This window comes from Salmo salar, chromosome 15 (genome assembly GCF_965601325.2).
Source record: "Salmo salar chromosome 15, fSalSal1, whole genome shotgun sequence".
Classification (NCBI taxonomy): Eukaryota; Metazoa; Chordata; class Actinopteri; order Salmoniformes; family Salmonidae; genus Salmo; species Salmo salar.
Window position 1 is genome coordinate 91,061,766 of NC_138305.1, and position 117,252 is coordinate 91,179,017.

The 117,252-nt window shown below is 44.5% G+C and overlaps 1 protein-coding gene across 4 annotated transcripts; it reads right to left on the minus strand.

The window, feature by feature from the left end:
- Nucleotides 1–2,524: 2,524 nt before the first annotated feature.
- On the minus strand, nt 2,525–84,810 carry LOC106572434 (IQ motif and SEC7 domain-containing protein 2). Of its 4 annotated transcripts, none has more exons than XM_045696222.2 (14): nt 82,823–84,810; nt 15,064–15,370; nt 14,579–14,899; nt 13,351–14,396; nt 13,030–13,191; nt 10,777–10,899; nt 10,462–10,628; nt 9,975–10,114; nt 9,651–9,776; nt 9,376–9,475; nt 8,989–9,150; nt 8,560–8,751; nt 8,143–8,192; nt 2,525–7,568 (listed from the first exon to the last, which is right to left on the minus strand). In XM_045696222.2, the coding sequence occupies exons 1-14, from the start codon at nt 83,302–83,304 to the stop codon at nt 6,378–6,380; spliced, it is 4,569 nt and encodes a 1,522-aa protein (XP_045552178.2). In that variant the 5' UTR covers nt 83,305–84,810; the 3' UTR covers nt 2,525–6,377. The 4 variants fall into 4 exon arrangements, with proteins under 4 accessions (XP_045552178.2, XP_082818275.1, XP_082818274.1 ...); XM_082962149.1 differs by lacking the exon at nt 82,823–84,810 and adding an exon at nt 41,043–41,181; XM_082962148.1 differs by lacking the exon at nt 82,823–84,810 and adding an exon at nt 16,289–16,687.
- Nucleotides 84,811–117,252: the final 32,442 nt, after the last annotated feature.

Here is a 117,252-nt window from a genome sequence, read left to right on the forward strand (position 1 = left end):
CAAATGAGGTAAGTTAAGGCAATAAATAGGCAATGGTGGTGAAGTAATTACAATATAGCAATTAAACACTGGAATGGTAGATGTGCAGAAGATGAATGTGCACGTAGAGAGGAGCAAGCAAATGAGCAAGATAAATAAATAAATACAGTATGGGGATGAGGTAGGTAGATAGATGGGCTGTTTACAGATGGGCTATGTACAGGTGCGGTGATATGTGAGCTGCTCTGACAGCTGGTGCTTAAAGCTAATGAGGGAGATATGAGTCTCCAGGTTCAGAGGTTTTTGCAGTTCGTTCCAGTCATTGACAGCAGAGAACTGTAAGGAAAGGCGACCAAAGGAGGAATTGGCTTTGGGGGTGACCAGTGAGATATACCTGCTGGAGCGCATGCTTCGAGTGGGTGCTGCTATGGTGACCAGTGAGCTGAGATAAGGCTTTACCTAGCCGAGACTTGTAGATAACCTGTAGCCAGTGGGTTTGGCGACGAGTATGAAGCGAGGGCTAACCAACTAGAGCATACAGGTCGCAGTGGTGAGTAGTGTATGGGGCTTTGGTGACAAAACGGATGGTACTGTGATAGACTGCATCCAGTTTGTTGAGTACAGTGTTGGAGGCTATTTTATGATGACATCACTGAAGTCGAGGATCGGTAGGATGGTCAGTTTTACGAGGGTATGTTTGGCAGCATGAGTGAAGGATGCTTTGTTGCGATATAGGAAGCCGATTCTAAATTTAATTTTGGGTTGGAGATGCTTAATGTGAGTCTGGAAGTAGAGTTTGCAGTCAAACCAGACACCCAGGTATTTGTAGTTGTCCACGTATTCTAAGTCAGAGCCGTCCAGAGTAGTGATGCTGGACGGGCGAGCAGGTGCGGGCAGTGATCGATTGAATAGCATGCATTTAGTTTTACTTGCGTTAAAGAGCAGTTGGAGGCCACGGAAGGAGAGTTGTATGGCATTGAAGCTCGTCTGGAGGTTAGTTAACACAGTGTCCAAAGAGGGGCCAGAAGTATACAGAATGGTGTCGTCTGCGTAGAGGTGGATCAGAGAATCACCAGCAGCAAGAACAACATCATTGATGTATACAGAGAAGAGAGTTGGCCCGAGAATTGAACCCCGTGGCACACCCATAGACTGCCAGAGGTCCGGACAACAGGCCCTCCGATTTGGGCCTGTTGACTTGGAGAAGATCTGCAAAGCGGAGTGGGACAAAATCCTTCCTGAGATGTGTGCAAACCTGGTGGATAACTACAAGAAACGTCTGACCTCTGTGATTGCCAACAAGGGTTTTGCCACCAAGTACTAAGTCATGTTTTGCAGAGGGGTCAAATACTTATTTCCCTCATTAAAATGCAAATAAATGTATAACATTTTTGACATGCGTTTTTCTGGATTTTGTTGTTGTTATTCTGTCTCTCACTGTTCAAATAAACCTACCGTTAAAATTATAGACCGATCATTTCTTTGTCAGTGGGTAAACGTACAAAATCAGCAGGGGATCAAATACTTTTTTCCCTCACTGTATTCCTAGTTCTACATTTTTTGAGTGGGGCATGCTTATTTAAGATGGTGAGGAAGGCACTTTTAAAGAATAGCCAGCCATCATATACTGACAGGATGAGGTCAATGTCATTCCAGGATACCCCGGCCAGGTCGATTAGAAAGGCCTGCTCGCAGAAGTGTTTTAGGGAGCGTTTGACAGTGATGAGGTTTGGTCGCAGACCCATTACAGATGCAGGCAATGAGTCAGTGATCGCTGAGATCTTGATTGAAAACAGCAGAGGTGTATTTGGCTATCAAAACACAGTTGGGGGTGATGATGATCGATTACTTTTTTTTATCTGATAGGATACTTTTTTTAAATCATTGGTGATCGGCTTAATGCTGGGAATTATTTGCCTGATAAAATTAAGCATAAATGAAGGACATTTTTCCTTTTCACCTCACAAATGTACACGACTGGATGAGTGAGCCATGCCTATTATAACCTAGTTTTAAACTGAAGTCATAAATCACTACCTACTTAATTGTTTTTATTTAACTAGGCAACTCGGTTAAGAACTAATTCTTATTTACAATGATGGCCTACCGGGAAGAGTGGGTGAACTGCCTTGTTCATGGACAGAGTGACAGATGTTTACCTTGTCGGCTCGGGGATTCGATCCTGCAACCTTTCGGTTACTGGCCCAACGCTCTAACCACTAGACTACCTGCCTCCCCATAATAGGATTTAGGCTGGTGTTGGAGACTTTTTTTTAAATGAAGTACAAAGAAAAAGCTATGTTGTCCAGTCCTAGGGACCTCATTCAGTATCACACCTACAATCAGTCTCAGGAATAATACCTGTTCCAAGAGCATCACGTCCCAGGGACATCATGATCATGGGTGGCAGAAATTGCGTTTAGCCATTAGATGGTGCTGTTGATTACATTGTAAAACAGGGTTTAGAAAGCCCAATGATGGAGCTGTGTTCATCATCCATCACATTTGCAGTCAAGAAGACGTCAATATAAGACAGAAGATCGCGTCACTGCAAGGACACTTTTTAATATGTCAGAAGCAATAAATATTCACATCTCAATTCTCTATTCTTTCAGTTTACACTTACTACATACACAAATTAAATTCTTAGGATCATACTTGTTGTATGTTTAAAATAATATCAATTAGTGCTCTGACATACAAACATTTCAGTACTCTAATTTATTATCTAACCTTCAGTCTAAAATAAAAATAATTAAATCGGACCAAAGTCCCCCTGCTCCTCTTTCTTTCTCACACACGCAGGCATGCACGCTCACACGCGCACAGGCACACACCTTAATAACAAAATGGAAATATTTATTTCCAAAGTTATTAAGTATTTGTAATATAATATGTACATTCATATTTATACAGTACAATCCATTCAATAAGTGCAGATATATTCATGCAAGAGGGGTCACAAAGGTACAATACAGAGGAAATTAGACAGGAAGTAGCCAACACAAAGCTTCAACATTAACCACCCCTAAAACCTCTTATTTTTCCCTGACTACACATACTCTTATTCTGGATTTTAAAGTTAATCTGTCTCTTAGTTTTAACAAGTATTGTCTAACATTTCTAACTACATCTTACATCCTAAAATTTAATTATTTCCTTTTGTCCCTTCCTTTGTCCCTTCTTCAACCTAGCATTGTTCTAACACAGTGCAATAGAAGGACAGAGAGAGGAGGTTAAAAAGTGGGTCGACAGAGATGATAGAGGAGAAGATGAGCAAACTTGTTTGATCTAATGACAAGCACATTCAGTAAGGTTGCTGGGGTGAAGGGTATTTGGGTGGTGGTGAGTTCTCTGAGGACTGGCAAGGGGGTATGGGAGGAGCGTTTTTAAAAGAATGCAATTTCTGACTTTAAGACACCACGTGTGCAAAATCACAAAACTGCATTACAAAGCGTGCTTGTTCAAAGACATAAACTGTCCAAACACACGCCATGTGAGAAACTCAACAAGACCTGATGCTTGTAAGCGAGTCTCCTGATAATAGAGAGAACACAAACGGCAGGGTCACCAATTAAATTAGGGTCATTGTATATGACCAGCTCAAAGGTCAAAGCCCTTAAGAGGATATTTCGAAGGGGTCTGGAAAGAGTTGATTCAAAACACATAAGACTACATAAACATAATTTAAAATGGTCCCCTATCTGTTAAGGTGAATTTAGACTCCAATGACCCCATTTTTAGACACTGTGCCACTGCAAGTTCAGAAAAAAGGGAGGGAGATAGAGAGGGTACACAACTATATTATAACAAAAAGTTATAAATATGAACTAATATTTTCAACAATCAATAATAATAACTGATAATAGAAGTTATCGATGGCAATCATCATAGAGAACAAAAAGAAATCACACTTTATAACACCCTCGTTACATATCAAAAGTATGAGGGAATTAATACATGTGTATATATCCTCTGTATAATCATTTATAATCAAACATCTAATCAATCAATCAATCAATTATTTATATATAATTAATCACTGGATCAAAACAGTTATGTTATTAGACAATATTCATCATACTCATAGCAAGTATATATGTAACATTTATTCAACAGCAAAAAAAGCTTAAAAACATTCAAAAATATGATTTGTAGTATCATTAATCCACACACCCCATAGGGAATGCATGTAAATCTTATGAAATCAGATGACTTCTCTTAACATGTAGAAGACCATAGAGCATAAGACTGCTATTGAACCGTGCAATAGTCATAAAAGTTTAAGACAAAGCAACATTTCTCTGAGGTCTACATTCAAAAAGGATACCTTTCAGTGATGAAGACCTGCCATGGAAATTAACAAAGACATTAAGCTGAATAAATTATTGCAAAGTCAAGGGACATTTTTTGCAACTATCCTCAATGGCTGTTTACAATGCACAACCCTGCTGGAATGTATTTAGTGTTGAAGACTTTTTCAGCTCCAGGTGGGTGGGGTTGGTCTTTCTATTGGTCAGCATTATCCTAATCTCGACGACAGAGAACCAAATCTTGGTTGCTTCCTTCATTACGAGAGACTAGATTTGTCCAATTAATAACGTTGCACAATTACATGTTGGTACCTGTGTTTAAAACAGTTTCAAGCTCATGTCTTGGCAGTGTCCAGAGTTTCCAATAATAGTTCAGACAGTGAAACACTGGTTTACAGGCCCTCTACTGTACATTTACTACTAGCATCCGTTCTATGGCTATAGAAATGATTAATTGTGTGTGTGTGATACTTTTTCCTGCCTGCTGCCAACTTCAGAAATCTACCTCATTGCTCCTACCTGTGACTTTCCCTTATAAGTGTGTGCTGAGAGCTTATAGAATACACCTGAGAAACTGCAACGCAAACTCTATACAACTGCAGTATACACTCACGGGCCAGTTTATTAGGTACACCACCCGTTCACAAAAATTGATCGTTTCTACAGAGAGTGAGTCACGTGGCTGTGGTTTGCTCTATAAAGTAGGCAGACAGGCATCGAGGCATTTGGTTACTGTTCGATTGAACAGAATGGGCAAAACGAGTGATCTAAGTGACTTTGAGCATGGTATGATCGGCACGTCGGACCCAGTATCTCAGAAACGGCTGCCCTCGTGGGCTTTTCATGCACTAAAGTGTCTAGGGTTTACAGAGAATGGTGCAAAAACATCCAGTTAGCGGCAGTCCTCTGGGCGAAAACTAGTTGATGAGAGAGGTCGAAGGAGAATGGCAAGCTAACAGACAGACAAATAACGGCGCTGTACAATAGTGGTGTGTAGAACGGCATCTCGGAATGCACAACTCTGTCACGGATGGGCTACTGCAGCAGACAACCACACCAGGTTCCACTCCTATCAGCTAAAAACAACAAGAAGTGGCTCCAGTGAGAACGCGATCACCAACACTGGACAATTGAGGAGTGGAAAAACATTGCCTGGTCCGACGAATCCCAATTCCTGTTGCATCATACCTAGGATAGGATAAAGTAATCCTTCTAACCCCCCCCCCCTTAAAAGATTTAGATGCACTATTGTAAAGTGGTTGTTCCACTGGATATTATAAGGTGATTGCACCAATTTGTAAGTCGCTCTGGATAAGAGCGTCTGCTAAATGACTTAAATGTAAATCATGTTGATGGCAGAGTCAGGATTTGGCGTAAGCAGCATGAGCCCATGGATCCATCCTGCCTGGTGTCAACGGTACAGGCTGGTGGCAGTGGTGTTAGGTCCCTTGATACTAACTGAGCAACGACTGAACACCACAGTATATCTGAACATTGTTGCTGACCAAACCCAATGTACCGCCGTCCAATCTGCAGCAACTGCGTGATGCCAAATGTTCCCTGTGGAACATTTCCGACACCTTGTAGAATCCATGCCCTGAAGAATTCAGGCTGTTCTGGAGGCAAAGTGGGGTCCGACCCGGTACTAGATGGGTGTACCTAATAAACTGACCACGGAGTGTATGTGTTATATGCATGATTGCGCTAGCCTTTGCCTATACTATATACAAACATATTTGTGTGCATACATGTGGGCGTTTCTTGCTTTATGTGTGTTGATTCTGCCTGTGTGTGCTTGTGTGTCCTGTACTGTATGTGTGAAGGTATGTTTGTATGTTCAGGTATATGCATGCTATCCAGCTCCAACTATCTCTTCTGGTCTCTCTGTCTACATGTGTGGGAAGCGGAGATGAAAGTAGCAGAGGCGAAATAAGTTGCGTTTCTTTTTGTCACTGGCGCTGTTGTTACTGCTGCTGCTGTCCTGCTCACCTCTACTAGCCCTGGCTCTATCCCTGGCCCTAGCTCTGCCCACTTCCTCCATCGTGCCCTCTGACCTCTGCCCTCTGTGCCCCCACGTTCTGTTCCTCACACTACCGTGCTGATCCGGTTGATAGGTTTGGATTTGGAGCTGACCCCTGTGCCAGTCGCCCCAGCCCCCGTCACCTGGGGCCCCTGCTGAGGCTGCCCGGGGTGCTGGGGGGGGTGAGGGCAGAGAGGCGTAAGAGGGGTAAGGGGGATAGAAGGGGGGGGTAAAGGGGAGTGGGGGGGGGGAGGGGGGATGGAAGAGAGAGGAGGGTACTGGGGCTGATACTGGGCGGCGGACGTAGCGTGATGGGCGTTGACGGAGGCGGGCGGCTGCTGGTGCTGATGTTGGTGGGGCAGCGTGCCAAAAATGAAGTGAGACTGATGTGGGTGGGCGGTGGGGTGTGGCGCGGCACTGAGTGGGTGCCCGGGGTGGGTGTGGGAGTGTGCGTGGGGGTGCGGGTGGGAGTGAGACAAAGTCAGAGGAGGTTTGCTTGGCACAGCGCACCCCCTGATAGATTGTGGGGTCTGCGTGTGGTACAGGGCGAACTGGGGGTTCTGGGAATGTTGGGAGTGAGGAGAAAGGGGGGGAGGACAGCCCACAGCTATGTTGCCGTAGCGACCCTGCATGCCATGCTGGGAAAACTGGGAGAGATGGGCCAGCTGCTGGAGCTGGGCGTGAGGGGGGCCAAAAGGAGGGCGACAGGGGAGCGGCCCTCTCTGAAGGATATGAGGGGGCACGCCCCCTCCTGGCAAGGGAGGAGGGCCAGCTTGGACGTGGTAGCGATGGTGATGGTAGTAGGGGGGAGGGGGCTGCACGGCGGCCGTGTGGCAGTACTGAGCATGCAGGGCCTGGATCTTGGAAGGGCCCCCCTCTGACTGGCACAGAGATGATGGGGAGTGAGGAGGGGGCCCTCCCGTAGTGGGTGGGGGGACAGGGGCGGGGTAGGGTGGCCCCGGTGGTATAAGGGGACTTGGCGGTTTGGCGCGTTTGCTGCCGAATAGAGAGCCCAGGAAGGAGCCCGTATTGCCCCCCCCAGGGCCGCTCCCCACCCCTGCTCTCTCTACACTGCTGGGAACCCCCCCAACTCCCATCCCAGCAGCGGTCTGTTGTTGCCCCGGCCCACCCCCCACCCCTGTTCCGGGGCTCAGGATGGGGCGATGCGGCCGGTAGTCTTCTGTAGGGTAGCAGCCTGGGATCACGCCCGGAACCGGGTAACACTGGTGGGGCCGGGGGCTGCTAATGATGGAACCCTGAGGAAGTGGAAGGACAGTTGAGGAGGAGCTCTGCAAACATATGACATCATATCACAAATCACTGGAACACTGCAATGAGTATGTCAGGTTACAAACACCACAACACCTGCACATCAACAACAAACCATTGAAACAAACAAACAATGCAAGAATGGAGAAGAACAAGAGTTGAGAACAAAAACATGCACAGGCAGGTGTGAGAGCCCAGAGGCATGGTTATACAAAGCACATTCCAGAACACACGCATACACACGTCAATCACACACGTCAGTCACACACGTCAGTCACACACGTCAGTCACACACGTCAGTCACACACGTCAGTCACACACGTCAGTCACACACGTCAGTCACACACGTCAATCACATACGTCAGTCACACACGTCAGTCACACACGTCAGTCACACACGTCAGTCACACAGAGAACATGCTAATGATGGGTCAGGGTCAAAGACGAGGGGAATGACTTCACATTTATGGCTCTATTAAATTAATGTACTGAGATGGCTGTGCTTGAGGGGCAGGTATTAAAGGGGCAGGTGCACAATTCAGTTAGTCCATTCCGACTTACTTCCATGGTACTGTCGAGGGAGCCAACACTGTTACTGCGACCACGTTTCCCTGCACCCAGCCAGGAAGAGGCAGGTTGCGGAAGAGGGGAAATACAGTAACAGAATGTTTCCGAGTGAGCTTGCAGAGATGCAGCAGATACTGTGTATTCATGTGCCAGAGGAAATAGAACACGATGCAAACAGGAAGCGAAGCAAGGAAAAATCTAAAGCAGTCCCATGGGTAGGGTACCCTCTCAGTGTCTAGACTATAGTGTCTGAAGAATTTCAGTTCATTCTTATAAAGAACCCAGTCAGTCAGTAAAAATAGCATATCTATCAACCGGCAGGATTAGTGAGAGTATTTTATTAGAATAAGGCACCATTTTCAAGAGAGAGTGGTTTGTGTGTGTGTGTGTGTGTGTGTGTGTGTGTCTCACCTCCGTCTGATAGATCTCGGAGAGATGAGCTGAGTGCGGAGCGTTTCAGTCCCTCTCCCGCAGAGTAGTTGTCATCTAGACTGGGCCTTCCCAGGGTGCCGTTCACCACCTCACCCTTCACCCCCACTCCGCCTCCAACCAAGCCGGTCAGCAGGCCAGTCCTCATCACCCCTTTCTGCTTCTCCAACTCAGCTACGGATTGAAGGAGAGAGAGGGAGAGATCGAGAGAAAGAGAGAGAGATTGACAATATAAGTAGTTAAAAGCAATACTCCCACATCACTGCCTGTTTTCCTGTAATTCACTTACAGGTGGATTGGGTAAGATACAGGAAAGCAATAGTCACTCTGTTACTTCATCGAGTCACACACCAATACGCCCACACACAGCCGTAGTTCCCCATAATGACCAACAGGGGGAGGTGTACTCACACTCTACTCTGTACTTCTCCATCTCCTGCACCTCAGCTATACTCTCTCTCAGGTCACTGACAAAGCGGGTGCGGTCCTGCTGACTGGGCGCCATGAACACGATAAGGACCTTACTGTCCCCACCCAACACTGCTGAGGTCAGGCGGATACCGTGGAGGTAGTCTGGGTGACAGACAGAGAGGAACATAAAAACACAACATTTATCGTATGGCTGTTAACTTTATGACCTATGATGACAGGCATAGACATATAGATACACACACACAGAGTGAAGGGAGCGAAAGGGAATCCTAGTGTACAGAGGAGACAGTTAATGTAGTATCTAGATGGATGGTTGAGTTGTGTGAAGAATATGAGGAGCAGGCAGAGGTGGGAACAGGGTCTCACAGGAGTTCTGGAACATGTGGACTTGCATCTCCACTAGAGGGAAGGACTGTCTGAAACTGTACGTCACAGAAGTCTTCTTCTTCTGGAAAATCTTAGTTACCTGAGGAAGCAAATGGAGAAGATATGGTTGTTTAGGTAGGGGAAAAGAGGAAATCACTCTTACATATTTCTATATTGTTTAGGATAGCCTGGTGGTCTCCAACTCTACATAGCCATAGTAGGACGCTCTCATAGGAATTCCCATTGTTATGAGGACGTGTTACAGGAAGCCTTACCACCAGCAGGTCATTAAACAGGAAGACCTCCCGTTGGTGAACTCCTGTCCTCTGGGGTCGGTTGGGGTCAGGCACCTCATAGAGCTGACAGCAGCATACCAGCCTGCGGTGTGGCAGAGACATCACCTACACAAAACACAAAAAGAAAACGAGTTTAGTATTAAATCTCCTTAAGGCTGAGCAGTAACACAAAGAATGTACTAGTATTACAGCTTGTCAAAGCTGTAACACATAGCAACAAGAGCCAGTACTACACAGCTCCTCGCAGGCTAAACAGGGAAATGACACGGGGCTACAGTTACATTTCAAGCCCAGACAACTCACAGGCTTTTTGCCTACTATGACTCTCTCCACTGCCTGCACTTGGGACACGTGGTCATCATTGGTCCTTAGCTCCCACTTCTGGATGCGCTGGTAGATCCCAACCAATAAATCCCTGGGAATGTCCTGGCCGTTGTCCACTCCTAGAAGACATGCAGAGAAAGAGACAGGCTGTTATGTGTTCATGTATAAATGCACCTACATCAATCTATTTCCTGCTGTATTATGTTGCTCATTTGATTGAAAGGCCCAAGACTTGCATTATCTGGGAGGCATGAGTCATGACCCAGAACTCATACAAGCCAAAAGGATGAGACAAACGCAGTGGCAATAGTCATAATTTATCCCAGTACCCTGCTAATTTATAGTCTGGGTGGCAGCCTGAGAATTGTATTTCTCACAACACCAGGGGGAGCCATATGCTAAGTTTAATGTTACATTATTATTTTGTTTGTGCGCATGTGTATGGATGTGTTTGTTCCAACCGCACCTCTGAGGTTCTTGATGAAGTCCTCTATCTTCATCTTCCTCTCTGCCTTAACGTTGGGGCTGTACATATCCGTGTTGAGGAGGATGATGGCGAAGGCCAGGATGAAGATTGTGTCTGGATTCTGGAACTGGCGGACCAGCGTTGGGTTACACACACAGTACCGCTGACTGGGAGAAAGAAGAATATGTTATAAAATCTTAAGAGAGATTTCCAAAAACAACACACATTCTCTATCACTCTAACAATGTAGTAGAACCATGAGTTTGGCAAAGCAGGACTATTGTACACGTTAACAGGAATACATTGTAAACACACCTGAAAGCCTCTATGAGCCTCTCTACTTTCTGGGCTTCTCCTTGAACTCTGATCTGGGCCTGGAACTTCCTCAGAGCATCGTCCAGGTCCATCCCAGAGAAATCCATCTCGTCCACCACACAACTACAACACACACAGGAGACACAGTCAACACTGTAACAGTAGCCTCCCCAAGGACTTTTTTAAACCCCCCTCCCCACGTCTCGGAGGACAACATTTTGACATTTCTGTTTTATATTTTTGTTTTCAAAGCTTTTTGCCACACAAACATTTTACTAACATTTTACATACATTTACATGGTACTTTTTTTATATACATTGAATTTGGATAGATGGATCATACCATGTGTACACTATACATAGTGTTATCAGTCATAACTATTCCAGATTCCCTCAGCTTCTCTCAGCCCATCCCATCTATCTCCTTAGGCCACCTCTTTTGATTTCCATGCATTCATCTTTTTCAACTGTGTTATGATGTTTTACATATGTTTGAAGCTTTCTAATCGCATAGTATCCACAGATTGTAATTTAAAGATTTATATTTTTGCTAAGAGTATTATTATATTGTTGATTGATTGACTATGGCTTTCCAAATCTCCCAGCAGTGCTATTTATAGATTTTTGTTCAGCCATTCCTGAACCTGTGACCAGAAACAAGCTACCTGGGAGCAATATCAGAATAAATGATCTAGAATCTGCAAAGCTGAGATGGTTTTAAGCCCAATATATACAGTGCATTCAGAAAGTAGTCAGAACCCTCGACTTTTTCCACATTTTATTACGTTACAGCCTTATTCTAAAATGGATAAAATAATTTTTTCCCCTCATCAATCTACACACAATACCCCATAATGACAAAGCGAAAACAGTTTAAAAAAAATACATTTTTACAAATGTATTAAAAATAAAAAACAGAAATACTCTAGGGAAGGGTACCAAAAAATGTCTGCAGCACTGAAGGTCCCCTAGAACACAGTGGCCTCCATCATTCTTAAATGGAAGAAGTTTGGAACCACCAAAACTCTTCCTAGAGCTGGCCGCCCGGCCAAACTAAGCAATCAGGGGAGAAGGGCCTCTGTCAGGGACGTGACCAAGAACCCCATGGTCACTCTGGCAGAGCTCCAGAGTTCCTATGTGGAGATGGGAGAACCTTCCAGAAGGACAACCATCTCTGCAGCACTCCACCAATCAGGCCTTTATAGTAGAATGGCCAGATGGAAGCAACTCCTCAGTAAAAGGCACATGACAGCCCGCTTGGAGTTTGCCAAAAGGCACCTAAAGGACCATGAGAAACAAGATTCTCTGGTCTGATGAAACCAAGATTGATCTCTTTGACCTGAATGCAAAACGCCACGTCTGGAGGAAACCTGGCACCATCCCTATGATGAAGCATGCTGGTGGCAGCATCATGCTGTGGGGATGTTTTTCAGCGGCAGGGACTGGGAGACTAGTCAGGATTGAGGGAAAGATGAATGGAGCAAAATATAGAGAGATCCTTGATGAAAACCTGCTCCAGAGTGCTAAGGACCTCAAACTGGGGCGAAGGTTCACCTTCCAACAGGGCAACGACCCTAAGCACACAGCCAAGACAACGCAGGAGTGGCTTCGGGACAAGTCTCTGAATGTCCTTCAGTGGCCCAGCCAGATCCCGGACTTGAACCCGATTGAATATCTCTGCAGAGACCTGAAAATAGCTGTGCAGCCTGACAGAGCTTGAGAGGCTCTGCATAGAAGAATGGGAGAAACTCCCCAAATACAGGTGTGCCAAGCTTGTAGCGTCGTACCCAAGAAGATTTGAGGCTGTAATCGCTGCCAAAGGTGCTTAAACAAAGTACTGAGTAAAGGGTCTGAATAGTTATGTAAATGTAATATTTCTGTTTTTTTTATTTTTAATACATTTGCAAAAACTTCTAAAAACCTGTTTTTGCTTTGTCATTATGGGGTATTGTGTGTTGATTGATGAGGAAAAAAAATCTATTTTAGCATAAGGCTGTAACATAACAAAATGTGGAAAAAGTTAAGGGGTCTGAATACTTTCCGAATGCACTGTATCAGTAAGAACCTTAACTACCAGTAATACCCTAAAATTAGGAAATATCACAGGATAAAAATAAAATGAAAGGATAGAATATCCTTTAGTATCCCCTCTAAATTAAGGATTTAGTAATCCCCTGTTATCCCCTGTTACTGTATATTCCCATTCTGAATTATACCCCTTTACCTCTCTCCCTCCCTCATTCCCAGACTTACTCCAGTACGTCCTTGTTGAACTGTTTTTGCCGGTTACCAAGGAATTCTCCAATCATCTGTCTGCTCAGGCCCTTCCTCTCCAGGATGAAGCGAGCGATCCCAACCGGAGTGTCGGACACAAAGCCTCTCTCGATCAGGTACTGGATCCCTTTCTCTGGCTTCCTGAGAACCACAGAGACCAATCAGAAAATGACAAGACTCCCCAGACGCTATATCCTACTTGTCCTATTTTGAAGGTTTTACTTTCAATGATTGGGATACGTGGCTGTTTGTTTTAAGTAGTTTATTTAGTAAAATATGAATGGATTGCAAATGTCTTACTTGTTGAATAGGTTGAGTCCGATGCGGTACTGGCGTCTTTGCACCACGTCGTTGTTGAATGGCGGTGAGTCCCAGCTGTGTCTACTCTCCCTCTGGTAGGTCTGCTTGCCCAGGGGGGGTAGGGGCTCCCTCAGGCTGTCCTGAGACGAGGAGCCAGAGCTGCAGTTCACCGTCTCGTTGGAGTTGGTGGTGGAGTTGAGAGAGTCGTTGTCCCCGTCAGACAGACAGGGCTGTTCTAGGCCACCAGGGGGCAGCGCAGCAGAGGAGGAGGAGGACAGGGGGGTGGTGGGGGGCTGCTGGGGGGAGGACGAGGACGAGGGGGTGTCTGGGTACTGGTGGTGGTGAGGGTGGTGGTGATGGTGGTGTGCCACGTGATGGGGGATGTGAGTGGGCAGGGGGGGGCCCCGGCCAGGGGCGCGGGTCTGGCCCTGCGCTGCTGCTGTGGAGACAGGGCGGGGAGTGTTAGGGGAGTGTTTCAGGGTTCCCTGAGGAGAGCCTGCTCCTCCTGCTGGCTCCTGCTCATAGATCTGTCTGCTGAGGGAGCCACGGTCTGAACGGTCGCTAGTGTCCACGGAGCTGTCGCTGGGGGGCTCGATGGTGAGCAGGGGCAGGTGGGCGCCCCTTAGACGGTAGTCTCGACACTCCGTGCAGGGGGTGCTGCGACGGCTGTTACTACTACCCCCTCCCTCAGTATCCCTGCTGTCCTCACGGCCCCCCACGCCCCCCCTGGGGCCCCAGTACTCTGTGTCTGTGCTGCTGGGGGCCCGGTCCAGAGACAGGGGCGAGGAGGGCATGCAGTCATCCATGTATAGAGTGACATCACTGTAGGAGGTTGCTGTGCTGTCTCCATGCATGCTGAGGCTTCCACCACCTCCTCGAGATCTCTCACCCAGGCCTCTGCGGGATGAGGGGTTACTGCTGCTGCTCCACACACACTCCCCAAAGTCATCACTGATGCCTCCGCCCTCCCTGCTACCCTCTTGGGAGTCATCCCGCCCTCCACGGCAGGTCAGGGCGTCATCTATGGAGTCAGCCAGGGACTTTACCTGTACATGGTGAGAGGAAGCTCAGTACAGTTATTAGGTACAGATACTCAACCGGCAGTGTGACAAAACAAAGACTCAAACAGGAATAGAATTGAATAGAATCTCCAATTGAGGATTATTTGAACCAGCCACCCGATTCAACATATTACTGCTGTAGTTAAAGAACCAGCTGTCTGACTGACCTGTTTGGAGAAGGAGTCTTCTAGGTGTGTGTAGTCTCCTGTCCGCTCTGTGTCAGGTGAATGAGGAGGACCGATACCCACACTGTGTGTGAAGTTTGTCTGTGTTCCGGCCCCCTGCTGCTGCGCCTGGCGGTCGTCAAATGAGTACTGCAGCCGCATGTTGGACAGGATGATGCGTCGCGTCATGCGGCTCTCGGACGCCGAGTTGCGGAGGCGCTCAAAGTTCTTGTTCATACGGTACTGGCGGAAGGCCGTCTGGATGGTCCGGGCTGCTCTGCGGCTCACGAAGGAGCCACCGTACTTTCTCTCCAACATCTCCACCTGACAGAGGAGACAGAACAGGGGACAGAGCAGTTATAGACAGGGATACCACAACACTCACTGCCAGTAAAGTAATGCATGTTGTCACGCTTGTTCCTTCTCTTTCACAGTTCAAACCATAGTGTATATACTCTAACCACACCTCAGGGCAGGCCTACATGTACCTTCTTGTCCTGTAGGTCTGTGGAGAGCTCATAGCTGTCAGAGAGACTGGCCTTACACCTCTTGTTCTCCTCCTCCTCTTGCTTGCGGAGGGCCAGACTGGCAGGCTGATGACGTGTTCGCAGGGCCCAGGCAAGGCTGGCCGAGCTGGGAGGGGCCACACACGGAAGCCCCCGGGGGCCTGGAGGACCAGGACACCTGCTGTTGTCACTGTAGCGCTCGGTGCCACGCAGGTACGCTGTGGTCTGGCTGTAAGGGCCGTCTATGTGGGGCCCTGGCGGTTCCACACATCGGGTTTCTGCTTCCACACTGGGTACAGAAGAATGAATGAGAGGGGAAAGGGCTTGATGAAAACATACTTTACTGCAGTAATCCCCAGCCCCAAACAATCTCCAGTCCCAAACACAGATGTATTGTCACTAACTTCTCCTGCTGGATCTCATGATGGAAGAGGACCAAACTTACACACACACACATTCACACACTCAAACTGGAACTTTGTACTTAGCTTCTCACCACAACAAAGATCATAATTGACTCCAGCTATTCTACATAGGTCATTTTATGTGCAGCAACCCTTTCAGTCACAACGATGGTAATAAAACAACATGTGATCAAAGCTACAGGCTGGATTAGCATGACCCATTCCACCAAAACAATGTTCCTTCCACTGGAGCTGACAGAATCGGGAAGTTTCCTGCCTTGTGAACCAAAGTCCTGCAGGTGACAGGGTCTCTGCCCTTTCTCTCTCTCTCTCTACCCTCTCTCTCTCTTTTGTCCTCTCTCTCTCTCTTTCTGTCTCTTTCTTTCCTTCTTTCCAGGCCGGACAAACTCCCTGTGCTATTAATGTACTACTTACTGTGTTTCAGTGCCCTTGTTCAGACATCTCTCTCTCTCTCTATTTCTTTGTCTTTTTAGCAGCGAGTCTCTCTCTCTTTCTGTCTCACATTCTCTCTCTGTCATACAGGAAGATAACAAGTATTTTCACATTGGGGCAGTCATTAGCCATAAATACACTCCACTGTCACATGCCACTAACTCCATACCTGACCGGAAAGACCCGGTCTTTACAATAAGTTCACACGCATGGACACACAGGACTGTACTATTGACAAATACAGTAGATTATGAAACAAACACTTATACATATAAACGTTAACATCTCCCACTAGGCCTGTACAGTACTACAACATACACGTGTCTGATGTAACCTACATAATGACCTACTGTTCAAAATAACTAGAGATAGGCATGTAGAAACAGAAACAGCCTCATATACAGTAAAGCCCAACAGTCGTCTCAGGCCTGATCTTCCAGGTAATCCAACAGCTACTCCACTGTCCTGCTCTCTATCCCATGTAGCAACAGTCAGCCAGTCCAGTCAGCCAGGCAGTCAATGAGTAACCATTTCACCACAGTCATATGCTCCTGCCTTGACTTCCTTCCCTTGCCATACCCCCTCTGTCCAGGCGCTGCCCTCTGGTTCTTTCTCCCTCCCTGAAGAAAACATAATGACAGAGCAGAGGCACAAGGAAACTAAAACTGGCAGTGTGCAAATGTATGTGGTGAAAGCTATATTCAGACTATGAGGCAGGCAAACGTCATTGTAAAATACCTAAGTGGTTACAACACGTTCTGTAGGAATAGGGTACAACAATTTGGAAAGATATGTTCTTTCTCTCTCTTTTTGGTCCTCCCTTTTTCTTGTTTATCTTATTCTCTTCCCCTGAGAAGCAGTGATTTCCTGTGTTGGTGTGGAGCTGACAGAAAATATTTGACAGGAAGGAACACTTTGGAGGACTATGGAAACAGAACACCAATGATCCTTACACAGCCACAGTAGACACATTAGTTGAAGTTGAGAGTACTATGTTATTTGTGCAATAGCAACAGAGTGTTGATGTTACAACACCTTAGCAATCAGAACATCACAGGAGAGGAAGCTGTGTACCCACGTCATAGGGGTTTTTAACAGCATTTCCTGTACCGAGAAATGGTAGTGGCCAATAAGTGTACATCAGTTACATTTGTACTATACTTCACATTGATGTACATTGTGTTTGGACTATTAGAGGTACTGCATTGATGTACATCAAATCAAATTGTATTTGTCACATGTGCCGAATACAATAGGTGTAGACCTTACAGTGAAATGTTTACTTACAAGCCCTTAACCAACAATGCTTTAAGAAGATAAGAAAAATAAGTCCTCTACTGGCAGCTTCATTAAATAGTACCCACAAAACACTAGTCTCAGCGTCAACAGTGAAGAGGCGACTCTGGGATGCTGGCCTTCTAGGCAGAGTTGCAAAGAAAAAGTAATATCTCAGATTGGCCAATAAAAAGAAAAGATTAAGATGGGCAAAATAATACTGGACAGAGGAACTCTGCCTAGAAGGCCAGCATCCTGGAGTCGCCTCTTCACTGTTGACATTGAGACTGGTGTTTTGCGGGTACTATTTAATGAAGCTGCCAGTTGAGGACTTGTGAGGCATCTCTTTCTCAAACTAGACACTCTAATGTACTTGTCCTCTTGCTTAGTTTTGCACCGGGGCCTCCCATTCCTCTTTCTATTCTGGTTAGAGACAGTTTGCGTTGTTCTGTGAAGGGAGTAGTACACAGCGTTGTACAAGATCTTAATTTTCTTGGCAAATTCTCGCTTGGAATAGCCTTAATTTCTCAGAACAATAATAGACTGATGAGTTTCAGAAGAAAGTACATTGTTTCTGGCCATTTTGAGCCTGTAATCGAACCCACAAATGCTGATGCTCCAGAAAGTCAACTAGTCTAAAGGAGACCAGTTTTATTGCTTCTTTAATTAACACAACAGTTTTCAGCTGTGCTAACATAATTGCAAAAGTGTTTCTAATGATCAATTAGCCTTTTAAAATGATAAACTTGGATTAGCTAACACAACATGCCATTGGTACACAGGAGTGATGGTTGCTGATAATGGGCCTCTGTACGCATATGTAGATATTCCATAAAAAATCAGCCGTTTCCAGCTACAATAGTCATTTACAACTGTTGCGTCAAAAGACAGGTATTCATATTCAAGGCGTTCAGATTTTCAACTGATTTCAAAGATAAAACACCAGCAGGGGGCGAAAGAGTGTATGCATTGTGGAACCCATCATTAGCTTGTGTTTCCCTGGGGAACATATATACTGGTGCACCTTTGTGATAGCAGGTGGTGAAATGTTTGGTGGAAAAGCATTTCACTGGAAGTCCTTCACGGAAGAGGAGACTCTCATCCATACACATTCAGCTCATTTAGGATTCTGGAGACTCAACCGGTAGGCACATGGACATTGTTGTGTAAAATTGTGGCCAGTTAGGTGTTTATTTGTGTTGAGAATTGAGACCAATTGTCTAATTTAGTATATAGTATAATTTAGATAATATGACTACATTAAGATTATATATTTAATTTGAAATGACCTTACTTGAAATAATGTATATTTCTTTTTGTGTTTTGCCTTTAAAGGTTATCAACCTAACTAACTAACTAAAGAACTAATTAACTAACTAACTGACTAAAGAAATAAAAAAAGTCAGAAGACAATTGAGTTGTCCCTTGCGTCCTTCAGTCCTTAAAGGCCTTTTTCAAGTTTGGGCAAAGAGCTGCAGTGTGAACCATACACAACTTGACAGTTGATAACCGCGTGGCAGTGAAGACAAAAGGATTAAAGGCCTGAAGTCAGGAAAGCTGTCGTCGCAGAGAGGAATATTGACTGACATCTCAACATGGCGGAGGAAGCTCTTGGAATAACAGTGAAGGAGCTGAAGCAAAAAAGAACTTTAGCTAAAAGCACTTTTACCAAGCAGGCAAACTTCCTCAGCAGAGTCGCAAAGCACATGACTAAAAGAGAACTACAAGAGGGGTTCAAGAAGCTCAAGTCGGAGGCGAGGACGGTCAGTGAGACAAATGACGAGTACAGGGCTGGCCTTCTGGCAGACATTGAAGCTGGAACCGATGAGGGTGAAGAAGCTGAACTGAGCAAGGAGAAGCAGACTGAAGTTGAGAAGACGTTCCAAGAATGCGAAGCACGATTGGATGAGGTCAGGGAGATGGTCCAGTCCAATCTATGGCCTAGATATGGCGAAAATGAGGTGAAGTCTGCAATCCATGAAGCCGAGACAGCCTGTGATGGAGTTGCTCAGATACCCGTTACCGCTGTAAACAGAGATGGCTTTGAGCTACGGTGGGATAGTGTGAAAACACAAGTCCAAAATGCAATCGCAAGCCTAGCAGAGTGGGAGATGTGGATTCCGGTGGCAGAAAAGGAAAGGCTCGGAGGGAGAGTGAAGGATCTGAAGGCATTCGGCAACAACCTTGAAGCAAGGAGGGCAGGATTTCTCACAGCACAAAGAATTGCAGGAGACGAGAGAGACAGAGGGAGAGTGCCGCAGGTGCCCATGCCAGCTCCACAACCGACACTGAGGATAAAGCCAATCTGTCTTCCCAAGTTCAGTGGGTATAAAAGGAACTTCCATCGATGGAGAAGAGACTGGGAGAGTCTGCAAAAGCAGGGGGAACCAACAGGCTCAGTCGAAGTAAAGAGGATCCAACTCATTGACAGTATAGATGAGAGGATATGCAGAGGCCTCCGTTTGTCTTCCTACAACACTGCTGAGGACATGTTCAGGGTGCTGGAAAACAGATATGGAAACAAGTCTACAATTGCCTTGGAGATAATGGAGGATCTGGAGAAAATTCCTGCTTTAAGGGCAAATCAGCCTAGAAAAGTTATCGACATGATCCAAACTATAGAGAAGGCCCTGGATGACCTCACGGAGCTTGGAAACACAGGAGCCATCAACAACCCTCTAGTGATCAGATCCATAGAAAGCAAGTTACCTGACGACATCAAGAGAGAGTGGCTTGTCTTCATGGTTAATCCGAGGAATAATGTCACACCAGATAATCACTTTGAGAACCTTCTTAAATTCCTGAAAACACAAGAGGAAATTCTTGAAAAACTGGAGCAGCTGGGAGTGAGTGAAAGGCCAGAAAAGAGAAATGCTTGCATGGAGAGGAAATATGCGGTCCACAACGAAAGGAGGCTGTGTTGTGTGTGGTGATGAAAAGCACAGAGAAAATATATTCTTTTGCAAGCGTTTCAAGGAACTGAAGCCGGTGGAAAAGTTGGCTGCTGTAGAAAAGCTGGGGGCCTGCAAGAGGTGCTTGGTCTGTCATGGAGAAGATGATGAATGCAAAGAGGCATACCTGTGCAGGAACAGAAACTGTAAAAAAGACCACCATTTCTTTCTATGCCTGAAGGGAGACTTCAGGAGGAGTGACTCAGAAAGAAGACAATTCAATGTGAGAAGGCATACGCGGACTGAGGAGCAGGAAGAATTTGTATCTAAACTCTCCCCAGAGATGGCGGACAAATTCAAGAGAGCGTTCACCAACATCACCGCAAAGACAAACTGTGGTGAAAAGATCCAGCTTGGAGAGATTGTGTCAGGTGCAGTAGAAGAATTGCCAGTTATTCTAATGCTGCTCGAGGTAACTGCCAATGCAGGACAAAAAATTGGAACCCTGATCGACTTGGCATCAGACACAAATTATATCACCCACAGAGCTGCCAGGAGATTAAATCTTCGAAGTGAAAACATCACTTTAGTCGTCCATGGAGTTGGGGGGGATGGCCATGAAGGTTAAAACCAGAAGATATCTCCTCAGAGTGAGGGTCAAAATGCCTAGAGGCACAGAAAGAGCCCATGAGCTTGTCTGCTATGGTTTGAATGAAATTGCCAACATCCACAGAGTCATCAAACCTGAGCAACTCAAGAAGTTCTTCCCAGAAGTCAGTCTAGGAGATCTGAGGAGACCGGAGAGCATTGAGCTACTGATAAGCCACCGCGAAGGAAGACTTGCTCCGCAAAGAGTGAAGGTGATTGGAGACCTTGTCTTATGGGAGAGCCCGCTAGGAAAGATTGTTGGTGGAGCACATCCAGATCTGTTTGAAGAAGTCGATATGGCCGCGCACAGGTCTGGAACGCACTTTGCTCGATCCATGAGAGCAACCGCTGTCAAGTATCAAGAGATAATTAAAACACAAGAGTTCACAGCTGAAACCAAAAGCACAGTTGCTCGCAGAGAGTTCTTGGATTGGTGGAAATGGGATAGCATTGGAGCAGCTTGCGAACCGAAGTGTGGAGGATGCCGGTGCGGCAATTGTCAACCAGGAGGCAAGGAAATGACTCTGAGTGAGGAAAGGGAGCTGGAGATCATAAGGAAAGGCCTCACGTACATCAAAGCAGATGCTCACAGCGATGAACCGCACTGGGACACAAAATACCCCTGGATTCAAGATCCAAGTGCCCTTCCCTACAACAGGAGTGGGGTTGAAGCCACCTTCTTAAGAACAGAAAAACAACTCAAGAAAGAGCCAGAGTGGAAAATAGCATACACAGCTCAAGTGCATGAAATGGTGGAGAGAAGAGCAGCAAAGAAACTCACCAAAGAGATGATCGCCAGCTGGAAAGGACCAGTATGGTATGTCAGCCACTTGGTGGCGCCAAACCCACACTCTGTCACAACACCTGTGCGACTGGTATGGAACAACAGCCAGAAGTTTAGAGGGGTCAGCATGAATGACCTGCTGCTGAAAGGGCCTGATGTTCTCAATCCCATCCGAGCAGTACTACTCAGGTTCAGAAGAGGTGTCCATGCTGCTCTTGGCGACATCAGGAAGATGTACAATTCGGTGTGGTTAGAAAACCTGGAGATGCATCTCCACAGATTTCTCTGGAGAAACACTGAGGAGGAAGAGATTGAAGAGTATGCCATCACCAGAGTCAACATTGGCGATCGACCAGCAGGGTGCATTGCACAACTGGCCATGAGAGAGACAGAAAAACTGCCCATGTTCGCTCACCTGGAGGAGGAACGTAGGATCCTTGAAGAGGATGCCTATGTCGATGACATCCTGACTTCCCATAATGACTTACAAAAGCTGGACAAGGACACCAAAGGAGTTGAAGAGATCCTGAGGACAGGCGGATTTTTCCTCAAACCCTGGGTCCGGTCAGGCCAAAGTGGGAGGCAGGAGATCGTACCAGGAGAACAAGGAGCGGTGTCAGGCACAGTACTTATTCTCCCAAACCAGATAAGGAAAGGAGACAATAAAGCCCTTGGAGTTGGATACCTTGTTGAAGAGGACAAACTGTACCTTATGACTTCAATCAATTTCTCAAAGAGGAAAAAGAAGATGAGAGTCGGACAAAATCTCCTTGAAGAAGAGGTGAGAGGGAAAACTCCAAACCCACTGACGAGAAGAGAACTGCTAAGCCAAGTAGCTAGCCTGTATGACCCAATAGGCCTCGTCACATCTGCCAAACAAAAGGGCGCCATTCTTGTCAGAAAGGCGTTTCAAGAAGCTGGAGGCAAAACTCTGACCCGAAACACGTGGGACAAACCTCTGTCTGAACAATTGAGAGAAGAAGCCATCAAACTGTTTGAGGAGTACACACGTCTTAGCCAAATCACCTTCCACAGAAGCCTCACACCAGTCAACTGGCTTGGTAAACCTTGGGGAATAACATTCTCTGACGGAAGTGAGAAGAGCTATGGAGCTGTAGTGTACTTCAGATGGGAAACCGAGCAAGGCATCCAAGTCAGGTTGGTTGAGTCCAATGCAAAACTCACACCTTTGGACCAAAAGGGGGAGGCAGTGAAAGCTGAAATCTGCGGTGCTGTCTGCGCAGCACGACTTCGAAAGTACATTGAAAAACACAGTCATATAGAAATTGAACGATGGCTCCATCTGCTGGACAGTCAAACTGTGGTGGGAGCTATCCAGAGAGACAGTTATGGGTATCAATCTTTCTTCGCGAACAGAGTTGGAGAGATCCAGAAATCCACATCCGTCAAAGACTGGTGGTGGATCCCGGGAGGCCTGAACAGTGCTGACATCATAACAAGACGGGCAGCCCCGGAAGACCTCCAAGAAGATTCCATGTGGCAAAATGGACCAGCGTTCCTGTGGCAACCCATGGAAGAGTGGCCACAGAAGTCAGCCAAAGAAATTGCAGCTTATGCCAAGGAAGGCATAAACAAACTTCAAAGGAAATATTTCTCTGCAGCACTGACCAGAGCGCAGGCCAAGAGAAACAAGAATGATGTACTTCCTGAAGTGGGAGTTCAGAAGGAAAGTCAGAGTGATGCACAGAAAAGCAGGCAAAATAACCCAGATGAACCTAAGACTAAGATCCGAAGACCACCAGCTGGCTCTGCGGTAACAAAACTGATTGACATCAGGAAATTCAGCAGCCTGACCAGGCTGATCCGAGTCACTGCCTGGGTTTGGAGAGCTGCAACGAAATGGAAAGAAGTGTTGACCAGGAATTCAGCCTCAGATAAACCAAAGTGGGAGGAAATTCTTTCAACAAACTGGAAGTCCAGAGGCAAACAAGCTGTACTCACTGTTGGGGAGTGTGAAGATGCACTAAGAGACCTGTTCCTTGCAGCTCAAGAAGGTATAACCTTTCAAGGCACCACTCTCAACAGACTCGCTGTTTACAGAGATGAAGAGACTGGGCTCTTGGTTTGTGGAGGGAGGTTCAAGATCTTTGATGAGGACGAGACTGCTGTACCAATTCTACCATATGAGGCATGGATATCCACTCTCCTAGCCCAAGAGGCCCATGATGCAAACCATGAAGAAATAGCAGGTACACTCCTCCGGATGAGGAAGAAAGCCTGGGTGATAAAAGGCCGGAAGCTGGCTAAAAAGAGAGTTGACAACTGTGTGGTGTGCAGAAAGGCTAGGGCCAGAAAGTGCCAACAGATCATGAGTGACCTTCCACCCAAGCGTATAACACCAGCCAGACCATTTGAGTACACAACAGTGGACTTATTTGGACCATATGAAGTCAAGGACGAGGTGCGAAAGAAAGTCAAGCTCAAGGTGTGGGGAATTGTCTTCTGCTGTATGGCATCCAGAGCTATACACACAGATGTTGTCAGTGACCAGTCAACTGAAGGCTTCTTACTGGCCTACCAAAGATTCACGGCACTGAGAGGGCATCCAAAGAAACTGTGGTCAGATCCTGGAAAGAACTTTGTGGGTGCCAGACCTGCCCTCAAAGAGCTCTACCACTTCCTGGATCAACAAATTACATCTGAGCTTGAAAATGATGCTTCAAAGCATGGAACAGAGTGGAGCTGGAAGATCCACCCAGCAGACTCCCCTCACAGGAATGGTGCTGCAGAAGCAGCTGTTCGCACTGTGAAGCGGGCCTTGCACAATATGAGAGGCGAAGGACTCTTCACATGGAGTGAGTTTCAAACATTTATGTTCATGGCTGCTAACCTTGCCAATGAAAGGCCCATAGATGCCAGGACTCAGAGCCGGGAGGACTGCATAGAATACATCAGCCCTAATTCTCTTCTGCTTGGAAGGACTGGACCTAGGGGAGACTTAGGAAGCTTTGAGTTTGAAGACTACTCCTACAAAAGGTTAAGAGTCATTCAAGCAGAAGTTAACTGGTTCTGGAGGAAGTGGAGTCAGTTGGCTGGACCTAACCTGTTTGTGAGGAGTAAGTGGCACACAAAGCAGCGAAACGTGGCCGTTGGAGACGTCGTCTGGCTTGCAGACCAGAACGCTTTGAGGAGTCAGTATAAGCTTGGTAGGGTCATCAATGTCAACGCTGACAAGGAGGGCATTGTGAGAGATGCAAATATACGAACCTTCCCAAGTTATCCCATCTCAACTTTGAAGCATGTTTGTGGAGACAAAGCAAAGAAACGTTCAACCAAAATCCCTGCTACAATTCTTCACAGGGACGTCAGGCGTTTGGTTGTGTTATTACCTGTAGAAGAGCAGAAGTAAAGCGATCGAAGATGGAGCCGATGTGACCTCCTTGGGTTCAAGAACCAGGAGATCAAGTGGGAGGTGTTGCGTCAAAAGACAGGTATTCATATTCAAGGCGTTCAGATTTTCAACTGATTTCAAAGATAAAACACCAGCAGGGGGCGAAAGAGTGTATGCATTGTGGAACCCATCATTAGCTTGTGTTTCCCTGGGGAACATATATACTGGTGCACCTTTGTGATAGCAGGTGGTGAAATGTTTGGTGGAAAAGCATTTCACTGGAAGTCCTTCACGGAAGAGGAGACTCTCATCCATACACATTCAGCTCATTTAGGATTCTGGAGACTCAACCGGTAGGCACATGGACATTGTTGTGTAAAATTGTGGCCAGTTAGGTGTTTATTTGTGTTGAGAATTGAGACCAATTGTCTAATTTAGTATATAGTATAATTTAGATAATATGACTACATTAAGATTATATATTTAATTTGAAATGACCTTACTTGAAATAATGTATATTTCTTTTTGTGTTTTGCCTTTAAAGGTTATCAACCTAACTAACTAACTAAAGAACTAATTAACTAACTAACTGACTAAAGAAATAAAAGAAGTCAGAAGACAATTGAGTTGTCCCTTGCGTCCTTCAGTCCTTAAAGGCCTTTTTCAAGTTTGGGCAAAGAGCTGCAGTGTGAACCATACACAACTTGACAGTTGATAACCGCGTGGCAGTGAAGACAAAAGGATTAAAGGCCTGAAGTCAGGAAAGCTGTCGTCGCAGAGAGGAATATTGACTGACATCTCAACATGGCGGAGGAAGCTCTTGGAATAACAGTGAAGGAGCTGAAGCAAAAAAGAACTTTAGCTAAAAGCACTTTTACCAAGCAGGCAAACTTCCTCAGCAGAGTCGCAAAGCACATGACTAAAAGAGAACTACAAGAGGGGTTCAAGAAGCTCAAGTCGGAGGCGAGGACGGTCAGTGAGACAAATGACGAGTACAGGGCTGGCCTTCTGGCAGACATTGAAGCTGGAACCGATGAGGGTGAAGAAGCTGAACTGAGCAAGGAGAAGCAGACTGAAGTTGAGAAGACGTTCCAAGAATGCGAAGCACGATTGGATGAGGTCAGGGAGATGGTCCAGTCCAATCTATGGCCTAGATATGGCGAAAATGAGGTGAAGTCTGCAATCCATGAAGCCGAGACAGCCTGTGATGGAGTTGCTCAGATACCCGTTACCGCTGTAAACAGAGATGGCTTTGAGCTACGGTGGGATAGTGTGAAAACACAAGTCCAAAATGCAATCGCAAGCCTAGCAGAGTGGGAGATGTGGATTCCGGTGGCAGAAAAGGAAAGGCTCGGAGGGAGAGTGAAGGATCTGAAGGCATTCGGCAACAACCTTGAAGCAAGGAGGGCAGGATTTCTCACAGCACAAAGAATTGCAGGAGACGAGAGAGACAGAGGGAGAGTGCCGCAGGTGCCCATGCCAGCTCCACAACCGACACTGAGGATAAAGCCAATCTGTCTTCCCAAGTTCAGTGGGTATAAAAGGAACTTCCATCGATGGAGAAGAGACTGGGAGAGTCTGCAAAAGCAGGGGGAACCAACAGGCTCAGTCGAAGTAAAGAGGATCCAACTCATTGACAGTATAGATGAGAGGATATGCAGAGGCCTCCGTTTGTCTTCCTACAACACTGCTGAGGACATGTTCAGGGTGCTGGAAAACAGATATGGAAACAAGTCTACAATTGCCTTGGAGATAATGGAGGATCTGGAGAAAATTCCTGCTTTAAGGGCAAATCAGCCTAGAAAAGTTATCGACATGATCCAAACTATAGAGAAGGCCCTGGATGACCTCACGGAGCTTGGAAACACAGGAGCCATCAACAACCCTCTAGTGATCAGATCCATAGAAAGCAAGTTACCTGACGACATCAAGAGAGAGTGGCTTGTCTTCATGGTTAATCCGAGGAATAATGTCACACCAGATAATCACTTTGAGAACCTTCTTAAATTCCTGAAAACACAAGAGGAAATTCTTGAAAAACTGGAGCAGCTGGGAGTGAGTGAAAGGCCAGAAAAGAGAAATGCTTGCATGGAGAGGAAATATGCGTCCACGCGGTCCACAACGAAAGGAGGCTGTGTTGTGTGTGGTGATGAAAAGCACAGAGAAAATATATTCTTTTGCAAGCGTTTCAAGGAACTGAAGCCGGTGGAAAAGTTGGCTGCTGTAGAAAAGCTGGGGGCCTGCAAGAGGTGCTTGGTCTGTCATGGAGAAGATGATGAATGCAAAGAGGCATACCTGTGCAGGAACAGAAACTGTAAAAAAGACCACCATTTCTTTCTATGCCTGAAGGGAGACTTCAGGAGGAGTGACTCAGAAAGAAGACAATTCAATGTGAGAAGGCATACGCGGACTGAGGAGCAGGAAGAATTTGTATCTAAACTCTCCCCAGAGATGGCGGACAAATTCAAGAGAGCGTTCACCAACATCACCGCAAAGACAAACTGTGGTGAAAAGATCCAGCTTGGAGAGATTGTGTCAGGTGCAGTAGAAGAATTGCCAGTTATTCTAATGCTGCTCGAGGTAACTGCCAATGCAGGACAAAAAATTGGAACCCTGATCGACTTGGCATCAGACACAAATTATATCACCCACAGAGCTGCCAGGAGATTAAATCTTCGAAGTGAAAACATCACTTTAGTCGTCCATGGAGTTGGGGGGGATGGCCATGAAGGTTAAAACCAGAAGATATCTCCTCAGAGTGAGGGTCAAAATGCCTAGAGGCACAGAAAGAGCCCATGAGCTTGTCTGCTATGGTTTGAATGAAATTGCCAACATCCACAGAGTCATCAAACCTGAGCAACTCAAGAAGTTCTTCCCAGAAGTCAGTCTAGGAGATCTGAGGAGACCGGAGAGCATTGAGCTACTGATAAGCCACCGCGAAGGAAGACTTGCTCCGCAAAGAGTGAAGGTGATTGGAGACCTTGTCTTATGGGAGAGCCCGCTAGGAAAGATTGTTGGTGGAGCACATCCAGATCTGTTTGAAGAAGTCGATATGGCCGCGCACAGGTCTGGAACGCACTTTGCTCGATCCATGAGAGCAACCGCTGTCAAGTATCAAGAGATAATTAAAACACAAGAGTTCACAGCTGAAACCAAAAGCACAGTTGCTCGCAGAGAGTTCTTGGATTGGTGGAAATGGGATAGCATTGGAGCAGCTTGCGAACCGAAGTGTGGAGGATGCCGGTGCGGCAATTGTCAACCAGGAGGCAAGGAAATGACTCTGAGTGAGGAAAGGGAGCTGGAGATCATAAGGAAAGGCCTCACGTACATCAAAGCAGATGCTCACAGCGATGAACCGCACTGGGACACAAAATACCCCTGGATTCAAGATCCAAGTGCCCTTCCCTACAACAGGAGTGGGGTTGAAGCCACCTTCTTAAGAACAGAAAAACAACTCAAGAAAGAGCCAGAGTGGAAAATAGCATACACAGCTCAAGTGCATGAAATGGTGGAGAGAAGAGCAGCAAAGAAACTCACCAAAGAGATGATCGCCAGCTGGAAAGGACCAGTATGGTATGTCAGCCACTTGGTGGCGCCAAACCCACACTCTGTCACAACACCTGTGCGACTGGTATGGAACAACAGCCAGAAGTTTAGAGGGGTCAGCATGAATGACCTGCTGCTGAAAGGGCCTGATGTTCTCAATCCCATCCGAGCAGTACTACTCAGGTTCAGAAGAGGTGTCCATGCTGCTCTTGGCGACATCAGGAAGATGTACAATTCGGTGTGGTTAGAAAACCTGGAGATGCATCTCCACAGATTTCTCTGGAGAAACACTGAGGAGGAAGAGATTGAAGAGTATGCCATCACCAGAGTCAACATTGGCGATCGACCAGCAGGGTGCATTGCACAACTGGCCATGAGAGAGACAGAAAAACTGCCCATGTTCGCTCACCTGGAGGAGGAACGTAGGATCCTTGAAGAGGATGCCTATGTCGATGACATCCTGACTTCCCATAATGACTTACAAAAGCTGGACAAGGACACCAAAGGAGTTGAAGAGATCCTGAGGACAGGCGGATTTTTCCTCAAACCCTGGGTCCGGTCAGGCCAAAGTGGGAGGCAGGAGATCGTACCAGGAGAACAAGGAGCGGTGTCAGGCACAGTACTTATTCTCCCAAACCAGATAAGGAAAGGAGACAATAAAGCCCTTGGAGTTGGATACCTTGTTGAAGAGGACAAACTGTACCTTATGACTTCAATCAATTTCTCAAAGAGGAAAAAGAAGATGAGAGTCGGACAAAATCTCCTTGAAGAAGAGGTGAGAGGGAAAACTCCAAACCCACTGACGAGAAGAGAACTGCTAAGCCAAGTAGCTAGCCTGTATGACCCAATAGGCCTCGTCACATCTGCCAAACAAAAGGGCGCCATTCTTGTCAGAAAGGCGTTTCAAGAAGCTGGAGGCAAAACTCTGACCCGAAACACGTGGGACAAACCTCTGTCTGAACAATTGAGAGAAGAAGCCATCAAACTGTTTGAGGAGTACACACGTCTTAGCCAAATCACCTTCCACAGAAGCCTCACACCAGTCAACTGGCTTGGTAAACCTTGGGGAATAACATTCTCTGACGGAAGTGAGAAGAGCTATGGAGCTGTAGTGTACTTCAGATGGGAAACCGAGCAAGGCATCCAAGTCAGGTTGGTTGAGTCCAATGCAAAACTCACACCTTTGGACCAAAAGGGGGAGGCAGTGAAAGCTGAAATCTGCGGTGCTGTCTGCGCAGCACGACTTCGAAAGTACATTGAAAAACACAGTCATATAGAAATTGAACGATGGCTCCATCTGCTGGACAGTCAAACTGTGGTGGGAGCTATCCAGAGAGACAGTTATGGGTATCAATCTTTCTTCGCGAACAGAGTTGGAGAGATCCAGAAATCCACATCCGTCAAAGACTGGTGGTGGATCCCGGGAGGCCTGAACAGTGCTGACATCATAACAAGACGGGCAGCCCCGGAAGACCTCCAAGAAGATTCCATGTGGCAAAATGGACCAGCGTTCCTGTGGCAACCCATGGAAGAGTGGCCACAGAAGTCAGCCAAAGAAATTGCAGCTTATGCCAAGGAAGGCATAAACAAACTTCAAAGGAAATATTTCTCTGCAGCACTGACCAGAGCGCAGGCCAAGAGAAACAAGAATGATGTACTTCCTGAAGTGGGAGTTCAGAAGGAAAGTCAGAGTGATGCACAGAAAAGCAGGCAAAATAACCCAGATGAACCTAAGACTAAGATCCGAAGACCACCAGCTGGCTCTGCGGTAACAAAACTGATTGACATCAGGAAATTCAGCAGCCTGACCAGGCTGATCCGAGTCACTGCCTGGGTTTGGAGAGCTGCAACGAAATGGAAAGAAGTGTTGACCAGGAATTCAGCCTCAGATAAACCAAAGTGGGAGGAAATTCTTTCAACAAACTGGAAGTCCAGAGGCAAACAAGCTGTACTCACTGTTGGGGAGTGTGAAGATGCACTAAGAGACCTGTTCCTTGCAGCTCAAGAAGGTATAACCTTTCAAGGCACCACTCTCAACAGACTCGCTGTTTACAGAGATGAAGAGACTGGGCTCTTGGTTTGTGGAGGGAGGTTCAAGATCTTTGATGAGGACGAGACTGCTGTACCAATTCTACCATATGAGGCATGGATATCCACTCTCCTAGCCCAAGAGGCCCATGATGCAAACCATGAAGAAATAGCAGGTACACTCCTCCGGATGAGGAAGAAAGCCTGGGTGATAAAAGGCCGGAAGCTGGCTAAAAAGAGAGTTGACAACTGTGTGGTGTGCAGAAAGGCTAGGGCCAGAAAGTGCCAACAGATCATGAGTGACCTTCCACCCAAGCGTATAACACCAGCCAGACCATTTGAGTACACAACAGTGGACTTATTTGGACCATATGAAGTCAAGGACGAGGTGCGAAAGAAAGTCAAGCTCAAGGTGTGGGGAATTGTCTTCTGCTGTATGGCATCCAGAGCTATACACACAGATGTTGTCAGTGACCAGTCAACTGAAGGCTTCTTACTGGCCTACCAAAGATTCACGGCACTGAGAGGGCATCCAAAGAAACTGTGGTCAGATCCTGGAAAGAACTTTGTGGGTGCCAGACCTGCCCTCAAAGAGCTCTACCACTTCCTGGATCAACAAATTACATCTGAGCTTGAAAATGATGCTTCAAAGCATGGAACAGAGTGGAGCTGGAAGATCCACCCAGCAGACTCCCCTCACAGGAATGGTGCTGCAGAAGCAGCTGTTCGCACTGTGAAGCGGGCCTTGCACAATATGAGAGGCGAAGGACTCTTCACATGGAGTGAGTTTCAAACATTTATGTTCATGGCTGCTAACCTTGCCAATGAAAGGCCCATAGATGCCAGGACTCAGAGCCGGGAGGACTGCATAGAATACATCAGCCCTAATCCTCTTCTGCTTGGAAGGACTGGACCTAGGGGAGACTTAGGAAGCTTTGAGTTTGAAGACTACTCCTACAAAAGGTTAAGAGTCATTCAAGCAGAAGTTAACTGGTTCTGGAGGAAGTGGAGTCAGTTGGCTGGACCTAACCTGTTTGTGAGGAGTAAGTGGCACACAAAGCAGCGAAACGTGGCCGTTGGAGACGTCGTCTGGCTTGCAGACCAGAACGCTTTGAGGAGTCAGTATAAGCTTGGTAGGGTCATCAATGTCAACGCTGACAAGGAGGGCATTGTGAGAGATGCAAATATACGAACCTTCCCAAGTTATCCCATCTCAACTTTGAAGCATGTTTGTGGAGACAAAGCAAAGAAACGTTCAACCAAAATCCCTGCTACAATTCTTCACAGGGACGTCAGGCGTTTGGTTGTGTTATTACCTGTAGAAGAGCAGAAGTAAAGCGATCGAAGATGGAGCCGATGTGACCTCCTTGGGTTCAAGAACCAGGAGATCAAGTGGGAGGTGTTGCGTCAAAAGACAGGTATTCATATTCAAGGCGTTCAGATTTTCAACTGATTTCAAAGATAAAACACCAGCAGGGGGCGAAAGAGTGTATGCATTGTGGAACCCATCATTAGCTTGTGTTTCCCTGGGGAACATATATACTGGTGCACCTTTGTGATAGCAGGTGGTGAAATGTTTGGTGGAAAAGCATTTCACTGGAAGTCCTTCACGGAAGAGGAGACTCTCATCCATACACATTCAGCTCATTTAGGATTCTGGAGACTCAACCGGTAGGCACATGGACATTGTTGTGTAAAATTGTGGCCAGTTAGGTGTTTATTTGTGTTGAGAATTGAGACCAATTGTCTAATTTAGTATATAGTATAATTTAGATAATATGACTACATTAAGATTATATATTTAATTTGAAATGACCTTACTTGAAATAATGTATATTTCTTTTTGTGTTTTGCCTTTAAAGGTTATCAACCTAACTAACTAAAGAACTAATTAACTAACTAACTAACTGACTAAAGAAATAAAAGAAGTCAGAAGACAATTGAGTTGTCCCTTGCGTCCTTCAGTCCTTAAAGGCCTTTTTCAAGTTTGGGCAAAGAGCTGCAGTGTGAACCATACACAACTTGACAACAACATTAACAATGTCTACACTGTATTTCTGATCAATTTTATGTTATGTCAATGGACAAAAAATGCAATTTTCTTTGAAAAACAAGGGCATTTCTAAGTGACCCCAAACTTTTGAACGGTAGTGTACATGTAGGTAGAGTTAAAGTGACTATGCATAGATTATAAACAGAGAGTAGCAGCAATGTAAAAGAGGGGTCTGTGTAGCCCTTTGATTAGCTGTTCAGGAGTCTTATGGCTGTTAAGAAGCCCTTTGGACCTAGACTTGGCGCTCCGGTGCTGCTTGCCGTGCGGTAGCAGACAGAACAGTCTATGACTAGGGTGGCTGGAGTCTCTGACAATTTTTAGGGCCTTCCTCTGACACTGCGTGATATAGAGGTCCTGGATGGCAGGAAGCTTGGCCACAGTGATGTACTGGGCTTTACGCACCACCCTCTGTAGTTCCTTGCGGTCGGAGGCCGAGCAGTTGCCATACCAGGCAGTGATGCAACCAGTAAGGATGCTCTCGATGGTGCAGCTATAGAACCTTTTGAGGATCTGAGGACCCATGCCAAATCTTTTCAGTCTCCTGAGGGGGAATAGGCTTTGTCGTGCCCTCTTCATGACTGTCTTGTGTGTTTGGACCATGATAGTTTGTTGGTGGTGTGGACACCAAAAACTTGAAGCTCTCAACCTGTTCCACTACAGCCCCGTCGATGGGAATGGGGGCGTGCTCAGTCCTTCTTTTCCTGTAGTCCACAATCATCTCCTTTGTCTTGATCACGTTGAGGGAGAGGTTGTTGTCCTGGCACCACACTGCCAGGTCTCTGACCTCCTCCCTATAGGCTGTCTCATCATTGTCGGTGATCAGATCTACCACTGTGTGTCATCGGCAAACTTGATGATGGTGTTGGAGTCATGCCTGGCCATGCAGTCATGAGTGAACAGGGAGTACAGGAGGGGACTGAGCACACACCCCTGAGGGGCCCCCATGTTGAGGATCAGCGTGGCAGATGTGTTGTTCACTACACTTACCACCTGGGGGCGGCCTGTCAGGAAGTCCAGGATCCAGGTGCAGAGGGAGGTGTTTAGTTCCAGGGTCCTTAGCTTAGTGATGAGCTTTGAGGGCACTATGTTGTTGAACGCTGAGCTGTAGTCAACGAATAGCATTCTCACATAGGTGTTCCTTTTGTCCAGGTGGGAAAGGGCAGTGTTGAGTGCAATAGAGATTGCATCATCTGTGGATCTGTTGGGGCGGTATGCAAATTGGAGTGGGTCTAGGGTTTCTGGGATAATGGTGTTCATGTGAGCCATGACCAGCCTTTCAAAGCACTTCATGGCTATAGATGTGAGTGCTACGCATCGGTAGACAGGTTATCTTATTGTTCTTGGTCAGCTTGAAACATGTTGGTATTACAGACTCAGTCAGGGACAGGTTGAAAATGTCAGTGAAGACACTTGCAAGTTGGTCAGCGAATGCTTGGAGTACACGTCTTGGTAATCCATCTGGCCCTGCGGCCTTGTGAATGTTGACCTGTTTAAAGGTCTTACTCACATCGGCTACGGAGAGCGTGATCATACAGTTGTTCTGGAACAGCTGGTGCTCTCATGCATGTTTCAGTGTTACTTGCCTCAAAGCGAGCATAGAAGTAATTTAGCTCGTCTGGTAGGTTCATATCACTGGGCAGCTCGTGTCTGTGCTTCCCTTTGTAGTCTGTAATTGTTTGCAATCCCTGCCACATCCAATGAGCGTCGGAGCCAGTGTAGTACGATTCAATCTTAGTCCTGTATTGATGCTTTGCCTGTTTGATGGTTTGTCGGAGGGCATAGTGGGTTTTCTAATAAGCTTCTGGGTTAGAGTCCCACTCCTTGAACACAGCAGCTCTACCATTTAGCTCAGTGCGGATGTTGCCTGTAATCCATGGCTTTTGGTTGGAGTATGTACGTAAGGTCACTGTGGGGGGGACGTCATCGATGCACTTATTGATGAAGCCAGTGACTGATGTGGTGTCCTCCTCAATGCCATTGGAAGAATCCCGGAACATATTCCAGTCTGTGCTAGCAAAACAGTCCTGTAGCTTAGCATCTGCTTCATCTGACCACTTTCTTATTGACCGAGTCACTGGTGCTTCCTGCTTTAGTTTTTGCTTGTAAGCAGGAATCAGGAGGATAGAATTATGGTCAGATTTGCCAAATGGAGGGCGAGGGAGAGCTTTGTACGTATATCTGTGTGTGGAGTAAAGGTGGTCTAGATTTTTTTCCCCCATCTGGTTGCACATTTAATATGCTGATAGTAATTAGGCAAAACTGATTTGAGTTTCCCTGCATTAAAGTCCCTGGCCACTAGGAGCGCCACCTCTGGATCAGTGTTTTCCTGTTTGCTTATGGCCGGATAGAGCTCATTGAGTGTGGTCTTAATGCCAGCATCGGTCTGCGGTGGTATATAGACAGCTATGAAAAATATAGACATAAACTCTCTTGGTAAATAGTGTGGTCTACAGCTTATCATGAGATACTCTACACCATGCAAGAAAAACCTCGAGACTTCCTTAGATTTCATGCACCAGCTGTTGTTTACAAATATCCATAGGCCGTCACCCCTTGTCTTACTAGAGGCTGCTGTTCTATCCTGCCGAAAAAGCTTAAAACCCGCTAGCTGTATGTTAATCATGTCGTCGTTCAGCCACGACTCGGTGAAACATAAGATATTACAGTTTTTAATGTCCCGTTGGTAGGATATACGTGCTCGTAGTTCGTATATTTTATTATTGATTGATTGTATGTTGGCTAATAGGACCGATGGTAAAGGTAGATTACCCTCTCGGCAACGGCTCCTTACAAGGCGCCCGGACCGTCGTCCATGATATCTCCGTTTTTTCCTCATGCTAATGATGGGGATGACGTCCTCATTGTGTTTGAACTATAAGAGGTACTGTATTGATGTACCTTGTGTTTAAACTATATGATGTACTGTATCTAAACTTATGTTTCAACTACAAGATGTTCTGTATTAATGTACCTTGTGTATAAAGACAACTTCCTTTTACTCTATTTATGTTTAATCAGACTTCTCTACGAATGTAATATTATTTAGCAGCTCTATACAGATCTCAAGCTTTGCTGAAATCCACCCTCTACCTCAACATCTCCACTCTACTTATAAATCAGATTTTTCTGGATGCATCATCTCTCACTCCAACTTTTCTAATCCCTCTTTCTTTCTCTGCCCCCGCATCCTCACAAATGGAGAAACAGAGAAGGAGGAGGGGGTTGCATAGTGACGGTTGCCGTGAGACCTATGTGGGCGGGGAGGCAGTTGATGGGATGAGGAGCATGGTTGCCATGACGATGGATTGACCGTTAACATCGTTTAGGTGGGTGTAGATGCATTGTGGGCTGTGAGTGACGGACAGTCATCATGACTATAATGCTACAAGTGTGTGCTTCAACAAATCTTCTCAGTGTTTATACATACAGGACATAAATGTATAACACTGGGCAGACTACTGTAGTTAGAGACTAAACTCACACACCCAGTCTCTATTGCAGGTCTGTGTTCCCTTTTACTGTATAAATAGTCTGCGACTTACCACAGTGCACCACGAAAACCAGTGCCCCTTTTATGGAGTGGAAAACATGGACAGTTTGGACACAGAAGTTGGTGACAAAGCCACACAGTTATACACCGAAAGATAGGGACACCACGCTGGCTGCCACATCACACAGGAGGGCACAGATGGCCTTTTCATGTCTGTCTCCCAGCCATATCTAAACATAGGTTGCATAACATCACACATGAAAAAACAACCTAAGCTTTCTAGGCTACTGATGATAACTGTCTGAACATCCTCTTTCTTTGTACTCCTCTCCTCATCTCAGCTCATACTCAAACCCAGGGCAGTTGCCATACCCTATTTAAAGACCAAAAATGTAAAAGTAGGCAACAAAAAACTAGACAAATCATTCCAATCCTGATTAAAATGCAAAGGCTGTTTAGCCTATTGCTTGGCTGGCTTTCGGAGAGTAACTGCCAGCCTGCACGCCTTTCTCTCACTTTAAGAAAGCAGAGAGCAGAGACAGTGCCAGACAGTTTGCTGCCTGAATGGTCAGCCATTTAGGCAGTGCACCGATTGCTTTGAATTTGATGTTAGCCTTTGAACTCGGCCTTGTAAACATGCCAGCTGTTTTATGCATAGGATACTTTCACATTGATGTCGGCAAAGGCAGTGCATCCAATAAGCTAGGGTAAGATAAGCTTCCCCTAAAGTTAATTTAATTAAATTTGTCAAAATTAGCTTTAGAATGACTTGTGCCTATTCATAAATAAATAAAATAATTCAAAATACTACACCAGAAAGCATGAAATGGCCACAGTGTCATTAGGTTATTAAAACAATGAGCTGTGCATTGTTTTAAGCATGCAATTTGGGTAGTGTGCAGGGCAAATAGCCTACCAAATAGCTGATTGTTGAGTTGCAGCGGTCAGTGAAAAGCAGTTAAATAGGCCTAGGCCCAAAGACGCAACTTTCACTTGGGACATGGGGGGACATGTCTACATTCTGAAATTGCATTTTTGTCCCGTCCCCAACCCCCCCGCCCCAATATAATTGGAATGTGATACAAATCGAGAAAACGGTGTGCTTTAAGACCATAAGAAAGGCCTCCAAGCGGTCGGGTAGGCTTTTTGGAGTGTTTACCCCCCCCCCATCCCCCCCCCCCCCCCCCCCTAAAACCAAAGTTGCAGTATGTCTCCAGTCATTAAGTGTAATAGAATTGCATAAAATGTGTTTATAAACGCCACATTTTTCCCATGCAAAGAAAGGAGAAGAAATATCTCTCATTAGACCTACTCTCTGTCACTACACACTCAGGCATGCATTGTTCAGAACTGTCTGTTTTGCTCACAGTGACTGAGTTATATTATTAGCCTAAATTATGACTGCAATCCACTTATCACATTAAGAATAGCAGCCTATCTTACATTACTATGCAAATGGTGAAGAAATTGCTTCCCCAAACTTGAAACTCACACGCTGCCTATGGATGATTGCATTTGAAGTCGGCCTTGTTGCGTCTTGATAACTCCATGGGTGCTACAGCATTTGAATGTTTTTCACATGGTATAACTGTGTATGACTGTGTTTACATAATACACTTAGACACAACGGATGTATGAGTGAAACGTTTGTTGTCTAAATCATGAGGGTGGCCATAGCACAGATGACATCAGAGCCTCATGTCTGATGAATGAGCCTCCTGTAGTCCTGTTACAGTGTTGCTACTGACTGAGGCCCTCTGTGGTGCTACAGGTAGCTTACACTCATAAGGTCCCAACATAGCTCTCTTCGCCTCAGATTCATTTCGGATTAGAAACCGATGGGTGACTTTCTGGGGGAACAGATGTGTGACACCGCAGGTGCTTTTGACAATATGTGATGAGAGGAGAGGAGGAGAGACGTGAGTGGGGAAGAGATTGTTGGCAGTGTGAAACAGTGTCACCTCCTTGCTAGTTGCCCCCTGCAGCCTGTTCCATCGTGTCCCACCTTATTCATTATTGATGGGCAGCCTGCCTGAGTGTGTTGCAGAGGCAGGGCAGCAGCATGTCTCATCGGTCCACAACAGGTCAGAGTGAATGGGACTTTAAAACCACATGAGCTCCCTGCCATCGATGAGAGACCATGATAGTCTATTGATCTGCACTGTGACTGACCACACGTCACTTTAACAGCCTCCTCTCACATGCCACCTCCTTTGTCTCCTCTGTCTCTGTCTGTCCTTCACCCCTCACTTGTCCCTCACCTTTTCCTTGTTCTGTCTCCACAATAGAGCTCACAGACAGACACCGGGGTTGAGAGTAACCCAAGCCTTATGTTTTAGCAATAGTGATAGAATAAAACAATCCTTTCCAAGACCCATCAAAGGAAAACACCACTGACCAGCCTTCCAGAGAGAACAACAACAGACTTTAGTTTATGTAAGCTACACTGTATATACCAAAGTATGTGGACACCTCTTCAAATTAGTGGATTCGGGCTATTTCAGCTGACAGGTGTATAAAATTGAGCACACAGCCATGCAACCTGACAGAGCTTGAGAGGATCTGCAGAGAAGAACAGGAGAAACTCCCCAAATACAGGTGTGCCAAGCTTGTAGCGTCATACCCAAGAAGACTCGAGGCTGTAATGGCTGCCAAAGGTGCTTCAACAAAGTACTGAGTAAAGGGTCTGAACACTTATGTAAAAGTGATATTTCCATAAAAAATTCTAAAAACTGGTTTTTGCTTTGTCATTATGGGGTTTTGTGTGTAGATTGATGAGGAAAAAAAAGAATTTAATCAATTTTAGAATAAGGCTGTAACGTAACAAAATGTGGAAAAGGTGTGAATACTTTCCGAATGCACTGTATATAGCCAAAGTATGTGGACACCCCTTCAAATTATTGGATTTGGCAATTTTAAGCCACACCCGTTGCTGATAGGTATATAGAAATGAGCACACCGCCATGCAATCTCCATAGACAAACACTGGCAGTAGAATGGCCTTACTGAAGAGCTCAGTGACTTTCAACATGGCATAGGATGCCACCTTTCCAACAAGTCAGTTCATCAAATGTCTGCCCTGCTAGAGCTGCCCCGGTCAACTGTAAGTGCTGTTATTGTGAAGTGGAAACCTCTAGGAGCAACAACAACTCCGCCGCGAAGTGGTAGGCAACACAAGCTCACAGAAAAGGAAAACCGAGTGCTGAAGCACGTAGGGTGTAAAAATCGTCTGTCCTCAGTTGTAACACTCACCAAACTGCCTTTGGAAGCAACGTCAGCACAATAACTGTTCGTCAGGAGCTTCATGAGAAGGATTTCCATGGCCAACCAGCCGCACACAAGCCTAAGATCACCATGCGCAATGCAAAGCGTTGGCTGGAGTGGTGTAAAGCTTGCTGCCATTGGACTCTGGAGCCGTGGAAACGCGTTCTCTGGAGTGATGAATCACGCTTCATTATCTGGAAGTCCGACTGACTAATCTGGGTTTGGCGGATGCCTGGAGAAGGCTACCTGCCCCAGTGCATAGTGCCAACTGTAAAGTTTGGTGGAGGAGGAATAAAGGTCTGGGGCTGTTTTTCATCGCTCAGGCTCCTTAGTTCCAGTGAAGGGAAATCTTAACACTACAGCATACAATGACATTCTAGACAATTCTGTGCTTCCAACTTTGTGGCAACAGTTTAGGGAAGGCCCTTTCCTGGTTCAGCATGACAATGCCCCTGTCCACATACTTATGGTAATGTAGTGTATGAACCATCACCGCTATTTGGTGATAATGTTACATCATCAAACAGCTATATTCTAGTAATGATGGAAACATAGATAATATCGCTCTTACTGTACATCATGTCTGAAACAGGAAATGAACACATTTACCCATGAGTTGAATAACTTTCATTGTAGAACTCAGAAGAAGTGAATACTGTGAGAGAACAAACAAATCATTCATTTGTCAGATTCCAGCATTCTTCTGCGTCCTACACTCCATCCACTAATTCCACTCCTCCATCTAACTGACTCTCTGATAATCTCCAACATAAAACCTGTTCCCTCACAGACATTACTCACATACTGATATTGTACATACAGTTGAAGTTGGAAGTTTACATACACTTAGGTTGGAGTCATTATAACTTGTTTTTCAACCACTCCACAAATTTCTTGTTAACAAACTATAGTTTTGGCAAGTTGGTTAGGACATCTACTTTGTAATATCTACAAGTAATTATTCCAAGAATTGTTTACAGACAGATTATTTCACTTATAATTCACTGTGTCACAATTCCAGTGGGTCAGAAGTTTACATACACTAAGTTGACTGTGCCTTTAAACAGCTTGGAAAAGTCCAGAAAATTATGTCATGGATTTAGAAGCTTCTGATAGGCTAATTGACATCATTTGAGTCAATTGGAGGTGTACCTGTGGATGTATTTCAAGGCCTACCTTCAAACTCAGTGCCTCTTTGCTTGACATCATGGGAAAATCTAAAGAAATCCTCCTACATTTCACTCAATCTACTTCCACCCTCGGCTCTATCTATAGACAGGGAACACGACAGGTCTGCTTTCATCACTACTGAATGTAACCTCTCACTGTCGCAAACATGAACTTACTGTAATGAACACTTCCAATAACCCTGATGTATCCTCACATCGCTACATATTTGTCGCCAAACCCACTGGCTCCAGGTCATCTATAAGTCTTTGCTAGGTAAAGCTCCGCCTTATCTCAGCTCAGCAGGTATATTTCATTGTGTACAGTTAACTGTCCATACACAGTCATAGTATCTATAGAAGCTGTTCAAATAGAAAGAAATGCATCAAGGACATAGACTGGAGCTGAGTTAAACAGCCTTCGTAACACAGTAGGTCCTGCATAGTGACTCAGTCATACTGACTCAGTGAGCTCTATAAAAAACACATACAGTGCATACACACGTTTTACATACAATCCAACTGACAATCACTCAACACTTAGTTACAGCATGTCATCTTTGTTGCGCTGTATAGAAAGTTTGGGAGTGAAATCAAGAGTCCTTACCGTGCTGCTGCTGCAGTTAAAGAGAGGTCCCACACAGACTGGTGAAGCGTGATAACAAACACACACACACTTCACAAACACACACTCACATTCTCTCACTCGCCCTTCAGAGCAGCAAGGATATATTCCTTACAGTCTTTTGACAGCTCTGAACTTACTCACCCTGCCCAAACTCTCTCACACTCCCTCCCCCTGTTTCTTTCCTTCTCACATTACCCAGCTGACCGACAGGCAGGCACACACTATTACACAGTGACAAATAGTACAAACACACCAGTCACAACAGAACAGCTAGGAGAGAAAGGGTCAGAGGTGGGATAATTAACTTCTCATTCAAATGGCACCAATGAAGAGATGGAGTCAGGTCTATATAGCTTGATACCTGGTGTATTATGTCACGTCATACTGCATTTCTGCTATACTGTACACTACTATACCTTCATAAGTGTGTGGGTGTGTTCATGTGTAGGCCTAATCAAGTAAAGAAAACACGCATACATCATAAATACACACAGATATCATTTTCTATTGGTCACCAACATTTTATTGAAGATGCCCGTGCCCACAGTTACCGGTCGATTACTGTATGTGTCTCAGAGACACAGTTGAGAAGTACAGTAGGACTACTCTACCATTGAGATTATAATCACTGTGCCCTCTGCTGTCCCGAGGTCTACACTACAACTACATTTACAGTGGTAAATTATGATGGGTGTACATCAGGACCGTTTTTTCAATTCTTCTCTGCACCAATTATGATATGTTTATTTCAGATACAGATCAATGTCCTCTAACATTTCTAAACAAACACAAACAAATACCAGGACATTCAACCCATTGAAATAGTTTTTTTTTTGGTTCAATCTCATTGTGTGATGATAAGATCTAACTTCTCACAGACTTTGGTGGCAGTGTAGTAGCTGCTGAACACAAAGAATGACTAGGCTACTTTAAAACTGAGGAGACAGGTGTGAGATGAGCAGAGAAAATCTAATGATCTCAGACAGTGAGCAAATAAGAGACAGAGATATACAGTATGTGAAGAAAACATTACAGTTCATGAACCAACTACCACTGAGTCATACTTTCTGGTAAATCACTATCACAACAACTATCACACTGAGACTAAAATTCGCATGCAACTAAAGAAGGATCATTCCATTTAAATCCATCCAGACTGGGGCTCTGTCCAGTGTCATTCAACTGGAGTCCCTCATAGAGACTGAGAGTCCGACTCAGGTGATTGACTGAGCTGTCCAGCTTGACTCCATGAGACCAATCAGCTGTCCAGCTTGATGTCAAGAGACCAATCAAAGTGCAGGGTTATCGAGAGGAGGGGCTACTGCACCCTGAGGAGGGACAACAGAACTGATGGGATGCATCATCCTCACACTCCTCACTGAGGAACCAACGGGAATGAGTAAAGCGAGAGACAGACAGAGAGAAAGGAATGGAGACAGGGTGATAGACAGACGGAAAGGGAGGTAGGGAAGGAGATAGAGTGAGGGAAGAAGACATGGAAGTAGGGAGGGAGAGGATGGAGAAAGACAGAAGATACACAGAGAAACAGAGAAAACAGATAGCAAGAAAAAGAGAAAAAGCATGAGATAGAAATACATGACAAAAAGTTGATCAAAGCATACATTGGTGGAAATGATACTGAGAGAAGAGAGGAGCAGGAGGCTGTTGACATGTTCCTGTCATATCCTAAATGTGTAAAAAGGAAACAGTTTTAAGTAAAGTTTCTGTGTCTATGTGTCAGCTGAAGCCAGAGGTCAAGATCATCATAGTAAAGCTAAGGGAGTGAACGTTATTTATAATAATGGTTACATGGAGAAAATCGGACCTCTCTGAAATGAAAATGGATGGCCCTCCCTTCAGCAAAATATCTTTGACCTAAACCCTCCCTAAACGCTTGAAAAATAAACAAGTGACCCACCCTATACCCAAAATAATAATTAAAATAAAGTGGATAGCAGAGAACATGTCTACCATTTACCCTCAAATCTTGGACAGACCAGAGCCTTAGATTTAGACACTGTTTTTGTCCTGTAAGCATTACATGGCAACCCAGGAATTTTGATAGTGCACAGGGCTGCGGGTCAGAAGGTTGTGGGTTCGCAGACCACCATAGACAAGAGTAGGAGTGGAAAGATTGCATGAGTCGTCGATCATCGTATTTGCAGGTTGGAGAAAAATAGCCTTTAATAAAAAATCTCCTGCAATTCTGTCATTTTACATATTAGCAAAATGTTTTTGTATACTACACGTATTACTGAAATTACAGCCTACTCATTCAAGGGTTTTTCTTTATTTTTACTTTTTTCTACATTGTAGAATAATAGTGAAGACATGAAAACCATGGAATCATGTAGTAACCAAAAAAGTGTTTAAAAAATCAAAATATATTTTAGATTTTAGATTCTTCAAAGTATCCACCCTTTGCCTACAGCTTTGCACACTCTTGGCATTCTCTCAACCAGCTTCACCTGGAATGTTTTTCCAACAGTCTTGAAGGAGTTCCCACATATGCGGAGCACTTGTTGGCTGCTTTTCCTTCACTCTGCGGTCCAACTCATCCCAAAGCATCTCAATTGGGTTGAGGTCGGGTGATTGTGGAGGCCAGGTCATCTGATGCAGCATGCCATCACTCTCCTTCTTGGTCAAATAGCCCTTACACAGCCTGGAGGTGTGTTGGGTCATTGTCCTGTTGAAAAACAAATGATCGTCCCACTAAGTGCAAACCAGATGGGATGACGTATCGCTGCAGAATGCTGTGGTAGCCATGCTGGTTAAGTGTGCCTTGAACTCTAAGTAAATCACAGACAATATCACCAGCAAAGCCCCCCCACCATCACACCTCCTCCTCCATGCTCCAAGGTGGGAACCATGTATGCGGAGATCATCCGTTCACCTACTCTTCGTCTCACAAAGACACGGCGGTTGGCACCAAAAATTACAAATTTGGACTCATCAGACAAAAGGACACATTTCCACCTAATGTCCATTGCTTGTGTTTCTTGGCCCAAGCAAGTCTCTTCTTATTATTGGTGTCCTTTAGTAGTGGTTTCAATTCGACCATGAAGGCCTGATTCACGCAGTCTCCTCTGAACAGTTGATGTTGTGATGTGTCTGTTACTTCAATTTCTGAGGCTGGTAACTCTAATGAACTTATCCTCTACAGCAGAGGTAACTCTGAGTCCTCCTTTCCTGTGGCAGTCCTCGTGAGTGCCAGTTTCATCATAGCGCTTGATGGTTTTTGTGACTGCACTTGAAGAAACTTTCAAAGTTCTTGAAATGTTCTGCATTGACTGACCTTCATGTCTTAAAGTAATGATGGACTGTTGTTTCTCATTGCTTATTTGAGCTGTTCTTGCCATAATATGGACTTGGTCTTTTACCAAATAGAGCTATCTTCTGTGTACCACCCCTACCTTGTCACAACACAACTGATTTGCTCAAATGCATTAAGAAGGAAAGAAATTCCCCAAATTAACTTTTAACAAGGCACACCTGTTAATTGAAATGCATCGCAGGTGACTACCTCATGAAGCTGGTTGAGAGAATGTGTGCAAAGTTGTCATCAAGGCAAAGGGTGGCTACTTTGAAGAATCTTAAAATGTACAATATATTTTGATTTGAACATTTTTTGCTTACTACATGATTCCATGTGTTATTTCATAGTATTGATGTCTTCACTATTATTCTACAATGTAGAAAATAGTAAAAAACCCTGGAATGAGTTGGTGTCCAAACTTTTGACTGGTACTGTATGTGTTCATCTTATCATATTTATCCAATGCAAAATCAGTGTGTCTTGTTTACAACGAAACTGTCCCTGTTCACAAATAATTAAATATAAGACGTCATTATGAATCTGAGCATGTACTTTCAAAAGTTAGACCTACCTATCCACCCCAAACAAAGTAGCCTTACCGACGCAGAAAACTATATGCTTTAACTGCTTGCTACTCTTCCGTGGCTTAACCCAATGAGCTTTCCCAAAAAGCTGTCTGGGTTTAAACATCTTCTGTTGTACAGAAAGTGAATAGCTTAATCAGTTGATAGTGACAGAATTAGATTACTTCCCAAGCAAAGTACATTGTTTGTCTTTTCGGCTATAGAAGGTTATAGCTCAGCCTCTGAATGTCAAAGAAACTAAACAATGATATTCCCATATGAATCTGGGTATTTTACAGCTTGTTACTAGCATAAAGCATCGAGGAAAAAGTACTGTTATATATTATTAATATATCCATTTTATTTTCTTCAAAATCGTAAGCTAACGAGGGGGTTTAGGCCTGTGCTTTTTGCCATTTTCTTTAATAAAATGTAAGCATATGGCATACCCTCTCATACCGCTCAATTCAAGTCTAGGGTTTAACTTAACAGCCCTTCATTCACATGGAGGTAGGCTATTTAAGGAGTGCATGGTGAGTTGAGGAATTGATTATGCCTACTTACGGCACCATGAAATGTCTATTTCCGATCAATTGTAAAGCAGCTGCTGCTTCAAGTTTCAGCACCACAATGTAAATGACTCGAATCTGACTTATTGTGAGGTCAATAACTCTGATAAATACATCATGGGCAAGAAACATTGTTTTTCTTAAAATCAATTATAGTAGTAGCAAGCTATGAAAGTTGACCTCCGGTCCTCCTTCTCATCTTTGTGCTCTCCTTCTCAAACTGTACAGAACATTGGCACTGTACAGGCTAGTCTGCGCGCAAGATTTTCTGGACTAGGCCTAATCCCCAAAATATTTTCAGAAGAAGCCTCTATCCTGAAATGCCAAAGTAGTCCTACACAGCACAACCATTGGTTAGGCAGCACACAAAAAAGTTTTGGATCAGAAAGAGCAGAGCAGGCTGGGACTCTGGGTTCGTATATCCATTGCAGTGTTTAATGCAGCCCAGTTGTATTCCAACCATCCCAGCAGCTATCTTAGAAATATAAATTTGCTCTGTGCTTCTCCAAGCATGCACTTTGTAGCCTATAGCCTATGTATAATTTGATTAAGACCACACTGCATAGCCTATAGGCGCACTTAATATTGCGCGCCCAGCCGAGAATCAGAGATAAGGTGCGGTATCGGGCACACATTGATATATAGCTTAACCTGTTTGGGATAGGGGGCAGTATTTTCATGGCCGGATGAAAAAAACATACCTGATTTAAACTGGTTACTACTCTTGCCCAGAAACGGCAATATGCATATTATTAGTAGATTTGGATAGAAAACACTCTAAAGTTTCTAAAACTGTTTGAATGGTGTCTGTGAGTATAACAGAACTCATATGGCAGGCAAAAACCTGAGAAGATTCCAAGCAGGAAGTGGCCTGTCTGCGAATTTGTAGTCCTTCTTTTGCTTCTCTATCGAAACTACAGTATCTGAGCTGTTACGTGGAACTTTCTAAGGCTTCCATTGGCTCTCTAAAGCCTTCAGAATGCGGATTGAGGCATCTCCTGTCTCTGGGCAGAGTATGGTAGCTCAGTTTGTCAGTGGTCTGCCTAGTGACTAAGAGATTGGAGATGCGCCAAACCGCGACCATGCTGTTTTTTCTTTTCGTCTTTGAATGAATACACTATTATCCGGTTGGAATATTGACATGCTTCTAAGTACGGTAAAGGAACGTTTAGAATTTTTTTGTCTCGATATGCGCTCACGCGTTACCCTTTGGATAGTGACCTGAACGCACGAACAAAACTGAGGTATTTGGACATAACTATGGATTATTTGGAACAAAAACAACATTTCTTGTGGAATTAGCAGTCCTGGGAGTGCATTCTGATGAAGATCAGCAAAGGTAATACCATTTTTCTAATAGTAATTCTGAGTTTAGTGTGCCCCAAAGTTGGCGGGTGTCAAAATAGCTAGCCGTGATGGCTAAGCTATGTACTCAGAATATTGCAAAATGTGCTTTCGCCGAAAAGCTATTTTAAAATCTGACATAGCAATTGCATAAAGGAGTTCTGTATCTATAATTCTTAAAATAATTGTTATGTATTTTGTCAACGTTTATGATGAGTAATTTAGTAAATTCACGGAAGTTTTGGGTGGGAATGCATGTTCTGAACATCACATGCCAATGTAAAAAGCTGTTTTTGGATATAAATATGAACTTGATTGAACAAAACATGCATGTATTGTATAACATAATGTCCTAGGAGTGTCATCTGATGAAGATCATCAAAGGTTAGTGCTTCATTTAGCTGTGTTTTGGGTTTATGTGACATATATGCTTGCTTGGAAAATGGCTGTGTGATTTTTTTGGGCTATGTACTCTCCTAACATAATCTAATGTTTTGCTTTCGCTGTAAAGCCTTTTTGAAATCGGACAATGTGGTTAGATTAACGAGAGTCTTGTCTTTAAAATGGTGTAAAATAGTCGTATGTTTGAAAAATTGAAATTATTATTTATTATTATTGCATTTTTGAGGTTTTTGTATTTCGCGCCACGTTCTTCCATTGAATATTTGGCGAGGCGTTCCGCTAGCGGCGTCTAGATGCAAGAGGTTTTAATAACCAACGAATTCTAAAACACTGAGAAATGTTTAAATGTCATCAATTACAGACTACATGACCCTCTCCTGGACTAGATTTAAAAAATACTAAACCCTCCCCTTGACTAAAATTGAAAAGGCATGACCCTCCACCATTTTCCTCCAGGTAACCATTCTGTACATTTTGATCCATCCCTAAGGATCGTTGGATAACATTTTAAATATTTAACACTAGGAAACTCTACATGCAAATGAGCCACCCTAATGTGTTACCATGGCTACATTATCATTTGTGTTGCTTAGCCATCAACTGCTGTATTCTAGGTCATATTTCCATAATACCCTGTCCAGGCAAAAATGCTAACTAACGCCCACTGACTGCACACTAGGCCTGTATATCCTCTCCCAATAGATGGCAGTCCTGGAGCATGATGCACTGAAGCTGGTGTCTGTTCAAGTTCAGGCAGAGAGTTAGAGAGAGCGAGAGAGATAGAGAGAGGCGAGCGAGCGAGAGAGAAAAGACAGAGAGAGAGAATGAGAGAGAGAATGAGAGAGAGAGAGAGAAAGAAAGAAAGAAAGAAAGAAAGAAAGAAAGAAAGAAAGAAAGAAAGAAAGAAAGAAAGAAAGAAAGAGAGAGAAAGAAAGAAAGAGAAGAAAGAAAGAAAGAAAGAGAGTGATTCAGTGGGTTTAGTGGTGACTAAAACCACCTTCAGACCCTCCACTCATTAAATATGATTGTTCTTTCTCTTCTCTAAGTGAGGACATCTCTCCATTTGTATAAAGGCCCTTTTTAAGTGAGCTCTCTGGCTCTCTTTGTTAAGCTGTTTAAGAGGTAGCCCTCTCTCTTCCCCTCTCAGACACAGCAGTTAAGATGGAGACAACAACAGTGAGGACTCCTGATAGAAAGAAAGATGAGGAGGCAGTATGGCACAGGCTAGGGTCAGGGGTGAACTGGTGACACATTCCCACAGGTGTATGGGAGGCAAGGTGATGAAAGGCAAAGCAGGTGGTGAAAAATGGTGAGAGGATCAGGTGACATAGCAATGGAGGGTTCTTACACAGGTCAGGGGCTGGGTATGAGGTAAGGGTGTTAGGGTTAACCAGTGGGTTAGAACCAGTGGATTGAAGGGGATTTGTAGGAAGGAGTAAGGGAGGGCAAGCTTTGAAGGTAGGGTTGGTGACCAGGGCAGGGGAGTGGTGGACTGGGAATCTTTTTAGGGTTCTAAGGGTCTTGCAGGAGGTAAGGATTGTTGTGAGGTATTCACAGGTTCTTGGGGATCTTTTGAAGGCCTTTAGGTGGCCCTTACCTTGCCTGCTGCGAGTGTTTGGCAGACGAGGGGCAGCAGTACTGATGGAGGCTGAAGAAGCTGTTAACAGTCAGACTGGTGGGGAGGAGGGTGGCATAGGGGCTGGCTGCAGTAGGGGTTGTGGGAGCAGAGATTGGATAGCTTGAGTAAGATGGTGACTGCCTGACACTTAAGAAAGACCAAAAAAGAGACAGAGACACACACAGAGAGAGGAAAAGAGACAGAGAGATGAAGCAAAAATGAAGACAGAAAGAGAAAATTGAATTGAAGCAAGAAACAAGAAACAACATTGACATTGAGTGAAGCAGCAATGGTAGTAAACATGAGATGCATATCCTGTAGATAGAGCGAGATTAAAAGAAGCTGATGTACAGTGAATTGCAATGTACATGACCACCATACTGAAGTTACTAACAACCTCAGGGAGTGAAGGACAACAAAGGTACAGAGCTGCTGCAAGCAATGCCACTCCTCAGAGGCAGTGAGGCAGCCAACCGCCCTGACCTCTCAACATCATCTTCTATTCTATTGACTGTCTGAGAGAGAGTGCAAGGGTGGAATCCAACTTCACAAGCTTTTGGTTTTATTAATTTATTGCCTCCGTGGCCCGCTGGTGTAACTGCTAAACTGATTGCTGCTGACTACACTGTACTGCATGATTGTAGTGGGTTTACTAACACATTAGTTCTAGTAGCTATGTTGACTATGACGTGACAACGAAGTAGGCTGTGTGTAGCGGTTAGCGGTCATGATATGAAGGTTTGGCTTGGAAAGCTTTTTTCGCCTAGTCACAGGCAGCTGATGTGTTGTGCCCTGAAGTCCACAAGTGAAGGGAAAAGGTGAGAGGAGGAGAAAGCGTAGATAGATGTGAGAAGGAATTATATATACAATGAGCTGTTTGTATGTGTCTGCTATGAAAGTGAACTGTGTATGCGTGTGATCAGAGGTGAATTCATTCCGCCGATTCTATTGAAAAACGTGTCTTAAACGGAAGCAAACGGAACAAACAGGGATAAACAAATTCTTGTTTGCAACTGTTGGACTAATGATTACACCCTAGATCAGCTAGATGCAGGCAAGAGTGTGCAGGGCTGTATTGAATGTGTAAATGTCTGTCACCTTGATTACTCAACATTCTCTCGACTGATGCAACGACGTTATAAACTATCATTCATTGGCTAGGTATTAGCAACCTCATGATGGGTACAGGGAAAATTTGAGTATCATGTAGTAGCCTAAACCTATCGATGTTGCATTGAGCTGGGTGAATGGAATATGAATGACAGTCATCCAATATGCTGTAAAAAAAAATAAGGCCATGTTCATTAAAACATATCATCCTCCCTCATCTTATATGGCTCTGACCGTCACTGATATATATATATATATATATATATATATATATATATATATATATATATATAGTACCGGTCAAAAATGTGGACACACCTACTCATTCATGGGTTTTACTTTATTTTTTACTATTTTCTACATTGTAGAATAATAATGAAGACATGAAAATGATGAAATAACACGGAGCGAGAAAGAAGAAGAGAGAGAAAGAGAGAGGGGGGATTATATCTGAAAACTCAGACCACTCTAAAGGATTATATAACACAACACTGCAATGTACCACACTGCTCTTCTGGATTATTCTATAACAAAGTCAAACCACTCCCTGCAATACAGTAAAAGTGCACTAAAAATCCATAAGCTTTTTGAAGTCACTCCAAAATCTAAATTATCCCTAAATTATCCCTTTTCCAAAAAATCAGGAGTAATTCCATCTGCAGCATCTAAGCATGGCTGGATGGAAAGGAGAGAGACGAGAAAGTGGAGAGCTCTTGGTTGAGTTGGATTAGCATGTAATTAGCAGCCCTCTCACTGAGGCGAGCAGCTGCTGTCAGACAAGGACACACAGTCCCAGTCATTTAGCATGGGGGCCTGCTGCGTGTGGTGCGGAGGCCAGGGAGAGAGACCTCACTCACTTTCGCTGCTCACACACTTCAGCAGGTCACCTGGAGTACACCTGACCAGGAAAAGAGTTTTAAAGTGGTCCCTCATACAGATGTAGCTAAATGGGTAAGAGGGAGTAAGTGGAGTTAAAAATATCTTGGGGAAAGAAGTTGCGGATAACTATGAGATATTAATGGAAAAGAGTTAGCCAAGAGATGAGAGATACTGCAGATCTGAGAGAGTGCAGGGTGAGTGACAAGAAAGTTTGGCTCTATTTGAACTATGTCATGCATACTCAATATTGATACATTTCCTTTTTTTTACCCCTTTTTCTCCCCAATTTCATGATATCCAATTGGTAGTTACAGTCTTGTCCCATCACTGCAACTCCCGAATGGACTCGGGAGAGGCGAAGGTTGAGAGCGGTGTGTCCTCCAAAACACGACCCCACCAAGCCGCACTGCTTCTAGACACAATGCTTGCTTAACCCGGAAGCCAGCCGCACCAATGTGTCGGAGGAAACACCGTACACCTGGCGACCGTGTAAGCATGCATTGCGCACGGCCTGCCACAGGAGTCGCTAGAGTGCGATGGGACAATGACAACCTGGCCGGCCAAACCCTCCCGTAACCTGGACGATGCTGAGCCAATTGTGCTGCACCTCAAGGGTCTCCCAGTTGCTGCCTGCTGCGACACAGCCTGGGATTGAACCAGGATCTGTAGCGATGGAGCTAGCACTGTGATGCAGTGCCCTAGTCCCCTGTGCCACTCGGGAGGCGATACATTTTCTTTTCATGACTTGGATTTCAATTCAGCTGACTTGAACTGGAATTGAACATAACTTTGCGTGTGACAGGGTCCCAAATAAATCATTGTATCAGCATACTATAAGCAGTTACAGCAGGGGTTCCCCAACTTTCTTCGTCCATGATCCCATTTTGATATCTGAAAATTCTCGGGATCCAAACCATGTTAAAAAAATGTTTAAATAACAGCCAATGTTTACTTTTTTATTTGTGACTATGGCAGTCAATTGCAAAACATTCTAACTGTATTTCTGATTGTCTTCTCAACTCACGATCACATACTTTTAATGTGAGGCTATGACAGTCAATTGCAAATTTGTCTGACATAATGTATCTAATGTCGCGTTCAAAACAACTGGGAACTCGGAAATATCCAACTTCCAACTTCAGTGTATTCAAGACAACTGGTAACTTGAAAAACAATGTTCTCAGACTGGGAAAAATCAGTTTGAACGGTCATCCACTGCTAGCCAGCTAGCTAACATTAGGCTATAACTAGCAATACAAATTAATTTCTGAGATACAAATAATATTACTACATAGATCATACACGTAAGTGTCACAGTATCCACAGAAAATGGTGCCCCTCCTCGGCCGGGCGGCGCTCGCCGGTCGTCGTCGCCGGTCTACTAGCTGCCGCCGATCTGTGTTTCTGTGTTCATTGTGTTTTGTCTGTCTAGGTCCGCACCTGTTGTCATTTCTGTCATTAGTGGGGGGTATTTAGTTTGTTCCTTTGGGGTTGTGTGTTGTGCGGGATTGTTTGTTTATCAGCGGGTTTACGCTGTGGCCGTTTCTTCTCTATCGTTTTTATATTGGAGGATTTCTTTTCTCGCCGGGCTGCGCCCTGCGTGTGATTTTCCCTTTGTGGATTACCTGTTTCCCTTTTGGGTATTGTGCACTCCCAGTGCCTTTTGATCACCTAGTGTGTGGGTGTGAATAAACTTCGAGCTACTGGACGATATCTCCTGCATTTGACTCTACTCCTTCCTCCTTCCCTAAGTACCCGTGACAGTAAGGTTAGCTAGCGAGCCAGCAAGCTAACATTAGCCAGCAGTACACTTTAACTTGCAATGAAAACAACTTTCAGACAAAATTAGAAACTTATAATATCTGAAAATGTAGCTAGACTCTTACTTGTATACATGGATGAACGCTTCTCCCTCTCTGTCATGGATGCCATGGTTACCCTTAGTTTGAAGATGTAAACCCGGAGACAGGTGTTCTCTTTTCGACTCTCCACATTTGGCAATCATCTCTCTGCTTCCACTGGGCATTCCACTGATTTCAAAACTCGGTCAACTTCTTCCATGACAACAAGACTGTTGATCGCCGTTTCTTCCACATCACTGTCATCGGAAGATTATACAATGTCTGGTTCAAAGAAAAATGTTATACCTAAATCAGGGATTTCCTCATCGTCTGATTCATTTTCAGAGTCAAAGAGAGTCAGCATGGTATGATCGTCCTCCAGAAAGTAGTCCATCACAACGTTTTCCCACTGATCTTTGTCAATAGCGCCTGTAAACTATCTACACATACTGAGGAGCTCATGTTATCGACAGAAGCATGCTACATGGCAGACCAATCTGAACTCATCTCTTGGCATGTCCAGCCCATGCTTTATCTCTGCCAATCATGGCTAGCGGGAAGGTTCCTGTATTTTCCAGAAGGCATTTCTGGCAAAAAAACGCATTTTGATAAAAAAACAAATGCCTTGCCTGTGAAGTAGGGATGTGTGACATATGCCTAGCTTCTTGAAATGGGTCACATATTTGGTTTTAATGCAGACGAGAGCACTGCTGAATCCAGCTCCACACAGATATAAGCTGACAAAGGGTACATTGAATTGTAATGTTCTGAGGGAGACGGTAGGGTATTCCCTTTGAGTCAGGAACCAAAACTCCTCCTTGTGACCCGTGAATGTGTTGTCTGCAGCATTCGGCCGCATGACAGCTCAAAAGGCCGTATTTGACGGTTGCACATGAATCATTCCGATTCAAGCACAACGGTCAAGTGCAGCCTTTTCCTACAATCTAAGCGCACTCTGGTTGAATTTTATCTTTTATCTTTTCATTTTTAAGGTTAACCACATTACAATGATTTTGAGATACAAAGACGATATACAGTTGAAGTCAGAAGTTTGCATACACCTTAGCCAAATACATTTAATCTCAGTTTTTCACAATTCCTGACATTTAATCCTAATAAAAATTCCCTGACTTAGCTTAACCTCCAATTAGAATTTGAGCCCATTCCTCCTGACTGAGCTGGTGTAACTGAGTCAGGTTTGTAGGCCTCCTTGCTTGCACACACTTTTTCAGTTCTGCCCACAAATGTTCTATAGGATTGAGGTCAGGGCTTTGTGATGGCCACTCCAATACCTTGACTTTGTTGTCCTTTTTTGACACAATTTTGGAAGTATGCTTGACGTCATTATCCATTTAGAAGACCCATTTGCAACCAAGCTTTAACTTCCTGACAAATGTCTTCAGATGTTGCTTCAATATATCCACATTATTTTCCTTCCTCATAATGCCATCTATTTTGTGAAGTGCACCAGTCCCTCCTGCAGCAAAGCACCCCCACAACATGATGCTGCCACCCCCATGCTTCACGGTTGGGATTGTGTTCTTCGGCTTGCAAGCTTCCCCCTTTTTCCTCCAAAGAAAACGATGGTCATTATGGCCAAACAGTTCTATTTTTGTTTCATCAGACCAGAGGACATTTCTCCAAAAGGTACGATCTTTGTCCCCATGTGCAGTTGCAAACCGTAGTCTGGCTTTTTTTCATGGCAGTTTTGGAGCAGTGGCTTCTTCCTTGCTGAGTGGCCTTTCAGGTTATGTCGATATAGGACTCGTTTTACTGTGTATATAGATACTTTTGTACCGGTTTCCTCCAGCACAAGGTCCTTTGCTGTTGTTCTGGGGTTGATTTGCACTTTTCACACCAAAGTACGTTCATCTCTAGGAGACAGACTGCGTCTCCTTCCTGAGCGGTATGACGGCTGCGTGGTCCCATGGTGTTTATAATTGCGTACTATTGTTTGTATAGATGAACGTGGTACCTTCAGCTGTTTGGAAATTGCTCCCAAGGATGAACCAGACTTGTGGAGGTCTTTTTTTCTGAGGTCTTGGCTGATTTCTTTTGATTTTCCCATGATGTCAAGCAAAGAGGCACTGAGTTTGAAGGTAGGCCTTGAAATACATCCACAAGTACACCTCCAATTGACTCAAATTATGTCAATTAGCCTATCAGAAGCTTCTACATCCATGACATCATTTTCTGGACTTTTCCAAGCTGTTTAAAGGCACAGTCAACTTAGTGTATGTAAACTTCTGACCCGCTGGAATTGTGATACAGTGTGATACAGATAAGTGAAATAATCTGTCTGCAAACAATTGTTGGAAAATGACTTGTGTCATGCACAAAGTAGATGTCCTAACCGACTTTCCAAAACTATAGTTTGTTAACAAGACATTTGTGGAGTGGTTGAAAAACGAGTTTTAATGACTCCAACCTAAGTATATGTAAACTTCTGACTTCAACTGTATATACATACGCTACTGTTCAAAAGTTTAGGGTCACTTAGAAATGTCCTTGTTTTTGAAAGAAAAGCAAATTGATCAGAAATACAGTGTAGACATTGTTAATAAATGACTATTGTAGCTGGAAACGACAGATTTATTATTGATTATCTACATAGGCGTACAGAGGCCCATTATCATCAACCATCCCTCCTGTGTTCCAATGGCACATTGTGTTAGCTAATCCAAGTGTATCATTTTAAAAGACTAATTGATCATTAGAAAACCCTTTTGCAATTATGTTTCAGCAGAGCTGAAAACTGTCTTTCTGATTAAAAAAGCAATAAAACGGGCCTCTTTTAGACTAGTTGACTATCTGGAGCATCAGCATTTGTGGGTTCGATTACAGGCTCAAATGGCCAGAAACAAAGACCTTTCTTCTGAAACTCGTCAGTCTATTTTTGTTCTGAGAAATGAAGGCTATTCCATGCGAGAAATTGCCAAGAAACTGAAGATCTCGTACAATGCTGTGTACTACTCCCTTCACAGAACAGCGCAAACTGGCTCTAACCAGAATAGAAAGAGGAGTGGGAGGCCCCGGTGCACAACTAAGCAAGAGGACAAGTACATTAGAGTGTCTAGTTTGAGAAACAGACACCTCACAGGTCCTCAACTGGCAGCTTCATTAAATAGTTCCCGCAAAACACCAGTCTCAACGTCAACAGTGAAGAGGCGACTCCGGGATGCTGGCCTTCTGTTATAGAGAGAGAATGGAAGAGGTAAAACAGGACTAAACATTATAATTATGCAGAGGCGGCAGCGCTGGTTTGCGTGGCATGGATGATGATAAGAGTTCCAATTAAATCAAAACAACCTGTCAGCATGGGTTTGATAGTGCTGAATGTGGTAGCTGAGATCACAGCACATCCCTATTTATTCTGATTAAATACAGGTTACAGTACTTAGTTATTTCTGTACTGATGAGAAAGCTTTCTGCCTAAATATTATATCAGTACTGATGAGAATGCTTTCTGCATAAATATTAAGGCAATTATCCAATGTTTTAGAGGAAGCCTGCAGAGTAGAACACCATGGGAAAGAAAGGCTTCTCCCAAATCTGTGTGAACCCTACTTTACTATGTCATGACATTAGTCTTGCTACACTGATTATTCTACAGTAAAAAAGTATAATTCGAGAATAGTCCTGATTTTCAGCCTGGGGTCTGACTCTAAGTGAAGAAGTGAGATCTCAGAGCAGATGTTGTTATGCAAGACCTAGCTAGCATACAGTATGTCCTGAATGAGAGGCCTCCTGACTCCTGTTCATTAGCAGCATCTCCTTAACTAACATGAACAGTAAAATGAACAGTAACATTAACAATAAGAGGAACAGCATCATGAACAGTAACTCGAAAAGTAACATGAACAGTAACTCGAAAAGTAACATGAACAGTAACATGAACAGAGGGGGTATGTTATATTGTTACATGTACACACGCACACACACATATATACTGCTCAAAAAAATAAAGGGAACACTTAAACAACACAATGTAACTCCAAGTCAATCACACTTCTGTGAAATCAAACTGTCCACTTAGGAAGCAACACTGATTGACAATAAATTTCACATGCTGTTGTGCAAATGGAATAGACAACAGGTGGAAATTATAGGCAACAAGCAAGACACCCCCAATAAAGGAGTGGTTCTGCAGGTAGTAACCACAGACCACTTCTCAGTTCCTATGCTTCCTGGCTGATGTTTTGGTCACTTTTGAATGCTGGCGGTGCTTTCACTCTAGTGGTAGCATGAGACGGAGTCTACAACCCACACAAGTGGCTCAGGTAGTGCAGCTCATCCAGGATGGCACATCAATGCGAGCTGTGGCAAGAAGGTTTGCTGTGTCTGTCAGCGTAGTGTCCAGAGCATGGAGGCGCTACCAGGAGACAGGCCAGTACATCAGGAGACGTGGAGGAGGCCGTAGGAGGGCAACAACCCAGTAGCAGGACAGCTACCTCCGCCTTTGTGCAAGGAGGAGCAGGAGGAGCACTACCAGAGCCCTGCAAAATGACCTCCAGCAGGCCACAAATGTGCATGTGTCTGCTCAAACGGTCAGAAACAGACTCCATGAGGTGGTATGAGGGCCCGACGTCCACAGGTGGGGGTTGTGCTTACAGCCCAACACCGTGCAGGACGTTTGGCATTTGCCAGAGAACACCAAGATTGGCAAATTCGCCACTGGCGCCCTGTGCTCTTCACAGATGAAAGCAGGTTCACACTGAGCACATGTGACAGACGTGACAGTCTGGAGACGCCGTGGAGAACGTTCTGCTGCCTGCAACATCCTCCAGCATGACTGGTTTGGCGGTGGGTCAGTCATGGTGTAGGGTGGCATTTCTTTGGGGGGCCGCACAGCCCTCCATGTGCTCGCCAGAGGTACCCTGACTGCCATTAGGTACCGAGATGAGATCCTCAGACCCCTTGTGAGACCATATGCTGGTGCGGTTGGCCCTGGGTTCCTCCTAATGCAAGACAATGCAAGACCTCATGTGGCTGGAGTGTGTCAGCAGTTCCTGCAAGAGGAAGGCATTGATGCTATGGACTGGCCCGCCCGTTCCCCAGACCTGAATCCAATTGAGCACATCTGGGTCATCATGTCTCGCTCCATCCACCAACGCCACGTTTCACCACAGACTGTCCAGGAGTTGGCGGATGCTTTAGTCCAGGTCTGGGAGGAGATCCCTCAGGAGACCATCCGCCACCTCATCAGGAGCATGCCCAGGCGTTGTAGGGAGGTCATACAGGCACGTGAAGGCCACACACACTACTGAGCCTCATTTTGACTTGTTTTAAGGACATTACATCAAAGTTGGATCAGCCTGTAGTGTGGTTTTCCACTTTAATTTTGAGTGTGACCCCAAATCCAGACCTCCATGGGTTGATAAATTGGATTTCCATTGATTATTTTTGTGTGATTTTGTTGTCAGCACATTCAACTATGTAAAGAAAAAACTATTTAATAAGATTATTTCTTTCATTCAGATCTAGGATGTGTTGTTTAAGTGTTCCCTTTATTTTTTTGAGCAGTGTATGTGCGCACACTCACTCACACACACGCACACTAACAGTAGCGGAATTTTGATGGAGGGTGTCACGACTTCCACCGAAGTCGGCTCCTCTCCTTGTTCGGGCGGCGTTCGGCGATCGACGCCACCGGCTTTCTAGCCATCGCCGCTCCATTTCTCATATTCCATTGGTTTTGTCTTGTTCCATTACACACCTGGTTTTCATTCCATAATTACTGCATGTATTTAGTCCTCTGTTCCCCTCCATTAACTTTGTGTGTAATTGTTTGTTTGTGATGTGGATTATTGTCACGCGCTTTACTTTTGCTACGTTCCGTGTTTTTGGCACGTTATTGTTTTTATGTGCTGTCATTTTTGGAACGGAATTAAAGTGCGCCTGTTCACTACACTCTGCTCTCCTGCACCTGACTTTGCCTCCCGTACACACCCTTGACAGAGGGAGGGCAGAGAGAGTGAAGAAAGGCAAGGATAGCAGCACACAGGGAGGAGAGAGACACAGAGGTGATGTGTATTTACGGCAGCAAGAATGGAGGGAGGAAGAGAAGAGTGGGAGGAGAGAGAGAAGTACAGGAGAGCCACAGAGGTTGTATACGGAGGAGGCCAAGGGGTGAAAATAATCAAGAGAAGAGGAGCGGAGGAGGGGAGAGTTAGAAGTGGAGGAGGAAACAGAAATATGGTGTGTGGAGGGGTGTTCACGTTACAAATAAAGGACTTCCTCCAACACACAGCAGGGTAAATAGAGTGTCAGGAGGTGTTGGTGTGTAGGTGAATCTGTCTATCTATAGAGGAAACGGAAGAGGAAGACACTCATAACAACATACGGAATGTATACGGTTTACCCATTACATACATTCGTCTCTACCATTGTGTCATTATCTTTAAACAACCACCTGTTTCACATCGTATAGCTTGAACATTTAAACTTTGATGCAGATTACAGTTTATGGCCAATAAGGCTTCACATTCACTATTCTCAGCCAGTAGCCAGGCACAAACCTCTTGATAAACCATTTCATTTCACATTTCAACATTTCTATTCACTGTCCACAGATGAGAGTACCTGCATGTGGGAGCCTACTGCGTCATACCACCTCCAGCGTGTGACCCTTGACCCCCCTGCTGAGAAGGAGAGATGATTAGATGGCCACTATCGCTGTGTGAGCTGCCTCTAGCCTAAAGTTAAGTGTTTTGCATACCCCCTCCCCCGATTCTGGGCTCCGAATCTCCCGCTGCTTGGCAACAGCGTGGACTGCCTGTGTGGGCGTTTAGTGCTGAGTGCTAGGCGATAGCAGCGCTCGCTCGCCAGAGAAGAAGATGGGCATGGTTACAGTTACTAGCCAGTCGACTGACTCTATCTATGTAGCAGCAGCACCTGCTCTTTCTATTGGACCTCTCTAGCAGAGTAAACAACAACACCACTGTGTGTACTACCCTAAGATGAGGGTTTTAATACTATGCTGGCTGGGTGGTTTACCTATCAGATGTGTTTTCTGGTGCTTGTATGGACAGACACAATTAGGTTTCATTAAGAGGAGAAGAGGTGGGAAGCCAGTGACAGATTCACTCAAGAGGCTGACATTATGTTGAGTTGTCACAGGATCAGTTAGTTAGTGTGAAAAGTATAATGACCCCTTATGTAATTTGACACAGAAACAGTGGTCCAACTTTACCAACTGAGGGGACCTGTAGCTTACCCTCTAATTAAAAATGACTCTCACACTCACTTTTCAGCGGCTTTCTTCCATCTCTCTCTTTTCTCTCTATATATCGTCTGTCTTTCACTCCTCTCCTGGTCTCACTCCTACCCTCTCCTCTTCTCTCCCTCTCTCTATTCTCTCTCGCCCACAGAGTTCTTTGCAGAGGAGCTCACAGCGTTCCCACGGTAACCAGTCTTCTGCTCCACAGCACTGAGTGCAAATGTATGTGTTTCATCCGCGTCCTGTCATCAAACTACCACTTATCTACATCTGAATGTCAAAGGCACTGAATCAATTAATAGTTAAGCAAGCCACAATGGCCAGTGGCTAAAGGACAGCTGATTAAGCCAGGATCAAAACATGTCAACTAAAGCCAACTGGTTTCGTCAAATCACCACTATAGATAGATATAATGTATGGACAGATCAGTATAGTAATAATGCAGATATAATGTCCTCAGTCAGTCAATAATGCTAAACCTTGTTTCAGCACTAACATTTCCAAATGAGGTCTGCCCCAAAACAAGACCAAATTTGGTATATTTGTTTATTTAGATCCCCATTAGATTTTGCAGAAGCAGCAGATGCTCTTCTGCAAAACATGACAAGTAACAAAATACTGATACACTGATAGACAAGAACAGTAACACAAATGTAAGATACAACGATATACAAACAATAAAACAAAAACATAATACAAACAATACATCAAAAAAATGATGTGTGTGTTAGAGTTAGTGTGTCCCCTCACAGTCCCTGCCGTTCCATGAATTGTTGTTGTTTATCTGTTTTTTGCTGTTTTCTTGAGCAATTGGAGATGGAAGGGAGTTGCATGCCATCATGGCTCTGTATAAAACTGCGTTCCCGTGAATTCGTCTTGGACTTGGGGACTGTGAAGAGACCCCTGGTGGCATGTCTTGTGGGGTATGCACAGTATGGGTGTCTGAGCTGAATGTTATTTGATTATGCAAACAATCTGGAATTTTTGTCACAGTAATATTTATCATAAAAACTAAAAGAGAAGCAGTTACTGTCTCATCAACCCTCAACCAGGAAAGACTGGCATGCATGATGTTCTGTGTGTGCAGTTAAGGGAAAGGTGTGCTGCTCTGTTTTGAGCCAGCGGCTTCTTTGCTAGGTCTTTCTTTGCTGCACTTGACCATATTACCAGACAGTAATCAAAATGGAACAAGACCAGAGCCTTTTTGTGTCAAAAATGCTGAAAATCTTTTTATAACTGACATACCTCTCCCCATCTTCACAACACCTTTGTCAATATGACTTGAATATGATAATTCACCATCCAAAGACGTCTATGTTTCACAAGTTTGGACATCAAAGTACAGCACAGTAGAGCTCAGTAAAGTAGAGTTCAGTACAGCACAGTAGAGCTCAGTAAAGTAGAGTTCAGTACAGTACAGTATAGTTCAGTACAGTAGAGCTCAGTAAAGTAGAGTTCAGTACAGTACAGTAGAGCTCAGTAAAGTAGAGTTCAGTACAGTACAGTAGAGCTCAGTAAAGTAGAGTTCAGTACAGTACAGTAGAGCTCAGTAAAGTAGAGTTCAGTACAGCACAGTAGAGCTCAGTAAAGTAGAGTTCAGTACAGTACAGTTGAGCTCAGTAAAGTAGAGTACAGTACAGTACAGCACAGTAGAGCTCAGTAAAGTAGAGTTCAGTACAGCACAGTAGAGCTCAGTACAGTAGAGTTCAGTACAGTACAGTATAGTTCAGTACAGTACAGTATAGTTCAGTACAGTACATTAGAGTACAGTACAGCACAGTAGAGCTCAGTAAAGTAGAGTTCAGTACAGTACAGTAGAGCTCAGTAGAGTTCAGTATAGTACAGTATAGTTCAGTACAGTACAGTAGAGCTCAGTAAAGTAGAGTTCAGTTCAGTACAGTATAGTTCAGTACAGTACAGTAGAGTACAGTAGCATACAGCACAGTAAAGTAGAGTATAGTTCTGTACAGTAGAGTGCGTTAGAGCACAGTAGAGTAGAGATCAGTACAGTACAGTAGAGTTCAGTACAGTACAGTTCAGTACAGTACAGTACAGTAGAATACAGTACATTATAGAGTACTCAACTCTAGTGTGCTCTACTGTGTACTGTACTGAACTATACTCTACTTTTCTTTACTCTACTCTACTGTGCAGTACTGTGCTTTCCAAACTTGTGAACCCAACTGTGGTTTTTGACTACTATGTTTTCCCATTGTAGCTAATTAAACGGCATAAATCCCACTACCAATTTTTAAGAAATTCAGTTACTGATTTGGTAACCGAATTTCGAGTTTTAATCACTTAATAATTAATCAACAAAATTGATATCAGTAAAAACCCTATAACTAATTTATAGTTATACCTTTACTTGTTACTTCTGTGAACTTTCATTATCTCCCTCCTCATGAGGGAGAGAAATAAAAAATACGCTACATGTTCAAAAGTACACTACCGTTCAGAAGTTTGGGGTCACTTAGAAATGTCCTTGTTTTGAAAGAAAAGCACATTTTTTGTCCATTAAAATAACATAAAATTTATCAGAAATGCAGTGTAGACATTGTTAATGTTGTAAATGACTATTGTAGCTGGAAACGGCAGATTTGTAATGGAATATCTACATAGGCGTTCAGAGGCCCATTATCAGCAACCATCACTCCTGTGTTCCAATGGCACGTTGTGTTAGCTAATCCAAGTTTATCATTTTAAAAGGCTAATTGATAATTAGAAAACCCTTTTGCAATTATGTTAGCACAGCTGAAAACTGTTGTCCTGATTAAAGAAGCAATAAAACTGACCTTCTTTAGACTAGTTGAGTATCTGGAGCATCAGCATCAGCTCCAGATACTCATCCATGTATATGCAGATGATACAGTCTTATACTCAGTTTGCCCCTCCCCAGATTTTGTGTTAAATGCTCTACAACAAAGCTTTCTTAGTGTCCAACAAGCTTCTCTACCCTTAACCTTGTTCTGAACACCTCCAAAACAAAGGTCAGGTGGTTTGGTAAGAAGAATTCCCCTCTTCCCACAGGTGTTATTACTACCTCTGAGGATTTAGAGCTTGAGGTAGTCACCTCATACAAGTACTTGGGAGTATGGATAGACGGTGCACTGTCCTTCTCTCAGCACATATCAAAGCTGCAGGCTAAAGTTAAATCTAGACTTGGTTTCCTCTATTGTAATCACTCCTCTTTCACCCCAGCTGCCAAACTAACCCTGATTCAGATGACCATCCTACCCATGCTAGATTATGGAGACGTAATTTATAGATTGGCAGGTAAGGGTGCTCTTGAGCGGCTAGATGTTCTTTACCATTCAGCCATCAGATTTGCCACCAATGCTCCTTATAGGACACATCACTGCAATCTACACGCCTCTGTAAACTGGTCATCTCTGTATACCCGTCGCAAAACCCACTGGTTGATGCTTATTTATAAAACCCTCTTAGGCCTCACTCCCCCCTATCTGAGATATCTACTGGAGCCTTCATCCTCCGCATACAACACCTGTTCTGCCAGTCACATTCTGTTAAAGGTCCCCAAAGCACACACATCCCTGGTTCGCTCGTCTTTTCAGTTCGCTGCAGCTAGCGACTGGAACGATCTGCAACAAACACTCAAACTGGACAGTTTTATCTCAACCTCTTCATTCAAAGACTCAATCATGGAAACCCTTACTGACAGTTGTGGCTGCTTTGTGTGATGTATTGTTGTCTCTACCTTCTTGCCCTTTGTGCTGTTGTTGTCTGTGCCCAATAATGTTTGTACCATGTTTTGTGCTGCTACCATGTTGTGTTGCTACCATGTTGTTGTTATGTTGTGTTGCTACCATGCTGTGTTTTCATGTGTTGCTGCCTTACTATGTTGTCGTCTTAGGTCTCTCTTTATGTAGTGTTGTGTTGTCTCTCTTGTTGTGACGTGTGTTTTGTCCTATAGTTATATTGTATTTATTTTTTATTTTTAATCCCAGGCCCCCATCTTCACAGGAGGCCTTTTGCCTTTTGGTAGGCTGTCATTGTAAATAAGAATTTGTTCTTAACTGACTTGCCTTGTTAAATAAATGTCAAATAAAAATAAAATAAAACTGGATCTCGTGCTCCAGATAGTCAACTAGTCTAAAGAAGGCCAGTTTTATTGTTTCTTTAATCAGGACAACCGTTTTCAGCTGTGCTAACATAATTGCAAAAGGGTTTTCTAATTATCAATCAGCCTTTTAAAATGATAAACTTGGATTAGCTAACACAACATGCCATTGGAACACAGAAGTGATCGAATCCCTGAACTGATAAGGTAAAAATCTGTCGTTCTGCCCCTGAACAAGGCAGTTAACCTGCTGTTCCTAGGCTGTCATTGTAAATCAGATTTTGTTCTTAACTGACATGCCTAGTTAAATAAAAAATTAATTAAAAAAATACTGAAGATCTCAGTGATTTTCAACGTGGCACAGTCATAGGATGCCAACTTTCCAACAAGTCAGTGCATCAAATTTCTGCCCTGCTAGAGCTGCTCTGGTCAACTGTAAGTGCTGTTAGTGGAAAGGTCTAGGAGCAACAACGGCTCAGCTACGAAGTGATAAGCCACAGAAGCTCACAGAAAGGGACCGCCGAGCGTAAAAATCATCTGTCCTCGGTTGCAAAACTCAATACTGAGTTCCAAACTGCCTCTGGAAGCAACATCAGCTTCATGAAATGGGTTTCCATGGCCGAGCAGCCGCACACAAGCCTAAAATCACCATGCGCAATGCCAAGCGTCGGCTGGAGTAGTGTAAAGCTCACTGCCATTGGACTCTGGAGCAGTGGAAATGCGTTCTCTGGAGTGAAGAATCAGCCTTCACCATCTGGCAGTCCGACAGACAAATCTGGGTTTGGCAGATGCCAGGAGAACGCTGCCTGCCCGAATGCATAGTGCCAACTGTGAAGTTTAGTGGAGGAGGAATAATGGTCTGGGGCTGTTTTTCATGGTTCGGGCTAGGCCCCTTCCAGTGAAGGGAAATCTTAACGCTACAGCATACAATTACATTCTAGACAATTCTGTGCTTCGAACTTTGTGGCAACAGTTTGGGGAAGGCCCTTTCCTGTTTCAGCATGACAATGCCCCTGTGCACAAAGTGACGTCCATACAGAAATGTTTTGTCGAGATTGGTGTGGAAGAACTTGACTGGCTGCACAAAGCCCTGACCTCAACTCCATCGAACACCTTTGGGATGAATTGGAATGCCGACTGCGAGCCAGGCCTAATCACCCAACATCAGTGCCCGGCCTCACTAATGCTTTTGTGCCTGATTGGAAGCAAGTCCCCGCACCAATGTTCCAGGAAATCCTTCCCAAAAGAGTGGAGGCTGTTATAGCAGCAAACTCCATATTGGAATGAGATGTTCAACGAGGTGTCCATATACTTTTGGCACTCATGTAGTGTATCTTAAAGATATGTGGGTTTTTGGTAATGGAATTTCAAGGCACAAGGCAATGTTTCTTAAACTTACATAAGGCAGAACATTTTCTCCAAACTGAATCTAAGTGTTGATATTAGTTGGCAGGGGTCTCTACTTCAACATTATTGTGTTTTGATGTATTTCTAATGCCTTTTAAAACTTTTTCTGGTAGATGTTTTCTCAGACCCCTTTTCTATCTGTTTCACCAGAAATCAATGCCTTTACTTATTCCAAATTTTTAGGATGGAAAATGGTTGAAAAATGTATATATGCCTTAATTTCTCAAATATATAGACTCTTAGCTTTCATTTGACCCCCAATTTGACATGCTCCTATGAACTTCTCATGTTGGTGCTCATGGGTCATTTTACATGGAAATGACCACCACATTCTAGGGGTCAAGAGAGCATCTTTTACAGTAGTTAACCTACTCATGCGTCAACAAAAGAATGTGTCATAAGTCATCATTTTAATGTCCTGCATGTGCTTATTACCACTGTGCATCTCTAATTGACTATGTCACCGCTCCGACACAACTGTTTTTCTGTACACAACCGCTAATTTAAAGAAGCAATTGAATAATCAGATGGGTGGGTTGACGCCAGCATCAACCCACCCAATGAACGTGGGAGGTGAGGCAGGCTGGGGGAGGCAGGCTGGGGGAGAGTAGGTGGAGGAGAACGGAAGCACAACATTGGAACTGCCTTAGGGAACGCTTTACAGTTTCCACAGCAACCATGTTTTCTACAACATATTATAAACCTAAGCCAAGGACAGTGTACTCCAACTTTAACATCAATTGATATCAATATTCAACAATGTGTTATCACACCTTTTCCAAGTTCCCAATAAGCTCTTATTATGTGAGGCTTACAGCACAACCTTATATGTGACTACTAGAGCTACAACAGAATAATACACAGAGAAGAATAACTACAAATATAATTTTATCCCAAAAAAGATAAAAGGAAAGTGGTTTTGTGACTGTAGGGTAAAATGTAGACTACGCCACCACTAAGTGCTTCCATGTAGAGGATGTAGTGGGAGGAGCTTCACTACTTGTTGAAGAGGATGCTGCTGCCTTCAGGGCATCTTTACTAGAGAGGGTCCAGAGAGATCTTATTATCTTATACAGTATACTGCTCTTTATTGGCACGGGTCAAGCAGGTTGAGCTAAAGCATATTCACAAATCTGCCCGAGGCAAAGTTATTTCAGCAGTAACTTGTGTCTTTGTATAAGAGTCCCTACTTAAAGATACAAATGTCAGAATGCACTGCAACAGCGGGGAAGGGGAACAGCATGTGCATTAGTGGTGTGCGAGTCAGCTGTTTATTCATCTGCATCCGCCCACAATTGCTAATAACCAATCCACAACCGTCTGACTAGACTTCATGCGATAAAGTGAAAATCTAAGGCCCGTACCCGACCCTATCCCGCTAATATGGGAAATGCACTGTAGGTTACAGTCAGAGACGGCAGAACGATTTTTTGACAGGGAGTGCAGATTTTTTTTTGCCTGATTTAGAAATGTTTCTGCTTATAATTGCCAACATTTTGGTAGGCTACTTGTTAGTCAACTTGTCTATAATTAGATGCATGTAGCTTCTCTGTCATTATATGTTGCCCTAGAAGACTAAATAAACCCTTGCTCAACAGAATAATTTCATAAATCGTTCGATTGAATGCTTCAATCTAGTTGACGTTTAGGGACCAGGGAGACAATGAAATAACAAAAAAAGAAACGGGAATGATTTTCTGTGCAACATTTCTAAATGACATCAGTTTGACCGGCTGTAAGGAAATAGAGAGCTGTGAAAACAACCCAACGTGTTTCCGATAAGATTTCAGTTCGGCTTGGATGCATATTTAGGTTACTATCAGCTTTTATGATGCTGATAAATATAGCACCTTTACAGACGGTATCTAACTGCGCGTTCACATTCTCTCAAGATGCTGAAATAAATAAATAATATTTCTATACTCATGTTCCCGAGTAAAAATGTTTCCTACATTTGGTGTGTCATTTTATTGCAAGAAATGCTTAATTCTGGAGGAGTTAATATTAAGGCTATATAAGAGGTTATAGACCTACAGTCAGTGTCCAGATTTCAGTTTCCATTTAACCCATTTGAACAGTATAGGCTACAGTTCCCTTGATGTGCCATAGGCCTATTTGAAGTCCCCATCTTGTGACTGTTGTATTTGTATAGCGCTTCACAATCATCACACACAACTGCTATCATCCTCTTTTATTACTTCACCAAATCTTTCCCAAACATTCCAAGATGACATATGGAATTGTTTTAAGACGGTCATACCAAAGATAATTTAGCTATTTGATTTTGAATTTCAAGACCCCTTAATAAGGTATCAAAATAATATATATAAAATGATTTGATGAAACGTTGATTTTGGCCTTACTGCTATTAGCCAAACACATTAAATAACAGATTCACTACATGAAACAACAGATAACCACAAACAAAATCTAAATGAAGTGTCACGCCCTGACCTGAGAGAGACGTTTTGTTTCTCTATTTTGGTTAGGTCAGGGTGTGATTTGGGTGGGCATTCGAGATTTGTAGTCTGTTCTATTCTATGTTTTCTATTTCTAAGTTGTCAGGTTCTAGTTTGGTATTTCTATGTTGGGTTTTGTTTGGGATGATCTCCAATTAGAGGCAGCTGATCCTCGTTGTCTCTAATTGGAGATCATACTTAAGTAGGGTTTTTTTCCACCGGGGTTTGTGGGAGATTGTTTTTTGAGTAGTGTATGTTTCAACTCTGCGTCATGGTTTGTTGTTTGTTCTTTAGTTTATGTTTATGTATCGCATAGTTTCACAGTGTAAATAAAATGTGGAATGACACACACATTAACTTTTAACAAGGCACACCTGTTAATTGAAATGCATTCCAGGTGACTACCTCATGAAGCTGGTTGAGAGAATGCCAAGAGTGTGCAAAGCTGTCATCAAGCCAAAGGGTGGCTACTTTGAAGAATCTCAAATATAAAATATGTTTTGATTTGTTTAACACTTTTTGGTTACTACATGATTCCATGTGCTATTTCATAGTTCTGATGTCTTCACTATTATTCTACAATGTAGAAAATAGTAAAAATAAAGAAAAACCCTTGAATGAGTAGGTGTATCCAAACTTTTGACAAGTACTGTATGTAATCACAGACGACTTTCATCGACATATATAATTTCTTCAGTCTAAAAAAGGAGAAAGGGTAAACCAGATGGTGATGGAGGAGAAAAGAGGAAGTGAGTGATGGAGGAAGAGGATACAAAGGTAATTTCTGCAGCTCCTCTGAGTCATATCTGCAGCAGAGGGAAACAGAAACAGTGAGGGGGAGAAAGAGAGAGAGAGAGAGAGAGAGAGAGAGAGAGAAAGAAAGAAAGAAAGAGAGAGAGAGAGCAAGTATGTGAGTGATTCAACAGAATTATCTTCCTCTGTAACAAAAGCCATTACCATCCCCTGCATTTCAAAACAGAATTAGTCAGCCTACAAAGCAGAGGAAATATCCACATGTAGTGCCCTCAAGAGAGGCAGAGAGGAGAGGGAGGAGAGGAAGAGAGGGGTAGAGAGAGAGAGAGAGAGAGAGAGAGAGCAACGGAGAGCTCCACTTCTTTCTTTTCTTCAGCACATCAGCAATACTCAGCAACTCTAACCGGCCGTCCTAAACAGCTTAAGTTTCCTACGTTCCTTCTCTACAGGGAAATGTTATGAGCAAGCCATTTTGACTAAGATCAACGTTACAGTACTTGTTACCTGGTGCAATCTTTCACCATGGGGAGAACTGTCATATCATCCCATTAAAAAGATTCCATGATGCCCATAAGATGCCTGGGGTGTCTACTGTCTAATATTGGACATCCCAGGAGATCCTACACACACATACACTCTCTCTCTCTCTCTCTCTCTCACACACACACACACACACACACACACACACACACACACACACACACACACACACACACACACACACACACACACACACACACACACACACACACACACACACACACACACACAGCAGTAATCATCGCCCCTTGGCCAGGAGTAATTGTACTCAGGTCACACTAATTAATCTCTATCACTCCCTCTGTGTGAGTCTCCCTCTCTGTTTCACACGTAGCCAGACACTTCCAAACATTTGCACAAGCATGCAGAAATGCACACATGACAGAATACACTCTATTCACTAGTGCACTACTTTGACCACAACCAATAGGACCATTAGGCACACAGCCACTGACATGGCTCCAGACTGACTCCTGTCTCTGCTGACTCCTGTATCTCTGTCAGATTCAGTAACCTGAGGACCTGTGACTCACATTGTTCATCTTCCCATTAGCGGGGCCAGAGGGAGTGGAATATGGGACAAAATATGGAGAGCTGTTTAGGCTACTTCGCTGAGCCACTGGAAGAGAAGATGGGCTAGTTTGTGCTGTTGTTGCTGTGGTTCAGAAGCAGAAGTGACACAGTTTATCATACTCTAAGTCAGGCCATTCTACTGTACATCACAGCCCTATAACTCAGAGCAGGAGGACAGGACAGTCACATGGGCAATGTTGAGTTTTTTTGGAAGAACCTTCACTAAGAGGCCATAAATACCTTATCTCTAAACCTAGTTCCTCTGCCCTGCCCTCTCCCTGCCTCCTCCATTTCTCTCTCTCGCTTGTTCTCTCTCTCTTTCTATCTCCCTCCCTCCATTTATCTCCCTCTACCTCCCTGATAACAGATGGTGAACCAGTGTGTGTGTTCCACAGTTTCTCTTTTAGAACGAAGCATGCTGAGTTGGGGTCGCTCTCTCTCTTCCCCGCCCTCTCTTCTCTATCTCCCTCCCTTCCACTCTATATCCCTCCTCCCTCTGTCTCGCTTTCCTTCTTTGATCTGAAACATATCTAGATGGCAGAGAGCGACCTGAATATGGAAGAAGTAAATATTGTGATTATTAGTGTGTTGTTGACAGATGACAGGCCTCACCAGTAGCCTAAGAACGAGCTGACAGGTGAGAGTTGGGTAAGGTTTTGAGGACAAGGTCAGGGCAGAGACCAACACATAGGCAAACCTAAAATAAATCACAACTCCTTATTACTGTAAATGTGGCACTTGAATTGAAGAACAGTAGCTATTAGATAAACACCTAAACCAAGTGGCTAATGTGTCACAACCAACACTACCATTAACAGGAAAATCAGCAAACTGTCCTAGATTCACATAACACCCACATAAATAACTAATATGTGTTTCTATCTAATGACTAAGTCATCCCACGGGATGGAGGCAGGAGGACACAGAGGAAGGAACGGAAGAATAGACTGAGACTGAAGGAGATGTTCCTGATCAATAGGGAATTTAGTCTAGTCAAGAGTCTGAATCAATTTGATGAGGGACTGAGAACAAATGAAGATCAAGTCATGACACAATGAAGGAATTAAGTCGTAGTCCACCAAAACGAGAAATGATATGATGATTTTTCTGATGTTATTATAGCTTCATAACACATGCTGTATGATGCAACTAGCTTTTTGGTTATATGTTAGAATACAACAGTATTTTCACAGGGATCTGCCTCTAGTCAAACAGCTTAGATAATAGACCTAGTACCAGAACATATTAGACCAAACATTATAATCTGGAAGTAAAACTGAGATGGGTTCCAGACTTTCCCTTTAGCTTGACCTGGCCAGTAAAGAGCTGATCTCCTTCACTCAGAAACTAACCTAACCTTCACTCAGAGAAAAATACAGAAAAGTTATGGTATATTGCGGTTGTGCCGCAGAGCATCAGAACATCATGGGAGTTGTACATTGAGATACGCACGTTCAGGCTAATTCCCATCTCATCATTATTGAATTGTTATATAGGCTTATGAAACCACGAGACATAAAAGATTGGCGACAAGTAAGTCTGAACCTACAGTAAATATTCTGTCCGGAAGAAGTTGTTTTTTTAATGTTTAAAACTGTTATTTTCTGTGATAGAGGCTAATTGCTAGCAGAGGCAAGTGCACAGTCGAGCTAGCTAAGAGAGAGAGTTAGCATTGTCATGGAAGGCAGAAAAGGATTCGAGACGGATGTTGGCACGGGAAAACAACGTGATTAAAAACGGAGGAATATACAGTGAGTAAAGGAAAGGACATTTATTCAACAGTGAAGACGAACTTTGGAATTTTTTATTTAGTTCCCCTTAATTTAACCAGGTAGGCTAGTTGAGAACAAGTTCTCATTTACAACTGCGACCTGGCCAAGATAAAGCAAAGCAGTGCGGCACAAACAACAACACAGAGTTACACGTGGAATAAACAAGCGTACAGTCAATAACTGTCACGGTTGTTGTCGGTGAATGAGGACCAAAACGCAGCAGGTACGTGAATGCTCATCTTGATTTTTAATTATCTTCAAAAATGAACATACAAAATAACAAAAACCGAAAAACGAACAACTAACAAACAGTCTGGCAAAGCAAAGCTCAACACAGAACAATCACCCACAAATCACACACACAAACACACCCTAATATATGGGACTCTCAATCAAAGGCAGATAGACAACACCTGCCTTCAACTGAGAGTCCCAACCCCAATTAACCAAACATAGAAACACACACACCAGACTAACCATAGAATACAACCACATAGACCATCAACCAAAAACCCAGAAATACTAAATCAAACACCCTTTACACAAACACACCACCCCGAACCACATAAAACAAATACCCTCTGCCACGTCCTGACCAAACTACAAAAACAATTAACCTTATACTGGCCAGGACGTGACAGTACCCCCCCCTTAAAGGTGCTACCCCAGAAGCACCTTAAAAAATAACCCCAAGCAACACCCCAAATTTTTTTTCCCCCTTTTCTAAAGGGAGGGAAGGGAGGGTGGCTGCCGTCAACGACGGCACTGTGCTACACCCCCCCTCCCCAACCCACCTATTTCTGGAGGTGGCTCTGGTTCCGGCCGTTCCAGGCTGTCGGGCCACTCGGGCATCGCCGGGGGGCAGTCTGGGCAGTCTGGCAATTCGGGACAGTCTGGGCAGTCTGGCAATTCGGGACAGTCTGGGCAGTCTGGCAATTCGGGACAGTCTGGGCAGTCTGGCAATTCGGGACAGTCTGGGCAGTCTGGCAATTCGGGACAGTCTGGGCAGTCTGGCAATTCGGGACAGTCTGGGCAGTCTGGCAATTCGGGACAGTCTGGGCAGTCTGGCAATTCGGGACAGTCTGGGCAGTCTGGCAATTCGGGGCAGTCTGGGCAGTCTGGCAATTCGGGGCAGTCTGGCCACTCCGGCAGTTCGGGGCAGTCTGGCCACTCCGGCAGTTCGGGGCAGTCTGGCCACTCCGGCAGTTCGGGGCAGTCTGGCCACTCCGGCAGCTCGGGGCAGTCTGGCCACTCCGGCAGCTCGGGGCAGTCTGGCCACTCCGGCAGCTCGGGGCAGTCTGGCCACTCCGGCAGCTCGGGGCAGTCTGGCCACTCCGGCAGCTCGGGGCAGTCTGGCCACTCCGGCAGCTCGGGGCAGTCTGGCCACTCCGGCAGCTCGGGGCAGTCTGGCCACTCCGGCAGCTCAGGGCAGTCTGGCCACTCCGGCAGCTCAGGGCAGTCTGGCCACTCCGGCAGCTCAGGGCGGTCTGGCCACTCCGGCAGCTCAGCGCAGTCTGGCCACTCCGGCAGTTCAGCGCAGTCTGGCCACTCCGGCAGTTCAGCGCAGTCTGGCCACTCCGGCAGTTCAGCGCAGTCTGACCTCTCCGGCAGTTCAGCGCAGTCTGACCTCTCTGGCGACTGTTGACTGGCGGGCAGCTCTGACGACTGTTGACTGGCGGGCAGCTCTGACGACTGTTGACTGGCGGGCAGCTCTGACGATGACTGTTGACTGGCGGGCAGCTCTGACGATGACTGTTGACTGGCGGGCAGCTCTGACGATGACTGTTGACTGGCGGGCAGCTCTGACGATGACTGTTGACTGGCGGGCAGCTCTGACGATGACTGTTGACTGGCGGGCAGCTCTGACGATGACTGTTGACTGGCGGGCAGCTCTGACGATGACTGTTGACTGGCGGGCAGCTCTGACGATGACTGTTGACTGGCGGGCAGCTCTGACGATGACTGTTGACTGGCGGGCAGCTCTGACGATGACTGTTGACTGGCGGGCAGCTCTGATGAAGACTGTTGACTGGCGAGGCTGGGTTGACGCACTTGTAGCCTGGTGCGTGGTGCTGGTACTGGGCTTACCAGATTATGTACACGCACCTCCAGGCTAGTGCGGGGAGCGGGAACAGGACGAGTCGGACTGGGTTGACGCACTTCCGGGTCCGCACGAGAGACAGGAGCTGGAAACCCAGGGCTATGGAGGCGCACAGTCGGTCTCGATCTTACCTCCTGCACAACCCGTCTTGGCTGGATGGAACTAGTAGCCCTGTACGAGCGGGGTGCCCGTACAGGGCAGACTGGGCTGTGCAGGGGCCTGATGGTAGCCGTGCGTAGAGCGGGAGTTGGGTAGCCTGGTCCTCGGAGGCGTACCGGCGACCAGATGCGCTGCGCAGGCATCCTCCTACCAGGCTGGATGCCCGCTTTACCACGGCACCTGCGAGGGGCTGGAATAACGCGCACCGGACTGTGCGTGCGTATGGGTGAGATAGTGCGCTCCTCAGCGAAACATAGCGCTCTCCACCCCATACGCTCCTCCATATAACCACGGGTAGCTGGCTTCCGGCTCTTCTTACGCCTAGCCAAACTACCCGTGTGCCCCCCCCAAAAAAATTTCTTGGGGGTGCCTCTCGTGCTTCTCCTTCAGCGCGTACTTGGCCTCGTACCACCGCCTCTCCGCCTTGGCTGCCTCAATTTCCCACTGCGGGCGTCGATAATCCCCAGCCTGGTGCCAAGGTCCGGCCCCGTCCAGAACTTCCTCCCAGGTCCATTTCTCCCGCCAGTCCAACTCGAATTCCCTCTGCTCCTTCTTCTGCTGCTTGGTCCTTGAGTGGTGGGTGATTCTGTCAAGGTTGTTGTCGGTGAATGAGGACCAAAACGCAGCAGGTACGTGAATGCTCATCTTGATTTTTAATTATCTTCAAAAATGAACATACAAAATAACAAAAACCGAAAAACGAACAACTAACAAACAGTCTGGCAAAGCAAAGCTCAACACAGAACAATCACCCACAAATCACACACACAAACACACCCTAATATATGGGACTCTCAATCAAAGGCAGATAGACAACACCTGCCTTCAACTGAGAGTCCCAACCCCAATTAACCAAACATAGAAACACACACACCAGACTAACCATAGAATACAACCACATAGACCATCAACCAAAAACCCAGAAATACTAAATCAAACACCCTTTACACAAACACACCACCCCGAACCACATAAAACAAATACCCTCTGCCACGTCCTGACCAAACTACAAAAACAATTAACCTTATACTGGCCAGGACGTGACAATAACACAATAGAAAAAAATTAAGTCTATATACAGTGTGTGCAAATGGAGTGTGGAGGTAGGCAATAAATAGGCCATAGTAGCGAGGTAATTACAATTTAGCAGATTAACACTGGAGTGATAAATTAAAGAATTTGAGGATGAAACGTCAGTGAGTGAAGTGAATGAAGATCACGTGACTGAGGAAAATATTGCCATGGTTGAGGAAAATACTGAAAAACGAAAAATGCCTGGGATTGTCGAAAATATTGGACAGTTTCATGAAAGTGTTGAGCAGTGGAGCTAATATACAGAACGGTTTGAATATTCTGTTCTTGCAAATTACATTGATGAGGACAAAATTGTGTTATGGGGCCAAAGACATTTTATTTAATTTACTATGCAGCCTGCTACTGTCAGACAGGCCAGGTAATAAGACATATGGGGATATTGTGAAAATACTGAAAGGACTCTTTTCACTAAAACCACTAGTTATTGCTGAAAGGTTTAGATTCCACAGGAGAAATCAGGAAGAGGGAGAATCAGTGACAATGTTAGCTGCTGCATTAAATAAACGATCAGAGTACTTTAAGTTTAATGATGTACTGAATGCTACGGAGTGAAGCTACACAAAATATACTATTGACTGAAAGTAATCTGATCTGGCAATAGGCTTAGGTGGTATCCAGATTGTCATATCGTCATACTGTCCTTCTCTCATTCCGGGATTTATGGTATTACCGGCATAGCACATAAGGGGGCGCTAAAAACGCAAGAATTCGAACAAAATTAGCACAAACTAATAGCGAAATCACATAGACGCTGTTAACTAAATGCTAACGAAGCTGGCAAATCCAGCTCTGTTATACAAGCATAGCTAGCAATTACTGAATGCCATTTTTGGTGAGTGTGGATATTTACAAGTGAATGTGAACAAGAGAAATTGTGCAAATGAACAAAGTTGAGAAAAAAAATTGTAGGAAGCACAGGGAAAAAATGGCAACTGTACAGTACAGATAACTCATCAAGAGCTCTTTGACTTCTGGCAGAAAGCCATTATAAGATATCTGATGGCAAACATAACTTCATCACATCATGTGTGCCGCGCAACAGAGACTCCCCCATTGTGCTATTTAAAACAAACACATGACTGGCTCAACTGTTCTGGGGAACTACGGTAAGCTTCATAATGTAAAATAATGTGACAGGTGAAATGAAGAACACAATCTAATTTATCTCCTAACGTATTGCACAAGTTGACTGCATGTATTAACTTAAAAAGTAGCTACAAATATTCACATTTATTGAAAAACTTCAAAGAAATTGTTTTGACGGTATTAAAAAACCATCCCATGGCTTTTTCCAAATAGCCTGGTAGCCTACTTGGCAAGGGCCATTGAAGTCAGTGTGTCCATGGATCTAGCTGCCAATGAGGCTCAGCAGTTAAGTTCATCAGGAAAAGTGCACAGATTGCAATTGAAAATCAGAGAAAGGGAAATCAAGGCACATGCTTCCGCTGTGGCAAAGCGGGACATCAGGCGTCTGTCTACATGCTGGTGTAAGGACATGGATTTCTGAGCCTGTGGTAAAAAGGGCCACATCGAACAAGCCTGCAGAAACAAAAAGAGCTCAGAGAAAACGTCAAAGAGACATGTTCACGCTTTTGAGAAAGAGAACAGAGAGGTGAGTGACTCATCAGACGAGGAAGTCACACTGAATATTCTGACTGTTGCTGGGGGGCCGCACAGCTACTATGTCTCTCTCTTGCTAAATGGGTAGCCGGTGCATATGGAGATTGACACATGAGCAGCTGTATCTCTTGTGTCAGACACAGTCTACAAAAAGACACTGAAACACCTTCCACTTCAGCTAGCACACATCATGTTAAAGACTTACACAGTAAGAGACCTCACTGAGGTCACAGTTCAGTTAAACGGACAAACTGACAAGCTGCCACTCTACGTCGTGTAAGGAGACTATCCGCTGGGATGTTCATGGCAGAAGAAAATCCCACATGGAGACACAGGCCTACCCGCCATCTTAAAGAAACATGGAGAAGTCTTTAATGGACAGCTGGGTAGCATGAAATATATTACAGTGAAGCTTAGCATGAAACCAGACAGCAAACCAAAGTTTCTGAAAGCACCTTGTGCTATCAGACCAAAAGTTGAGGCTGACTTGGATGCTTTAGTCAAGAACAAAGTACTGGAGCCTGTCAGCGTGAGTGAATGGGCAACACCCATCGTACCAGTCCTTAAGAAGGATGGTGGAATCAGGATATGTGGAAACTTTAAAGTCACAGTTAACCGTTACCACACACAATGACCTTTTTGCGGGTTTTGCTGAAGGTCAAAATTCAGCACAATCGACCTCTGCCAACCCTACCTGCAGATGCATGTGGATGAAAAGTCAAAGGAGATGCTGAACATCTTGACACAGAAGGGGCTCTTCAGGTACTGTCGTCTACCGTTTGGAATCAGAAGTGCGCCAGCTTTGTTCCAGAGGGCGATGGACCAGATCTTGAGTGGATTGCCTGGAGTACAATGCTACCTGGATGACATCCTCGTTACTGGAAAGAACAAAAGAGGACAATCCCCAGAATTTGGACGCAACCTTACAGAGATTGATGGACTATGGACTGCGAGTTCGTAAGGACAAATGGGCCTTCTTCATCAGTTGAATACCTTGGACACGTCCTCGATGCTACAGGCCTTTAAGGTTAAGGCTATCTTGGACGCCCCAGTGCCTCAGAACATCAGCCAACTGCGTTCTTTCCTGGGGTTACTGAATTACTATGGATGCTTTATCCTGAGGTTAGCAAGAAGCTGAAGCCGCTGAATCAGTTGCTTTGTCAGGACAAAACATGGAAATGGACAGAACAATGCAAGGAAGCGTTTCTGAAAACCAAGGAAACACTCCTGAAATCTGAGGCACTGACGCACTTGGACCTGTCATTGCCCACCCAACTAGTTTGTGATGCTAGTTGCTATGGTGTGGGAGCAGTAGTGTCCTATATCATGCCTTCAGGTAAAGAGTAGCCGATCGCTTTCGCATCAAGGACATTGAACAAAGCAGAAAGTAACTACTCACAGATATCACGAGAAGCCCTAGGCATCATATTTTGAGTGAGTATTTTTCACTAGTATCTGTATGGGAGGAAGTTCACCCTTCTTACAGCTCATCATTCACTGACGAGCACATTTGGAACGTATATTGGGATTCCGTCACTTGCAGCAAGCAGAATGCAAAGGTGGGCTTTATTGTTGTCAGCACACAACTACGACATCAAGTACCACAAGTCAGAACTGCACTGCAAAGCAGATGGACTTTCCAGGTTACCACTAACTGTGGGTCAAGCCAGAGTCATGCCAAGTGGACATCTTCTACTTCAGACAAGTGGAAAATGCACCAGTCCCTTCAACACAAGTGCAGAAAAAACACCAGAAACAACCCGATGTTATCTGAAGAGATGGACATCATCATCAAAGGTAGAGCCGCAGGGGATACTCCGGAACTAAAACCTTACCTTCCGAGGAGAACTGAGCTGTCAGTACAGTCCGGTTGTCTGCTATGGGGGAGGAGAGTAATCATTCTGCCTTAGCTGAGGACACCAGTGTTGCAACAGCTACACTCAGAGCATTGTGGAATGGTTTGCATTAAGGAAATCACACGAAGCTACTTCTGGTGGCCTGGGTTGGATGGAAGCACTGAGGAGACAGCGAAAACATGTTCCTCAAATCAGAAGGTTCTCAACGTACCGCAACTTGCACCTCTTCGTCTGTGGGATTGGCCTGGAGCAGGCATGGTAACACATACACGTCGACTTCGCAGGTCCATTTGAAGACAGAATCTTTCTCGTGGTCGTGGATGCTCATAGCAAGTAGCCAGTGGTTGCTATCATGAGGTCTACTACTGCTGAGAAGACAATCGAGAAGCTTGGAGAAGTGTTTAGTCAGTTCAGCTTGCTACTCCATCTTGTAAGCAAGAACTGACCAATGCTTGCACCAATGCTTTGTCATGACGTTGCCCTCTTTGGGTACAGCGAGCACAGTTGACCCCCTCCCTCTGCACCATCCCCCTACTTCTGCACCTATCTCCCTCTGTCTCCTACACCCAGGCTGCTGTGGTCAGATGGGGTCGTAAATTCCTAAGAAAATGTCCTGCCTCATGGCCACAATATAAAGAGACAGAGACAAAGGAATTCTTCCACCTCACAGGACGGGAGAATCGAACGACATTTATGTTCTGGAGAAGGTATAAAAGATCGGTGAAGAATCCAGCTACGAACTGGTCCGTTTGGTACAATTTTGTGAAACTCATGAGAGACAATACGGCCATATTACCATAATAATGTTTATATACTAGCCTCAGCTATGAGACTTACATCTAAATGGTTGTATAAAATTAATGAATAAGGATAAAGCTATTTGGAATATGTTGGGATGCTTGTAAGATGTTAATGTGAGAGAATTGTATTTTCTGTTTGAAGTTTTACCAAGTCATCGGCACGCCCCCAGGGACACAGACAGGACCTGGCGTCATGAGACAGCCTTTTTCTGTATTCCGAATATAAACCCCACCCAGGGTTTCTTTCCCCAGACCAGGCTTCCACTCCATTACGAGTTGGCTAATAGGTTTGACCATGCATCCCTCTACTGAACTTTAACCATACCACGTGGTTAAACTATTAGACTATCGATACAGAATAAGAACAAGTCTTTGATATTAATTACTAGTCTGCAGCTAGGAATTTGGTAACATTGAACGCGACAACCGCCGGAAACATCTGTCCTATAACGACATTAATGAATGTCACTTTGAAATATCCATTCTAACCGAGAGAGAGAGAGAACGCGAGGACAAAACTCTCCAACAGAACAGAACTTTTCAACAAAGATCCCGACGACACACTGAGCGTAAATATATATATTGATTGCAATTGTTCCCGAATGAGTGAGCGTTCATGTGCAAAGGATTAGCATTTCAATTGTTAATATTTATCTGTAGTGCCTTCTCAGCTGACCCCACCCCCCTTTTCTTTAACAAGCCGCCATGCCGGTTTAGCCCACTAGGGCACATTCCTGTACCATTTCTTTGTAACGATACCTACTGTTTTGTATGCCTTTCTGTGAATTATTTAGTTTAGTAAATAAATGATTTTAAGACAATTGATGCATGGATGACTCATAGTGAAGACTGGGTTCATGCAGATAACCAACAATTTATGACGTTTGGAATGAGACTGACCAAGGTAAAGAATACGTCATTAAATCAGAAGACTCAGAGATCAGATATTATGATATCTGAAAGTTATATTAGGAAAATTATAACTTTGTAATCTTAATATTTTCCTTGGTGCCCCGATCTCCTAGTTAATTACAGTTACACGATTAATGAGTTTAATCGCGTAATAATAATTACAGAGAGTTATTTGATAAACATGTCTTCAGTTTAATGATGCCAAAGACACGACAGCTTGAACAGCTTCCTTTTATCCTATAGGAACAAGCCTCATGCAACCACCAAAGCATTGCTTGCATCACTACTCATGAAGAGAGAGCTACGCACAAGCTTTGACCTACTCAAACCTCTGAATGCAAAGGAGACAGTGCGACGTCAACAGGAAGGTTAAATCAAATGTTGTGAACTGAGAGCAAAGGACAGAGCTTTCAATCCTGGAGAAACTGTCTTAGCTAGGAACTACCTCAAAGGACCAAAGTAGGTTCCTGCTGCAGTCATTGCTCAGACAGGTCCTGTGTCCTACATTGTCTAGACTGCAGAGGATGTCATCTGGAAAAGGCACATAGATCAGTTACTGGTGCGTAAAGCAACACCGATAGAATCACCAGTTGTGAGTGGCCCAGATCAGTTACTGGTGCGTAAAGCAACACCGATAGAATCACCAGTCGTGAGTGGCCCAGAACTGTTACTGGGTGACACTCTGACCCAGCAGTCATCACCTAAGGGCTCACAGTCACATTCTCAGGACACTGACTCAGGCACACCCATACAAGTGTGTGATGAGACTGTGACACAGGCTATTCACATGCCTACACCTGTGTCAACGCCACAGTCTAAAGACAGTAACCAGGTTTCAATCCAACCTTTTTATGCGAGTAAAGTACATGTTGAATAAAAAATGTAATGACAGGCCTGATGGAAACTTTCCATGAGGTCATTCCAAATGTCGACAAAACAAAATACGCTAGACAAGGTGGGATCTTTTTGTGTTGGTAAAATGTATTTTGCGAGAAATGTTAGTGGGAACGCTTTTATGTGCAAATATTGATATAATAACCATCATATTGAAATAAACTTGGAGTCACACCTCACGCGATAACATGTGTGATCCTCCCACTATGACTAGTTGGCTACAGATGAAATAAATGATGTTGAACTTCAGAGGGTGGTGAAAGCGCAAGGTGATGAGCTCAATTGATGCTCCTTTCCAATAAATATCGAGGTTCTTATTCTGGTGACATGATCATCGATGATTGGCTGCCATTTGACAAATAAAAATAATCTTGCTCTTTTGTCCATTATAATCTTATCATGTAGGCTGGCCTACCCACACTGTATCTGCCACTTGTTGGGTAGAGCGCACCTGCCAATACCAGAGTGGGAACACTCGCTACATAACAGAACAGTTTTTGTAAGAAAACCAGAGAGTGTATTTTTTATTCGGTACATGGGAATTTAACCACAAAAACAATTTTTATGTGCACTGCATCATCACGTACCGCTTTTTTGAGTCAATTTGATGAAACATCACTGGTGGGAAATTTAGTTTTTGTATATTTTAGAATATTTGCGTGAAAATCTGTCACCAATTGGATGGAAATCTTGCTACTGTTATTGAAAGTCAGGTTGACCGCCATTACCCTACGAGTGATAGGTGGGCACCAAGACGCTTGGACTTGTTCATAATTGTTGTTAAGTCGGTGGGGACAGGATGTGGTGTATGAAAACCACGCAGAGCATCATGGGAGTTGTATATTGAGATGTGTTTGTTCAGATAAATGGTTGAACTAATTCCTGTCTCCCTTCTCATCATTATTTAATTGTTATAAAGATGTGGTTATGAAACCCACAAGACATAACAAAAGTGTATTTCTGAGCAGACGTGGGCGTCCAGCTATATTTTTCTGATTGGCAAAAAGCAGAACATAATCATTTCATAGATATCTCCACATACACACACATGCGAGCACACACGCGAACACACACGCCCCCCCCCCCCCCCCCCCCCCCACACACACTGCCTTCCTCTGCACACAACTGTACATATCTCACTCCTACACACAATGCATCAAAATCCCTCCTTCACACAGATCTCACGACCCCACTAACAAAATCAGCACACTCATACAATGGAACACCCACAGAAAGAGGAACACATGAACAGCCCACACAGTGCAGTGGCTATACATTTCACTCACTGAACTAAAACTCAGACTGTATTACAGTAACGGTCAGTCTGTGTAAATGAAACCCTATCCACATAAATACACTCAGGATCCTTAAAACAAAGCCCCAAGCAGATGCATCAATATCTAATAATCCCAGTGTGTCACACACTCACCCATTCAGTACAGTAGCTACCTATCTGTGATGTGGTCTCTACACAGTGAGCGCATCACACAAAATATCCCTCTGGTTTTACACAATGGTGCTGTCACTCACGGAGATACACAGAGGAGTTATATAACGGTGCGATCACAATTAAATGAACAGCATGTCAACTCGTTGAATTCAAACCAAATTAAGTAAGATCAGCAACAGGGGACATTTTGGGCATAAATCATTTGGGCATGTTGGGAACATCCAGCTAATACTGAGTGACTACCATCAAGAAACAGTGACAACTAGTGACAATGTTTTACTTCAGTCAGGGAATAGGATCATAACACCATAGCCATCAAGCAAGTGAAGCAACCCATGCTTCCATGGGCCATGGAAAGAAAGCACTGGGGGGAAAACATGGGAATTATACGAGAGAGAACCAAAGACACATTGTAACATAACTCACTTTCTGCGGATGGTGGAGCTGTTGGTATCGGAGCTGTCTGTGTGTTCCAGTCTCTCCCGCTGCTCCCTCTCGGCTGGGTTCGAGCCACAGGACATGCCCCGGGTCAGCCTGGTGTGGGTACGTCTCTCCCGGCTCGGCCCTGCAGGGGGCACCACCACCGCGGGGGACGGGATGGCGACAGGGCTGGTGGTGCTGCCATTACCTCCACTACTGCTGCCAGGGTGGATGGGCAGGGAGAGGGGCTTCTCTGCTCTGTGGTTGGTGTTGGTATGGTTCTGTTCGGGGAGCTCCGGGGCTCGTGGAGGAGTGGGTCTTTCCAGCCTCAGGTCCTGGTTCTCCTGGCTGACTCGGTCCAGCTGGCCTTCCAGCTCCTCGATGCGCCGCCGCTGTGTCTCCAGGAGCTTGGCCTGGCTCTCGATGATGTTGTTGAGCTCTAAGAGGTACTCCACGGCACGGTTGGGGCTCTCGGGGCTGGTCTCCATGGTGGGAGGCCTTGCTCCAGGGAGGCTCCAGGGTACCACCACCTCCGCCGCTACGACCCTGGAGCTCCAGATCCCACCCCCCCACCAGCCCTGATGAGTGGGGGGGGAGAGGGGAGGACGGACAGGGGGGCTGGAAGAAGATGAACTTGAAGATTGTTTTTGTCCCTTTCTACTTTACGCAAAAAGCCTTTCAGAGATTCAGAGAGGTCAAGGGACACAACAGAGTGTGTCGATAGTTTCTCTAATTATTACATATCAAATATCACAATGCAAGATGGGGTTGGCTGCAATTGTTCTAGGTCCATAAGAGATTGCTAAACCAAGACAACGGTGCAAAGTTGAAAAACAAGTAAGGGGTACAACTGAGTGGGGTTAGCTGAATACTTAGTGTCTTTAAATTCAGCATGTTGAAGGATGTTGGAGGATTGAAATCCAGGGCTTTGGGTGGCAGGTGTCATTATTCCAGATGATCAACCAAAATCAAACAATAAAAGAGAGATGGATCATCGCAGAGAAAAGAGACAGAGAGGTATAGTTGAAATCTGAAACAATAAATGCACCTTAGCCATCTTGACAATTCAATATTATTCTCTCTTATGGAGAGGCAAACATAGGGGGTTACTGTGTAATAAAAGATCAGTCAAATAAAGAGAATACACACCAGTGGCACTTTTCATAAACCCGTGTTCTCCTTGTTAACTTCAGTCGAGATGTGTTATGATCTCAACAGCCAAGTGTTGTGGTGCAAATACATTGATTATTTCCTAAAGTATTAATGATCACTAAACGTTGCCTGTTTCTCCTGCTAAAAAGGGAAAGGGGAAAGGGGTCAGGCAAAATGGCTTGTAATGGTCTCCCACTAATAAGCAGTTTTTGTCAAAGATTATATAATAGAGAATATTCCATGTTCCCTCCCATACAGACTATCCCGCAGTCTCTACCTCATCCTCTTCACCCCATGACTAGATGTGTCTTTGGGGGGGGGGAAATGAAGACGTTGGACGACTGATTCATTTCATAGTTGAGGTCCAAGTCCTCACCCCTGCCCTGTACAGACCACATCCAAGAGCCTGAGATTGGCTTTTAGGCTACAGCTTTGCCCGAGTGTTCCTTGTATATCACCGCACTGCGATCAACGTCACGCATCCATAACGGATAATTGCCTACTCGATCGAGTCCTCTACAAATCTTTCGACAGTCCAGTTTCTTTTATAAAATTGTTAGCTGAATAATAATATAAATGTAAAATAGTTCACACGTCTTCAATATACATACTTTATCGGTATAAGGAGTTTCCACTTGCCTGTGTCGCGACGTTTCAGGGAAACCAATAAAATAGTCCTCTGCTAATTTCTAAAATCCCCTATGATAAAAATAAAGTGCATTTAGCAAACGATTTTCAACTACAGTTGCGGTAACTTCGCACTAGTGGTGGCACAGATAAACGAAGATATTGACTCCTTGCAAATCTGTGAACTGTCCTGAGCGCGCGTGGTGCTCAGGAGCGCTCCCGTGGCGACGCGCAAGGTATACTGCACAATCGTTATAGACATGTAGCCTAGACTCTATATTGCATCGGCAACTTAAAATGTATATTTTTTCCAAAACGTTTTGATTGATTGTCTGTAATGATACATTTAACGAACATCAATGGCTTTACCAACCGTTAAATTGTTTTTCTTATTGGTTTTAATATTATAGCCTGTAGCTTAGGCTACTGGTTTGCTGTAACTCCACTTCGCAAGCATTTCCCAAAATCTCCGAGGTGAAGGGAAGTTAGTAATTTCCTCAAGCCGATTCATTTCACACTTGATTCTTTGGCTCTGAGGCCAGGCTGCATGGTCTAACGTAACTAGACCATTAGACTAGAGTAGACCATTGTATATTACGGGCCTAAGTCTTGGAAGTGCACACAAATACGTACAGTATGATTCGTATACTGTATATATGGCTCTAGGGCCAGGCTGGACTCAACTGGAGAAAAACTAGCGCGCGCTGCGCGTTCTACGTTATTAGCAAGTTTAATTGCAGAACGCTATGCTGATGAGACGGTTCTAGTCTTTACCAGACTAGGCCTACAGTAATATGTCACTATTGGTAATATTGCCTACTCTTATGGCTCCCTCTGTGCATTTACTTCAGAATAATGATACTTGAATAATTCAATGAAGCTCAGACTATGGCAGAAAATAGCCATCTGAAGGACCTCTGTTCCATGATATTTTTAGTAATACAGGATTACCTAACTGTCATTTTGTTTTAAGATCCCAGTGCCAGGTTGATAAAGGTCTTTGTGTAAATTGGCATGTCCTAATAACTGTGTGTGTGTGTGTGTGTGTGTGTGTGTGTGTGTGTGTGTGTGTGTGTGTGTGTGTGTGTGTGTGTGTGTGTGTGTGTGTGTGTGTGTGTGTGTGTGGTGTGTGTGTGTGTGTGTGTGTGTGTGTGTGTGTGTGTGTGTGTGTGTGGAAGAGGCAGAGAAAGAAGGGACACAGAGAGAAAAAAAAGAGAGAGAGATTGAGAGAGTGAGTGTGTGCATGTGCATGCCTGTGCATGTGCATGCCTGTGTGCATGTGTTACAGGTGAGGCAATTTTACACCCTGTACACTAACAGTAAAAAACCTGATATTAGATCAGTGAGTAGAGTACATGGAGAGAAGTGAAATCCCTGCTCTTCCACAGAGCCTGGTAAATCATTAATGTGCTACGTAAAGATCAGATGATCCTCATCTGTCACACACACACAAAGTCCCTTTGTCTATACATTCTCTATCCAGGCGCATCTAAACATTTCCCATACAGAGTGCTCCCTCTGCCACGCTTACACTGAAGCTATTCAGGCATCTCTTTCTTTTTTCACTCCCTCTATACAACCACATCTCTCACCTTCCATTTCAATCTCTTTTCTCACACACTCTGTACAACCACATCTCTCACCTTCCATTTCAATCTCTCTTCTCACACACTCTATACAACCACATCTCTCACCTTCCATTTCAATCTCTCTTCTCACACTCTATACATCTCTCGATGCCATCCTTAATTTCCAGCTCTCTTCTGATAGTTTCTTTATTCTCTCCTTATTTGTTTGTCAGCCTCTATCAGTCCTGGCTCTCACCCAACTCTCTGACTCAGTGGTGTTTTTGGAGATGTTGGTTTGATGGCTGTCAACACCAGTACAGGGTAGAGGAGACGAGTGTCCTTAAGTGCTCTGAAGCAGTGCCCTCCAGTGATACTTAAGATAAGATGGATATAAACAAACACACACACAAACACACAAACACACAAACACACACACACACACACACACACACACACCCTGCCAAAGTTGTTTTTCACAGATGCATTTTCACCCTCACCCGCAGTACAAAATGTTGCTGCCATCTACTGCTTTAAGTAGAAAACATTTTGTCAACGAACCTTGTTCTCTAAAAGACACACACGTATTGTCCAAATAGCTGAGAAAACTATGTCAATAAATATAAATAGTTTATTAGCAGTTTATTATATGTTTTTTTACAGTTTATTGGCGATTATCTTCTTTAGGAAAATGAAAAAAAGAAGCATTCAAAAACATAACTTACAACAGTAACAATGACAGTCTGAAAAATAAACTGAGCCAGACTGGACTGGTTTGGTCTGGTAGTCATATGCTGATGTGTAATAATGTAGTCATACACTGGTTAATACTAGAGACGTGCTGTGCCATCTCTAATGTGACATCTCTGCTTTGTACGATTGGGATGAGAATGAGAATAAGAATAAGAATATAAAAACGGTATATAAAATTAGACAACATCTAGGTAATACATACTGTAGTTGCTTCCCTCACACCTTTTCTGTAGGTCACCAGGTGCTTCTGTGTATACAACATACTTCCATGCATACAGCACCATTTCCAAACGACTTGACTGGGATGTACATTGAAGCAATGTGTGTCTTCCTGTATTTAGTTTTCAGTCCTCCATCTTAATATACACTGAGTGTACAAAACATTAAGAACATCTGCTCTTTCCATAACATAGACTGACCAGGTGAATCCAGCTGAAAGCTATGATCCCTTATTGATGCCACCTGTTAAATCCACTTTAATCAGTGTAGATGAAGGGGAGGAGACAGGTTAAAGAAAGATTTTATGCCTTGAGACAATAAGACATGGATTGTGTATGTGTGCTATTCAGAGGGTGAATGTGCAAGAAAAGATTGAAGTGCAAGAAAAGATTGAAGTGCCTTTGAACGGGGTATGGTAGTAGGTGCCAGGCGTACCGGTATGTCAAGAAATGCAACACTGATGGGGTTTTCCCGCTCCACAGTTTCCCACGTGTATCAAGAATGGTCCACCACCCAAAAGACATCCAGCCAACTTGACACAACTGAGGGAAGCATTGGAGGCAACATGGGCCAGCCCAGAATCCCTGTGGAACACTTTTGACACCTTGTAGTTCTCAAATTGAGGATGTTCTGAGGGAAAAAGTGTGTGCAACTCAATATTTGGAATATTAGGTTCCTAAAGTTTTGTTCACTCAGTGTATACAGTATATACTTTTGGTCCTCAGAACAGGCTCAATTCATCGGGGCCTGGACTGTACAAGGTGTCGAAAGTGTCTCAAGGCTTAAAAATCATTCTTTAACCTGTCTCCTCCCCTTCATCTACACTGATTGAAGTGGATTTAACAAGTGACATCAATAAGGGATCATAGCTTTCACCTGGATACACCTGGTCAATCTATGTCATGGAAAGAGCAGATGTTCTTAATGTGTTTTATACTCAGTGTATATATATATATGTACATGGAGATATATATATATATATATATATATATATATATATATATATATAAAACTGTTTTACAGAATTTCTTTTATATACAACCACCTGCAGTAAAGCCGCTCAAAATGTACACTACATTCCAATCATTTAGCAGACACTCTCATTGACAGCGACCCAAAGGAGCAATCAGGGACTTAATATATCTTGGTTTATCGAGTACATCTCAGTACCTGAACATTTAAAAAAAACATCTTTACAAAAATATCATATTTGAGCCTCTGCCATCATAACTGGCTCACAACTGTCAGCCAATTGTTTGGCAAAGCGATAACATATTGATTTAACATTGTGCCCTTTATTAATTCAGATAACTCAACGTCAGGAGAGTCGTTGATTGTTTTTACTGAAGCTCAATAGACAGGAAAAATATGTCGATATTTGACCATTTTAGACATGACAGGAGGACTATAATGACACACCCACTACTCATTCATTCAATGCTATATTTACAGTAAGAGCCAGCTTAATGGTTCAGTATGGTTTGGTTACCAAGGCAACTGTAAGTGGCACTTAACCCTGTGAGACCCACAGTTGCAAATATGCAATGTCTCCTAAATTGCATCCTGTACATGTCCTAAACCAAACAATCTAGTCAAACACTACATAGTGCATCTCCTTAGACCCAGATGTATCTCTTAGTAGTATTGTTGTGTGTCAGTATGATTATTGGGGCTTCAGTAGCCTCTGAAACATAAGAAAACTGTCAACTCGTCTGAGACCATACTGGTCCCCTACACAAGCATATGTTGTAAGCCATCCATGCAAGTACATGACTTTAAATATTAAATAAGAAATTGAGAAACAAACATTCTGAGCCGGAGCTAGAGGTAGTTTTGCAAGTGTTGCAAAAAGGCAACATAGGGCTTAAAGGGGCAATCTGCAGTTCAAATAACAACAAAACGGACACCCCGCCACCTTTTTTAGGTAAACAGCTTAGGGATGGGGCTGGAGACGTGGCTATGAATGCAAGGACTGACATGTTAGAGAGATTGTTTCCCTTCCAAATTCTGCAAATATGGACAACCAAATAATTTAAGAGTAATGTTGTTCCCTCTACACTTCAAAAGAACAAAAATGAATATATATTTTTTTTTTATGTCAGATTACTGACATTGACGACCAATAACTTTATGGCAAAGAATCAAGATAGGAGGTTATCTCTCCAAGTTAAGCCAGAAAGATCAACCAAATATTACTTAAAGTTAGATGTTACATAGAAAACCCACAAAATAGTTGATGTTTTCAAAAATATACATTTTTGATAGCAAAGTACTAACATTTGGATTGGTCAAGTTGTTCAATTTGGTATTTCAGACAAAATATGACTATTTGAGAAAAATATACCATTACCCAATATTTTCCATTACGTCAATACTCTTAATACACTTTTTATGTGATTTTTATAGAATTTAACAGTTTTCTTATCACAAAATGTTCATACCATTGCTACTTTTCAAGAAAAAAATTTATAAACTTGAAATTCATGATGCAAGTATTTCTGAAAGGTAATACTTTTTCCCCCTCATTTGGATCAATGCTTGGGTCTCACAGGGTAGGAGGGCACAACACTTACTACAATTGATAGTGTATTTGTTCTTACTTCCATGAAATAAACTTTTGACAATGTAAATATATATAAAAATTTGGACACCGATATATTTATTTTCACTATTTTCTACATTGTAGAATAATAGTGAAGACATCAAAACTATGAAATAACACATATGGAATCATGTAGTAACCCAAAAATTGGGGATAGCCCCCTTTTTTTCAATTTTCACCTAAATGACATACCCAAATCTAACTGCCTGTAGCTCAGGGCCTGAAGCAAGGATATGCATATTCTTGGTACCATTTGAAAGGAAACACTTTGATGTTTGTGGAAATGTGAATTGAATGTAGGAGAATATAACACAATAGATCTGGTAGAAGAAAATACAAAGAAAAAAACAACCGTTTTTTTTATACCACCATCTTTAAAATGGAACAAAAAGGTCCCTGTTCCAGTCATCACTCTGGTTGTAATTCCGATGGTGTCCACAAGATGGCAGCAGTGTACGTGCAAAGTTTCAGACAGATACTTGAAGTATGAGCGAACTACATAACATTTAGTGTGAAGTCACCCAGGTACATTAGGGCAAATCGTGGAGACATTTGCATTCATATTCTGCAAGAATATCGTCAAATCTGTATACTTGGACTTTGATTTAGCTTTTCCAGTATTAGTAGCCATATTATAAATTCAACATTTGCAAAACAACCAGTTTTCATAACTTCATAACTCTGAATATTCTTATAATTTTTGTCCAAAAGGAAAAGGCATGCTGTCGAACAAGGTTAGTAGCTACATTTTACAACAGATACAAGGTTTCCGGATACTCCCGTAAAGCCCAGCTCATTGGCTATCTAGCTAGCTTTGTTTAACTCCGATTGGTGCACACATAACCAGCTTGGCTCCACAGCATTCTGCAGCGATACACCATCCCGTCTGGTTTGCGCTTAGTGGGACTATCATTTGTTTTTCAACAGGACAATGACCCAACACACCTGCAGGCTGTGTAAGGGTTATTTGACCAAGAAGGAGAGTGATGGAGTGCTGCATCAGATGACCTGGTCTCCACAATAACCCGACCTCAACCCAATTGAGATGTTTTGGGATGAGTTGGACTGCAGAGTGAAGGAAAAGCAGCCAACAAGTGCTCAACATATGTGGGAAGTTCTTCAAGACTGTTGGAAAAGCATTCCTCATTAAGCTGGTTGAGAGAATACCAAGAGTGTGCAAAGCTGTCATCAAGCCAAAGGGTGGCTACTTTGAAGAATCGAAAATCGAAAATATATTTGGATTTGTTTAACACTTTTTTGGTTACTACATGATTCCATATGTGTTATTTCATAGTGTTGATGTCTTCACTACTATTCTGCAATGTACAAAATAGTTAAAATAAAGAAAACCCTTGAATGAGTAGGTGTGTCCAAACTTTTGACTCTACTGTATGTGCATAATGTATTACTTTGGTAAGATTTTTTTTATAGAATTTTGCGCATAATACCCTGAAAACGTATCCAATATCACAACACAAATATATCATATTGATTAAAATGTTTTGAGTATATCTGTTACATATATTATTATATTCCACAGTATCAACAATACTAATCAGGGCTCCATTCAATATTGCATATACAATAGCATTTAGTTATTTATTTCATACAAATATCTTTACATTATATAGATTGCACACAGCACAAACTGGCTGTCAAAGTCACGTTGCTCTGAAAGTCATCACAATCAAATCCATACATAGAACAACCTCATGGATCTATTTCATTCTCCAATTGAATGGTCAGAAGAATGTTACTATACAATACCACCCCTTCCCTTCTAACCATATCTACAGTGAGGGAAAAAAGTATTTGATCCCCTGCTGATTTTGTACGTTTGCCCACCGACAAAGAAAGGATCAGTCTATAATTTTAATGGTAGGTTTATTTGAACAGTGAGAGACAGAATAACAACAACAAAAATCCAGAAAAACGCATGTCAAAAATGTTATAAATTGATTTCAAATAAACCTACCATTTAAAATGATAGACTGATAATTTCTTTGTCAGTGGGCAAACGTACAAAATCAGCAGGGGATCAAATACTTTTTTCCCTCACTGTACACTCTTAGAAAAAAGTGTTCCAAATGGATTCTTTGGCTGTCCACATAAGATAACCCTTTTTGGTTCCAGGTAGAACCCTTTTGGGTTCAATGTAGAACAATCGGTGGAAATGGTTCTACATGAAACCAAAAAGGGTTTTTCAAAGGTTTCTCTATGGGGACAGGCGAAGAACCCTTTTAGCTTCTAGATAGCACCTATTTTTCTAAGAGTGTATGGTGGACTGGACATAGTATAGCCTGGGACTGTCACATATTATTGCTCAGTATCATGAGGTATCATTTAATGTACTGTATACTGTCTCCATTGTCCCCTGAGACAGTCTTCCAGTGTCCCCAAACACAAGGACAATTCTATGGCAACTCCTGAGGGAGAGCAGAGAAGAGCGCTGCATAAAGAAAACAAGCAGAGAAAAGACAGAGATTGTGTTCCACTGGAACATCTTAAAATATGTACAAATTAACATGATCAACAGCTGATTAACATCAGCCAGAAACCAGCTGTTAAAAGGCACAAAGAATATTACTGTATAATACAACATTATCAAAAGTCACAGTAAAACAAACTGAGTGTGAGTAGCGTTGTGTGTAGTTTGAAAAAGCAAGTTTACGGTATAGTCCAAAGGGGATATGGTTTGATACTGTCACTGATCCTGGGCCCTCACAATTATATGATTATGGTTTCCTCAAACAGTGTGTATATGTTTGCTTTGCTATGACATGTAACTGCCAAAATAAAGGAAACACTTGAGTAAATGAGAGATACAAAGTATATTGAAAGCAGGTGCTTCCAAACAGATGTGGTTCCACAGTTAATTAAGCAATTAACATTCCATCTTGCTTAGGGCCATGTATAAAAAATTCCTAGTTGCCCATTATGTTGTCTACCATAACTAGAAGAAGAGATCTCAGTGACTTTTAACGAGAGGTCTCAAAGGAGCATAGTGGTCTGTCTGTCTCAGTCACCAGGTCTCAACCCAATTGAACACTAATGAGAGATTCTAGAGCGGCGCCTGAGACAGTTTTCCACCATCACCAATAAAACACCAAATTATGGAAGAATGGTGTCACATCCCTCAAATAACGTTCCAGATACCTGTAAAATCTATGCCAAGGCCCAACGCCCTATTAAGACACTTTATGTTGTCGATTCCTTTATTTTGGCAGTTACCGCTAGATTACCAATTATTCTATGACTCCTCTTCCCCTTCCTCTCCCTCTTTCTGGCTGTTCTCCTATAAGCCTGTTCTCCTGTATGAACCCAGTCCTCTGTTGGCTGGGTGTGAGCCAGGAGCCTGGGAGTAGCAGGCCTAGTGCCCCCAGAACGGCCCCCTCTGTGAGGGCCAGGGAGAGGCCAGAGACACAGGCAGCAGGAATACTGCCATCCGAGTGGCTGGCTCCACACTGCGTTCTCCAGCTCTGAGGATGTAGTGAGGAAGAAAAAGGGTTCTCTCTGTAGTGGAGAGGTCACGTGAGACTCCAAGGAGAGCAGGTTGTTCAGGGACTGAGACCTCTCTCTCCACCCATTCAATCTGTTCATGATCCTCACCACTCTGCTCATCATTTATACTCTCCACTTGATCTCCCTTAACCTCTCATCCTCCAACTCCCTCTCTCTTTCCAGTTCCCATTTTCTCCTGTTCCTCGTCTTCTCTTCCACATCCTCTTCCTCACAGTCTTGCTTGGGCCTGGGCAGACTTTGGTTAGGAATGGGGAGGTAAGCATCCTCCTCCTCTTCATCTTCCTCCTCCTCTTTCACCTCTTATTCCTCCACATGCTCCTACCCCCTTTCCTTCACCTCCTCTGTTTCTTCATCTTCCTCAGTTTTCTCATTGTTCTCCCTCTTCCTGACCCTCTCCTCACTCCTGCTTTTACTCTCTTTATCTCCCTCCCTCCCTCACTCCGCCTCTGTGTGTATATCATCGTTGCCATAGTTCCTCAGGGCATCTCTGGGTAAACTGTGAGAGCCTCCTGCTCTTCCTCCTGCTACCCTTCCCTCTCACCTGAGTCCTCTCTCTCAGTCCACCGCCTCCTGTCTCACTGCCCTCCTCCTGTCTCACTGCCCTCCTGTCTCTCAGAATCAGGGTCTGAATCAAGGCTGTGTCTTACTGCCCCTGCTCCTTCCTCTCCCTGATCTCCTTCCTTTCTTCTTCTTTTATCTCCCCTTTCGAAGACCTCCCCCGCATCTTCACCTTGGATCTGTGGATGCGGCCCTCCAGGCGGGCCAGGTCTACTGGAGCCACACTCTGCTCCTCGGGGTGCTGCTGTGGGAGGGAGGGGGAGGTGACTCTGCGCTCACGGACTGATGAACACACAGGGACAGGACATAGGAAGCAGGGAACAGAGAGAGCAAAATGAATAGGTGGAGAAGAGAATGAGGAGAGTTAGAGAAGCAGGTGATGTTACATAATCACTGTGGAGGAACTCCAGAGTTCACAGAGCATGTCTCTGTCAGAAGCTGTAGCTGTATGTGTGTAGGTTGTGTTGTGTAACAACAGCTGCTACTTCCCTGACCCTCAGGTAACCCTTCATTATATTACAATACTTATCAACATTGTGTGCTCTCATGCAGAATGTCAACTGTACTGTTGAAGCATATAGATCACTAGCTCTCCTTTACATTCAGCAACACTAGTGGCAGGTTGCACACTAGAATTCATTCAACCAAGGGATATTGGTTGTCATTGAATAACCTGGCTAAGTCATTTTTAAAACTGAGTTTTAAGCTATAGGGCTCTATTTTAACAAACCTAACACAATGGTAAATCTAAGCGCAGGTGGTAGCGCTATAGGTTCAGGGGTGTGTCAGAAATATTTTTGCTATTTTCACTAACACAATTATAGTCGCATTTACTGCATTGGCGCGAAACGGCTGCGTTTTAATGAATAAACAAGTTGTGGGTGTGTAGAGGCTTGGCCCCTCACTGGCCAATCAGAACGTGCTCCATGGTGAAATATGTGGTTGCTTCAAGTTGTAAATTTACGGTCTTTTATGTATTTCCTTGGAATCAACTCCAATGCCAATGTCAGTCCGTTATAGTTAGTTTGTTAAATGGCTCATAGAAACTAAATAACAAAATGTAGACTATCTTTGCTAAATACGTTAACTTGAACCCATTTGCAGTCCACATTGTTCTAAGTAATTGCATGGCTTCAATATCATTCCCATTGATATAGGGGCTAGTGTCACGCCCTGACCATAGAAAGCCCTCTGGGTTCTCTATGGTGTTGTAGGTCAGGGCGTGACTAGGGGGTGTTCTAGTCTTTTCATTTCTATGTTGGTGCTCTTAGTATGGTTCCCAATTAGAGGCAGCTGATGTTCATTGTCTCTAATTGGGGATCATACTTAAGGTGTCCCTGTTCCCACCTGCTTTGTGGGATATTGTTTTGTGTATGTGCATGTAGCACCACAGATGTCACGTTGTTTGTTTATTGGTTTGTTTAGAAGTTTCACTTTATTAAAAGATGTGGAACTCAACACACGCTGCGCCTTGGTCCGTCTTTCCTCACGAACGTGACAGCTAGGCCTACTGTACATTATATTATGGCTGAGCATGAACATACCAAACATTGTCAATTATTTATTGAAAAGGCCTAAAAATAATAATTTGAATCAAATTATAAACGAAACAACTTGTTTTAAATAGGCTATGTCACACTTACAGGCACCATAATTTCTCCCCGTGGGCATATCATATTAAAACAACGCAGACTATGGAGGGTTTTACACACATCCAAACTTTTCACAGTAGCTGGACAAAGATCCAATATAAATAGAAAGCGAGAATGTCCACTCACCATTATACTGCTCCGAAATAGGTCTATGTTTTATGAACATAATCGGAACCATTTTACAGATCAGATCGCATTCACACATGACACATCTCCAGAAATTGCAATGCAAGAGCGCCACGGATGTTGTCACCATAAAACCATGAAGGTGAATCATTCTAATAAGTTTGATTGTAATAAAATGTAACGAAAACCAAGCAATCAGTTTTTTTATACAACGTAAAATGTAATGATATAAAACTGCCAGGATAAAAAAGACACACATTGCTGTTGAACCAGCCTTCGCTATAGTAGCCATATGGGAGGGCTTGGGTTTTGAACATATGAAACGGAAAACAATCCATTTTTTAAGGTTACAGATTCTAAATACGAGGTTCACCGGTATTCACTGAGGTTCTCATATATCGTTTCATAATGGGCATGGACACGTAGCCTACATCCTGGAGGGGTTTTACGCACGTCCAAAACGGGACCTGTATAGCTAAAATAATGTGGGCCTGCCTACAATGCATAGATAAAAAATGTATGTCAGCTCACTGTTTTACTCCTTTCAAACTTTATATTTTAATGAAGCTCTGGTGATTACGATTTATTTTCAAGCAGTCTCAGGAACCAAATCCTTTATTGTCTGTCTTGACTGCTTTGAGATTGCATTGGGCAGACAAAAAAAGCCTTCATTGAGAGGAGGCGAGGCTATGCTGGGATTTTAATCAAATAAAACGAAATGGGAAAAAACATCAGTTTTTTATGTTTCTAAATACGAAGTATACAGGCACCAAAAGCACATTAGACTACTCTTGTTCCATGTGCATATGGGCAGCGAGCGTCACGGCTGTATAGGATGCGTTTCCGCTGTCAAATTCATGCCATAACCAACTGGGTTACCGCTAAAACCAGCTTTTGGTTGGTCCTATCAGTGCTGCCTGAAATTAGCACTTTGGATCATGTTTTTAAGCACAGCCCTCAAATATTTCCACCCCGCCCATCCGAGCGCTAGGGCTGGAAAATGCCAGTGCACCAGTTTTGACATGACGAAATTGCAAACTGACGTGCGTTTGACAATAGCGCCGCCTTAACCGCAACAGAACATAGAGCCCATTTAGTTATACCCCGGTCTCAAGACAATACAACATATGATTTCAGCACGTGGGTGATCATGGTCTCACGATGAGGGTGTCGACGTACAGTGACACATAATATATTTTCAACAACGACAACAGTAAAGACAACATAGGAAGTGAGGAGAAGAGGAATGTAGAGAGACAAATAAATGGAGGACTAACAGGAACGATCACCAACCGCGTATTCTCTGTCCGGCCGATGACATAGAAGCAAGGCTCGCCTAGCTTGGAGTTGGTCATACATAGAGACAGACTGGACAGCTCCACTGAGAGGGAGAGAAGAGGAATGGAGAAAGAGAAAAGAATTAGAGAAAGATGTGTAGAAGTAATATGAAAAAGGGAAAGAAGACAAGAAATAAAGCGAGAGCAAAGGGAAACGTGGTGGTGAAGGTAAGATAGAAGGTGAGAGATGGAGAGTCCAAAGAATGAATCACAAGGAAAGGTGAAATAATAGAAGGAAGCAAAGCCCCAAAAAGAGAAACAAGAAAAGTGGTGTTAGTAATTTAGAGGTTATACACCCAAGAGAGATGCTATACACCCAAGAGAGAAATATTATACACCCAAGATAGATATTATACACCAAAGAGAAATATACACCCAAGATAGATATTATACACCCAAGATAGATATTATACACCCAAGAGAGATATTATACACCCAAGAGAGATATTATACACCCAAGAGAGATATTATACACCCAAGAGAGATATTATACACCAGAGAGAAATATACATCCAAGAGAGAAATATACATCCAAGAGAGATATTATACACCCAAGAGAGATATTATACACCCAAGAGAGATATTATACACCCAAGAGAGATATTATACACCAAAGAGAAATATACATCCAAGAGAGATATTATACACCCAAGAGAGATATTATACACCCAAGAAAGATATTATACACCAAAAAGAGATAAACAACATAAGTTGTGACAGTTTGAGGAGGATTCTCTAGTGGCTATGCTCAGTTGAATGTCATGATTATCTCTAGTATATTGCCACCTTATCCTCAGTCCTCATCCCACCTATTCTTTTCTCACACCTTGTCTCTTAAAATCAAGTGAAACTGAGTGACAGTTTGCGCAGTAGGAGGAGCATCTCTGGGGTTTTACAGTGTTTCCACCCTCCTGTCCTTTTCTGTATCTTACCGTAGTCAGGGACGTATCCATTGCCTTTCTTTAGAACCAGGTATATGCGGTGTCCTCCCCTGCGTATCTGCTCTACTGCCTGGGTGTGGGTCATCCCTGTTGTGCTGTCCCCGTTGATCTCCACCAACTGATCACTCACCTACAGTACACAGTGACAGCATAGTCAGTTGTTGTATGAAATAGTATCCCATAATGTACGTAATATCATGTTTTGTCAACAAAACTTGATTTCCTGAGTTGAGATAACTTACAGTTTACTGTGAAATATTAGACACCCCATTCTTTAAAGAGGTACACAATACACTCACCTGTATTTTGTGGCTGCGTGAGGCAGGTCCCCCCTCCATCAGTCCCAGTACATACAGACCCATGTTGTACTCACTGCCCCCTCGCAGGCTGAACCCAAACCCTGTCTGCCCGCGGTCTAGATCCACACTGTAATACCTAGAGCCATGCTATAAGAAACATGGAGGGAGAGATGGACAGAATGAGATCCAGATCTAAACTTAAAGTGGAAAATACATTTCAATGTTTTGCAGATGTATTTGGGCTTACTCTTAAAAAGGTGTGGATCATTGACACAAACATAATGGATGGCTGCTGTCCTCACCTTGGGTCGTGACCTGTGACCTTTCCTGCTTGTGTAATTGGGGTCATAATCTGTGGTCTCTGATAGGCTGGAGGAGTCTGGGAAAGAAATAAGGGAGAGTGGTTAGCATAGATAGGTACAAGAAGTTAACGCTTCAGTACAGAGGGGAGATGCATAGTGTCTTAGTTATCCTCTGAGCATTAATGGGGAGTATGCAAGCAAGTGGATTGTGTGCATTTCGGTTTTTAATGTGTTTTTGGAAATGTGTGTGTGTGTGTGTATAACATTGTGTGTATTTCTCTATGCTCACAGGTGCTAGGACGGGGGATGATGGTGAGGCGTAGGGTGTTTCCAGCTCTGCGGAGGATGTGGACGAGCTCCTGGTGTGGAAGGGTCACCACAGAATGCCCCTGAACCGCCTCCAACCGGTCACCGGGCCGTATCTGACCGCTCCTCGCCGCAGGACTGCCCCGACGCACCGTCACAAACCGGTGAGGGAGGAGGGAGGCAGCTAAAAAGAGCGAGAGAGAGAGAGAGAGAGAGAGAGAGAGAGAGCGAATAACAATAAAAAAAATATTTGTGGTAAAGTTATTAACATTATTACTAACATGTCACATGTGTCGTAGTGGAGAGAAGACCAAGGCGCAGCGGGAATATGGATACTCATATTTTTTTTATAAAAACACGCAAAGCATCCACAGGGAAAACAATAAACAATACTCACGACGACAGGAACAGTTTTGCAGGCTAACAAACGCAGTGCAAAAACAACTACCCACAAAACACAAAGACAAACACACCCTACTATATAGGACTCCCAATCAAAGGCAACTCAACACACCTGCCTTCAATTGGGAGTCCAACCCCAATTAACTAAACATAGAACCACAGACATAGACCAGTGACAAACCCCATAAACATACATCAACTCCCCTCTGCCACGTCCTGACCAAACTACAATAACCAAATATCCTCTATACTGGTCAGGACGTGACAGTACCCCCCCTCAAAGGTGCAGACCCCGGAATGCACCTACACAAAACACAGAAAAAAAAACCAAAACAACAGCAACAACAAAAAATCCCCTAAACAAAAAGGGAGGGAAGGGATGGTGGCTGCCGTCAACGACGGCACAGTGCTACACCCCCCCTCCCCAACCCACCTATATGGGAGGCGGCTCAGGTGCGGGACGTGGACCTCGCTCCATCTTTGGCGTCGCCCACTTAGGTGGCGCCGATGGCTGCGCCGAGCAGACGGGCCACTCTGGCTGACCCGGGCAGACGGACCACTCTGGCTGGGCCGGAGGACAGGCGGGCCACTCGGGCTGGGCCGGAGGACAGGCGGGCCACTCGGGCTGGGCCGGAGGACAGGCGGGCCACTCGGGCTGGGCCGGAGGACAGGCGGGCCACCCGGGCTGGGCCGGAGGACAGGCGGGCCACTCGGGCTGGGCCGGAGGACAGGCGGGCCACCCTGGCAGATCCGGGCAGGGGGGGCACCCTGGCAGATCCGGGCAGGCGGGCCACTCTGGCAGATCCGGGCAGGCGGGCCACTCTGGCAGATCCGAGCAGGCGGGCCACTCGGGCAGATCCGGGCAGGCGGGCCACTCTGGCAGATCCGAGCAGACGGGCCACTCTGGCAGATCCGAGCAGACGGGCCACTCTGGCAGATCCGAGCAGACGGGCCACTCTGGCAGATCCGAGCAGACGGGCCACTCTGGCTGATCCGGGCAGACGGGCCTCTCTGGCATCTCCGGGCAGACGGGCAGCTCTGGCGACTCCTGACTGGCGGGCAGCTCTGGCGACTCCTGACTGGCGGGCAGCTCTGGCGACTCCTGACTGGCGGGCAGCTCTGGCGACTCCTGACTGGCGGGCAGCTCTGGCGACTCCTGACTGGCGGGCAGCTCTGGTGACTCCTGACTGGCGAGGCTGGGCTGACGCACTAGATGCCTGATGCGTGGGGCTGGTACAGGACGTGCCAGCCTGGAGACACGCACCTCAAGGCTAGTGCGTGTAGCGGGAAATACTGGACCGTAGAGGCGCACTGGCGGTCTCGAGCGCAGGGTTGGCATCACCCCTTCAGGCTTGATGCTCACTCTCCCCTGGCACATGCGGGGCGCTGGTACTGCGCATACTGGCCTCACCACAGCACCTACCCCAAAGCATGGGACCTGTCCAGTCTGTTTATGTCCAAAAAGGGTACGGGGAGCTGGCCTGGGTCTCCAATCTCCCCCCGCCAAACAGCCCTTGTGCCCCCCCAAAAATAATTATTGGGGCTGCCTCTCGGGCTTCCTTGCCAGCCGTGTTCCAGCATAACGTTCGCTCCCTTTTCCTGCTGCCTCCGCTCTCCTGGCTGCCTCCACCTGTTCCCATGGGAGGCGATCCCTTCCAGCCAGGATCTCCGCCCATGTGTAGGATCCCTTGCCGTTCAGGATATCCTCCCATGTCCAGGAGTCCTTCCTCCCACGCTGCTTGGTCTGTTTGTGGTGGGTAGTTCTGTCACATGTGTCGTAGTGGAGAGAAGACCAAGGCGCAGCGGGAATGTGGATACTCATATTTTTTTTATAAAAACACGCAAAGCATCCACAGGGAAAACAATAAACAATACTCACGACGACAGGAACAGTTTTGCAGGCTAACAAACGCAGTGCAAAAACAACTACCCACAAAACACAAAGACAAACACACCCTACTATATAGGACTCCCAATCAAAGGCAACTCAACACACCTGCCTTCAATTGGGAGTCCAACCCCAATTAACTATACATAGAACCACAGACATAGACCAGTGACAAACCCCATAAACATACATCAACTCCCCTCTGCCACGTCCTGACCAAACTACAATAACCAAATATCCTCTATACTGGTCAGGACGTGACATAACAGTCTAGTATGTTCCTGTCTTATTAGTCCATCGTTGTATGTTTACTTTGACAAATGAAGTGTTTTACTTTCCATGTCAAAGTATATTGAAGAGAGAGAGAGAGAGAGAGAGAGAGAGAGAGAGAGCGAAATTAAAGTTCCACAGTAAAACCTTCTCTTCAACCCCTAATTAGTCCTGGATCGGTACAGCGGCACAGAAGAACACGTATCTCAAACCTCAGGTTGAAGCACATTGCTGCAGTATATACTTGAACGTTTAACAATAAAAAAAATTAAGGTTAAACACATCTCAAGAGACTGAAACTTCCCTGTTTCTCCCCAATAATTGTATTTTCATTAGAGTTTGTTGCTCATTAGAAAACCTCTTTAAAAGTCACAGTGAAGAACTAATGAGTAAGGTCATCTAAGAGAAAAAGCAGAGAGAGAAGTTGTAAATCATCCTGGTTTGTGGCAGAATCCCTCAAAACAAGCTGTAACTAAACCTTGGCTGTTTTTGACTGCACTTAGTCAGTATCTACTCTCTCTTCCGTCTGCTTTTCTCTTTCTCTTTCCATCTCCAAAACTAATTTGTCCTCCTTCATCCCCCATTAATCAGTCCATAGCTCTATCCCCGACACAACAAGGGCCATTTCCTGTCCTTATTGATATGACATTTTCAGATATGACATGTCTTCTAACAGTGTTTTTCAACCTTTTGTAGTACCAGCGACAAGCCAAGAATGGTTGACTCTGATATCTATAAACTCTAGAATGTAATAATTCCCTCTGTCCATGTCTCTATTCCAATACTACAGTCCTAAAGTCATTTTCTGTCACGTCCTGACCCTCCAGTGCGCCTCCATAGTCCAGTACGTCCTGTGCCTGCTCCTCGCACTCTCCTTTCAGTGCGCATCCATAACCCGGTACAGCCAGTGCCTGCTGTGAGCACTTGGCCCTTAGTGCGTCTCCCCAGTCCGGTGAGACCAATACCTGCTCCTCGCACTATTCCTCCACATTTTACATTTACATTTTAGTCATTTAGCAGACGCTCTTATCCAGAGCGACTTACAGTAGTGAATGCATACATTTCATACATATCATACTTTTTTTTTTCTGTGCTGGCCCCCCGTGGGAATCGAACCCACAACTCTGGTGTTGCAAACACCATGCTCTACCAACTGAGCTACAGGGAAGGCTCCAGTGCGCAGCCATAACCCGGTACAGCCAGTGCCTGCTGTGAGCACTTGGCCCTTAGTGCGTCTCCCCAGTCCGGTGAGACCGATTCCTGCTCCTCGCAGTATTCCTCCAGTGCGCATCCATAACCCGGTACAGCCAGTGCCTGCTGTGAGCACTCGGCCCTTAGTGCGTCTCCCCAGTCCGGTGAGACCGATTCCTGCTCCTCGCACTATTCCTCCAGTGCGCAGCCATAACCCGGTAGAGCCAGTGCCTGCTGTGAGCACTCGGCCCTTAGTGCGTCTCCCCAGTCCGGTGAGACCGATTCCTGCTTCTCGCACTCTCCCTCCAGTGCGCCTCCATAGCCCAGTACGTCCTGTGCCTGCTCCTCGCACTCTCCTTCCAGTGCGCCTCCATAGTCCAGTATGTCCTGTTCCTGCTCCCCGCACTCGCCCTGAGGTGCGTGTTACTAGTCTGGCGCCTCCTATGCCAGCTCCACGCATCAGGCCTCCAGTGCGCCTGCCCAGTCCGGGGTGTCCTGTTCCTGCTCCCCGCACTCGCCCTGAGGTGTGTGTTACTAGTCTGGCGCCTCCTATGCCAGTCCCACGCATCAGGCCTCCAGCGATGCTCCTCAGCCCGGAGCCTCCAGCGACACTCCTTAGCCCTGAGCCTCCAGCGACGCTCCTCAGCCCTGAGCCTCCAGCGATGCTCCTCAGCCCGGAGCCTCCAGCGACGCTCCTCAGCCCGGAGCCTCCAGCGACGTTCCTCAGCACAGATCCTTCAGCGGGGGTCTGCAGCCCAGAGCCTTCAGCGGTGGTTTGCAACCCAGAGCCTTCAGCGGAGGTCTGCAGCCCAGAGGCTTCAGCGGAGGTCTACAGCCCAGAGGCTTCAGCGGAGGTCTGCAGCCCAGAGCCTTCAGCGGCGGTCTGCAGCCCAGAGCCTTCAGCGGTGGTCTGCAGCCCAGAGCCTTCAGCGGTGGTTTGCAACCCAGAGCCTTCAGCGGTGGTCTGCAACCCAGAGCCTTCAGCGGAGGTCTACAGCCCAGAGCCTTCAGCGGAGGTCTGCAGCCCAGAGGCTTCAGCGGAGGTCTGCAGCCCAGAGGCTTCAGCGGAGGTCTGCAGCCCAGAGCCTTCAGCGGCGGTCTGCAGCCCAGAGCCTTCAGTGGCGGTCTGCAGCCCAGAGCCTTCAGTGGCGGTCTGCAACCCAGATTCTTCAGCGGAGGTCTGCAACCCAGAGCCTTCAGCGGTGGTCTGCAGCCCAGAGCCTTCAGCGGAGGTCTACAGCCCAGAGGCTTCAGCGGAGGTCTGCAGCCCAGAGGCTTCAGCGGAGGTCTGCAGCCCAGAGCCTTCAGCGGAGGTCTACAGCCCAGAGGCTTCAGCGGAGGTCTGCAGCCCAGAGGCTTCAGCGGAGGTCTGCAGCCCAGAGCCTTCAGCGGCGGTCTGCAGCCCAGAGTCTTCAGTGGCGGCCTTTAGCCCAGAGTCTTCAGCGGCGGCCTTTAGCCCAGAGTCTTCAGCGGCGGTTGGCAGTCTGAAGCCTCCGGTGATGATCCATGATCTGGTTCCTCCGGACATACAGAAGCGGGGGGATCAGTGGGCGGTGGGGGTACTACGCCCGGAACCAAAGCCGCCGCCATAGACATTAGTCACCCACCCTACCCCCCCTTTGTGTTTTGTGGTTGTTTTGTTGTGTTTTTTGTTTTTGTTTGCATTCGGAGTCTGCACCTTTGGTGGGGGTACTGTCACCTCCTGACCCTAGTAAGATGTCATTTTCTAATGTAGAGTAGGGCAGGGCGTGACAGGGGATGTTTTGGGTTGTTCTATGTTTTTTATTTCTATGTTTAAGTTCTAGTTTTTCTATTTCTATGTTGGGATTATGTGGGTTGAGCTCTAATTGGAGGCAGCTGATCCTCATTGACTCTGATTAGAGATCATATTTAAGTAGGGGTTTTTCTCTTCTTGTTTTGTGGGTTATTATCTTTTGACTAGTGTGTTTTCCTCTCTGCGTCACGGTTTGTTGTTTTTGTGTTTTCAAGTTATTTATGTATCGCATTCAGTTTCACGTTTGAATAAATATGTAGAACTACGAACACGCTACATTTTGGTCCGAACCTTCGAACAGCCGTGACAGAATAACCCACCATAAAAGGACCAAGCAGCGTGGAATGGAGCAGCAGGAGAAATGGATTTGGGAAGAAATCCTGGATGGGAAAGGACCCTGGAGGAAGGCTGGGGAGTATCGTCTCCCGAAGGAGGAACTAGAGGAAGCCAAGAGGGAGCGACGTTACTACGAAGCACTATATCCACCTATAATCAAGGTGGAGAGGCAGCCCCATAAAACATTTTGGGGGGCCATAAGGGAAGTTTGTCAACATCAGGGGGGAGCCCTGATCGAACTTCCCATGCCTATCGGAGAGAGCCGTGGAGCAGACAGAAGTCAGTACAGGAGTCAAGCGCAGAGCTCGACGAGAGATTCCGGAGGGAAGTACTGGCAGAAAGAGCACAGCGGAGCGGGTGTGCGGAGGAGCGAGCGATGAGTTACAGTGTGGTACGCACTATATCGCCCATACGCACTCACAGCCGGTCGGTGCAAGCTCCTCGCACTCTCCCTCCAGTGCGCCTCCATAGTCCGGAACGTCCTGTTCCTGCTCCTCGCACTCTCCTTTCAGTGCGCATCCATAACCCGGTACAGCCAGTGCCTCGGCCCTTAGTGCGTCTCCCCAGTCCGGTGAGACCGATACCTGCTCCTCGCACTATACGAACACGCTGCATTTTGGTCCGATCCTTCGAACAGCCGTGACACATTCTGCATAATTGTGACGTTCGTCGTAAAGGGTAGACCAAGGCGCAGCGTGTGTTGGGTTCATCATGTTTTATTTAACGGTGAACCAGCAAAAAACAAAACAATAAACAACACAACGAACGAAAAGTCTTGCAGGCTACTAACAGCAATACAAAAACAAGATCCCACAACTGAAAGTGTGAAAAAGGGCTGCCTAAGTATGATTTCCAATCAGAGACAACAATAGACAGCTGCCTCTGATTGGAAACCATACTAGGCCAATCAAAGGGGGAAAAAACAACATAGAAATATAACACATAGAATGCCCACCCCATGTCACACCCTGACCTAACCAAACAGAGAAAAACGGCTCTCAGGTCAGGGCGTGACAATAATTAGCTGTCCATTAGCAAAGGACACTAACAGTTCCATGGTCTATACTGACCTATTTAAACACACTCTCTCTTTCACGCACACTTTTTTCAGTCTTTGATGTTTGTGCTTGCTTGACATTTTCCCTGACTGTGAGAAGAACACTGTCCAAACTTACCCAGCCCTCCCCCTCAACTTAGCTTACAAAACATCACTCACACTGACTCACTCTCTCTGTCATGCAAAACATCAGAGACACAGAGGGCAGATAAGGTGAAAAATGGTGTGTGTGAGTATGTTTTGTGTGTGTGTGCTTCTCTGACAAACTGTTAGATCAAACATAATTTTTCATTTTAAAAACATTACCCGGGTCATACCATCACTCTCCCAGCCAGATGCAGAGAAACTCATCCACGCCTTCCTCTTCTCTCGGATCGACTATGGCAATGTGCTGTTTGGGGACCTCCCAGTCAAATCAGTACAGAGGCTCCAACTAACAGTGCTGCCAGGGTTCTGACCAGGACCAAGAATTCAGACCATATCACACCGATCCTGGCCCAACTCCACTGGCTACCAGTCAACTACAGGATCGACATTGTCATGCTTGTATTTAAAGCCTTGAATGGATTGAGCCACACCTACATCAGCGACCTCATCTCAATCAGCGAGCCACCTTGCACTCTCCACCTGCCACTCACCACTGCTTCAAGTCCCCAAGACACGTCTCCGAACTATGGGGGACCGAGCCGTCTGCTGCCTTGCCCCTCGCCTATGGAATACTCTCCCTGACATCTGAGAGCCGCTCCACCCCTCTGAACTTTTACCTGCCTTGATTCTAAATGTGTTATTTTTATTGTATGTATATATATTTTTTATTCTTCGGTAGAGCTTTCAAATAACTGTAATGAAAAGCACTATACAAATTACATTTATTATTATTATTATTATTATTACTGCTGGTACTTTTACCACTACTATTACCACTTGTAGGATTACATCCACAACTACAGTACAACTGTTAACTGCTTACAGTACACCTCAGGCCATGAATGATTCAAACTCCAATGATGCTCAAGGAAACAGGATGAGAAACATATTGCTGATGTTGAACTAATTGACAGCTTTGATGCAAATCTGTCATGTTAATTTCAATTAAACAAAATTCTCATACACTCACACACACACATGCACGCAAATACACACGTACGCACAAACGCAGACATACTCATACATTGGCATAACTCACACAAAGCATCAAACTTAGACAGACAGCATTCAACCAGAAACCAGAAAGTCGCAACATAATTACGTTTGGAGTCCTTGACAGTTTTCAAAGCAGACTGCAGTCTTTCCAACATGGCTCTTTGAATTACATATGTAGCGCAAAAAATCCTGAATTCCAACAAAACAGCTTGGAGATGCTTACATCTAAATGAATGGGGGTCAGACCAATAAAAACACAATGAACTAAAACATGTCCCTGCTGTTGCTCTGGTTCAGTGTAACGTCTCACTAAAGCAATTCAGAGAGAGAGATTGAGAGCGAGAGAGGCGTGAAAGAGAGGGGGGAGGGAGTTTTAATCTTTAGAGAAACCAGACTGAATCCTTTCACTGCAGAGAAAAGGGAGGGAGAGTGTGGTATATAGAAACGGATAAATTATGGAATAGAGAGAGAGAGAGAGCGAGGCAGGGAGACGGAGACTATAGTTATTGAGATAAGACAGAGGTGAAATGCGGGTGAGAGAGGATAATGGAGAGAGAGACATTCTTTGTGCTGTTGAGACAAGACAGCATTAATGTATGTTAGCTTTGCCCATATAGCAAATTGAACTGCATTAGAATTGGTCAGAGAGGCAAATACAAAGAGAGGGGAAACTGCTGGGCAAACACTGGTTGAATCAAAGTTGTTTCCACAACATTTAAATTAAATTACGTTGAACCAACGTGGAATATACGTTGAATGGACATCTGTGCCCAGTGGGAGGGAATGGTTGGTATACTGTAGCTAACCTGGTATTTAATTAATTACCTCTAGCTAATACTTTATCAGGTGGGATGTTTTCCCCTTCACAGCCGTAATGAGAACACAAACTAGCTTCATTGCGCTGTTACGGGTGTAGGATCTTAATTTGATCACTTATGTTGCTGCAGATGAGTTCAATGATTTACATAAATTCACTGAAAACCCACACTAATTTTATTAACAGTATTGTTAAAAAACTACTTTTGGCCAGCTAAGAGCCTAAGCACCGATCAAGCAGGGGCGGAAATCCCGGGGGGGACGGGAAAAATATGATTTGTCCCCCCCAATATATCACTGAAACATAACTATGTAATTTAAATAATATTAATAATACGCAATGAAAGCAATTGTGCTGATTATAGACACTTAATAGCGCGTTTTTAAGTTTCAAAAGGTTGCGACCCCCCCACCCTTTGCCTCACAATGGTTTGATCCACTGCCAGTTCCTTAGCTTGCTAGGTAACAGAGAGGTCGTATCTACTGTCTGAAAGGCACTCAATGCACGTAACTGACGTGAGGTTAATCCAGTCAATCGCGCACACACACTAACTGAATATGCAGAGCTAGCGCGCAAATATTAACTATTAAGCTAGCTAGTACCTATTCCATTTATGTGGAGTCGTCAAAGATGGAATCTTTGCTATCGTCAATTTATTCCAAGATCAGCACGCAGATGATGTAAGTTAGTGCTTCAAAGTCCCTGTGATAAGGTTAGCGATAAACTGAAATCCAAACTGAACAGAACTACACTCTCTTCTACCATTGTCTTAAATATATTTAATGGTCTCGTTGCAAAAGCTAAATTGTCGCAAGGGAACTTTTATTTATTTATTTTATTTCACCTTTATTTAACCCGGGTAGCAAAGATTATAGCAAACACCACTGAAATGGAATTGGTGCTCGTTAGCTTTGCAAATTCAGCTATTGTTGGAAGCCAGCCAATATGAAACAAACTATTAAAATTACAAAAGGTTGCAGCATATGTTGTGTAAATGGTGAACTCATACAGCTGTCAACTCTTGTCATTTTAATCCGTTTCACATTTGCTAGCTACCTTTTAGATCGAAGCCCAAATAGAATGATTGAAGATGATAGAAGCCCATCTCCTACTGTAAATAACCTACAAACTGTGTGTGTAGCCAGCCAGCCAGCCAGGTAGAAAAATGGCAGAAAAATAAAAGACGGACATCAGAGTATTTTTCAATACACCAAAACGCATAGTAAGAACCCTAGTAGCCTAATATCTCAAAGACTAGTTAATAAAATGTTCAAAAGAAAGAAATGAAATTCTAATGGAAATGTTTCACAATGATGTCATTAGGCAGAGCAGGCAACAGATGGCACACAGACAGCAGAGTTGGGGACAGATATGCAGGGACAGACTGGCAGGGACAGGGAGTCTCAGGTAAGTTTGTTGAGTCTTTGTTTGGCAACATTATGAAAGGTTCTCAATTTTTTTGACTTGTAAAATAGGAACATAATTGGAAAATGCCATGGATACCCCCACTCTCAACTTAAACTGGTGACTGAACTAAGATTTGTTAAAGGCAATGGTATTGCTGTTGTGATTAGTTGGGTAGTTTTGGGTACCGGTAGTTAGGAGTACGGCAAACACCTTATTTCTTTGGTTCCTCAATATACATTTACCATATTACAATGTAGGCTATGTGTTACAGCACTACTTTTGGTGTCCCCCTCAGGAATTGCTCTTGAGAAAATGTCATGTAATTGTCCCCTCCAAAGTTGATATCAGATTTTCGCCCCTGCGATCAAGCAACATTATGAACTAAACATTGAAATCCTGTTGCTGCAGGATTCTTTTTCTGTGACAATATAGGTCAAATTAAGATCCTACATCTGTAACGTGACAGAGTTGCAGAGGTGCAGTATACTGTAGTGTTACAGCAGGATTAGTATTGTATTGGTGTAAAGCAGCATGTTATCATCAAAAGGTTATTCTGTTGGAGGCAAATAGAGCTGACAGGCTGATGTAGATAAGAGCACTGACACATATAAAACCTGTGTGGCTTAGCTCCTAATAGCCCTGTGGCATGGGGCTTCACGCTGGATAATCTCACTATTGATTCCATTGATTGTCACGAGGGCTAGCATATGTAGTACACACGCAAATCCCACACACATACATATTCATCAAATGCACTTGAACACATGGGCACCACCAAACAAAATATGACACCCTATAACAGCAATATAACACTTCAACACACACACACACACACACACACACACACACACACACACACACACACACACACACACACACACACACACACACACACACACACACACACACACACACACACAAGGAAGGAAGCAGCGTAACAAGATCCCAGCTTTAGCATAATGGGGAAGGGAAAGGGAAATGGGGTAAATGCAGTGCAATAAATGCTGTCATTGGACTGTTTTTGTGTTTTATGACTCCATATTATCTGGAGCGCTGGCTGAAACACTAAAAAGATAATGAGCAGTGCGCAGCCTGGGGGCTGTCTTTAAGTGACATAGACCTATGACTCATCATCATGACTCAGTGACTGTTATGCAGCCATAATTATTTATTCATCAAACTACAGAACAGTATGTCCAGTTAGGAAGCCTTTCTCTTCATGCGAAAGACCAACTTTTCACTGGGTGATGACTGCCGTTGACATTTGTTGGGGACAAGATAAGGGATTTGGTCTAAAATGTTATGGTTCCTATTTTCTGCAGAAACTGCAATACAATACCTCACCAACTTTCAAGCGAGGGAAAACTGAAACTCAATCCAATCAATAAGAAGATGCATATTTGACATTGTAAAATGACGTGTTCTGCTACAAATTAATTAGTTCTCACCTTTCCCCTTCTCTACATCCTGTGAAGCGATGACAAATCCGAACCCCTCTCCTGGCTTCCTCCTCAGCTCCACATCGAATCCCCGGGGTACACGATTCTGTCCCCCTCCCTCTTGCCCTGGTCCTGGGACCACCACCCCCCTGTCCCCCTCATCCTCTATGCCTGCATACAGCCAGTCTTTGGGCTCCATGGTGAGGGTGACTGGGACTGACTCCAGGAAACTGGTGCTCTGGACCAGAGAGGAGCGCACCATGGCTGGGGGAGGGGGAGGAGGGGTGGAGGTGGGACGGGGTGGGAAGAGGACAACTGCATGGGCCGATGGGTTCTTGTCTGAGGCCACAGGTGAAGGAGGGGGGCGAAGGAGTGGTGAGGGGACTTTCCGCATAGAGTTGGGGGAGATGGAAGAATGATGGGAACCTGAAGAAGGGGAATAACATCACTAAAGACAAAGGAGTTGTTGAGAGATTTTTTTAGGTTTTATTCATTACTGAGAAACAATGTAATGAATGCAGTAAATAAAATCTCCTAAAAACAAGTTTGCAGTAAAGTAGCTAATGTTCTTACCTCCTCTGTGAACCAATAGGATAACTTCTCCTTGTTTGGTGTATTCCTGGAGAACTCGTTGTATCTGGAGGGAAAGGTATCAATTTAGTATATCTGATTTAACTTGACCTAATCTTATGTATTCTCCATCTCTTTCATATCTTCTTTCTCTCCACGTTTCCCTCCTCAGTACCTGTGCAAAGCTGAGACTCTGGACGTCTACTCCGTTGATCTTCATGATGGCATCCCCTGGCTGTAGGGAGGAGCACTGCCTCCTATCCCAGACCCTCTTGACCAGGGCCAGCCTGCCTCCCTGTCCCCCGGCCGTCACACTGAAGCCCATATCTCCTCCCCTCTCACATTGAGCCAGGGCTACAGGCACCAGCTCCCCTCCACCTCCAACCCCACCTCCTCCGACCCCACCTCCGCTGCACCGGCTCATCAACCCCGGAGACGAGATGCTGCTGTGACTGCCACTGCCACTGGTGTTGCCATGGAAGCCGATTTGTGGGCTGTCAGGGGTGGGAGGGGGTCTCAGCAGGGAAGCCTGGGGCCTGATGAGGCGGGAGTATACCCCTCCGCCTGGGGAGGATGAAAGGCGGGGTCTCCCTGACTGGGGCATGGGCTGTCTGGACACAGGGAGTGTGGAGGAGTTGGACAGGTCACTCTCTGACAGGTCACTTTTAGAGGTTCTGTAGCGCACGGGTTGAGGGGGGGTAGAGAGGGAGTTATTGTTGTGGTTACGGATCATGGATGCCCTGCAGAGAAAGAAAAGAGACAGAAAGATAGTCAGTGTTCTCCATGAAAGTAAAATACAGTTGAAGTTGGAAGTTTACATACACTTAGGTTAGAGTCATTAAAACTTGTTTTTCAACCACTCCACAAATGTCTTGTTAACAAACTACAGTTTTGGCAAGTCGATTAGGACATCTACTTTGTGCATGACACAAGTAATTTTTCCAACAATTGTTTACAGACAGATTATTTCACTTATAATTCACTGTATCACAATTTCAGTGGGTCAGAAGTTTACATACATTAAGTTGACTGTGCCTTGGAAAATTCCAGAAAATGATGTCATGGATTTAGAAGCTTCTGATAGGCTAATTGACACCAATTGAGTCAATTGGAGGTGTACCTGTGGATGTGTTTCAAGGCCTACCTTCAAACTCAGTGCCTCTTTGCTTGACATCATGGGAAAATCTAAAGAAATCAGCCAAGACCTCAGAAAATAATTGTAGACCTCCACAAGTCTGGTTCATCCTTGGGAGCAATTTCCAAACACCTGAAGGTACCACGTTCATCTGTACAAACAATAGTACGCAAGTATAAACACCATGGGACCACGCAGCCGTCATACCTCTGAGGAAGGAGAAGCGTTCTGTCTCCTAGAGATGAACGTACTTTGGTGCGAAAAGTGCAAATCAATCCCAGAACAATAGCAAAGGACATTGTGAAGATGCTGGAGGAAACAGGTACAAAAGTATCTATATCCACAGTAAAAGGAGTCCTATATCGACATAACCTGAAAGGCTGCTCAGCAAGGAAGAAGCCACTGCTCCAAAACCGTCATAAAAAACCCAGACTACGGTTTGCAACTGCACATGGGGACAAAGATCGTACTTTTTGGAGAAATGTCCTCTGGTCTGATGAAACAAAAATAGAACTGTTTGGCCATAATGACCATCGTTATGTTTGGAGGAAAAAGGGGGAGGCTTGCAAGCCGAAGAACACCATCCCAACTGTGAAGCACGGGGGTGGCAGCATCATGTTGTGGGGGTGCATTGCTGCAGGAGGGGCTGGTGTATTTCACAAAATAGATGGCATCATGAGGCTGGAAAATAATGTGGATATATTGAAGCAACATCTCAAGACATCAGTCAGGAAGTTAAAGCTTGGTCGCAAATGGTCTTCCAAATGGACAATGACCCCAAGCATACTTCCAAAGTTGTGGCAAAATGGCTTAAGGACAACAAAGTCAAGGTATTGGAGTGGCCATCACAAAGCCCTGACCTCAATCCCATAGAACATTTGTGGGCAGAACTGAAAAAGCATGTGCGAACAAGGAGGCCTACAAACCTGACTCAGTTATACCAGCTCTGTCAGGAGGAATGGGCCAAATTCACCCAACTTATTGTAGGAAGCTTGTGGAAGGCTACCCGAAACGTTTGACCCAAGGTAAACAATTTAAAGGCAATGCTACCAAATACTAATTGAGTGTATGTAAACTTCTGACCCACTGGGAATGTGATGAAAGAAATAAAAGCTGAAAAAAAAACATTCTCTCTACTATTATTCTGACATTTCACATTCTTAAAATAAAAGACGCCATTGAGATTGACCTAAAACAGGGAATTTTTACTAGGATTAAATATCAGGAATTGTGAAAAACGAGTTCTGTATCTGTAAATTACATTGTGTGTGGGTGTGCGTGTGTGTGTGTCACCTGTGTGAGCCGATGGCTGAGACCACCTCACTGTCACTCTGGGAGTTATCCGGGGCCTGCAGGTGGGCGAGACCCCTCAGGGAGCGGGGTGGGCGGGCCGGGGGGTTGGTGACAGTGATGCTGCCTCTGGAACGCCTATTAGTTGGTGTTGTAGGGGAGGTGGAGTCAGATAGGTGACGCCTGGATCGTCTGTAGGAGGGTGGCTCGGCGGAGTGAGCGGGGTGCACACTAGACCGTCTGTATGAGGGTGAATCAAAGGCAGTGGAGTCAGAGAGATGTCCACTGGATATTCTATAAAAGGGTGGTGAAGGGGCCGTGGAGTGAGCGAGGTTTCCACTGGAGTGTCTGTAAGAGGGTGGCAGTCGGGTAGCTGTGGAGGTGGCATTCCCATTGGCATCCAGTCCCGGCCCCACTCCTGGACCCATATAACCCACGTCATGGTGGTGAGAAAGGACGCCATTGAGATTAAGATACTGGGTATGGGTTGGGGCTGTGGATGGGCGGGGGAGGAGCTGGTGTAATGGCTGGGGCTGGGTGGTGGTAGGTGGGAGGAGGGGGTCACAGACATCAGTTGACCCAGGATGGGACTGCTTGAGGCAGCCATCTGGGTTGTAGAGCATGGGGTAGCCCCTCCGGAGGACCACGTCCACACTGTGGCCCACAGGCACTGCCTTCAGCATCTCCACCACCTCTTTATGAGACGTTCCCAGGACACAGACGTCGTTGATGTACACCAGGATATCCGCTGTGGGGACCGAGGGGATGGGTTGAAAGGGTTCTGGTTCAGTTATCCCACAGCATTAGTATACCTTTAAAGCCTACATATAGAACATCACATCATCTATTTGCAAATTGTTTGAGGGACATTGTAGTTCTAGTTCATAAATGCTATGCTATTTTTTGTGTTGGTATGTGTGAAATGTAATCTTACCAACTAATCCCTCTATATCCCAACCTTCTAAAATGCTCAACTCTGGGTGCTTGTGACAGGTGTCACAGTCTGTATTAGTGGGTGTTTAGTGTGTGTTAGTGTGCACATACAGTATGCACGTGTGTTGCTGGATGTGATGATAGCTAGATTATGGCATGCATGCCATTAGGATTAGGGATTGATTGAGATCTACTACAGAAAAATCACACCACTATAATCCAGAGAGAGAGAGAGAGAGAGAGAGAGAGAGAGAGATAGATAGATAGATAGATAGATAGATAGATAGATAGATAGATAGATAGATAGATAGATAGATAGATAGATAGATAGATAGATAGATAGATAGATAGATAGATAGATAGATAGATAGATAGATAGATAGATAGATAGATAGATAGATGATAGATAGATAGATAGATAGATAGATAGATAGATAGATAGTCACATGCTTTTTACAGTATAACAATACTAAATATAGTGTTTACATTCTAGTGAGTATCGTAACAACAACAAAAAGAATGTGATTCTGTGGGCTGACATCTCTGAGCAAAGTTACAAAGAGAGATGGAATATTCTCAAACTGCCTAAACAAGCCACATTTAAACCAGGTTAAAAAACCCAGACCAAGGTCAAGTAGTGAGGAGAGAGAGTTTACAGGAGTCCATTTTCACAGTCTGCAAGTATTCAACAGTGTGTAGCTAATAGCTTTAAAAAATGTTTTGCCTATTAAACATCTGGCTTTAACGCTCAATAATCCACAGTTCAATCTGTTGCAAACATAAATCCAAGACTAATTTCTGTTTAACTGACAATTACATTTACGAGGAATCCGGCTTTAACACTCAATATTGTAATGTCAACATTGGCAAAGTTATGATACCCTTAAAGAAGCAAAATGTAACATATTCCTAGGAAGGAATATCAAAGACTTACATTTACAAGTGTAAAACTTTTCAAAAATGATAATAATATTGTCCCCTCCCTCCCTCCTACCTGTGTTGAGAGTTCCAGGTCCCCCTGGTGTGACGCTGTAGACCTGGAGGAACTCCCGGGCTCTGCTGCCCCCCACAATGTTGAAACCAAACCCCCCGGGACCTTTAGAGAGACATATGTGGATAGAGAAACCCCTCAGCTCCCCTGGCTGGTCTGTGAACCCTGGTACTGAGAAAACGAGATGGAGGGATGGAAAGAGAGTGGGAAAAGATACAGGAAGGAGTGAAAAGTGCAAAGAAGAGAGGGAGAGCGACAAAGAGGTTTTGTGCAATTGGAAGGTAAAGAGGAAATAAAGGTCACCAAGAAGAGGTTGAGAGAAAGACAGAGAGACAGAGAGAGACTGCACCCTGTATGTGTGTGAATGAGTGAACTGTTTAGAATGTGCCGTTCAGAGCTGAGTTGAGACGCACAACACTGAAAACTGAAAACTGAAAACTCATGGCCAGATGGCACTTAGTGCAAAACGTTTAGAAATAAATAGACATGCAGGCAAAGGTTTTTTTCCTCCCTGTCATAATGGCCCACAGAGAAGATTCAAACCCCTTGAAAAGGAAATAAACTCTCTGCCTGATCTGTATCACCTCCTGCTGGTTAAAACAGTGAACTGCAACCCACTAAGATTTTGACCAGCTTCACCCATGATATTCTGGCAGATGGGGCTCTAATTGCTATAATCAGCTATATTGGTCAAACGTTGTTGTATTAGGTTGTTTTATCTGTGAATCACATGACACAATTATGATGGAAGGTTGTCAGTGTCATGCCCAACACATGGTCTCTGTCATCCACTGCAGAACAGACCTGTGCCAGTGGTTCCTCCTAGCTTGCTGTTATGGGGTTAGGGATTAATCACTACACAGTATCTCAATTCTACTAAAAGCTCATTTCATTTCATTTCAATGTATTAACAGGCTCACTGTGCCTATGGTCATATAGTTCCCGTCTTATTAACGTACAGTGCATCATTAGGCAGCCCAATGGTTAAACGCTCCAGCACTGTTTCCATAATTATAGAGTGGGAGAGAGCTCACATTCATTCTTGTCGAGCGTCGTTTCTCTGCTGCTCTGAGCACGAGGATCCTGCCAGCTGGTAGTCTTGGAGTAATGGCTAAAAGAGAGTGACAGACAGGCCACCTCAAAGTCACCAATCAACCACCACCATGGTGATGCTATATAACAGTATTTACAAGCCAACACCTTTAAGATATAGAGGAACTTAATCCTGGACCAGAAACAACCTAAAACATACAAGAGAGCAGTCTATCCACATAGAACAGAATAGAATAGTCACTTTCTTTCTTTTTTATTTATTTCTGTAAAGTGTGGTGTGACCTTGTTAAATGCACTTTGAATAAATTGGGATATGATTCACTCACTCTATGTAGAAAGGCTCTCCTGAGTTGCTGAAGGCCTCCTTCCAGTTTTTAGACATCACTGCTGGCACCCTGGCACTGGTGCTGCCATGACCGTTCTCCATGGCGCTGCCATACCCTCTTGACCGGCAGGGGGACAGGGAGGTGGGATGGGCATTGCTGATACCCGCTGATCCACCTGGAACGTCAATGAAGATGACAGGCAAAACACTGAAAACGAGTGTTTGACACATTATTAAAGTTGTTCTCAGCTTACACTCAGTGAAAATAGAACCCTTGAATAATCTCTGGAATCATGGAAATTGTCTACACTGAACTTAGTTTACAGCTAGCTTTAAATCCACATTTCCAAATCCAGACCCATTGAGTCTAGTGTAAAAAGAATAAGCAAAAAAGCAAGGCATGCATTCCATACATTACAGTACAGCACAGGGTCTATGTAAACAGCTTTTGCTC

Coding starts and splice junctions, on each gene's coding strand:
- LOC106572434 (XM_045696222.2), bottom strand. CDS start 83,304: ATGGAGACCAGCCCCGAGAGCCCCAACCGTGCCGTGGAGTACCTCTTA. Junction 9,151..9,375: donor CCACATGTTCCAGAACTCCT/GTGAGACCCTGT, acceptor TCTGTCACCCAG/ACTACCTCCACGGTATCCGC. Junction 8,193..8,559: donor CCGAGATCTATCAGACGGAG/GTGAGACACACA, acceptor GGCTGGGTGCAG/GGAAACGTGGTCGCAGTAAC.